General features: G+C 42.0%; 1 long non-coding RNA gene across 7 annotated transcripts; it reads right to left on the bottom strand.

Moving 5' to 3' along the window:
- Positions 1 to 19,862: 19,862 nt before the first annotated feature.
- On the bottom strand, positions 19,863 to 115,895 carry LOC110349665 (uncharacterized). 7 transcript variants are annotated; one of them, XR_015441278.1, is made up of 7 exons: positions 115,736 to 115,895; positions 112,017 to 112,171; positions 95,849 to 95,972; positions 71,225 to 71,284; positions 68,417 to 68,504; positions 66,668 to 66,747; positions 19,863 to 22,356 (listed from the first exon to the last, which is right to left on the bottom strand). It is a non-coding gene; the product is annotated as an uncharacterized LOC110349665 (long non-coding RNA). The 7 variants fall into 7 exon arrangements; XR_002395816.2 differs by lacking the exons at positions 19,863 to 22,356; positions 95,849 to 95,972 and adding exons at positions 51,456 to 52,507; positions 77,668 to 77,752; XR_002395810.2 differs by lacking the exon at positions 19,863 to 22,356 and adding an exon at positions 51,456 to 52,507.
- Between the last annotated feature and the right edge of the window lie 28,284 nt (positions 115,896 to 144,179).

Here is a 144,179-nt window from a genome sequence, read left to right on the forward strand (position 1 = left end):
CAGGGAGTTTAGATAAAGGCTTAGAGCCTCCCAGAAGAACATATCCTTGCTGAGATCATCAGAAAAAGCTTCTGAGAGGAAGAGGAATCTGAATAGAATCCCATAGGGTGGCAGGAGCCACTAGGAATAGGAGGCATGGGAGGAATCAGCACATTCACAATCAAAGGAAAAAGTATAGTAACCGTGATTGAGGGTCTCCCTCAGCACCCCTGTGGGCTAAGTTGCTGTTGTGAGTCTCAAATTAGAACACAGAACTTCCGGCCATTTCAGGCCAGTGGAATGGAGCTGAGAGAGGGAGATTTTTCTCTTCTTTTTGGTACCAGGGATCAAACTCTAGTCCTTGCGCTCACAAGGCAGGCGCTGGAACCACTGAGCTAAATCCCTGGCCTAAGAAAGGGAGATATTTTAGCAAAGCCCTACTTAAGACTCCTCATAGTGCTGAAGAAGGACCAGCTGGCTGTGGGAAGATTCATGTTTTCCACTCTGGGCCTCCCTGGGCCAACACCGCAGCATCTGTGCCCAAAGGGAGGGAACGTGCTAAAAAAGGCTGCCTTTCCCCTCACACTTCAGACTCTTTCACCTCACTTTCAACTCTCAAAATTTCAGATTAAAGAAACCCTTTACTTCAAGATCTATGAGCTCCTTCCCCTAAGAGACCCAAGTGGGTAACAAGAAAAATGGGCCAGCTCCACAGGCAGGTGAAGGCTGGCTGGTTTTCCATGTGAAGAGCATCCTCTAAATTTGTGTGTGTACATGCGCGAAAACACTGGGGATTTAGAAAACCAAAGCCAGCCCCCTGCCAAGTACTTGTCCCAGTAAGTTGTAAGCATGTATGTGTTCTAAAGGGAAATGTAATCCATATGCTTCTGATGTCCTTAGGTTTAACACATTCAAATACTTTAGAATGATTTATGCCACTGCAGTCATTCTTCAGAGCCTGGAGCTTTCATTGTAGGTCTTTCTCTTGGAAATAGCAAGGTGTCATTCTAAGAGGAGAAAGAGCATGAAGCAAGTGGAACAAAACTTCATTTTAAAAATTTGACACAATAAAGGATCTTCTTAAAACAAACTCCTGTGGTCCTCACATAGCCTTTTTCTGTGACACCCACACTCACCTTATGCACTGGAAGGATGACCTCACATCTTCATTTGCTGAGGACAGCCCCAGTTCACACGCTTGTTCCAGGCTTATTGCCTAGCAGTATCTGTGGTTGTTCACTATCTCTGCTGGTTTGAAGGAAAAATGGTGTGGTCATCCTACATACAACAGAGCTCGGAAGTACCCTCTCTTTCTCCTTCCAGATAAAAATATAAAGCAAGCCATGAATTCAAGCTACATGGATCATTAAAATTTTTCTAGTAGCCACACCCCCCAAAAACAGTTAAAAGAAACAGTTAAGTTTAAATAAAAATATTTTATTGAAGCTAATATATGCAAAGATTCTAATTTCAAAATGTAATTGACAGTAACTATTTTGAAATGTATGGCTCTTCCCAAATAGAAATCATAATTTAACCATATTTTAAGCTCTCAAAAGTATCTGGAAGGATTGGCTGTTGAACTGGATTGTTCTAGACCTGGAGCAGATGGCTGGTTCACAAGGAAGTTGCTGTGTGACTACTGTGGTTTGCGTAAGGTTTGAATGTGTCCATCAAGAGTTCATGTGTTTGAAGCTGGGCCCTCAGCTTGGTGATACTTGAAAGTGGTAAAATTTAAGAACTGGAGCCAATGAAATGTGACTAGGTATTAGGAGCTCTGCCCAAGGGAGGAGTTATATAGTTTTCATGGGACACAAGTTAGTTCTCACAAGAGGACCATAATAAAGGGCAAGACTGGCTCTTCCTCATTCTCTGATGTCCTGTCTCACCATGTGCTTTATCCCTCTGGCAAGCGCTACTGCCCTAAAGCCATCTGCCATGATGTGATGTAGTCAGAAAATTTTCTAAGAGACAGGAAGTATCACTACTATGCCCTTGGATCTCAAAATAGTGAGTTAAATAAATTTCTTGAATTACTCAGCTTTTCCAGTGCCGGGACAAAATAACCAACACCCACAACTTAAAGGTTGAGAAGTTTTACTTGTCTCATGATTTGGGGGGACACAGTCCATGGTTGGCTGGCTCCAAGACAGAAATTATGTGATAAAAGGGCATGGAGGAAGAAAGCTGCTCAAACAAATAGCAGCTAGAGAGAAGCTCAGCTGGTCCCAGCACCCAGAAGGAAGCTCCCCACCTCCATCCCAGGCTCCTAGGGCAGTGAAGCTCAGCTGGTCCCAGCACCCGGAAGGAAGCTTCCTGCCTCCATCCCAGCCTCCTAAGGGAGAGAAGCTCAGCCAGTCCCAGCACCCAGAAGGAATCTCCCCACCTCCATCCCAGGCTCCTAGGGCAGTGAAGCTCAGCTGGTCTCAGCACCTGGAAGGAAGCTTCCTGCCTCCATCCCTGCCTCCTAGGGGAGAGAAGCTCAGCCAGTCCCAGAACGCAGAAGGAAGCTCCCCCACTGCCATCCCAAGCTCCTAGGGTAGAGAAGGTGAGTCATGTGGGTGCCAGAAGCACCCCCCACCCCCGTGGAAATGAGAAGACACATAAACAAGCCTCAAAAACAGACTTCCAGATCACCTACAGCAACCCCAAAGGGAAACGAGATAAAACACTCTGATACTCAACCACCTGGACTCTCTGAACTAGCAACAAAAGAGGATCTGTGAAAAATGAAATCAGAAATAATTACTCAGATGACAGCAAAGATTTTGCTCATGGTGCAAGACATGATTAATAAATCTAGAGAGGACACAGATAAAACATAGTGGATCTGAGGAACATGATGGAATCCCAACATAGGAAACAAATGAAATCCATAAAACAGATACAAACAGATTACTAAGAGATTAAAAACTCCATCGAAACTCTGCACAGCAGAATGAACCAATGTGAGGATAGAATTTCACGTATAGAAGATAGGATTGCAATTAGTGAGGAGGAAAAGAAAAATTGCTTTAAAATTGTAAGGGAACATGAGAAATCAATCCAGCAGCTGCTAGACAATGCAAAGAAGAATAATATAAGACTGATTGGTATCAATAAAGAAAGAGGAGAGAGTGCAGATGACATAAAAAAACTGCTCACAGAAGTGATGGCAGAAAACTTCCCAAGGAGGGGAAAAGAACTTGACATACAGATAAGTGAGGCATATAGGACTCCAGCTAGCCTTGATCAAAAAAAATCTACACATAGGCATATAATAGTTAGGATTCCAGAAATCCAACAGAAGAATAAAATTCTACAAGCAGTGAGAGAAAAGAAACAAATCACATACAAAGGAAAGCCCATCAGAATCACAGAAGACTTCTCAATGCAAACCCTCAAGGCAAGAAGAGCTGGGAGTGATGTATTTCAAGCCCTAAAGGAAAACAGCCTCCTACCCGGATTGATGTACCCTGCAAAACTATCTTTCAAAATTGATGGAGAAATAAGATACTTTCATGATAAAGAGCACCTCAGGAACTTCATGAATACCAAACTGGCACTCCAAAAAATTTTAGACAATACCCTAGGAAAAGACAATAAGGATCACAACCCCAGGAAACCCAGCAGAATGAATCCACTGGGCGAGACAAATTAAACACAAAGCGGGAGAATCCAAAAGAAAGAAAATGTCATGACAAGGCTTTTAAAACTTTTAACTTCATCTCCCTAATGAGTGTATAATTTGATCTTATTATTGTACTGATTAATATTTTTCTGATTCTAGAATTGTACACCATTCCTTGTGCTATACTGGCTATTTATCATCTTCTTATGTCTACATTTTAATTGGGTTGTCTATTGAAGAACTCTAAAGATTCTTTTATATTCTGCTCATAGGTTATATGCATTGTAAATATGGTCTGTTTAAGGACTACTTTTCATTTTAATGATGTCATTTAAAGTTCTAAATTTTGATGGAATCTCTTTTATCAATTTTTTTCTTTTATACATCATGTTTTTTGTATCCTAGGTAGTTCTTGCCTACCCTGAATTCATAAATATTTTCCCTTATAATTTCTTCTTAAAGTTTTATACTTTTAGGCTTTCTTATTTAGGTTCATAGATCCCTTCAAGTTATTTTCATGTATGGAAAAAAAAGGTTGAGATTAATTTTTTATATACGGATACCAGGTGTTCTAGTGCTATTTGCTGAAGACACTATCTCTTCCTCGGCTCTTGAATTGAGTTTATATTCTATAAAATGCTAATGTTAAATAATCTTCCAAAACTCAGTGGACCATATATGTGTGGTTCTATTTGTAGATTCTCTGTTTTATTCAAATGATCTCTATGTCTTTCCTTACACCAACACTGCCTTGATTACTGTAGCTTTAGAAGAAGTCTTAAAATTGGGTGCTAAACGTCTTCCAACATTGTTTTTGTTTTTGTTTTTGGCTTTTCTGGGTCCTTTGTACTCCTACATAACTTATAAATTTCAATATCCAATTCTTCATTTATAGCAAGTATACACAGACCTGAATTTTTGTATATACCTTGTGTTTTGTAATCGTGCTAAATTCAAGTACAAGTTCTAGGGGCTCCTAGAGATTTCTTAGTATTTTCTCTGTAGATGATCATTTCATCTACATATAAAGATTTTGCTTCTGCCATGCCAATCCTATCCTAATTGTGTCATTTTATTGCCAGACTATTTTGGTGTAGACCTATGTTTCAAAGTCTAATGGACAGATGAAGAGTAGGCATATATGCCCTTGTTCCCCACTTTAGGGAGAAAGCATTGTATCGTCTCCATTCATAGAAGGAGTTTTTGTGTATGGAGTACATGTCTTTGATCTGTTGAGAAGGTTCTGTTCTACTTCTAGTCTTCTGATAGCTTTTACCATGAACAGCTGTAGAATTTAGTCCAATACTCTTTCTCCAACTAGTGACAGGATCATATGGCTTTCTCCTTTCCTCTGTTAAAATGATGACTTTTGGGGGTGGATCTTCCAATGCTGAACCAACACTGCCATCCCTATAATAAAACCACTTTCTACATACTGCCAGATCTGACTTTTAAAAGTTTGTTTTGTTAAACAAATTTCTATCTATGTTCATACTTTTTTCTTCTATTATCTTTATCCAGTTTTAGGATTAGCACAGTGTTGAGTTCCAAAAATGAGGGGAGAAGTGTTCCTTCTTTTTTCTGCTTTAATTGTTTGATATAACATCACTTAAAATGTTTATGAGCCTGCTGTTATCATATAGGCAGGTTTTCAAGCAAGAATATACTTTCTTTAATAGGTGCTATTCAAATTTTGTATTTTCTCCAGAGTTAGTTTCATTAATTTGTCTTCCAATGTACTTCTTAGAAGTTGTCAAATTTATTTCAAAAAAGATTTTTGTAATATGCTTTCTATATCCTTTTAAATTCTGTAAAAAAAAAAAAGAAGCTAGAAAGAAGAAAGAAAAGGGAATATCTGAGAACAAAATATATTCTTCAAAGTCACACTGCCAGTGATCCACCTCCTCCACCCTCACCTCACCTCTGAACATAAGGCTTTTGGGAGTCAGTTTAAATCTATATGTCAAGTTCTTTTCCCCTGTTTGGGAAGTTTTCTGCCATCACTTCTGTGAAAAGTTTTTTTTATGTCATATACACTCTCTCCTGTTTCTTCATTGACACCAATCAGTCTTACGTTATTCTTCTTTGCATCGTCTAGCAGCTGCTAGACTGATTTCTCATGATTCCTAACAAGTTTAAAGAAATTTTTCTTTTCCTTGTCACTAATTGCAATCTTATCTTCTATATCTGAAATTCTGTCCTCACATTGGCTCATTCTGCTGAGTAGACTTTCAATGGAGTTTTTATTCTCCTGGAAATCTGTTTGTATCTGTTTTATGGATTCCATTTGTTTCCTATGTTGGGATTCCATCATGTTCCTCAGCTCCTCTATTTTTTTATATGTGTCTTCTCTAGATTTATTAATCATGTCTGGCACTATGGGCATAATCTCTGCTGTTATCTGAGAAATTATTTCTGATTTCATTTTTTCCAGATCCTCTTTCATTGCTAGTTCAGGGAGTCCAGTTGGTTGAGTATCACAGTGTTACATCTCGTTTCCCTTTGGGGTTGCTGTAGGTTATCTGGAAGTCTGGTTTTGAGGCTTGTGTACATGTCTTCTCATTTCAAAGTGGGGGGTGTGCTGCTGGCACCCATGCGTTTCACCTCCTCTGTCCTGGGAGCGGTGCTATGGTGGCCCGGGAGCCTCCTCCTGGGCACTGGGATTGGCCCACCTTTTCTCAGTCAGTTTAAATCTAAACCATAAAATCTCTCTTCTGTAGAAATTACCCAGCATCAAATATTTTATTATGCCATCAGAAAGAGGAATATACAGTGACCTTAATGACTTTACCTGGATTTGGCAAGTTACTAACTTCTCCTGGATGTTGAGAGCATCTAGGAATATGAGCAAAGGTATTCTCTGGAACAGGCCAGTACTACACACCCCCTCCCATGTTGACACAGCCTAACACTGTTCATGGAACACTGCACAGGACTGCTGTTTTTGTGCAATAGCGCAGAAATGTTTAAACATGCAACTGCTTTTATTTTCTATAAGCAAACCCTTTGGGTCCATTCTGGGTGTGCTTTAGTTACAGGCTTATTCATTCTTCAGAAGAGCATCATTGCATGAAACTGTGCAGATGAATTCTCTGAGGAGCTTGTCCAGAAGATGCACAGCTCATCCTTCTGCACCTTTTGTATCATCTTCCCACCTCACCCCCTCCTCTTTTGCTGTCACAGTAGCTGCTATAAACCATAGCACATTATTTCTGCCTGGGCAAAGCTCAGAGGTCACATAGACAGCTTGGCTTTCTCTCCTTGCTAACTAGGATCCTCATCTCAGCTCCTTCTAATAACTGTGGAGCTGTTTCAAAATCATCACATCCTCCAGGCACCAGAGAAAGTTCTGGAACATCTCTATCTCACCTTGCTCTGAGTATCACCCCCTGGTGTTATCTATGAAGCTCAAACCTTTGAAGTCATACCCACCCTCTGACTGGCAGGGGTACTCTCAACTGTTCCCACCACCCATACTGTAAAGAGAAAATGTTGGAACTAGTTTCAGAATACCAGGCTCTGTCTCAGGCCCCACCTCTACTTACCACATCCACTAGAAGTTCTACCCTCTTGTAGACCCACCACTGTTGGCTTGAGGCTACTTCATGAGAGTGAAAAGGAATATATCGCTTTAATCTAAGATTTCCCCAAACTCTCTACAATTCCCAGAGATTCAACATGGGGCCTTGGATAGCCATGTCTTAAAGCTTTCCTTTCCTCTTTTCCTTATTCTTGGGAAGAAATGGAATTTTCTAGTCTCCTTTTGCTATATAAAAGTCTTCTATGACCTGCCTTTTTTTAACCCAATGTATATCTAGTAATTAAATTTATTGGCAATGACTTCCTGTTCTTATATTTTAACATAAAAATAGCTTTAAAAACCATTATTTTTCTGTGGCCTCAATGATAGCAATAAAATTTGACACTTAAATTTCAGGAATAATTTTATTTACTTGTGTTATCTTGCCTCCCCTTAAAATATTGAAACCCATTGCTTTCATGCACCCTTCAGGGAAATGGCAATTAAATTTTTAAGGAATGGAAAATATATTGTTTTCCTATTTCAAACATGTTACCTAGTGTACAATCAGTAAATGTTAGGTTGCTATAATTTTGTGCTGTTCTTGTCGTCTATCTTGTTTTCAGTGTTCCATTAAGTCAATAAAGTTCTCCTTCTCCTTCTTCTTGTCTCCTCCTCCTCTTCCTCCTCCTCCCCCTCCTCCTCCTTCACATGCTAGGAACTTCTGCTGTGGCTGCACATGTTAGATTCGCTGCAGCTGTCCAAGGAGGTGCACACCTGTGATTGCAACTTCTTCCTCTTTGGGACCACTGGTGGAGATTTTCTGGGACTGGGTCTAGCCTCCACTCTGTTATTTTCAGAGTTCTATCTAATGTCTACTGGGGGTTAGTTGAATCTTACACCAAATTGTTGTGTGGCTCACTGGGCCACTCAAGTCCTGCACACAGGCAGCCACCTTCTCACTGTGCCAAAACACTGGCTTCACATTCTCTGTGTGGAACAGATCTCACCCTCAGTGCTGACAGAACCATATCAGGGACCCGATTAAGGCTAGGAACAGCTGAAGGGAATGAAATCTTGTGTGACATAACGGAAAAAACATGAATTTAGAGTCTGAATTCACAGGAGTTTGGCAAGTTATTTATGCCTTCAAGCCTGAATTTGCTCATTTACAAATTGAAAACAGAATCCCCTCTCTCTTACTGTAGGTTCTCTAAACTGGAGCCTACACGTATATAGATGTTAAATCTTGCTTAAAGACAGATTCCTTGGCCATGTGGCTTTGGAAAGGGTAGGGAAATATGTAGAAGTAGAAGGAGAAGTCAGTACCAGAGTGCACAATAAAAGTGGTCAACACACAGGGAAGACACTACTCAAGCTAGATATCTTCTGAGGGAACTTATAAATGTGCCTCAGAATCCTTTTGTAAGACAAAAAGGAGCAATATTCTATATTAGCTACTGTTTCTTATTATTCAAGGAGTCACCCAGTATGTGAGAATTTCCACACAATTCCAAGTGGCAAACCTGTGAAAGCTGAGAGATTTGCTATGAGCCTGCCAACTGCAGTATCAGGGAGTTAGAGGTATATATATATATACACACACATACGCAATCCTGGGGCAAGACTTTGCACAGTTGCCCTTCATGAAAGAAGGCTCCACTCTAGTGGCTGGAGAAAATGACTGAGGCAAAAAGATCATAAAGTGGTCATAAGAAAGGTCAGGTATGGCCCACCCTTGAATCTTTGAAATATTCGGAAATGCTCATGTCCTCCATTAAGTGCAATCTGTTGAGAGTCTCTTCTGTGTGGTGACTGGCAGTTTTGGCCGATAAAACTTAATACAAGAGGAACTTGCTACAGTCCCCACTGTTGAAGTCCCAAAGCAACAAATGATATTCATTCATAACCCATTCTAACATCCCCAAGAAACTGAAATTTGGTTTGACTAATGGACTCTAGGTATATTCATTAACTCAAACTTTGAATCTGAATGAGAGTTCACTATCTTCCATTGTATGAGTTAATGTCATAATTCTGTCCACTAGAAAAAAAAATGGAAGAACAAAATGAAGGTAATGAAGGAAGAAGGGAAAGAGGGAGGGAAAAGAAAGGGAGAGAGGCAGGTAAGAAGGAGAAGAAGAAAAAGAGAAGAAGGAAGAAAAGAAAAAGGAAGTCCACTTATCCATCCATTTGCCCCTTTACAACAGAAAACCTGCTGACCACCACACTGTCCTGTGGGTCAAAGCACTTGGATTACCACAGATTAACTGCACACATGGTAGTTATACCTATCTTATTTTGATGTTTAATTGCTTCTGGCTTTTGTTATTGTAGACACCCATCATTTCATTTGACACTAGAGAGCCCAGATCCATAGGAGTATCTTCTATGATCATTAATAGCACACAAATAAGCTTCTCATATATTCCTCCTTTCCCCAAACATTTTTTTAATTTTCTTTTTTCTTATCTTATTTCCTTTTGTTTATTTGTTGCCAGTACTGAGGATTAAAACCAGGGCCCTCACACTGAGCTACATTACTGACCCTTTTTAATTTCTCTTTTTAAAGACAAAGTCTTGCTAAATTGCTAAGATGCCCAAACTGGACTTTAACTTGTGATCCTACTCAGCCTGTCAGAGTGCTGGAGTACAGGTATATACCACAGAGCCTGGCTCCCCAAATATTTCTTAATGCCTTAGAGGCACATCCTTAATTACACATGTGAAAATGTAGGCACAAATCCAAATATTATTATACATTACATGTACATAAATATCTAGTGCATAGCCCTACACACAAAAAATTTAGAAAGTTAATTTACAAATTTGATTCTTCTAAATTATTATTTTAAACTGAAAAATTCTCAGTCTAGTGCATGCCATACAGCAGGAGCTTCATAATTTAGAAGAGAACTGCTCTCCTAGTGTCTGTATCAAATACAATGCCACACTCTGAACTGCTCACCCATATCATTTAGGTAATATTATGGTGATTGTTATTTTTAAATTTTTATTTCTCATTACTACATATTTGGAGCACATAATGTTATATTCCTTGTATGGAGTTGGAACCTGTACATAGCACATCTTCATTCTCTTTTCATTCCCCCCCCATCCCCCATCCTCCCACCATCTTTTGATCCTCTTCCCATTTGCGAAAGATTTATCACTCTACTTCCTACTATCTATCTTTTACTTGGCTCTTTATTTGTATTTTGAGTTTCTCATATAAAAGAAACCATGTGATATTTAAGCTTGTATGTCTGATTTATTTTACTTAACATTATGGTCACAATCTGCATCCATTTTCCTACAAATGACTCACATTTATCCTCCATGTCAAAGTAGTACTTCATTGTGTATAAAAACTAGTTTCTTTATGCATTCATCTGTTGATGGACATATAAGCCACTTCCAAAATTTAGCTATTATGAATTGTGCTGCTATAAACATAGTTATGCATATGAATATAATATGGTGTCTTTAACTCTTGCATGAAGGTACCTAGAAAAAGAATAGCTAGGTCAAATGGAATTTCTAGTTTTAGTTTCTTTGAGAAATCTCCATACTGATTTCCATGTGGTTGTACTAGTTTACATTCCCAAAACAATGTAGAAGTCTTCCTATTTCCTATAGCTTCATCAGCATTTGTTATTATTCGATTTCCTGAAAATAGCCATTTTTTTCTGGGGTAAGATGGAATCTTAGTTTTGTTTTAATTTGCATTTCTCTAATGGTCAGTGATGTTGAACATTTCTTTATGCATTTATTGGCCACTTGTATTTCTTTTACTGAGAAATGTCTATTCATTTCACTTGCCCATTTTTGGACTAGCTATTTTATTTGGTGGGTGGTCCATTGTTTTAGTTCTTTATGTATGCTAGATATTGGTCCTTTGTCTGAGGAATAGCTAGAAAAAAATTTTCACATTTTATAGGTTGTCTCTTCCCTCCATTAGTTGTTTCTTTTGCTGTGCAGAAGCTTTTTAATTTGATATACCATTTGTTAATTCTTGGAATTATATTGTGCACTTGGTGACTCTTAAGTAAAAGTATTTTCTTACTAGTTCTGTAGATCTTTGAACTTGATAGGGTCCTACATTGTTTTCATGTATAGTCTCTATCTTGTTGAAGTCAACCAACCTTTTATCTCTCTCATGGCTTTTCCTGAGAATATACCTACAACATCCAAGGCCAGTCACTGACATGTGCTACTAGAAACAGTAGATTTTCCCCACAGCTGCCATATTTGAAATCCTCATGTATTATTTTCTCTTACAGCAGTTTCCTAAGAGGTCACACCCACCCACACACACACAAATGCACACCCACACACACTGTGTTACTAAATAATTCTTATACTCTTTTCTCTTTCCTTTCCTCTCTTCTTCCCTTTTTCTTTCATTCTTTGTTCTTAGCACTTACCGTGGAGGCTGCTGCATAATAAGAACCCCAGAAATACGTCTTGGCTGGTTGATATGCTGGACAAATTCCAAAAAGAAATATGATCTTTTTAAAAAAGATTCTCTTTAAAAAAAATCTCATAACTGAACATTGAAACACCCAGAGGCAGCTTTGTAACCCCAGTTGTCACTACAGCTCCAAGTCAAGAGCCTCATGTCATTCCTAAATTAGGAAAGTCTCTAACATAAACCTGATTCTGTTAGATGGTTAATGGAACAAAAATTACAGTCACTGTGAAAACTTTAACTTAGAATCCTCAGATCTGAGGATAATTAAAATCACAGCTTGAATGCTGCAGGAATAACTATTTGAATTTAATTTACTATTGTATGCAATATAAGGGCTGATTACTTTCCCCCTCAAGCATTTTGGACTTTGGTATAATTTCCTTTTTGTGAGTTAAATTTACTTAAGTGTCAATATTTTGCAATTCAAAGTACCAATTAACTTTATGTGATTTTTTCCCCTAATAAAAACAACATTCAACAAAATTATAAATGTTCTCTCATTTTGCTTCTGCCAAACATTTGAAGCTTGTGCTATATTTATAGTAAGTGTGTGTGTGCTGTGGGAATCAGGAAATCTGGGTATTCCTAGACCAAAACCCTTCATTATCAAGGGAATCCATCACAACATTGGTTTTGTTTTTAGAACACCTCCTCCCTTTAACTTAAGAAAGCCATTTGTCACATTCAAATGCAATGAGATGTGGGGAACACTGGAGTTGGAACACAGTTCTCTACAGAGCATTGGGTAAGATATTTTAACCTCTTTGTGTCTCTAAGTACTAGAAGTAATCACAATAATAATTGAATGCTTACTATATACTAGGCACTTTTATAAGTATGTTTCATACTTAATCTCATTTAAAAATGATAAAAGCTCCTTCTATTTACTTTGAAGACAGAGGTTTAAAGTGTTCAGATAATATACTCTAGTAAAATCTGGATCGCAGCTCATTTGATAGAATCTCAGTCCCCTGCTTTTAACCTTTGCACTGAGAAGCTGTAAAATGAAGTCATACCCTTCTCAGGACACAGACTGAGGGAGTCAATGCAAGTGTCACTCACCGACTCAAGTTCAATGTCAACACTGGACCTGGAGCCCTATTTCCCATCTCTAATCAGAGTCACCCAAATCCAACAAGTAAGCACCTTTCACGTGGCCCAAACTCACACAATCCTGCAAAAATAAGTAGCAAACCTCTGCTTACCAGGCTCCCTCCAGGAAACTCAGCAGGCTATGGGTACCAGGTCAGCCCTGCAGGCACAAATCCTGGAGCTCCTCAGAGCATCTTGTCAACCCCACAGGAGTTCAGAAATCAGCCTCCCCAGTGAGTGTTCCAAGGAGATGCAGGAGCAAGGTTTCAAAGCTCAACAGCACCTGATACTCAGGGAAGATGAGGATCCCTGTATTGTTCAGATCTCAGGGCAGCACTGCTGACACTCAAATCCTAAGTAGATGCTGAGGCTAATATGAAATAAGTAGGGAAGAAAGACAGAATGATCACCTCAGTAGCATTTACAGAGCAGGGGCCAGATTCTCTCCTGCCCTTCTAGGTTACATGAGATAACTTAGTGTCCTTCAACATGAAATTCACCCATTTTTGCTTAAGAAAATTCAAGACAAGTATCTGCCTTTTAAAGCTAAAACAATCCTTCAGAATATGTCAAAAAAGAGTTTCATTCTGGTGATTTGTCTTGGGATTGACTTTCATGAAAGATTCAGAGGGCTGAAGCCAATCCACTTGAAAGAACACTAGGAACAAGTTTCCATATGCCATGTATTAATTCCATGACTGTTAGAGAGTTATTCCACCTTTCTTTTTGGTTTATTCACCCTGTTTAAAATTGCAAACACACACACACACACACACACACACACACACACACACACTCCAGAACTCCCTATCTGCCATCTCAACTTTATTTTCCTCTTAGTAGTTTCATTTCTAGTATACTAAATAATTCATTTATTAATTTTGTCAATTTTCCTACCCAGAAGAATGTGAGCTTCATAGAAAGGCTCTTGGATCTCTCTCATCCAGAACAGAATTCAATACCTAATAATATAAAAGATGTTTCTGGGTGTTGCTTTTGAATGTATTATGCAATTTGATTAGACCTTATCAGTAGTTACTCTCTTGAGATACTATGAACATTGCTGAGTTCATGAAGATGCTATTAGAAAAGCCTTGGGCTAACTTGAATATTACAGAATGCACATTGGAGATGACACATTTTAGTCATCATGATGTTCTTTCAGCTAACAAATCTATCATCTCATTTAAAAGGAGAATTTAATGTTATTTAAAATTGTTGTTTACAGCTGCTTTTCACTATTTTCATGAATCATCTATGTCTTTTTTAGGAAAAATGATAATATCATTAACATGACCAAAAGTGCAGCCTATTGAATAAGCAAAACAAAAGAGACATTGCAAAAAAAAAAGCAATAGATTAAGCCTTTGATGTGCACCATTTCTCAAATTTGTTAACCTTATCAAACCATGTTTCATGACCATAAAAACGAATAGGGCCAGAGAGAGTACACAAAAATAGCTTAATATATGCCTAACAAATATTAGCTCCTTTTTCATTTATCTGGTGGAAAACAAGTTCTTTTCCAATTGTAGAATTAAGGGTTCTGAGTAGTTGGCCCTGCATATGTGAAAGGGTTTATGTAAGTCCAGAAACATCTTCTTGTCAGTTTGAAAGTTCTTTTTTGGGGGGGTATGGGGGATCAAACTCAGGACCTTGCACTTTCGAGGCAGGCACCAGAACTGAGCTAAATCCCCAGCTCGAAATTTCTTTTATAAAAAATTTAATAGATACATAAGATTTAGCAAAAACTCATCAAACCATCATGTATTCCACTCGTGCAGTAATATTGGAAAAAGTAGGCCAGGGAAGTGGGAGCTTAGAGTCAAATAAAGTTCAACATTAAGCATCCATGGTGAGGACCAAGCTCAGTGTCTGATTCTCTGGCAAAACAAGCATAGCAAGGAACTTCACTGCATAGTTATCTGTGGTTGCAAAAGGAAAGAGTAGAAAGAAGTGGAGGAATGGAGCATGGTTTTAGAAGAAACAGAAAGAGGACACTGAAGGAAAGAGTGACAGGACAAATAGGTGACAAAGGTTAATTTCCACATTGTGCTGAGGCATAAGGCCTTCTCTGCACTAGAGTGTTGGAAACAGAATAAAAGAACAAACCCATTGCTTTTTCTCCCCTGGGTGCTACATAATGCCAGGGAGGAAGTCAGAAGTGCAGAATTAAAAATGGAAATCTCTCTTCCTACTTTTTAATTAGTGCATATTAATTATACAGAATAATGGATTTTTAATTGTGGCATTTTCATACATGCATATAACATAGTGCGATAGTTAATTGTGACGTGTCAACCTGAATGGATTAAGAAATGTATGATTAGTGGAACACAGCTCTGGGTGGGTTTGTGGCTGATTAACAAGTAGGCCACACACTGAGGAGGGAAGAAGCACCTGGATATGAGTGATCCCAATCAACAGGCTTGTAGGCTGATGGAATAAAAAGCGAAAGAAGGAAACCTTCCCTTTTGCTCCATCCAAGGAGCTGGGTCTTCTCACTGCCTGGTGTTTGTCACCAGTTCCTGTACCCTCCCAGCACAGACTCTTCACCTTCCAATGCGAATCCTTCAGCTTTCTGACAGAGACTTGTACCAGACTCTACAGTAAGCTCCGAGCCTTCCACTTGTGACTGGATTCTTCAACTCTCCAGAGTAGGTGGCCATTTTGCATCTTCCACCCATAATTCCAGTGTAAAAAGTTCTTCATATATCAAATATGTGTTACTCATATGTTATAGTACATATTTATATTAAATCTGTTCCCCTAGTGAACCCTCCTTACTGATAGACACACTCTGTTCATGTCTTCTTCCATTACCTTTCCTTACATCACCTTGTCCTTCCTTCCCCCTTCCCTTGACCCTGTTTCTCTTTTCTAATAGTCTCTCTTCTGCTTTAATGTCATCTTTTTATTTTTTAGAGTCCACACATAAGAAAAAATATCATAAAATGGGAATCTTTTCCTTTCCCAACATGTCCCATGCTCCTTTAATGCAAAGACTATTTCACAGCTCTATAACTATGCACACTAGGTCTTAATCCATGTATGTAGTTATATAATGTATACTATATAGTAACTATCCTTTATCAGCGATTACTTTATAACTAGATATTATCTTGGATACTTTGCACATGTTACTCTGTTTGCTTTCATTTTTGAAAAATCCTAGCTATATAAGTATTACTAGTGCTACCCTTAGGATAGAGAAACACAAACTCAAGATGGTTACAAGATTTTATTAAATAAAGATAAGCTAGGTTATGCTAAATTAACAACTCTCAAATCTCAGCTGTTTTGAGTACCAAGGGTTTTTGGTTTTACTTTTGAACAAAATCTTTTCTGTCCTGAATTCAAAGAACTCACTAAAATGACTGTGTTCCATGTGGTGAGTTGATTCTACAAGCTGATTCCTACTTTTTTGAATCCATTGTCTTAATGTGAGAGTTCTCAAAAACAATTTGGCAGGAGAAAAGAAGCAGAAGGAGTCATACTGTATGACAGTACGGGGAAGGAGTCATACTGTGAGTGACAGCATGGGGGAGTGTGTGAGCCCAAACATGGCATATGTGCATCAACTCACAGCAGAGGGGAAAGAACATGTCCTCTCTCAAGGGTCGTTACTTAGAAGAGGTAAGAGCTACACATCAGTCAATGCTTATAGAGTTTGACTCAAGCCATCCAATGAAGAGAGAGAGTAGTGAAGACCCCATTCCAAGTCTTTCAATTCCAAATTCCTGTTTTATTGCTTTGTCAACTGCTTCAAAGGACATCTTTATTTAAATTGTGTGTTAGTTACTTTCTATAGCTAGGAAATAATACTTGACACCTTGAGCTTAAAGGAGAGGTTGATTTTGGCTCACAGTTTACTCTATGATTAGCTGTTTCCAATGCAGAAAAGGTATGATGGAAGGAAAGCTAGCATAGGGAAGCTATTCAACCCATGATAGCCAGAAAACAGAGAGAAGGGAGGAGGGAGGAGCCTAAGACAAGAATATGCCCTTCCAGTTCACAGCCCAGTGACTCAGTTCTGACCAGGCCCCATCTCCTAACAGCAAGTCAGGTATGAACTCCTCAATGAACTAATCCACCCCCATGATTCTATTACCTTCCAAACATATGAGACTTTTGGGAGACATTTTTTTATCTAAACTATAACAAATGGAAAATTCAATATATTAAAGATTCTCAAATAGTGATAAAAGATTTACAAAATCTAAATACTTTGAAGAGAATTAGGGCAAGTGATAAGCTTCTTCTCATTTTAAATTGCATTCTAATGTCAACCAAGAGTATGTGGGGAACTTCAGATGCTCCTAGAAGAGCTAAAAGGAAAATATGTAGCCTTCCTCCAGAGTAATAATGTCATCATTGATTAATATTACTCCAAGTAAGCAATCTGACAGTTAACATTACTGGTATTGATACTGTAGTCTGCTTGTACTGAGCACTTGCTTCATAATGAGTGCTTTTGAAAATTTTTGCACTCATTGATTCATTTCATTCTCACAAGAGTACTATGGAGTACTGCTGTACCCTTATTTTCACATGAGAAAAGTAACACAAATAGGGGCCAAGTAATGTGGGCTCATGCTGGGGCTTGACTGAGAACACTACTGAACAAATATTTCCTACCTTTGCCTTCTCACCAAATTGCTTTTTCCTGGGATCCTTGTGTATGTAGATTCTAGAGTTACTTGTGCATATGGCCATCTTTAGACATTGATTAAGCGCAGATAAGTCAACATACCAAGTCTCAATAAATCACAGAAAGCAACTGGCCTCATCCAGAGAGGCAGACATTACAGTTTTGGTTAAATTCCAAATACCAAGGCATACAAACCAGTTCCAACACAGAGAAAGAAAGAACAGAAAAGCAAATATTGGTACCAGTGAAGTGGGAAAGTTCAGCATCCCACAGTGTGGAAACTCTGATGCAATCCTAGCAGCTTCTGCCTTCTTGTTTACCATTTAGCAGCCCTGGCTGAAGATCACTCTCAGCTATAATAGGGCTTGTCTGTCCAGAGTGTCTCTTTCTCTGATCATTTTTCTTACCAGAGGCAAATGAGAAAGTAAAATTATTTGGAGAATCTATAAGTAAATTTTTCCCAATAAAACATCTTGGGGATGAAGGATAACTACCAATCATGTGCCTTCTATTATCAAAGCACTGGACTGGGGACTCTGATAATATATCGGTAAGAACTCAGTACTTTGTCTTTCAAGCTTCAACAGGTTGAAAGTGGGAAAAGCACTGAACTTAGAGTCAATAGGCCAGATTTTTAGTTTACTACTCATGACACCATGAATAAATCAATTAATCTTGGTGAGGATCATGTCTTTATGTTTTAACAGTGAGCTCTGCTTCTCTGAACTCCAGAACAGACATGAAGATCAGCCAGTCCATGTGTAGGCAACACAGAGATCCCCTAATTTCCAGACTTTTTCTCACACCTCAGGGATTCTCCAACAGTCTCTGCTTGCCTGAATGTCTTACTCTACCTAGCACCCTTCTCATGGATCCTGCATTGCAAAGCCCTATTCATAAACTCAGCTGCCAATTTAAGGTGAATACAGTAAGGACAAGAGTGTTGTATCCTCATGCAACACTGCATACCCAACATATGTAGGACTTTCCTGTAATGATACTTCAGGACTTGTGATTCAAGAAATATGATAATTAAGTTACTCTAATACTGAGAAATACTGAAAATGTCAAATACAATATAGAAAAATATTTTCTTAAGTGTATCAGTGGAATGACAAAGAAAAAAGAATATGTAAAGATCAAAGTCTAAGTGCAAAAAGCTATTCCAGAAAATCAAGAAGCACACTGAAGTCAAACTTCCCCAGCTGGTCTTCACTGAGCCATAGTGGTCTTTAGCCCCATTTCACAAGAAGACAAACCCCAAGACCCTCTCCAAGGAAGGAGTCTGATAGGAGATTTCTTCGTGTTTAAAGATGGGCCCCATGGAGCTGTGGCATTGGCTCAAGGGCAAACATACCTCCCTCAAAGGGATTCCAGGGTACTACCTTGTCTCAAACCTCTAACCTGGACAGAAAAGGGCAAATCACCTAAAAATCTGAACCATGAGTTAGCCTCCAATTAGGGTTGTTGTTCCAAATTTCAGTAACTGGGTGGCCTGAAAACCCCTACTGAAAATTTGGATTAAAGTATTCCCAGATTGGTATAGCAAATCTTCTCTGAAGGAATCCGGTTTCAAATCAGGCCTCTGGGATCAGGAATGAGAAAATAAAGCTTATCATCATTTCACTCATTCAGGCTTGTTGGAAGTCCAGGTAGAATACTAAATCAAGAAAAAGAACAGAAGTTATAATTTTCAAAAAAATGAAAGAACCAAACTCTCATTATGGACAGATGATACCATTGTCCACACAGAAAAAAACAGCAAATCTACAGATTAATCATTAGACTTGCTACATAATCAGATTTTTAAATTCAAATTAATATAAAAATGAATAAAGAATAGATTTAAGAAGAGAAATAATTTATAATGACATTATATATTAAATACCTAGACATAAAGGTAATAGGGAAGGAGGCTTTTGAAAATATTATAAAACTTCACTGAAAATACATTAAAGAACAAAACTTAAGCAGTGATATATGTGATTTTCATGGATAAGAAAACTCAGTAGTTAAATCATTTCAGTACAAATTATTTTACAATTCCATAAGATCATTGTAACTCAAAGACATTTGAACAGGTTATTGTTTAAGAAACTTGACAAGCTTACCCAAATATTTTGTATAAAAAAACAAAGCTCAAAAGTTACAAATACACTCCTGAGGATTAAAAATATGAGAATTTATCTTTCAAAGTATTATGCATTATTTCTGAGTTCTGGTAATTAAAACAGGCTGGTGTTGGGATATGCAGAGACAAATAAATACATGAGAAGAAAAAGGAAGCAAAAACCATAAGCTCACACATGCATAGATATTTGATCTATCACAGCCAGCATTGTAGATCAGTGGCAAAAGATAAACTATGCAATAAATGATCTTAGAGCAATTAGTTATTCATATGAGACAAAAATTAAATTTGACTTTTTTCTCACATAGTATACAAAAATCAGTTCCAGGTGGACTAAGTATTTAAATGTGAAAAGCAAAACTCTAAAGATTTCAGAATATAATATAAGAGAATATTTTTATGCCATCTCTATGGGAAGGGTTTCTAAACAAGAAATAGAATTCCAAATCATAAGGAAATGAATGATGCTTAGTAATATTAAGAACATCTGTTCATCCCAAAAGTGGTGCAGAAAATAAAATGACAAGCCACAAAGCAAGAGAAGATGTTTGGGAATGTATAATGATGAAATTTCTATCTACATTGTATATGATTATATTAATCAATAAATTAAAGACAAATATCAATAGAAAAATTGGGCCATGTCAATCAATAAAAGTAGAACCTTAATGGTCAAGATATACTGAACGATAGTCTTCTTTTCACAAAATATCAAAGAAATGCCAACCCAAGTCACCAAGAGGTACAATTTTTATCCAAGAAGTTGACAAATATTAAACACTGAGAATATCAAGTGCTGACTAGGATGTCAGATAACCATTGCCCTTAAACACTGAACATTTACTGGGATTGTAAATGGGTAAAGCAGCTTTGTAAAACAAGGGTATTGGCCTTTTTAGCTTAGGTTGAAAATGTTCAAACCTGGAGATTCATTGGTTTCACTCCCATGTATTTATCCTGATGACAATTTTGCCCAAGTACACCATGAGTTTATACAGTAATATTGATAAATGAACTGATAATAGGGAAAAATCATAAAGGAACCAACTGAAATATGGAATGCATAATTCCACCATATCTGTTCACTATTTGTGCATATTTATGTGGGAATAAATTATAACTGTATGAAAAGTACAGATACTTCACAGAATACAACATGGGATGAACAAAGCAAATATAAAAAGACTGATAGAAATGAGATTCCATTAAAATAAATACCAAGAGCAAGCAAAATTAACACTATTATTAAGAAATGAAAACATACATGATATATCAAATCATGTATATTTAGAAATCATGTAGAGATAAATAAGGAAATTTTTGACACAAAATCCACAGTTGTGGTTTCTCTAAAAAGAGTTGTGGTTGTGATGAGGGTGTGGATATGATGGATTTCAGGAAAATTTCATGGTGTCATATAGTGGTTTGTTTTACTGTTATTCTCTATAATGTATAGGTGTTTTATAATTAATGTTATATAGTCTGTATGTATCATATATAATTATAATTAATATGCTTTCAATATTTATTTTAAAGATGTTGAATAGTGAATGGATTCATTGCAGAACACTTTTCACTGGAAATCTTTAACTTACGAATTTTCTTTCACTAACTATGTGACTAATGATATTAATAACTGTAAAAGCTAAACCACTTCTATGATCCAGGTATTGAGTAAGTATATTATACAGTATGTATTATCTCATTTAGTTTTCACAATTATTTTCCCTTTTCACTAGAAAAGAAGAGCAGACACAAAGGCATAAGGTGCATCACAAAGGGTACATTACAAAGTTTCTAGACAGTGAAGTTCTCCCTGTTGCTCCTTTGAGCTCACCAAGCCTTACCTTCCAGTTTCCTACCCAATCTTAGATGTTCAATATGTACTCAGCAGTCAGTGGGCTGACTGTGTGATTCCTATTGCCAAGAAACTTGAATAATCGTCTCTATGACCTTTTAAGATGTAGCTTGACAGTGTAACCCCTGCAAATGCAAGCTGATAATTAATAAAACAAAAAAAATCAACAGGAAGGGTGTTAATCATCTTGGACACTCTAAGTCCACTCAGATGGGGAAGCCAGAACAATATAGAAATGTATGGAATGTTCTCCAAGAGGATTATTAAAGAATATCCAAGGCTACTATTGGGGGAAGGATTAGAGGGCACAAATAGATATAGAATTGTCCTGTGTAGCAGTCACTTTCTCTAGTCTCTCTCTCATTTTACTTTCATATCCATCCTACCAGGCCATATTTCATTTATTATTTATTTATTTAAATAAATTTATTTTTTTCTGTAAGATGAGAAAACTGAGCTTTGATATGCTTCCTAACTCATCCAGGGGCACCAATCTAGCAAGGATGAGACCAGCATCTGAATCCAGGTCTGTATATGTCCAGACTCATCTTTCCTCTGCCAGACCACATGAAGAAGGAAGTACAGTGCCTCCTCCACTCTGTTAGCCTCACCGGTGGGTACTAAGTGGAGGGTACTAAGGTAGCCCCATTGGCTTTGGCATAAAATAAACGGGTTTGAATCCTGGAAAGTTCATGCTTGATTTTAATAATTCTCATCCAGAAATTGTAATTAATAATAACAACAAAGCCAGTCTTTAAAAGATTGTCATGGTGATTCCTAAACCTACTAGAGATCTTGGCATCTACTTGACATTTAGGTATTTCTATGTGAAGCGTGTGTTCTCTTCCATCCTGCTTTTCTTTTGGTGAGAGATTAGTGAGCTGGACTTGGATTTTCCACTGAGCAGCTGAAGGGTTGTGGCAGGTTGACCCCTCTCCTCTGAGCTTCTGTTTCCTCAAATGCACGGGGCAGTAGATTGGAAGACCTTTGGAAGGACAGAGTCCCAAGGACCACAGTGGTCCAAGTTCAAACATCATCATCCTATGAAACAGTGAAAGCAGAGAGTGGGAAATGAATTTTTCTCAGTCTATTTTCTTCTGAAACAACAGGAATCCTAACCCTCACCACCCACCTCGCTGGGATCTGGGAAGGATTAATGAGACATAATGTGCAGTGCTCTGGTGAGAGCTATTACTGCCTTCCAGGGGGAAAATTCCCATTGTTGCCAGCAAACAAGACTGACAATTTGATGAGGTGTGAATATTTTTAGTGTAACAGTATGTAAACACAGCTTTTTTCATCCGAGTCATCACTTACGCATGCACCCTTATGCATTTTTATGAGGCCATTTCTTCATCGCTGTAAATATTCTGTTCCTGCCCTTTTCCAAGATCTCCAAGAATGTGCTGACTGGGGCCCCAGCCAAACCTCTAAGCTGATTCCAAGGAGCCCCACACTTTTTGGGAGAATGTTAATGGGCGTATTCACATTTTGTACCAATGTACTCGATTTCTCTCTGCCCCATACAAATTGCATCATGCAAGGCCAGAGGCAAAAGAGGACTGTTGGAGAAGGCTCAGCTATTTCTTAGTGATGAAAATATAGCAGCATCAGGGGCCAGGGATTTAGCTCAGTGGAGCCACAACTGCCTCCCAAGTGCAAGGTCCTGAGTTTGATCCCCAGTACCAAAAATAAATAAGTAAATAAAATTTTTAAAAATAGAGCAATATCAAGATAAAAGGAGGAAAAGGCAGGATTCCTGGCTCTAGTTTAGGTCACTGCCACCTTTGCTTATAGTAGAAAACAAGAAAGCCTGTCTGCAAATAAATACCTTTCCATAATCACATCCACTATTCATTCATTCATTCATCCATTCATTTAACAGGAGCTTAATGGGTACTGGATGCCAGATTCTGTGCCATGCACTAGGAAACAAAAGTGAATTCAACCTACCTCTACCTGTCATGGTGATCATATTTAGTGAACAGCTTGACAAAGGTAATGACAACTCAGTGGTAAGTGTGCTATGCACAGCTCATTCATCCCTCGGCTCATCCATCCCCTAAATTCCACATCCCTCTATAAACCTGAGAAAGATGCAGTCTGTCTCCTGTCTTCTCTGTATGGTACCATTGCCAACTGCTCCTGCACTTTGCTATCTACTCCACCTGTCACTCTGCAGCTGTCACATCTCAAACCTGAGGGTCATGACTGTATCAGCCCTAGTCTTCCCTTTCTGGACGGGCCTGGGCAGTAGAGTGAATGAGGGGCAGTTGAGCCATTGTTGTTGCCCTGCTGCTGCATTTCTACAGTATCACCACACCAAGATACACACACACATCCCATGCCACTGAAGAATGACTTCCGCAGGGAAGTGAGAATGTAAGTCTAAAAATAGCTCTAAAAGTAGTAAATCCTGCCACATCTGCAGCCAAAACATCCTCAACCCAACCACTTTTCATTGCCAATGATGTCACTCTAATCACAGCAACTCACAATAATCTGTAATTTGACTAAGGCAATAGATTCCTAATTGATTTCCCAGAGTCTATCTCTCCTACCACCAAAATCCATTCTCTCTCAACCACCACTTTGTAAAAAATGAGATCATGCATTGTATTTATTGCACAAACCCTACAATACTTCTGTTAACACTTAAAATCCAGAGCCTTCACAATGGTCTTTATGATACAGTTCTTCCTGTCCTGCTTTATTATCTCTCTCACTTTTCACCTCCTTACTCTCTGGATCAAAACTACATGGTCCGCTTTCTGTGCCCTGAAGGTGCTCAGCTCGTTTTCACACCTTGGGGTTTATGCATTTGCTATTTTTTTCTCACCAGAATCTACTACTTCAAGGTTTTTGCTTTGCTGGCACTTTTATGTCATGTTTCTGGTCAAATTCTCCTTCTCACAAACTACCCAAATTATCTTCTACCACATGAGGTGCTCTCTAAAAATACCCATTTGTATCTCTTGTATAACTACTATCATGGACTGAAATCACTGTGCACAGCTTTTAGCACTTGTACTTTTTGTGTATCTTGTCTGACCACATTTCTAAGCCCCAGTAGGAAAAATATCTGACTGCCCTATCTACTTCCTATCCCAACACTCACCACAATGCCTTCCAAGAGCTCTGACCAAAATAAAGGGAATGAGTGTCCTAAAAATACAAAAGGAATCATAAGAAATATTGACTGCTCACATTTCTCAGATTATTAATCAATCTATAGCCTCCCACTCCACAAATGCCACATTCTTCCAAGACCCTCAGTGGTGATGACTAAACTTTTCCCACAAGAATTGGTCAGGATCTAGAATCCATACCCTGCTAGTGCCTAACCCTTTGCTCTACCCCCAGGCACTTCAGGATACCCAGAATCATCCAGCAGTACATCTCTCAAAGTCTAAGTGTTTCAATCCAATGTTTCAGTAAGACATTCCAAGCTGGGCTCTGATTCTTACATTTATGTTCACCCCCTTCAAATTCTCTTCTCATGAGAAAGGTATAAATGCTATGGTCTGAATATGTGTGTTTTTCCAAAATTCATATGGTTAAACCCTATTTACCCAGTCATAATATCACCTTTGGGGAGGTGATTCATTCAAGAGAGTGGATCCCTTATAGATGGGATTAGTGCTTCCATAAAAGATGCTGAAGAGATACTCTGCCTCTTCCACTGGAGGAGGACTCAGTGAGGACAGAGGAGGCCTCCAGGTCGGCATGCCTTGGCTCCCAGCCCAGAGGAGATTTCCAGGTCAGTGTGCCACAGCTCCCAGGCAGGAAGAGGCTTCTGGGTAGGTGTGTCCCAGCTCCCAGCACAGAGGAGGCCTCCGGGTCAGCGTGCCACAGCTCCCAGCGAAGAGACTTCCAGGTTGGCACATCATGGCTCCTAGTGTAAAGGAGGCTTCTGGGTAGGTGTGCTGTGGCTCCCAGCACAGAGGAGGTGAGCCTTGCAGGCAGCAGGAACAACACCCCCCCCCCAGCGTCAAAATGAGAAGACAGGTAAACAAGCCTCAAAACCAGATTTCCAGATCACCTACAGCAACCCCAAAGGGAAACGAGATGGAACACTCTGATACTCAACCACCTGGAGTCCCTGAACTAGCAATGAAACTGGATCTGGAAAATATGAAATCAGAAATAATCTCTCACATAACAGCAAAGAGTGTGCCCATAGTGCAAGACATGATTAATAAATCTAGAGAGGATACAGATAAAAAAAATAGAGGAGCTGAGGAACATGATGGAATGACAACATAGCAAACAAATGGAATCCATAAAACAGATGCAAAGAGATTGCCAGGAGATTAAAAACTCCACTGAAAGTCTATGCAGCAGAATGAGCCAATGTGAAGACAGAATTTCAGATATGGAAGATTAGATTACAATTAGTGACCAGGAAAAGACAAAATTCTTTAAAATTTTAAGGGACCATGAGAAATCAATCCAGCACCTGCTAGATGATGCAAAGAAAAATAACATAAGACTGATCAGAGTCAATGAAGAAACAGGAAAGAGTGCAGGTGACATAAAAAAACTGTTTACAGAAGTGATGGCAGAAAACTTCCCAAGCAAAAGAAAAGAATTTGACATACAGATAAGTGAGACATATAGGACTCCAACTAGCCTTGATCAAAAAAAACTACACATAGGCATATAATTGTTAAGATTCCAGAAACCCAACAGAAGAACAAAATTCTACAAGTAGTGAGAGAAAAGAAACAAATCATACAAAGGAAAGCCCATCAGAATCACAGCAGACTTCTCAGTGCAAACCCTCAAGGCAAGAAGAGCTTGGAGTGATGTGTTTCAAGCCCTAAAGGAAAACAACCTCCAACCCAGATTGATGTACCCTGCAAAACTATCTTTCAAAATTGATGGTGAAATAAGATACTTTCGTGACAAAGAGCACCCTAGGAACTTCGTGAATACCAAACCAACACTCCAAAAATTTTAGACAAAATCCTAGGAAAAGACAATGAGGATCACAACCCCAGGAAGCCCAGCAGAATGAATCCACCGGGCATGAAAAGAAATTAAAAGCAAAGGGGGTGGATCAAACAAAAAGAAAAAGTCATGACAATGATAACTCAATATGTATGAGTTATAGACATCAATGTTAATGGTCTCAACTCACCAATCAAAAGAAATAGACTGGCAGAATGGGTCAAGAAGCAAGATCCAACAATATGATGCATACAAGAAACACTCTTAATTCATAAAGAAACTCATAGACTGAAAGTTAAAGGGTGGAAAACAATACTCCATGTGACGGGAACCCGAAAAAAAGCAGCAGTAGCTATCCTCTTTGCAGATCAAGTGGATTTCAAACCAGCACTGACTAAGAGAGACAAAGAAGGACACTATACCCTTGTAAAGGGAACAATCCAAGAGGAAGAGATGACAATCATAAATATCTATGCACCAAACACTAGTGCACCCAACTATATAAAGAAATACTAATGGACAAGAAATATAATGACAATAATGTCATTATATTGTACACATAAGATGTACCAACAAAAGGATATACCAAAAAAGAGGAGGACTCAGTGAGCAGGTGGCCACTTGCAACCCTTCACCAGAAACCAAATCAGCTGGTACCTTGATTTTTTTACTCTCCAGCCTGAAAAAAGTGTGAAAAATTCTCATAAACAACCAAAACAGAGTAAGATACCCTTCTATTCTACTTAATCATCAAATGAGTAGATATTAAAGAAAATACACAACCATGCATACCTTGCAGGGATAAGGATTAGTTTTCAAGAACAGTGTAGCGTAAAGCCATCTTAGATGAGGGAAGACATTTTTCTGGCAGCAATTATATCAGCACAGTTGTCAGGTCCCCTATTTGTTTTAACATCTTCTACAGTGAGAAGCACAATAGCCACGTCATTTTAGACCATGTCCTGGGTCATTAGTGATTTATGTACAACAAAGTTCAGTAGAAAACTGTCTATTTCCATTGACCAGCAGTTAGCTGCCAACAGGCTAATAGAATGTTCAAGGTCACTTCTTTGGCAGACTATCCTCTGGAGGTCTGAGACCCAGAAGAGGGACAGTGAATTTGTCCAAGCTAAGGGAGGGAGTTGTTTTCCCAGGGAAGGTTCCTCCTAGCTTAACTGCTGAGTGGAGGGACCAGGATGTAGCACGGGAATGAAGGCTGGGGGCACAGGAGAGGGAGCTGGAGGTTGGAGGAGGCTTCCTAAGCAGGTGATGCCAGAGTCAGCCCTACATGGTGAGGTTCAGTTTCCACGTAAGAAAGGAATAAGAGAACTTCAGTGAATATCAGTATGGACGAACGCCTGCAGGCAAGTGAGAGAATAAAACATTCTGGGAAGCCAGAGGATTCCACGAAATTGAAGCATAGGGAGGCTAAGGGGAGAGCATCTGCTGAGGTCACTGTGCACACTTCTCTGGAAGCAAAACTGGATGGTTTTCCCAAATTTATTTTTTATTGCTACATGTTTGCAGTACGCGATGATTGTATACATCGTGGGGGATTTGTGCGTGTGCATAACACGTACAAATTCTTTTTTATTTTTTGTCCCTTTCTCCTTCCTTCCTTTCAAACCTTCCTCCCTTTCCCATTTTCAAAAGCTTTGTTTCCATCTTTTCCTTCGATTTTTTCTTTAAATCCTTTTTCCCTTCCTCCCCTCCCCTTTCCCCCATCTTTAAGCAGAGAAGAACAGAGGTAGACATCCTGGATTTTATTTTAATACCAAAGCTTTGTTAGACTGATACCTCTGCTGTGGAAGGGATCAGACCAGCCCTGTTCTTCCAGGGCATGATCAGAGCCCTGAGTAATCATCACCAGGTACCAGATTTCTAAGAACAGCAGCCACAGATCAATACCTGAAAAACAAGTTTGTGTTTTCTATGATAACTGAAGTTCCCAATAATTAAAGTAAGCAAATGCTGCTTATGTAATGGGTTATTAATGAGACTGGCTGCACTTCTGAATGTCTTGTTGAAATAGATCTTGATATTTAGAGGGGATTTGTGGTGTCAGAGGTGACTTTTTCTGCCTTATGCATGACTGTTGATCCCTATCCAAAACAAATTGAAGGCTGTGGGCTAATATTTAGATGATAAACCTGGCATTTTCATTTTTGAGATTATTAATCATTGGCTGCAAAACAGTTTATGCTTAAAACATACAGCCTATGTGTATTCTCCACATTCTCCTTCCAAGGCTTCTAAATAGTATGGGTGTTGAGCCACACTCTTCCCAACAATGTTCTCAGCAAGCCTGGAGAGAAGGGATCGGGATTTAGTTCTTCTAACCTGTCTACAGGTTAATTAAGACAGCTTTGTTGTACAAATAGGAAAAAACAGTAATAACAAATAGAGTATCAATTGCTGAATGTTAGAAACCCTGACACATAGAAGATCCAAAGCCCATGTTTGCATACAGGTCTGCTCCTGGGTGTGTTTGCTTCATTGGACAAACTTCTTAAACTCTCTGGGGTCTAATGGGCTGCATGACTGAAGGTAATGTGAAGCCTTCTTTCAAGTCTGAAAGTGGGTATTAATATTGCTGATATCATCACTATCATTATATTATTACGTTAAAAATTAAGAATTATTATGGAGGCCAGTTTTATAGCATTTGTGATATCCTAAGCAGGAATTTGGGATTTGTTTCATTTTATCTTTAGTGGGTGTGTTAGTCTCTTTTGTGTTGCTACAACAAAATACCCTGGACTGGGAAATATATAAAGAATAGAAATTTATTTCTTACAGTTCCGGCAGCTGGGAAGTCCAGACTTAGATTTCAACACAAAATAAATTTGTTTAGTATAAACTAAATAAAATGAAATAGTCATCCAAAATAAAAACTTTTCCAAACCTGCCAACAGAAGTACCTGCCTTCATCCTCCTCGCTTTCTTCTTCTTGTCGAGACATGTTAACTGGCTCTCAGGTGCTGGAGACAGGATGGGCCCCACTGTGGACATGGTTCTCATGGAGCATCCACTGCCCACATAACCATAGAAGTGTCTCACAGAACATTTTAGTGAGTGTGTGAAGGAAAAGTACTAGGAAAATGCAGGACACCGTAATGTGACCTCTTCTGGGAAGTCAGGGAAATATTTTGTTATGAAAACTACTTAAACCTCAACAAATACAAAGATTATTTATGTGCCTGTGGTTTGCGTGTGTGTATGTGTGTGTAACACTTCCAGGAAAGTGTGACATCACATATAAATACCACAAGGTAGAGGAACTATGCTCTTAAACACTGAAAGAATCAAGCACTACTTAAAAAATGTTTAACAAGCACTTATTTTGTTCTAGAACTTTCAGCCAATAAGATTGCAAAAATAAATGTCTCTAATCTTAAAAATGCATAATAATAATAATAATCAGTATACTGAACAGTTATGAGAAATTGAGATGCAACAGACATACTATGCTCTCATCGTAGGGCAGATAGTGCTATAAGGATATTACTCAGTGCATTATTTCATTTTTGTGACAACTGTATAAAAGAAATTTCATTTTTAATTTCAACATTATAAATGAGAATACCAAGGCTCAGGGATATAAAGTAAATGGTCCATGCTGGGACAAATGGTAAATGATGAATATTAAATATAATCACAGAAATATAATTTGAAGATAGCCCAGCAGCATGGAACATATTTTCATTTACAAACAAAGTACTTATAATCTATTATGTGCCAAGGATACTTGTTCTAAACATTGTCTTCAAGCTTACACTCTCAATTCTAGTGAAGGACATAGTGGGAGGGGTAGCAGAAAGGAAAGAAGGCAATGGAATTAATATGAGAAAATGAAAAAATAGAAACAAAGTCTTTGTAAATAGGGAGGGATGGAGGGGTTGAAGGGAGGGCAGGAGAATGGGGACAAAATAAGAACCAAGATACATCATGTAAAGGTACAAGTTCCCAATGATGAATGTCATTATATTGTTTACCTAAAATGTACCAATAAAATTAATTTTTAAAAGGACACAGAAAATAAGATAACACATTAATATTCTAATTACTTCAATTTTAGCTAGAATTTAAATGCAATAAAAATACATACACCATTAAGTGTGAAATTAAATATTTTGACATATAAATAAGGTTGCAAAAATACCACTACACTCATGATTTAGAACATTTCTATTGTCCAAAAAAGGAAACTCATCTCCGTCTGCCCAGAATTTCTCCAGGTCCTAGCCACCAGTGATCTGCTTTGTCATTAGAGCTTCAATCCTTTCCTTGGTTTGGGGGAATTTTGAATAAACAAAATTGTACAGTGCATAATCTTTCTGTCTAGCTTCTTTTTCTTAGCATAATGATTTTGAGCTCTATCCATGTTGCATGTATCACTAGTTTCTTCAATAATGAGCAGTTCCAATTGGATAAAGACAAATTTTATTTTTCTGTTCACCAGATGATGGATATTTGAGTTGTGTCCAGTTTCCTGTTACTATAAATACAACTATTATGAATAGAAAAATATTATATTTGTGTTTTCATTTCTCTTAAGCAAATAACCTTAGAGTGGGGCCTTGGGGTTGCATAGTAGATGTACATTTTACTGAAGAAATGTTGTGGCTGTGTCTAGATGTCCCCCAAGGCCTCATGCAGTCATAAGTGGCTTTTTCAGAGGTCGCTGGATCTAGAGTGTGTGATGTTGGGATTAAGGACGTATGATTAATAAATTAGTCCACTGATTGGTTTGGCACCCACTCTAAGCCAGGTAGCCTAGACTGAATGTAAGGGAGGCAGAAAGAAGCTGCTATTGTCAATTGCTTGCTTTTGCTGGCTTCTGCCTGCCATGGACTGTTTCTCCTCTGTGATGCCCCTCTGCCATGGGCCACCCTGCCTCAGAGCCAGTCAACAATGAACTGCAACCTCTACAAACTGTGAGCTAAATAAGACTTTTCTCTTTTAACTTTGAGTGTCTGGTGTTTTGCCTCAATGAGAAAAGTAACTAAGATATAAATATATACACATATCCACATATTTACATATATATGATATATAGGTATCACTCATTTATTGACTTGTTTAAGAACTCTTTAAACTTATGACTCACCACTCACACTTAGAACCCATCTTATTTTCTGGTACAGTTCCAGGCATCTTGTTGATAGAGCCTCAGTGTTTGTTTGTGCAGTACACTTTGTTTATATAGTACTATAATTTTTGCTGTTTGTACTGTACAGTATAATACTATAGATTTATGTTCTGTTATAGATTACAGTACTGTGTGTAAGAGTTATGCAAATAAAACCAGTCATTAAGTTGGAAGTTTCCTTTGACCATTTCTTTGTTCTGAATATTGTAAAGTACATACTACATACAATTACTCATTTATTAACCAATTCAAACAGTGATCTAGTTCCAGGTCTATGACTTGGTCATTAAACCCAGAATGTCTGTATTACACATGCATACATATCTAGGAAGTAGAGAGAAAAGTAAAGCTGAAAAAGGCTAGGTGAGAGGGTGAGAGGTGGAATTGTTTTAATTTTTAATGGGATATTGAAGGAAGGCTGTACTAAGAAGGTAAAGGTTGGGCAAGGTGACAGACAACAAAGCAAGTGATGTGTTTGTGTCTGGAAAGAGAATTGCAGACAGAAGCAACTCTACAGACAACAAAATACTTGAGGATGGAATATTCTCAGCTAACTAAGAAGGCTAGCATGGCTGGAGCAAAGTGAGCAACTGGAGAAAATGAGGTCAGAGAGATGAAGGAAGAGATCAAAGGTCTCAGAGGTTAGCTCAGGAGCAGAGAGGGAGCTAAAGCCACCATTGCATTTTGAGCAGAGGATCAGTGTGAGCAGGTGCCCATGTGAAAGGTTTGCCCTAGCTGCCCTACTGAATGGAAGAACAGAATAGAAGATGGCATAACAGCTGACAAGCTCTTGCAGTGATTTGAGAGATAAATAACTCAGGTGACAGTGGTTGCATTCTGTGCATATTTTCAAAGTGTAGCCACCAGGATTTGCTGAGGAATTAAACGCTTCAAGTGATTTATGCTTGAAATTTGGGGCATAGGTAACTAGAAAGAGTTACTGTTGACTGAGATAGAGAAGCCAGCAGGTGGAGCACGTTTAGGGAATGAGACATGGAATTCAGTGTTAGATGGATTTATTTGGTGCCTTCAGCATCTGCTTGTTGCATCTGCCTGGCTTTCCAGTTCCATGGCTGCTTGCCAGGAACTCTCATCCTCTGCCTACAGTGTCTGCCCCAAGGGTGTGGTTCCCATGGCCACACCCTGGATCTTACAATCTTACCATCTTTTCACCTGGCATGCTCCATATCACCTTGGTCCCAAGAAAGTTCAACTCTCTGCTATTTTGCTACTGCACCCAAGTACCAAAATACAGCAAGTAAAAACTTCACAAGCCTCTCTTTAGACTCATGAGTACAACGCTAACTTATAGCCTTCATAAATTTACTTTATTTCTCTGTGGGATGACTATTTTATATCTACCCAGATCTTTTCAAAAATATTAATTCTCCCTTCCCACCATGCTCATTTGGTGACTGCATATCTCATTAAACTGAGAAAGCATTTACAAGTGTATTTTCATTTAAATGTGTCCACATCTTCTTAAAACCGAGTCCACTACCTTGTCTCTATCTGTAACTGTGTTTTGGCTCACATCTTCTTAAAGTGGATACACATCCCTGTTCCTCTCTGCCTTCATTCATTTTCTGCTTCTATAACAGAATAGAAGACCAGGCAATTATATAAGTGACCAGGCAATTTATAAATTGTAGAAGTTTATTGGCTCACACTTGAGAGGCCCAAGGACATCTCACTGGTCTCTGGCAGGGGCTTTCATACTACTTCATCCATGGAAAAGGGGAAGTGAACTTGGGAGGCAGAGAGAGGAAGGATGTGTGTGAACTTTTTCTTTTATTAAGCATCTACTCCCATCATAACTAGCCCATTCCTGTAATATGGCATCAATCCACTCATAAAAGCAGAACCCTGCTAACCTCATCACCTCTAAAGACACCATATCTTAATACTATAATAATGATAGTTAAATTTCAGTATTAGTCTTGGAGGGTACATTCAACCCATAGCACTATATTGAAGTTAGTTCCTTGATCTGGAGTCTGTCTTCTCTTACATATTAAAGGATTGTTCTTCTACAATTATGTTTTTTCTCACCACCTGAATCTTTCCCCTACCACTCCACCTCCTGGACTAGTCACTCAGCATTCAGATGTGTCATAACAAAACCCATCATTAATCTTCCCTCATTCTATTTAACCACTTCCCTATTTCTTTGCTTCCACTAAAAATACAGCTCCTCAAAAGAGTTTTCCAGGTATGAATCCAGTTTCTTACCTTTATTCTCCTTTTAGCCCACTTTAGGTAAATATGCTTTCAAAATTATTAACAACTTCAATACTGTGCTCTTCAGTGGCCAATTTTCTTCCTCATCTGACTCAAAAATCTCTTAGCCATTTGATACAGTTGTTTCTCCCTCTCACTTTAACTATTTTTTTCCTTGAGGTTTCTAAGGTGACACCATTTTCTACTGTTTCCTCCTACCTTGAGGTGATATTATTTCCTTCTCTTTCTGGGGTCCTTTGGATTGTCGAAGGACACAATGCTCAGAGTCCTTCTCTGGGCTCTCCTCAATGGTATTCCCATCCTGCACTCATGATGACAAGCAGTATCTGTATAATGAATCTCAACAAGCACTAGGTGTCTGCAACCAGATGTCTAGTAGGCATGTCAGTCTCAAGAAAGTCATGAACAGATCTCTTCATTTCCAACCAGTGCTATCACTACCCCCAAACACACTCTTGTGCTCACAGTTCTTCTGTAATAAATGACAAACATACAAAATACCACAGACCGAGTGGCTTAAACAAGACAGATTTATTTTCCTCCTGATTGTAAAGGCTAGTCAACTAGGATGAGGTACAGGCAGGTTTCATTTCTTTTTCTCTGAAGCTGCAGATGGCTGCTATCACTGCATCTTTATAGGATCATCCTTTGATGTACACATGGATTTTTGTGTCTTCCCAAGTGTACGACTTTTTTCCTTATATAAGGATATAATCACATGGGATTAGCATTTATCCTAAGAACTTTATTTTAACTTAAACACCTATTGAAAGACCTGATCTTCAAATATGGCCACATCCTGTGGTACTGGAGTTAGGATTTTAACATGTGAATTAGAGATGAGGACACAAAGTTCAACCAACTTGCTCAGCTCAAAACTACAGATACAGTCCCATGTAAGAGTCATTCTCATCCCTGGGAAGTGATAACTGACATATAATCTAAAGGATGAGAGGTTGGATTTGGCTGAAGGTTTCAGGGAATTTTTGTCTCTAAGGTAGGAACATCATGGCAGAAAGTATGGTGGAATAAATCTGCTCACTTCATGGTGGTGGGGTAGCAGAGCAGGGGGCCAGTGCCAAAGAGATGAGGATGAACAGAATAGACCTCAAAGCCACACCTCCACGACCCACTCAAATGCACCAAGAAATATTTTCCACCAATCCCCTGAGAAGATCCCAAAACAATCAAACTGACACTCCACCCTAGCAGCCATGCCACATCCCTCTGTTCCCCCACTTCATATCAATAAACTCTGATCTAGCTTTCAGCATATGTCAAATATGAGCACATATAACCTCCACTTCTAGAACCCAAGTATTGGCCATACTCCTCACTCCTCTGGATATTTGCCACTAGTCTCTTCCCTTTACTCTTACCCATGTGCCCACATTTGCTCACAGTGTAGCTAGAGGGAAAAGCAATGAATTCATATCTTCAGTGGCTTTCCAATGCATTGAGAATGAAATCCATGGCCCTTACCATAGCTCATGTGCCCCAATGCCTCCCTTCATGTTAGTCGTCATTACGTGTCTCTTTGATGAGTATCCTCCAGCCACACTAGATTTCTTGCTAACTTTTATATAAAACAATTTACAGCCATGTGCCAGATCATGACAAGTCCATCAATAACAGGCCACATATACAATGGTTAGTCCATAAGATTATATGAGAGCTGAAAAATTCCTGGTGCCTAGTGACATCGTGGCTGTCATGATGCTGTAATGCAACACACTACTCATGTCTTTATTGATGATCCTGGAATAAACAATCTTACTGGCTACTTACTGTTTGCTGCCAGTTGTATTGAAGGGTAGCACATATAATTATGTAGCATATACAATACTAGACAATAACTGTGAACACCTATGTTACTGGCTTATATATGCATTACACTATATTTTTTATTGTTGTTTTAGAGTGTACTCCTTTTGCTTACAGAAATGTTTACTGTAAAAGAGTGTACCATGTTATACTGACAACAGTAGAGAAAACATTTTTTGAGGATTTGTGAACAGTGTGATTAAGGAGAGGAAATGATAAGAAGCTAAGGCAGAGAAGGACCATCTGTCAGCATTTCACATCTCTCCCCACCCCGGTTGCTAAGCTCCTGAAGATAGGACTATGGCTGCCTGCACCAATTCAGACGCACAGTCTTTGTGTGTGCCTAATGAACAAGTAAATGAAAGGATGAGGCTGGGGTACAGGCTGCTGAAGGATGGATAAGGAGATGGTTGCCACTGGCATGGCAGCTAGAACAAGTACCACAAACTGTGCCACTTGTAGCAAGAGAAACTGCTTGTCCTACATTCCAGAAGTCCAAAATCGGGATGCTGACAGGTCCGTGTGCTCTCTGAAACTGATAGGCAAGAATACTTCTTTGGTTCTTCTTAGCTTCTGCTACTTGCTACCAATATTTGGCATGCATGGCTTAGACCTGGATCGCTCCAGCCTCTGCATTTGTCACACAGGACAAGAGCCAATCCTATTTCATCCAGTGTGACCTCATCATAACTAATTATATTTGCAAAGATACTTTTCAAATAAGGTGATATCTGGGGCACCAAGGATTAGGACTTCCATGCATCTTTTGGAGGGTCATGAGTCTACCCATACCACACAATACAGAACAAGAGGTGTGGAAAGGGAACGTGAGTCCCAGCATGCCTCATCTGTCCAAAATGTGCAGAAGAAAGTGAATGCAACCAAGGTGCTTCAGGATAGAACTGAGGTGAGCTTAATGTGTATTCACTGACAATACTGACATTGCAAGGAAGTTTACAGTTCCTACCAATCAAATGTCAGCCGCAGCAGATTTCCCTAAGCAGTTTATGACTGGCTTCTCAGGGGCTGTTTGTGTTTTTAGAATATTAAGCAGTGTTTAGTCACTTTCTCAGGGAGGGCTTCTCAGTGTGGTTTCTAAAAATGTGCTACATGTGTTTCCAAGGAGCAAAGGCACCAGAGGGCCTTTGGTGGAGTGGGCTGAGCCCTGAAATCACAAACAGATGACGGAGCTTCCTGGTTCTGACTCCTAGAAACCAGCATGGGTCCCAAATGCCAGCTCACAATTAGCCTGGGAAAAATCATCACCTCAGAAAAATTGCAATGGACTCCCTCAGATCCATCAACTCTCTGACTCTCCAGGGGGTTCGATTTACTTCTTGTGTAAGGGGACCTAATATTCCTACCCTTGTGTTCTAGAAGCATGAAAGGCCCACCATTGCCTCAGTTCTCCAATGGAAACCCTCCAGATAATGATGCTCTGAGCTAAGTTGGGTCCTCTCCACATATCTGGAGCCCCTGGTGAGCTCTTGTGTCTGCTAGGGTTGTAGTGAATTTTCAGCTGAATCTCACTCTAACTTAAATGAAGGAACTGGGTGTGTTTGGAACTGGCCTGTAGGACCATGGGGAGCCAGGACAATTTAGGGCCCCCAGGTGCAGGGCCTGAAGACAGAATTAGGGAGCTCGGGAATGGAGGAGCTGTTGTTACTGCAGTCTCAGAGTGGATGGGTCCTAGAGGCCCTGGGAACCCTGGGTCTTCAGTCAGGGTACCAATTCCTAGGTCAGCTCCAGGCATCTGCCCTCTTGAGTAGAGTAAACTATGAGAATGCAAGAGAGCTCTTACCAGAAGCAAGGAGAGAAGGTGGGATGCAGAGCAGACAGCAGCAGCAGTCCCACAGGGGGATTCAGGTAAGCACTGAGGGAGGATGTGCTCAACATCACCCTCAGGCAGCTCTAACTGCAGCCCACCTTTCCAGGACCAGACTGGGAAACCCCATATGCCAGCAATGCACAAGGTCCATTCTACATGTGTCCAACCATGAACGATGGAGCCAGTTGGAGAAGCAACCCAAAGAGAACAGTGTCTACAAATGAATTCCCATCAGAGAGCCTCAACAAGAGCAAAGACTTTACATATCCTCATTCTTCCAGTGGCAAGCCAGCACTTGACTTAAAACACAAAGACCAGTGTATCCCACTTGACTCCAGGTTCCTACGGCATCTAAGATTCTCTGTAGTGCCACCTTCCTACTCCCAGGACAGTTTCCAAACTGTGTCCACACTACACCTTGCTCAAAACTTCCCCCTGCACTCACCACATTACAGGGACAGGTGTCCATTTCTATGAACACCGGGCAAAGGCAGGGCTTCCTGAAGCAAGTGAAAATTCAGATGATTTCTTCACATACTGGTACCAGTGGAAAGGACAGGAAGGGAGCATGAAGGTCAAGGGGACCTTTATGAGCCACAAGACAATTTGGGGACCACACAAGGAATGTTTCAGGGTGGAAAGGAGGCCTATTGAGGGCACTGTGATCACTCAAAATAATAAGAATAAAATGTTAAGTGGGATTAAAAGGTATAAATCATTTAGGAATAATAATAAATGTGACTACATTCAAAAGTAAAGGTCAAATTTTTGAATGCTTCTTCCTCGAAAACCCATGCACAAAATTAAAAGACAAATAGCAAAAAGGAAAATAAATACCTGCAATAACTATATTAAAAATGTAAATTATTACTCTATAAAGAATCCATTCAAATAATAAAAGGAATCATAGCACAATCACTATATGTAAACATTTATTGTTTACCTACTAAGTGTTTGATTCAGAAAAAGAAATGTAAATTGTTTAGAATTACATGAGGAGAAGCTAAACTGTAATTCATTGATTTAACAATGCAAATTGAAGCAGCAGAATATTGCTATTTTTACCTATCAGATTGACAATGATTAAAAGAATTACAAAATTAGGTTTTGGCAAGATTTGGGGAAAACAGGTATTTACACACTGGTAATAGGAATACAAATTGGCATCACTTCTTTGAAGGTCAATTTGGCAAAAGGTCAATTTCTGTCAATACGCCCTTTAATTCAGAAACTTTCCTCCAAATAATTTTTTTCTATAAATACACCCACTCATGCACTCAACAATGTAAGGCCAACAATGTTTATTGCAGTATTGCTTAGTAAAGAAATAAGGTGATCCAAACTAGAAAGAATCTACATACATGTTCATTAATAGGTGATTCATATGTAAAGTATGGTAATTAATAGAATTAAATATCATGAAACATTGCAAAGAATAATCTAGAAGGGTAGAAAGGGAATGACAGGAATGATAAGTACCAATATGAAAATGTCTACTATATATTAAATTAAAAGAAAAACAAAGGTACAGAACAGTGTTTACAGAACAGTGTTCATAGAACACTGTGTGTCGGGTATGAAGGTGTGTGTGTGTGTGTGTGTGTGTGTGTGTGTGTGTGTCTGCATTTTAATCTATTTGTTTACATTGGTTACAGGGATAATAACTTCTATTTCTTTGTATTCTTTGTATTTTTCTAGCTATTGTGTGATATTTAGGTCTTGAGATTCACACATTTTTAAAACGTAATTTGTTTGGAGGTTATTATATCCTTTTGCACTATTTTGTTTTTCTCTGCAGCTTGTAAGTGCTTTTCAAAAAATTCTTCTGTTTGTTAACTTGACTGGGTCACAGTGCTCAGATGAAGCACAATCTGTAGGTGTCATGGACGAGACCAGCACCAAGTAGGTGGGCTCCTTGCTGCAGCTGTCCTTTCCCACGTGGGTGGACATCATTCGTTCTGCTGAGGGCCTGAAGCAAACAGGAAGGCAGAGGAAGGGGAACTCGTCATTTTTTCTCCCGCCTTCCAGCTTGAGTGAGGACATGGGACTCCTGGACTGGGACTGGAATTGACACCCTAAGCCTCCAGTTTGCCAAGCTTCACACTTAGACTGAATTACACCACCTACTTTCTTGAGCCTCCAGCATGCAGACAGTGGATCTTTTCAGGACATCTCAGTCTTCATGATCATGTGAGCCACATCTTCATAATAAATACACGTATCCTACTGGTTGTTTCTCTGGAGAACCTCAAATAAAAAATTCTTATTCTCATATTTTTTATTACAGCCTATGTGTTAGCCCAGCTCTCAAAGGTGCTACACATCCAATAGAAGAAGAAGCCTCCTTCCTCCCTCTTCCCAAATCCAGCAAGTTTAACATATGATCAAAATGTTCAATGAATATTTAAGCACAAATTTTAAAACTTTATTACATTAAAAGACATATTACCATTAACTTCCCTTCAAAGCACTCCCCCCTCACTTACTTCAAAGCACTTAGCCCATCCATCATTCTTGCTACTTTCTGAATCAAGTCTAGAAGTCCTCTTTTAAGAATGTCTTTACAAGGAATGGTCAAAAACACAGCTGCTGCCTAGTGTCACTCAATGGAAAAGCAGGCTTATAAAAAACTATGATATGTCTTAATCTACCTTATTCACTGGATTTGGCACTATGCAACTTCTGGCTCTTCCCCACAGTTAAAATGACCATGAAAAGTAATTCAGGACATCAAGGGAGCTACAGCAGAGCAACTAAAGAAACTCATAAAAGAAATTCTCCAGAAATGCTCCGGAGAGTGGCAAGGATGGTGAGATAAGTGTGTTTGAAGTAAATGAGAGTATATTGAGGTCTATTAATGACCCTGTGCCTTTTGATGTAGTAGTTTTTAAAAATTAAACATCCACTTTGTGTTTTGATCACATCTCTAGTTTGCAATTTTTTAAATTTAAATAAGATAACTTTGTATTTGAAATTAATAACCCCAAAACTTAACAGTCCTAACAGAGAAACACATAAAGGTGGGGTCTTTCCCTTAGGACCTGAAATGTAACATCATCCTTAGAGAAGATGATTCTAATCCCTGCTTCCTAATAACCACACTACTCCTATGCACAACAGTTGAACAAAATGCCTGAAACTTTACTAGATCTATGTATTGGGTTTGGCCCAGTCTTTTGGATAAGCATATCCTAGGAGAGTAAAGAAGTATGGTTGTCTGGTCAGTTTAGGGAAGGTCATTTTGAACCTTGAAAAAACTCACTAGGATCAAGAAATGGATAAAGCGTCTTAAAATGCCCCTTAAGCATGTCACACTCAATTTCTTCCTCTTACGCTGCAGGGACATAGTCAAGGACAGCCCAACAACCGAGGTATAAATAAATTTCCCAGTTTACACCATTTACATGCACTACCCCAGTGTAAATATTTCAAAATTGAGGTACTTTTCCACAGATGAACAATCTTGCTGAGGAGAAGAACCAGCTTGGCTTGGGGTAGGTGCAGTTGCTCAAGATGGCGCATCCGTGTCTTCGGTGAGCCAGCAGAGAGACGGGCGAGCACTAGGAAGCAGAGACCCTTTAAAATGAGTGTTAGAACCAGTGGCTGCAAACAGCACATTAGCCCTCGGCTTCCAGATGCTCTTCTCATTAATGGCTGAGAAATATCACAGCAGTCGCTCCACACACCAAAAAGCCTCCTGAAAGCTGCTGTTAACCACGTGGCAGCCTGTTGTCTAATAGGAACTATAGTATTCCAGCTCGGCTGGGATTTTGGAAGTCACTGTGGCAGAGAGCAGACAGCAAGGCATCTTGAGATCCACACCCAAAAGACCTGGTGGCATCATGGCGCACGCGGGAAGGCCTGGGAGAGAGCCCCGGCCCAGCCACATGTTGCATAATAAAAAGTAATGACAGCAACAGGCCCTGTGTTGTGTTCGCACTGTGACAGGCTCTGATTTAAATGCTTTTATGCATTTCTCACTTAAGCCTTGCCACAGCCTTACAATTCCTTTCACTGTTCCTATCACATGGCCCATCAGGAAGCTGAGACACGGAGAAGGAGCAAGGCAAACTGAGTCAATGCAGAGGTGGGCAGCACTGGAAGCAGGCAGGGTGGCTGCAGAGCCCTCATCCTAACCGCTGTCCGAGCCACTTCCCTGTGTCCCACCTGGCTGTCTCCATTGTGCTCCCTTCATAATGGCTACCTTTGCTTCGAATTTTGCCCCCACTACCCAATTTCTGTGTCTCATCTGCTCTCGCCATACACTAGAAAGAGAATGGGGGTGGAGGCAGGGGAGCAGTGGGACTAGATGGACCTCTGTCTGGAATTGCTCGGCCCCTTGCTCCTGTTAGAACTTAAGCTGGGCATCTACAATCTCAGACTGAAGCTGCTTCCTCTCTGAAAACAGAGAAAGAGCACCCACTGTATAGGGCGGGTGGATGAAGTAAGATATTTGTAATGCTCTCAGAGCCACGACAAGCACACAGTAGCTTTCTCGATATATTTTGGTTGCCTCCCTTGTCTCAGCTCTTCCTTTTGCATACTTTCCCCTGAGTACACTTATTTACTTCAGAACAGAAAGGTGATCATAGAAAACTACCTCCTTCTTCTTCAAGAGTCCAACTACCACCATCCTGACCTAGACACTACCCCAGAGGCATTGGCTCACATTCAGTAGTACAATATCACCATGCTAGGTAATTGCAGTCTCTTCTAAGACTGCTGACATAAAACTACTTATTCAGGGGCTTAGAACAATAGATATTCAGGAGGCTGAGGCAGGAGGATTGCAAGTTTGAGAGTAGTCTGTGCAAATTAGCAAGGTCCTGTTCAAAATAAAATTGTAAAAGTGCTGCGGCTGTAGCTTAGTGGGACCTTGGGTTTAATCTCCAGTACCTCAAAAAAGAGAGGGAAGAACATACACACCGAGACAGAGACAGAGAGACAGAGAGAAAGACATGTTAGAGTTATGCAGGTTAGAATTCTGAAATTGGCTTTTCCAGTTGACCTACAGATGAATTGCTTAAGTTTCTGTTTTCATGGCCACATGACATTCTGTCCGTGGTTCAGTGCCTTCACATGGTGTTTACCTATTCTTAGAAGAACACCAGTCATATTGCTGGGGTCATTAGGGGTGGGGGCTCCTAAAGATTGAACTTGATTAAATCTGCAAAGAATCTATTTCCAAATGAAGTCACATTCACCAGTAGCAGAGGTTAGGAATTCAAGGTATCTTTCCAGAGGACACAATGCAACCCATAGGTGAGATGGCAAATGTGGAGTGATAGAGACCTAGTCCAAGGAAGACAGACAGAGAAACTGAGACACACGAGAACATTTAATGGATTAGCTTCTCATGTCATCTCAACCAGGTTATGTGTTCTGTGAGGAGGAAGACTGAAACTGGCCAGATATATGGAAGGAAGCTCTTCCTCCTGCCATCTTACCATGAATCAGATCTACTCCATCCTTCCAGTGCCCCCAGGAGGTGACCAATGTGAAAAAGAAGCAACACTTATGAATAATTAAGCAACTTTCTGCAGGTAAAGTTCAGGGCTGGAATGTAAACCCAGCTCTGCCTGACTCCCGAACCTATGAACAGAAAAGAGAAGTCTGCCATAGCCTCCAGTGTTGTACACACAGAAGGAATTGACTCACAATATTATGATATCACTGTAGATCTCTAATTACAATTTGCCACATGGAAATGGGAATCATCAGACATGGACAAGCTCCCCAAGGGGATCCAGTGTTACTGAGTGAATTGATGTGACTTTTGTGACAACCCACAACCCAGATCCTCTATCCTCAGATCCTGGTCTACTTCTGGGCCCAGACATGCAATCCCTGAAGTGTCTGTACAGCCGGATACCCAGAGACTCCCACGGATTGACCACTGGGTGGAGCGCAAAGATGTTGTATGGATTCTGAGACAACTTACCACACCGGGGCTGTCCTCCCCACGGTCCTGAACTAGCTCTACAAAGCTAAGCAAGTTACCTAACATCACCGAGCATCTGTTTCCCCATTTGTAGGGTAAGGATAATTATGCTTAGTCATAGGTTGTAGTGAAGATTAGAGTAAATGAAGCAAGACATGGAACAAAAAACCAAACAAACCTGGTTATACCTCTGACACCTAATGCGTATTCAACTAATACAATATGCCCTTAGATCTATGATGTCCTGAGCTTTTCTGTCCTTTAGCTCATTGCACCAGATTGCTGTAATCTGATCCAAGTGGGGGAAGGCATGGAGCGAGAGTGCACAGAAACCATACAGCACAAATCTGATGGGCTTTTGCCCAAGGGCAGCCATATTTCTAAACACTCGGTGTAGGATAGAAGAAAGTAGAGACCCTAGTCATAGCCATAATACATGACTGTGTTTTCTATGACTGTGTTCTTCACTGCTTAGGAATCCCTCATTCCATCTCTGCCATAAGAACAAAAACGGTAAGCAGTCTAATGGAAGCTAAGATGAGAGACAGAAAGTCAGAGACACGGTGAGATCTCTTTGAATCCAGTCACACCGGGCCATCTCCTACTCTGTCCATACCTACTTTTTGCCACAAAGGTCTGCCCCACCGCCCTAAGCCATCTCCGGTGGAGTCTGCATCGGAAAAGAGCCCTCACCCTCACCGTCAGGGCAGCCCTGGTCACTGTCCACAGCTTGTCACACCAGCCTTGTGCTCTTCTCTCCTTGGTCTCTGTGTTGTCACATGTCCGGGGTGCTGATAGTGCTATGCTCACACCCCACACCTTTGCACAGGCTGATGGCTCTCCCTGGCATTACTCTGCACATGGACTGAGCATTCACACTTCCCCCCTCTTGGTTATTTGTTTCTTTGTATGCTTTTGGTCTGGCTTTCCCAGTGCGGATAAACTTCAAAAGATCAGTGTGTAAGTTCACTGCTGGACCCTCTTATCTGGTGTATGACAGGGTTGGGAACATATTGTGCGCACAATAAATATTTTGTTAAAGACGTACATGCATTTATCTTCAAAATGGGAAAGAATGTAGCCATGATAAGAGACCACAGACTGATATCGTAACCTTGCACTGAGAACAGTCACTGACCTTACTGTTTCCAAAGGCCCAGCCCAGTGTAGAGAGCCCAGCATATGGTGGGTGCCCAGTAAAAGGGGATGACTAAGCTTGTAGGGCCTGGTGAGAGCCCCAGAAGGTTTTAACATGGGGGCACTCAACACATTTGGATCAAGGTAGCGATTACTTTGGCATCTCTAATTCTTTTTCCATCTATCCTATGTAAAAACAATAAATCACCATAATTAATGAGAACATCCATTATTTATTTATCTTTTACTAAATTTAAAATATATTTTATGTCATTTAATCCTTAGGAAAAAATCCTATACTAAGGATAGCTATGATTAACAAATGGTATATGTGTGTACGGAAAGGTCAAAAAGAAACCTACTGTGTTGTTTAATTAATATATGCCACTAACTATAATTTTAAAAAGAACCTTTTATCAAAAGTATATGGTTTTCCCTTTTTTACAGATTGGGAATCTATGGGTTAGGGCTGTTATTGACTTGCTCAAAGTCATAGCAGTGGGAAGAACTGGGCCCTGGGCTGTCTGATGATATCATTACCTCTGCTTCTGGGACTCACATTAAGGACAGAGAGGACAGCAGATGCGGGGTGGGGGTGCCGCAGGGAGAAGACAGTGCCACAAGAGGTAGGGAGTGGGAAAGGAAAGAAAGGCACCATCAAAGTGCCAACAGTTCTGACTCTCCCAAATACACTTAACTGACAGTGGATATTTGTACATAGGTATGGCGTTCAGTGTGATAACTTGATAGATGCATACAAAGTGCAATGACCAAATCAGGGTAATTAGCACTTTTAACCCCTTAAACATTAATCACTTCTTGGTGTTGAGCATCGGTGAACTGCTTCTTCTACCTCTTCGTGACGCATGTAGTAGATTTGTGAGCTACAGTCACTCCTGTGTAGTGCAGAACACTGAAACCTACTCCTCCTATCTGCTGCATTTTTGTACCTGTTATCCAAATCCTTTCTCTCCTCCACCTTTCCTAGCTTCTAGTAACCACTATTCTACTTTTGATTTGTATAAAATCCAACCTTTCTGCTTCAATATATGAGTGAGAACATATGGCATTTACCTTTCCATGCTTGATTATTTCCCCTGATATAATATCTAGAACCAATATAGCCCAGTGTCTCGGGCATGGACTTCGGAAGCAGACGCCCCTGGACTGCCATAGCCTGGGTCTCCTGGAAAGCAGGTGGAAGGTAATTACCTCTGGTAATTCTTTATTGTGTATCCCAGAGAGTAGGAGTAAGAAATGAAGGAGAAATAATGAACGGTGTGGCCCAATAAAAGATATATTACCTGGGCCGGGGATTTAGCTCAGTGGATTCACCGCCTACTGTGCAAGCGCAAGGACCCAAGTTCGATCCCCGGTACAAAAAAAAGATATATTACCTATTTTCCATTTTTCCAATTTACATTAACACTAACAGTGTATAAGAATTCCCCTTTCTCTGTATCCTTTCCAAGATAAGCTATTTTTATCTTTTTGATTGTAGCCATTCTATCAGGGGTGAAATGGTATTTCCTTGTGGCTTTGATTTCAATTTCCCTGTGATCAGTGAGATTCAGCACATATTCTTATAACTGTTGGTGATTTATATGTCTTTCTTTGAGAAGAATCTACTCAAATCATTCTCATATTTTTAAATTGAATTATTATTTTGTTTTTGCTGTTGATTTCCTTACATACCTTCAAAGGAACTGCCAGGCATGATGGCACACATCTATAATCCCAGTACTCAGAAGGCTGAGACAGGAGAACTACCCTGAGTTTGTGGCCAGCCTGAGCTATATAGTGAGTTCAAGGCCAGCCTGAACTATGTAGTGAGACCCTGCCTCAAAAAATAAAGAAAAGAAGAAAAAAAAGAAAGAAAGAACTAAAACTACAATTACCATATGATCCAGCCATACTAAAGCTGGGTATTTATCCAAAGGAAATGATATCAGCATGTCAGATAGTTGTCCGCACTCCCATGTTTATGATTGTAGCATTATGCATAATAGCCAAGGTTTGGAAAAACCCAGGTGTTTATTGATAGATGACCACATTAAAAAATTGTGGTGCATATACACAATAAAATACTATTCAACCACAAAAGGATGAAATTCTACCAGTTCTGATAACATGGATAGACATGTAAGACCTTATATTAAGTGAAATAAGGCAAAGAAATATAAACAATGCATATTTTCACTCATATATAGATGTTTAAAAAATTTGTCTTATTGAAGTAGAAAGCAGAATAGAGGTGAGCAAAGGTTGAAAATGTGGGTGGGGCTAGAGAGATGTTGATTAAAGGGTATAAAGGTGCAGTTGGGAGAAGTTCCAGTGTTCTACAACAGAGTAGGGTGACTCTGGTTAATAATAATATATTGTGTATTTTGAAATATTTAGAAGAAAAGATCTTGAATGCTCCCAACACACAAAACAAATTGCAAGTGTTTAAATTGGTAGATGTGCTAATTATCCTAATTTGATCATTACTCATTGTATACATATATCAAAATATCATATTCTGCCCCATAAAGAAAGGTGATTATGAGTTAGCTTTTTTAAAAGGATGTATTGCCAATTTGACTGTCTCAGGGTACAACTGCTTGATTCTGTCCCTGAAGAAAATATATAAAATCAATGAAACGCAGGCTGTCCAGGGAAAGAATCAGTCCACCCAGTTCCCTGTCCCTCTCATCAAAGCACAGGTGATGAGGGACATGGTGGAGCTGACATCATACGGAAGCAGCAGGACGGGAGGAGGGGTGTCAACAGGCAGACTCTGGAGGTGCCTGGGATGAGCTGCTTCAGACCACATCTGCCTCAAGCTCGTGGGACTCATGCAGAGTCAGTTGCTACAGCAGCCCTGGGAACAAAAGCCAGGTGAGGCCAGGAAGGCCTGGCCAGGTACAGAAGTCTCACGGACTCTATCATCACTTGCTGGCTGTCGTGTCTCGTGGGCACTTCAGTTTTCTGTGAGAAATGTGGGAATAGTGATGGCATCTAGCTTATGAGATAGTTCCAGTATTTAGCAATGTCCCTGCTATGTAGAAAATGCTCGGCAATAGATATTCTTCTTATTCCTGTCATCCTCATCAATAGCAATGGCATTGAACTAACTTCCTGTTAGTTTTCACTTTGAATTATTGCTGATTTTCCCCCGCTACTATATGAATAGTAGTTTGACATGTAAAAAGCACAAGCAAGCTTTTTCTAAAATGCGACACTGCATTTTAAATCCCTGTAGTCTCTGTTCTTGGAATCAAAGTTCCTCTCTCTCTCTCTTTCTCTGCCTGACTTGAAATGCATCGTGAAGGAGGAGCCAGAAGACACATGCCTTAGTTTCATCCTTGTACACAAACCGTGTGCTCCTTTAGCTCCAGCCCACTAAATGTATTGATTCTGGGCAGGCTGAGAACCTCGCCCTAGGGACAGAGATCAATGAAGCTCTGCCTTCAAAGAGCTCAAAGTCAAGTAGGTGAAGGCAGACTCTGAAACAGCTGATGGTGGGGTCAGCCGGTAAATTCTTGGCACACATTACAAAGAGCCACGGTGCCACCAGGGAATCTCCCAGGGCCTCTGGAATATTAATTTCTTCGTTGGTCAAAAGAACGCACTAGGGTGTATTCCCAAGTGTAAAATGTAGATCTCTAGTGAAACTGAGACAATTTAAGTGGTGGAAAAACAGGATGCTAAATTATAATGAGTAGTGTAATGAGAAAGTTACTCTCCTCACAGTCCTTTTGCTTCCAGGAGACAGAAACCACATGAAACTTGTTCATCTTCATTTTTAACATAGAAGAGAGCAGGACAACCACTGCCTCATATCAATATCTAAGTGTAATTTTAAAATATTTTTCATTACATCTACTTTAAACTGGTGCATGCAAAGACAGAAATAGTACATATTAATGGGGTAACATGATATTTATACATGTATACATTGTATAATGTGTAAATCAGGTTAAATACGTCTAGCTCTTCAACAATTTATCATTTGTGGTAAAAAGTTTCAGAATCATTTCTTCTAGCTTCTTGAAATGTAAACTATAGTATTGTTATCTAAAGTCACACTACTGTAGAACAGCACACCACAATTTCTAACAATCACCCATTAATCAGCCGTTCCTCATCGCTCCCTCTTCCCTATTCTTCCCATTCTCTGCTAACTATTCTCATCTTCTAATGGACCGATGTTTTTCTTTTAGATTTCATATATATTCAAAGGAAATGAGATCAGTATGGCAGAGATAGCTGCACCTCCTTGTTTATTGCAGCACTATTCACAGTGGCCAAGAAATGGAAACAACCAAACAATATCAGCTGATGAATCGATAAAGAAATGGATACATATGCAAACAGAGTACTATCTAGCCATAAAAGGAGGAAATCTTGTAATCTGTGACAACATGGATGCAACTAGAGATCCTTAAGTTAAGGGAAATAAACCAAATACAGAAAGATAAGAATTGCATGATTCTAAATCATATAAAATCTATAAAGCTGATGTCACAATTTTATAAATGTTTTATTTTATTTTATTTGGTTTTCTACAACCTTATGAAAAGCATTACTTCCTAGTAGGAAGTAGCAATATTTTTTTATTTTGGATATAGTTGTTTTAAAAAGTAACTTGACTTACAAACACATTACATAACAATAGAACAGGTGGTGTATAAAAGTAAAAAACTAATATTTTACTACTTAGTTCTTTATAATCACTAGGATGGATGGCATCAAATGTTAAAAATTATGAGAATGGAACACAAAGTTTGGGAAATATTGGAGTAGATGATTTACATGGTCTCCTACTTTTTAAATACCCTGTTGTCTGTTATAAAAAAAACTTATGGAAAACATTTCTAGGAATGGCCCTTAGAGGATGCTGACTCAGCTCAGATGACAGACTCACTTTCTTATCCTTCTGTGGACTGAGCATGTGCTCTGTACACCGAACACAACCATTCTGGGCTGCAAGGTGGTCTTGATGTTGGATGCCAAGCTCTAGGCACAGACAGAAGACTGGGATACCGCTGAATGTAGAAGCAGCAAAGCAGTCACTGTCCTCTACTACAGCCTCCTTCCTATGTGACTAAAACTAAACTTCTTTCCTGCATGCTCCATTGGAATTGGGCGTTTCTGTTAGATGCAACTTGACCTAATATGAAATTACACAGGACTCACTTTTTATAAAAGGGTAGTACAGAGACATAACCTACCTAAAATGTAGCATTATTTTGTCATATAAGGCACTCAAGACAAACAGTAAGGACTAGGATACTGTGGGCAGGAAATCCAGTCTCTCATGCTATCTGGTTGCAGAGCAGTTTGCCAGCCTGTTGTCTGACAGAAGTTAGAACAAGGACCACACACTCTCTGAGGCTACACCATTGAGACAGAAAAAAGTAATATCAGGATGTTGGTGTATTAGTCATTTTGTTGCATAAAAATGACTCTAAAATTCAGCAGCTTGATGCAGCATTTACTCCAAGTTCCTGAGAATCAGGAATCTAAAGCCAGCTTAGCTAGCTCCTCCTGGAGTAAGATTTTTTTTTTTTTTTTTTTTTGGTTTGAGATCAAGATGTCACTGGGACTGCAGTCTGATCTAAAGGCTGAGGAAGACACATTTACAGACTCACTGATGTAGCTATTGGCAGGATTTAGTTCTTCACCGGCTGTTGGACAGAAGGCCCCGGTACCTCCTTGGACGTTCATCAAAAGGTTTCCTTCACTCTCTTGACTTCAGAGGTCAGCGTACAACATGAGAGCTGGCTCTGGAAAGAGCGAGTGACGAGAGAGAGAGAGAGAGAGAGAGAAGCCTGATCTTCATCTCACAGTGGCACCCAGCCTTCCAATGCATTCTATAATGAGAATCCAGTCACTAAATCCAGCCCACACCCAAGGAGAGCGGAGTCCACAGGTGAATTCCAGGAGATGGGGATCGTGAGACACCATCAGAGAAGCTCCCTGCAGCAGATGCTATGTGCCAATATCATGTGACATTTTCAGCAATACTCCAAAATAAATAATGAAATCAACAACATCTATCCATTTATAAGAAGAAATCACCAGAAATAGTTTTGCTTTGCCTGCAGACTGCCACCTACTCCACTTTCGTATCTATAATTAGAGGGCTTAAAAGATCACCCCCTAACTTGAATCCATTATTAAAAGCTGCAGTCTTAGCACTAAATAAACTTGCTGATAAAATGAGAGGAAGTGTAGCGCTTCCTGACCAAGGCCTCTTGTTTCAGGGGGCATCAGGTTGGGGGAGGCGGATGGACAACTCACTGAGATCAGCAACTAGAATCAAGAGTCTTCAGATATAAAATGTCTAACAGGATAAGATGTCTGGCTTTAATCACTTGTAGAGGGCCTTTCCAAAGCATGTACAAACCTTTCAAGTACTCAGACAGGGGACTGCCCTGCAGAGGCTTTTTGCTCTGGGCTGATGGCTATGGTGTTTGTCCACCACCACCTTTAATGAAGGGAAGTTCTTTCTGAAGTTCTGCTGTTTCTGCTTCTCCTCTGATGGTCAGGTGTATGGAATGTCTCCTGGAAGTAGATAGGTGGTGTAGGTTTATAGGTCCTGGGGTTAAAGACACCAAATCAGACCTGGTAGAGAAAACTGCATCTCTTCTGAGATCAACTTTCAGTGAAATATAGCACCTGGATGAGATACTGGGGTTCCCTCCCTTGGAAAGGAGTCATGCTCTACACGTTAGTTTGAATGTTAGGCATTGGATATTAGGAAATTGCCTCTATTGCCTCCTTCTGCAGTATAAACATTGAAGGCTCCAAGAAGAAATCCTTGGAATGTGCATCCTCTTTTACACCTTGTTGCATGGTTTTTCTTAGTTAATCCCCTACCATATGCAGAAAGAGCTGGATTTTATAAAAAGGGCAGCAGTGGAGCAGGGACTCTTGGAAATCAGAGCAGGGGAAGGATGCAGATCAGCAAAAGCATAGCTTGAAGGTCCCATGTGAGCAGGCCTGAAGGGAGTTGAAGAGGTAAAAATGACACACAATGCTTACAGGGATGTGTATAGGCTAAAATTTCAGGATTAATTTGGAAGTTGGACACTAAGACCCTCACCCCAGCTTGATTTGGTGTCTCTGTTGTAGAGAGGAAGCTAGAAATAGAGAAAGAGAAGTGAAGCAGAAATGGAGGAATAGAAAAATATCCAGCACAACCTGTTGAATTCTTTTTTTAAAAAAGGCTCACATGACTACAGCTGTGACTATGTGCTGGCATTGTTCTAAGCTCTGTGCATGTGACACTAATCAAGTAACCTTCTGAGAGAGAGGATGTCACTTATCCCCATCTTACCTAAGAGAGGACTCAAGGACTGAGAGGCTAAGTAGCCCACAATGGTAACACAGCCAGGATGCCAACCCAGGCATTTTGTCTCTAGGGAGCATGTTTTTAAGGACAAGCTACTGTGCACAAAAGTGTTTGAGTCAGCTATAAAGAGAGGAAATGAATCAACTAAAGAATGGCCAAACTCCTGAGCAAATAAATTACTGAGTGAATATGCATCTACAAACAAGTGAATAAATTAATAAATAGATGTTTTCATTTTTCTGAGCACTATACGTGATCTACCAGGATCTCCTCACTCTTTTTCTTGTGAGTACCTTCTCCATGAAGTCTGTGAATCTGACCAAAACTGCCATGAAGGAAAGGCAGGCTGTCAGTGATGTCTTCTCCTCATGCAAGAAGATGGCTCAGGGTGGTCACCAGTACAGCTTCACGCTTCCCTCCAAGCCCTGCCTTGATACTTCCAAATCACCTGCCAGTTGCTTTCAAAACAAATTTGATTTTTTCTCCTCCAAAATTTTATTGTCAGGAATGCATTGGGGTTTAGTTAAAAATCACAGAGGAGGAGTCATTCACACATCATCATCCATGTATCTATTCATTAATTTATTCCATCAATATTTATTAAATCCTGTGCTTTACCAGGCTTTGTGTTGGACTCAGCACGCACTGAGAGAAGAGTCTCTTGTCTTCAGTTCAATTATCCTAGCAGCAAACTCTTCCAGGATGGGTGAGAGACCACTGCAGGGACAGCAGGATGGGTGATGGAGAGGTCCATCTGGAGACCATACAGTACAACTGGTAGAGGAGTAAGCAAGTGAGCCGGGCAGGGAAACAGTCACACTGGGCTTGTTCCCATGCTGGTTACTGTGGACTCAGTCCAACTTGGGCAACTCAGGGACATGCTGTAGATCACACCTGTGAGGCAGCCCACCCATGGCCATAAACTGGGCTGCTTTACACCCACCTTCCACCCAGCCTTTATTGAGGGGAAGGGGGGCTGCTCCTGGAGACACTGACTCTCTTAAACTTCTTGTTTACCGGTCAGTGATGCAGAAAAACCTCTGAGGCAGAAAGCTGACTTTGCAGGTCACTATGGGCATGTCATGTTGGGTAGGTCCCTGAGGCATCTGCTGTAAGTGGGTGTACAGATGACTAATTAAAGCAGAAACTAGAAGCATGATCCAGGCATTATAAGAGCAGACAGAAGGAATGAGTATTTTATTTTTTCTCCATTATGATTCCCCAACCACACACACACACATACACACATACACACACACACATCTCTATCCTGTACACACACATATACACATACACAATACTCATATGCAAATATTCCTAGCATACTTCTCATTTCATAGTTCACAAGCATTCCTTCTCAGACCACTTAGCTAACTGCTCATGGTTTCCCTCGGAGTCCCCAAGCCTTTGAAAGGTTGTGATTCCTCTTCAGATATGTAATTTAATAAAAAAGTGCCCTAAAAGATAAATATATGTAAGGAATTTCAAGCAAGTTGTGATTTTGTCTTGTTGATAATCAAGTTGTGTGTGTGTGTGTGAATATATCAGATTATTTTCAAACATTATCTTGGTATGCTTGCTTTGTTGGTGCTTCTGCATATACTTTGTCTGCTCTTTGAGTGGTCTTCACACTCTTCACAAGACTTGAGCATCAGGAGGAGGATGGGATCTGGCTTTCTTGAGAACCAGTGATACCCACAATGCCTAGTAATATCAGGCACAGAGTAGGAAGTCATCCAATGCTGGATGATTAATCAATGGATGGATGAATGGATGGATGGATGCATAGATGGATAAACAGATAGGTAAGTTCTACTTGAGAGAGAGAAGTCTCAGGATCTATCAATGGTTTCAGAAGAGAAGTACACTCTGATCCCTGTCTTAGACATTGGCCAGTGGAGGACTTTAGGTAGAGGTTTGGAGTGGGATATAGAGATGTCTTGGTATTTCTTTTTCAAGCACTGTGAACCGCCATGCACTTTAACTTAGCTCTGCTCTTCAGTTGAAACCCATCAGGCCCATGGCATCAGAGCCTCTTAGCATCTTCTAGTCAGCTTGACATGGAAAGACCACATGGGTGGTCTCTGAAGTTGTCAGCAGCTTCAGTCACTGCCACAAATAATTCATTCCCTCTGCTTGGGCTTTTGCTACTGAGAAGGACAGGCTAATTGAGTCTTCCTGGCATCCACATCAGCTGGAAGTTTTCCGCTAAGATCCCCCCATCTCTTTTCCAACCTTTCCCAGTGCCAAGGCATAGAGAGAAGAAACGTTTATAAGACACATGCCTGCTGAGAATACCCTGTAGTGATTGTTTTTCCCAATCTAGGCATTCCCTGCCAGATACTTCAAAGGGTTTTGAAGTCAGTGCTAATTTAAAAGCAATAATAAGATTGACACTGAAATGCTTCCCAGCTGGTTTTTCTGGGCAATAACTCTCACCAGTTTCTTTACAACTTGTTTTCTGTTACAATTTGGGGTTTGCAAAAACATGGGCTTTTAAAACATTCAAACAGAACAGAGCATGTTTCTAAAACAAAGAAGTAACACATATATAAACATGTTCTCCTTCATTTCGTGCATATTTCTTAGTAATGAACATCAGTGAATTTGGGTTTTAGAGTCACTGAGTCTTAGGAAGAAAACCCTAATCTTTCATTTATTAATCAAATGTCCTTCTCTAAAAAAAGATGAAAAGTTCCTCTTTTGAATGGAACAGGGAACTGGAAGCCAAGGGCAGAAAGCACAGCTATGACATTCAGATCATACCTGAGGTCAAAGCTCAGCTCTGTCACTTTTTATCTATAGCCATAAGCTTAGTCAATTCACCAAACCTCCCCAGGATCAGTTCCTTTACCTACAAAGTGGAAGTGACAAGACGTATGTCATAGGTAGGTGTGAGAATTACAGTTTACAGCGTATGTGAAGTCTAGTATCTGGTACCAAGCGAACATTAGATAAACTTGTATCTTCAGGAAGGGGAGATGAAGTGTGAGCATACATGCCTGCAAGTCCCTGACCCTTCACAGAGTGCTTGCCAAGCATCGTCTGTCTACTGTAGACCCTTCGTCACTGTGCCTGGATCCCCTCTCCTTCATAATCAATCCTCCCAAACCTCATTGATTGATTCTACCACTATCTTTATCTCTGCAATGATTTTATCACGGTAAACATTTCACAAATGTTTATGGTCAGGTTTAACACAGAGTTGGAAATATAGTCAGTCAATCTGAAGCTGAACTGCAGGCTGAGAGTCTTGTTCTCAGATAGCTTTGGCTGCAATGGCTTGTCTCTGTCCACAGTGGCTCATTTCCTGCAGGCCAGCCCCAGCTTGTTTACCCTGGGACCGAGCAGAGTCCCGAAAGAGAGCAAGCAAGGACCAGGACCTGACACTTTATGATTTCTGCCACATTCATTGGCCAAAGCACATCACCAGGCCAGCTCAGAGCTGCAGACTGGGGGAAAAGCTTGCACCACTTGGTGGAAGGTGGAGCCCTGTACATGCCAAGGGCATGTTCCTGGTGTGGGGTGGAAAGGAGTGTGCCTAGGGCTACAATTCCCAGCATGTCTCCAAAATAAATTGCTGTCAACATTTCATGATGAGGTCATCATGAGAATTCACATGCTCTGTCTTCAGCTAGTGATGTGAAAACAGCCTTTCAGCCTTTCAGAAGTGACCAGCTATGAGCATTCCTTTTGAGAATACTTGGTAAGCAGGTAACCTGCCTCTTATGCCCTTAGAAGTAAGTGTTCAGCTGACATCACCATTGTCACACATTGGCTCTACAATGTTTGATGACCTGTATGAGCTTTCCAGCCCAATAGCAGACAGGTGGTGAGCAGTGAGGCTCTGGACTGTGGTTCTGAAGCCCTCGAAATACTTAGTAAAGCTGGGCTAGAACACTGGATAGGGCACAGCCCATCAGCCTGTTTGATTCCACATGGTGTTGTACTGAGGATACAGAACTCGCTGGAGCCGCCACAAGGGGTAGAGCCAGCGGCTTCAGGGAGGGATCAGAATGCCAGTCCATGTGAGTCATAGGAAAGGTAAAAATCCAAGCTTTCTCAGAGGAGAGATACTTTTTTCTTAAACATGGTCTTCTCTCCAAGGCATCAAAGAGACTGTTTTTAAATAGCTGAGGATGCGGAGTCAGAACTTGGTGTGGGTTCCAGCTCTGGTATTTACTCACTCTGAGGCCTTGGGTGACTTGTGTACGACTCCAGCTTCCATTCTCCCAATCTCCCAATTGGGAGCAATACTTAATTTATACTGAGGCTGTGAGGATTGCATCACGGACATACTACATGGAAAAACCTGCACATGAGCTGGGTGCTCAACAGAGGGTTAGCCCATATTTCATTATTCTAGAAGCTAACAAAATCAGTCCTAAATAGAAAAAAAATCAATGTGTTCTTTAATAACAAATTCTGTGTACCTTCTTTCTTGAACACCCTTAATACAAAAATCCAAAATCCAAAATTCTCCAGAACCTGAAACTCTTTGAATGCAGACAAGATCCTACAAGTGGAACATTTCACATCTGACCTCTGCGACTGGTCAAATCAAGATGCAGGCGCACTAAAAATATTATATAAAATTATCTTCAGGCTATGTTGCTTAAGATATTCATCAAACAGAAATGAATTTTGCATTTAGATTGGGATCCCATCCTCCAAGATATTTCATTATGTATGTGCAGTATTACAAAATCAGAAAACAAAATGCAAAGTCTGAAACATTTGTGGTGCCAAGCATTTCCAGTAAGGGATATTCAACCTGTATTACAAGCTTTGAACTAGCTAGTGATAATAAATAAAAATATGGCCCCATCTGAGGCTTCAGAACATGGGACTTGTGTGAATACCACCCCACCTTCCAGCCCACATATCCCCTGGTGATTTCTTATTCCTCTCTTGTTCTCTTCCTGGTTGATCCAGGTACTCGGCTTAGCCAGAGTTACATATATGGTCATGAAGCTAGAGCATGACTGAATGCATGAGGTCTGAGCACTGGGCTTCTGCTCCCATATCTGTCCAGTGGGGTTGGGGGGAAGTGCTGAGACTACCTCTGATGCAGATCACTCCTAGAAGCTGTTCTACCACAGGACTAGCCTCAGTCCCTGGCAGGGCTTACACTGACCAAGCCCCCTGGGCTGCCTTTGTATCTCTCCATGAAGAACAATCCAATAGTACATTTTAGCCAAAATCTTTCCTGGAACTTGAATTTTATTTAATACAATCTTCACTAATATATTAAATATAAGATACACAAGGCTAGATTATACTATAACACCAACAACCAGTATTTGTTTGGTGTCTACTCTGTGTAGGAACATTGAACCAAATAGGTGTAACACTCACAATCACCTTAAAAGAAAGATATTGTATAATTAAGACAAAGTTTGGCAAAAAGTAAAAGACACTCAAAAAAGTACAATAAGTTAAAGACTAAAGTTTATTCCTGTCTCGCTGTAAGCTTCAAGGTGGAAAGTAGCCTGGCATTTTGACTGTGCTCCAAGAATTTTTCAAGAAATCAGAAGCGTAGTCATCCTTGACATTATATGGCCACTCTGGGTGATTTTCATTCTTAAGATCTCTTCATGGGCCAGGGATTTAGGTCGGTGGCACCGCACCTGCCTTGTGTGTACAAGGTCCTGAGTTTGATCCCCGGTACCCCAAAAAAAGAAAGAAAAAAACACTTCATGATCCAACATGACTGCTGTCATAACAGCTATTAATCCTGAATTCCAGGAAGAGGGAGAGGGAGAGGCATAGACAAAGTATAAGGGGAAAGGGGATGCTCCATTTATCTTCATTTAAAATGTCCCTGTAAGGACCTATGACAAATTAGCATGCACATCACTGACTAACACATAGTCAAAAGTTATGAGTAGCTAGAAAATGTAGTCCATACCCTAGGTAATGAGACTTTATTCCTAAGGAGGGGGCAGAGGACTATATTAGAGAAAACTAACAGTCCATGCTATTAGTATTAAAATCTCCAGTACCTATAGCAAGAAATAGCCTGAGGGGTGTTAAATCACTTGCTTCATTATCCCAGATTTGAGTCCAGCATGGTGTGAGTTTCTTTTATTTTTTCCACTAAATAAAATGGTTATAATTCCATTGTTTCAGGAGAAACCAAGTCGTTAATGTGTCATCGATGAGTGAGGGAGTAAACCTTGGTCCCAGAAATGACCCACCACAAACTGTGCACCTGTTTCTTCCACTACTCAATAGCAACATTTAAGATTAAGGCTCACTCCTCTGTTGTCAATGATTTTATGAACTGAAAAATCTTTGGGAGAAAAATCGCAAAATTTTTACTCTTGAGTTCCCTCATTTATAAAATAAGAACAATAACACTAAAAGTCAAGGCCAAGCAGCAGACAAAGAGAACACTAAAGGAGTATTTTAGTGTATTTTGTTTTTATAGAAGGCACTGGGTATATTATATCATGTAAGGAGCCCTCCTAGGAGGAGGAGGTCCATTTCTGCTTCTGCCAATCTTTAAAGATTTTATGCCTGCAGTAGTGCTTTTATTCATTTGACACTCAGAGAATAGAGGGTAGGCATTTTAGCCAGGGACATAAATTTGGGCAGGTGTGAAGTTTAGGGAAAACTAAAGAAAGAAAGGAGAATGAACCCAATGAATTTGTGGTGAAAGACAGTTGTTCTTTCAATTATATGGCCACTCTGGATGACCTTCATTCTTAGGTCACCATGGTTGTGCTACAAGGTGGCTTCTCTAGCCACTTGGTCAACAGTATCTGGATCAAGGAATCTATGTGAAGGAGGGGACAGCTAAATGAGGAACACTGGGGTGCCTCTGGAGGGTGACTGTAGCTCATTCCCAGGAGAGGATTCAAGAGATGGGTTGGTGAAGGACATGACAAGTGAGCTAATAGGGAGAAGTTTGAGCTTCATTTTCAAATCACCAAAGGCTGATACTCTGTGGTAGATGCTCTACATCCAGAGGACTAACAGCTTTTGATGTTCTTATTTCTTTACTCCTAAATCCATCCATAAAATCTTCAGAAAGCTTAAGAGGGTTTTTGTGCTTCCTCAGCCATATGACAGTAGAACAGGCAGCAGTGTTATGATCCACAGTGGTAAGGAATGGAGGAAAGTGCTGTATGAAGCACTGGGAGGGAGGAAGAATGTACTGGGGGAGGCAGTGAGCGAGTCAGCTGGCCCTTGGATCCTAAAGGATGAATCATAAGAGAGACTAGCTGTGTTTCCTTGAGCTGGATCATCCTGGATGAAATCCTCAGCCTTCCTCCTTCTCAGCCTTCCCCTTAGCTTACAACAAAGATTCATGGTCAAGTCAAACGCACGTCCAGTTTTCTCTCCTAAAGCAGAGGGAAGGCCCCTAGATGTGTGGGCTTTAAGTCTTATGCAACTTGGGGGCACTCTTTAACAAACAGAGCACATATACAGGACTGTAGAGCCAGTTATGGAGCCTTAGAAGAAAGTGAATGAGAAAATAAGGTCGGCAGAACACGAGAAGTATTGACCAGACCTATGTGATTGGAGCCTAGAGCTGACTCCACCATTAAAGCAACCATAATGCCAATGGACATCTCACTTCTTTCTCTGAGCTTCCGCTTTACTTCTGGGAAGTGAAGGAGTCCCTCTAATGCCTTCCCATCTGGCAAGTTCATAGAAAAAAACAGATGTTTCATTCAAAATTGGTCCGAGTAGAAGAATTTAGCATGCAAGAGAGGGTTGAGTTGAGGGTAAATCATAAGGGATTCTAGTAGAGCACTGAGGGCCTGCATAAGGGAGTACTGTCTCCAAGTTAAAGTCGTAAAGGACAAGAATTAAAAGTACTGAACCCCAGAGAGGAAAACTACATGGCAAAGTTCTCCTGAAGCTGCCAATGTTGAATTACCTGCAGATAGGGAGCTGGGAAACACAGTCCATTGTCACCCATCTCCACCCACCACCTTCTGCTGGGGTTTCCTGTAAGAAAACCCACCAAGAATTCAGCAGGTAAAGGAGCCCATTGGTGTGCTCCACACAAGTCCATCTCCAGGATGAGAGAGATGTGGGGATAGGTCCATCTGGAGGAGCGAAGATACCAATAAGATTTCTGGCTTTTTATGTTGCACACTGAAGAACCACCTGTATAGAAGAGCTTCAAGGTTTGGTGAGTTAAAACATGACTTTGGTAGATTTATTTCCTCTTTTCCTTTCTCCACCATGAAAATAGCTCTGCCTGAAGATAATAAATGAAGATGTGCATGTATCTGTGTACTATTTCCTTCTCAATAAAGCATTAGTGTTAAACTTGAAGTAGTTTCTCTGAGCAGGGCACAGTGGACATTCCATCGATTCAGGAGGCTGAGGCAAGAGGATCCAAGGTGAAGACCAGCACGGGCAACACAATGAAATTCTGCTTCAAAAATTAAGTACCTAATTAAATTCTAGCTCTCAGCTTGTCATGCCATTTCTCAGAGCCTTCACTTCTTCATCTGTTTCACAAGATGTCATGACTAACAAAGGAAAAGATGGTACTTTGTAAGCTGTAAGTCAGCCTGCAAAAGTTGATCCTTATATGAGACTAACTAATACTTAGCACCCACAAATCAACTAGTGTGCATCAGAATTAATAGGTAAAATCAGGTCCTGAATTTAAAAGTCTGGAATAGTGCTGTTGTATGGATGTCATTTGTTTCTTCCAAAATTTCATGCACTGGAAGCTTGGCCCACAATTTAATGGTTAGACTATGGGAACACTACCCTTGGAAGGGATTAGGTAGTTCTTGAAGCACTAGGTTAGTTCCCGTGCCAGTGAGTTGTTGGGAAAGAGTAAGCTTCACCCTAACCCTTTACTTTCGTTTTTCACACAGCTATTTCCTTTCTGCTTCTCGTCATGCTGCGATGCAGCAAGGAGGCCCTAGTCAGACACTGATGTGATGATGTTTGGCCTTGCCAGCCACCAGAATCATGAAGTTAAGAAATTTCTTTTCTTTATCTGTCACTCAGCAGCTGGTGTTCTGTTACAGCAACACAAAGTAGACTAAGACAAGTGAGTAATGAGATTCTGAATTTCTAACAAGTTACACCTGGTCCAAAGACCATGTTCGGAATAAGAAGGAACTGAAAAGTAGAAAGCAGATTCGCAAATCCAGCCATCTGGCTCCAGAGTTGAATGATAAATCACTATGGTAATTGCTGGGCTGTCCTATTCTGGCTTAACAGGTCAAAGGGAAGGGGTCAGTCCTGGGGGCATTGCTATACACAGAACCTAGTGGGGAGAATGTTGGAAGGAGGAAGAGGGGAGGGTGGGGCAGATCACACAACCAGACCTGACCTGGGTAGGGAATGAGAACACCATTGCCTGCCTTAGCCCTTCTCCTCCTCTCCCACTCATGGACCTACTCTGGATCTTTATTTTCTCATTCAAATTCTAGCTCTGTCATTTATTAGCTGAGTAGCTTTGGGCAAGTTATTCAATCTTTCCCAATGAGGAAATGCATTTCTTCTAAGACTGCTGTAGGCTAAACTACAAATATGTATCCATAGATGTAGACCAATGCCTGGGATAAGAGCATCATAACTGCCTCCTTGTCTCTAGCCCAATCCTCAGAGCCCTCTATTCTGCTAAGGCCAGAGATATCTTTCTATGATGTGGACCTGTCCTTGCCACACTATGGCTTCAGACTTGGTGAAAGCCTTTGAGCTTGCTATGACATCCTTGGTCTTTCTTCTGGGGCACTAAGCCCTGCTCTGCTTCTATGCTCAAATCACATCAAAACACCCTGTGTTCCTTGAGACTGGCATTTACCTCCTTGGATTTGAGCCTTCACATTTTGAGCCTTCAAAAAGACCAAATTCAACACCTCTTGGAATCAGTCTCAGTTCCCCTCCTCTTTCCCTCCATGGCCAGTGTTCCAAGAGGGCACATTCCACAGAATACTCTATATCCTCCACTGTGCCACATCCAAGGGGAACCATGTGTCTGTGCCAGTAGATACATCATATACTCCCTGGTCCTTTTTTTTATAACTGTTCTGGCATCTCCTGCCACATGCTAGTGTTAGCAGGGATTTAAAGTAAAAGTCAGAAAACAGGATGTAAAGGAGGGAAGAAAAGAGGGGAACAGAAGAAAAGGAGTTCACAGGCTAGATCTGCAATGTCCCCCCCAGGCTTGGTCATCAGTCTGTGGTGTTATTGGGAATGGCAGAACCTTTAAAAGGTGGAGTATTGTGTGGGAGGGATTAGGTGATTGGGTGTCCTTGAACACAGTGATGGGAGTCTGGTCTTTTCCTCTCGTTTCAATTCTCAGCCATGAGGTGAGCAGTTTGTTCCACCATACATTCTCTACCATTGCAATCTGGCCTAAAAGAAATGAGTCTGCCTGACTATGGACTGAAACCCCTGAACCATGAACCACAATAACCGTTTTCACTTTATAATTTTATTATCTCTGGCATTTGTTTCAATAATGGAAAACTAAAATGACTCACACTAACCCGTCCACACAAATATCCACTCTGCTAAAAATAGGTTTTGCTCCCAGAAGTTGGTAAAACAGAATTTTCACCGGTTGTTTAGTCTAAACCCACTGACTTCCAGGCCAGATTGCAGGTGTACCGGCTGTGATTTAAGTTAAGTGGTAATTATTTGTGGAGCAGCCCTGGATCCTTTCTGAAAAGGCTTTGTCATCTTTGGCATCACTGCTTCTCAGGGGACTGAGATTCTAAAGTCTTCCAAATCCCCAGGCAGAAGCTTATTTCTCAGGAACTCAGCTGAATTCCAGTGGAGATACTGGCTGCAGAAGGGGGCTAGGGAGGGACACAGTACAAGAGTGGGATCAAAGTTCTGAAAGTCAGTGTTTAAGGTGAAGTCTTGGTTTGCCTCATTTGCAGAGCAAAGACACCTTTCCTCACCCTGTGCATCTGTTGAGCTCTAGCTACTTATTATTGTGCCCTTGGGTGTGACATGCAAAGAGCATTTCATGAGTGGATTGCTGGGCTAACTCCAAGGGTTCCTTCTTAGTATTCACCATTGTGCTACAGGAACCATTGTCCCACAGGGAAGAAACTGAGGCAATTTAAATCCCCTAATCATCAGCATTAAATAACTACTACTCACAAGTATGCCCACAATTTAGTTTCCAGAACCCACAGGTGTGACTTTTTTGGGGAAAGAAACTCTTTTTTATTGTGTTTTTGATGCACAGTAGTTACACTTGCTTGTAGCTACATATACATATACATGAACATGTATAATAGATACATTAGATTATTGCTGATGCCCTCTTGCACCCCTACCCTTTTCCCTGATCCCTTTCTCCATCTCTAAAACACTCTGCCTTTCTATTTCCTACCATTGCCCTCTAACGTACTAATGAATTTGGCTTTCTCATATAAGAGAAACCATGCAATATTAAACTTTCTGTGCCGGCCTTATTTCCTTTAGCATTATGGTCTTAAGTTCAATTCATTTCTTCCAAAGCAAGTCATTTAAAGACCTTGAGATGATAGCAGACTATCTTAGTGGCCCCAAATCAAATAGCAAGTGTCCCTAGAAGAGACACACGGAGGAGAATAGTAAAGGTAGAGCAGAGAAAGAAGTGGCCACAAGCCAAGGAGTGCCAGCAGCCTCTAGGGGCAGAAAGAGGCAAAGGACAAATTCTCACCTAGATTTCCAGCCCTGCTCACACCTTGATCTCAGACTTCTGACATCCAGAAATGTAAGAAAGAATTTCTGTTGTTTTAAACAATCTACCATAGGTAATTTATTATGGAACCTTCCAAAAGCTAAGACAGTGCTAAAATCAGGATTCAATCCCAAGTCTGCTTTATTTTTCTCTGTGATTTGGGACATGTTATTTATATATACCAGAGGCTTCAATTCCTAAACTGTAAGAGGAGGGGTCACAGCAAGGATTAAATGAGATACTGTGCTCATGTTGAATACCTGACATGCTGTCTAAGACAGAGCCCTGGGCATAGCTTACTGGGAGTATATGTAGCTAGAAGGGACAAAAGAAATGAGTTCAGAACCCCTGATGACCTAGTCTGACATTTCTACCTCTTTGAGCCTGGCGATTTTCATTAGTAAGGTAGGGATCATACCACCCAAAATTTCCATAGATATGAAAAACGAGATCCAATTAAAATTCAGTAAAATAAAGACTATCATGGCTGGTTTTTCATTCTTCTTCTCAGTTGCTCATAAATAGATACACAAGCCCAGCTTCTTGGCCTGGAGAAAGCTAGATAGGTATAAGGCGAGATTTGCCTTAAATGCTCAGTGAAAATTCCAGGCTTTCAAACTTCACCTGATGCTCACAATGAGCCCACATGGGGCTGGTCACTGGGGAGGCAGAGTTGAATACTGATAAGTAGAACTCATTTTACCAACTTAAAATTCTCTCAGAATTCATGATTTGAAGACTCTGAACTGAACTTGAACCCTCTGGCATTCGAATTGGCTTATACAGTTTTGACTGCAAGGAAAGAGAATTTTAAAAAGTCATTAAACAAGGTGAAGAGCCCTATTGGACATGAATTGGCTCTTAAAGAATATTACAGTGATATAAAGCTCAAATGGGTCAGAAATTTATGAAAGTCATTTCCCTTAAATAAAACATGATTTGAAATATTCAAAGGGGAATGCTTTGCCAAATGTACTTGGTGTTTTAAAATATCTGAATAACTGTAAGCATTTTTGCTCACTCCAAAGACATTGTGCCAGATTACAGGACAACTATATCAGGACAAGGACCTCAGGACATGTGGCAAGAGCCACCTGCAGGGCCCTTCCGCCCTGAGGGCAGAGTCATGCTGACTGGCTCTTGTCTGTCCAACCATGAAGGCCACTTAAAATCTGAGTATTGGACATGAATATCACGAGCCCCAGGGAGCACTTGCTTGACTGTATTGGGCTTGCCTCCTCTTTTAACAGAATGTGATCTTCTTAAAGCCAAAGAGTAGACCTTTTTCACTGTCACATTACCTAATACCTAGCACCAAGAGGCAGATAATGAGTCAGGGTAAGTAACCAAGAGTACTGGAAGAAATGAAAAAAAGAAGGAAGGAAGGAAGGAAGGAAGGAAGGAGAAAAGAGAAGTGTATGGGTAGAAAATAGGTAGATGAATGAATATATGGATGAATATATCAGTGTGTAATGTATGGATGGGTAGAGGGGTAAAGTGGGTAAGTAGATGAGAGCTTAACAGGTGGATAGATCAATTAATATGCAGAAGGGTGCTAGGATGGGTAGGTCAATGTATAAAAAAAGTATAAATGCAAGTATGTAGCATAGATAACAATGAATGGAAATAAGGAAGAGACGGGTAATAGATGGGTGGGTGGACAGCAGGATGGTAGATGCAAGGCTGGATAAATGGAGATAGGACCTAGCTAAAACTTATGATTTGAAGGAACTACCTCGTAATTCTAGATTTGATTCTAGTCTCAGATTTCTATTTCCTTTCCAAAACATCACATTTATCCTTTAAAACAGGGATCCCTTAATGCCGCAATCCCCAAACAATACACTATACCTTCATGATACTTTCTGGTTAACAAAGAAGTAAAACATGGAAATGAACAAAGAGACTGGGGGTCAGAGAATCTGTGCCCCAGTCCAGAGCCTGACACCTCTACTTCATGTGACCATGGGTAAGTCACTTCGGCAATCTGAGTCCTATGTCATTATTTCTAAAATAAAGATTAATCCAGTATTGTTAGCTGCCTATCAAGCAAGCATTGTCCCTTTTCCTTGCTAATAGCATTTTAATCTGGTATCAGAAGCAATTTGTCCATTCTCAGAGTATCAATCACGACTCGTCTATGTCATAGAATCTCATTCAATTTGCCAGCAACCCAGTTCTGGCCAATGAGAAAAAAGGAGACAGTCAGGATTTCTTGGAATAAAGAGAAATAGCTGACTGAGGAGTAAGCTCTTGGACTGTACCCTTACTCCCTTGCTTTGGGTTCTGTAGTGTGGAGCCTTATGCTTCAAGCTGCAGTATCAGCTATTTTGTAATCAGGAAGACAGATACCTGAGATTTCATGAGGCTGACTGCTCTCTTGACATTGCTGGGGCTGATAAACTCAGAAACCACGATCATTATCTTCTTGTTATGTGAGACCCATAAAGATTGGCTATCACCTACAGAATCTTCCACAGGCCAGATCCTGCTCTGCATAAATTGAACCATGTGAGCGTCACTACTACAGGTATTGTTATATACATTTCACAGATAGACAATAAAACACAAAGTCTAAGAAACTCTCCTCAGGTGGCAGCCAGGGATAGAGACAGAATTTGAAAGCTATCAATGGCCATCCATGTACTCATCACATCATAGCCCTTTCTCTTGTTCGCTGAGTGTTTAATTTTGGGTGCACTCTAAATCCTACCAACTTATACAAAACATAGCTTTCTGTCTTGTATGGTCATGGTGAACACATGTTGATACAAATATACATATCATCTTCCAAGCAATCCTAAGACATAGCTACTGTTATTCTCAAATATGTATGCCAGGAGAAAGAGGATTGCAAGAGAAAGAGGAATGAGTCATTTGCCAGAGCCCACAGAACAGGCAAGTGACAGAGCTGAGCTGGAAGAAGCTCTGGGTTGCCCGGCTCTGAAGCTGTCCCCTTTACCTCGATGTGCCTTGCCTTCCTGTGAGATGCTCATTTCTGTGCATGGTCATTAGGGAGACCCAAAGGAATCCTCAGTGATGCTAATAAAAACTGACTCCTAGGCTGAAAATAGTCCAGCAGGCCAGAGAAAGGATTGAGGAGCAGACAGAGAGTTCACTGGCCTCAGATTCCCTTAAGGGCTACTCGGTTCTGTTGGACCCCTGAAAGGCCACCTCTTCCCCCAGCCTGGTGATTTGGAAAGACTTGGTCTCCCTCAGGGCATTAGCACTTCTGGTCTCAGAATCCTCCCTCTCTCCCACCTCACCTTGAATCTTTCCAGTTGAGCTGCTGGGAAAGCACCACCAGTACCGGTGAGAGGGGTCCTCACCATGTCCTGAGCTTATCCTGTGCATAAAGAAGGGGGTGGGAGGCAGTCAGAGGGAGAAGAAGACAATGGAGAGCCAAACAGTAGAGAATGGCCAAGAATCAGGCCTATGGCCTGGAAACACCAGAAAGCAGCTGACACAACACCTTGAATTACAGACAGCAGCAATGAGTCTCAGAGATATCCATTAATCATTACAACCATCGTGCTCACAGCAGGCACTAGGATGATGGAACTCACTGCATCCTTACAAAAATTCAAGCAACTGACTTTCCCAAAGAGAAAACAAATGTTTAGAAAGAATAGGTGACTTATCCAAGGTCACAGAGCAAGTAAGCTATATAGGCAGGACTTCTGGCCCCCAGACCACTGCTCTTTCCACAGTTACCTGCTTGCCGGAGCCATTAAGGACAGACAACATGCAAAACAGGAATCAAGGAGTGAGGAGAGGAGAGGCCAAAGAATACTTAAAATGGAGAAGGAACCCAGGGGTGGGCTTAGAGGACCAAGCAGCCCCTGAAAAATGCACGCAGAGACATGTGCATGGCTGGAGAGGGGAGCAAAGGTCCAATGCTTTATGGCCTTGACCTAGAGAAGCTCTAATAAGCTCAGTAAATACCACTGGTTTAGTGAGATTAGGGGAGCAGCAAGAGTCTTTTCTTCACAGTTCTTAAAAAGTCTTTGGATATTAACTGAGAAAAAATGGAAAAAGTGGAAAAAGGAATTGCACACAGAAATGTGAATGTCACGAAGTTCAGAAGACATTGGTGTGTGTTAGCTGTGAGTGGACGAGACAGCTGGAGAGAGCACGGTTTGGCTCTGGTTACACAACTTTGGTGCTTTTATTATATGATGCTGGGAAAAACCAGACAAAGAGCTCCCTTCCCACCAAAACTCAGAGCTAACCAAAGCATGCTGCCAGCTCTTCTTCCAAAGCAGGCTTAGCATAGAAAGAGGGGGTCAGTTGGACAGTTTGGGGTACTGCCCATCTACTCCATGAAGGTGAAGTTAATAAGTCACATCTAGCTCTGAATTTCTTTTTCTATTTGTAAAATAGGGGTAGTAACCACATTCACTGCTTTTCTTTCCTCTACACTTTAGCCACGATGAAGTCTTCAAGCTTCTCCTCCCATTTCAGCACAAGACTTCAGGGCACACTTTTCCCTCAGCCGAGGACAGTTCCCATCCCTTCCCCTGTCGTATGGTCTCCTAGTCACATGCTCCAGGCTTCCTAGAGCTGTCAGTGGTACAGTCAGCCCTGGACTCTGTGATTGAGAAAGTAATATGAAGAATTTCACATCCCACACTGAGGAACAGACTTGAGTTTGGAAGCTCAGAGCAAATATGCTTGCTCCCATAGCACGCTTGGCCTTGGTGTCCAGGAAAACGCAGGCCTGCTGGTTGCCCAGAAAGGGCATTTTTTTAGAATTATTCTTCTGCATAGAAGAACTTCTTCCTTCAAGATACATCTCAAAATATCATTTCTAACATGAAGCCTTCCTAAGTATTTCAGTCAAAACCAATCTCTTTTCTCAAAACCAGTCTCTCCCAACCTCCTAGAAGGTGGCTCATTTTAGGAGGCTTACCTTACCCCATATGAAAGCCCACATTCTTATCCCCAGGAGAGTGGGTTTCTTGAACCCATAGACCCCAACTGCAGGGCATGTTCTCTCTTTATTCCTAACATACCTGAAATGGAACTTGACACAATCCTCCAGCAGAGCTTGTTTTTACTTTCTATCAGCAGGCAGAGGAGAGACAATACATGTGTCCTGGGCTGTGAAAAACAGTAAATGCTTAGGAATCCTGGTTTGGTGTCTTGGATCTGCCACTCCCAACTCGTTAACCTCTGTCTGTTCTCTTAACATCCTTGAGCTTCATTTTCTCAATTCTCAACTGAGTCAATAATCCCTAATTTGTAGGAATGGGGTAGAAGTATTATTGGAAAAATAGCCACTCAGCCAAGGACTCACCAGAGAGTAAGAACTCAATAGAAACTACGTTCTCGCTTCTTTTGTTATGTGAAAGTAAGGAAAGATAAGTAAATGAGCCCATGTGGGAAAATAAAAATATTAAAATTTACTGTTAAGTGAAATTTAAAATTGAACCACATAAGGATTATATTTTAGGCTTGGTTTCCCCATCTACAGGCCCAGTGTTAGTTTGACTAGGGAAACTGGCCCTTGGACAGGCCAAGGAGGAAAAGGTGGTTTCTACTGCAATGCATGAAACCATCATTCCCAGAAGCAAAGCCACAACTCCTTTGAGTCTTCTGATTCAAAGCAAATCTTCTAAAATCCTACCCAAACAAATGACACACCGAGATTTTTCTGATCCTTAAGGAAGACAAAACCTGGGACTATGACATCCTGCTCCAAATTCCACTTCTGTTTCCTCCCTGAGCTAGCAGACAGAGCAAGGAAGATGAACATGAACAAGAAAGTACAGTGGTTGCAGATAAACAGAGTACCACCAGCATTGCCGGAGGCCAGGCCTGGTCATGTGCTCCAGGGCGTGCGTTCTGTTTGCTCTGTGCTTCCTGCCTTTCTACCCCATGTCCCTTTGGTCTCTGATCTTTTTGCCTTCACTGAGTCTAGGAGAATTAGTCGCGTTGTAAAAGAGAAACATAAGTCAGCTGGAAGGCCATTAAGTGACCCTACACTTGCTCAGTCAACTTTGTATGAATTTGAGAGTAAGGGTGAGTTCTTGCTGCCCTAAAGCCTGAATGGGCATTGTATGAAGTGCCCAGCCCATTGTCAGATAAGTGGATAGCCTTGACTGTTTGGTTTTGGAACACTCCTTGGCTGTGGGATGTGTGACCGGTCACCATGATTGTTTTGTACTCAACACTCAATTCCAGCTTTATCCTCTTTGGGAATCTTTCCCTGGGAGGGATATTACCCTGAAGGGGCTCCAGCAGCAAAAGCCATTTGTAAACCTTGGACAATCCAGGCACTGGATTTCAGAGGCCCTCACCCATGTGGCTGAAACACAAAGTGTCTACATTCCGCCTTAGCAAGAATTGTTTCATTTATCAAAATGTAAAAGCTCATAACAATAATTCTGAATCTGTTTTCATATAAATTACTGATTTCTTGTGCTTAAGTTCATTTCATATATATGTAATATATAAAGTAAATATGAGAATATATATGAACACACGTTAGGTATGTATATATGTGTATTGAATTGCAGTAGACTGGCGGACATGATGTCAAATTTTATAAATTTAGCCAGGAATTTAGCTCAGTGCCACAGTGCCTGCCTCACAAGCACAAGGTCTTGAGTTTGACCCCTGGTACCAAAAAAAAAATCATAAATTTATTGTTAGATTCTTTTGTTGTTTGTTTGCTTGAACTTGAGATTGAACCCAGGACCTTCTCACTAAGCTATATCCCAAATCCCTTTTTATGTTTTTAATTTCAGGCAAGATCTCACTAAATCACTAATTTGCTCAGGCTGGGTTTGAACTTGAGATCCTCCTGTCTCAATCGTTTTTCCCTTAGAAGCTGCGCCATTTCCAGAATCAGACATTCATATTTAAGCCCACAAAAATGTGTACACCTAAGGCCCTCTGTTTTGGGTCTCTAAAGGATAAAGACACGGCCACAGCCCCTTGCAACTTGGCTAGAGACAAGTGGGTGTTCATGGAGGTGTCCCCGGTAGACCATGACTCTCAAGACAGGCTCCCTGTTATTGCTACAACACATCCCCATCATGGTCCCTCTTGTTCCAGGAGCCTCCTCATATCATGGGACACAGGACAATTTGGCATTCCTATTACATTCTCTGTCACAAATCCTTTTTCAGTTTCCCCAGGTGGGAAGCTACAGAAACAAAGCAATACAAATTTTGCTATACTCATCTTCTTTTTTCCTTCAACAAAAATTTCATCAACCCAAATGCCACTGCATGGTAGACTTAAGATGCTCCTTTAAATAGGGCTAGAATGTGAAGTCTGGTGCAGAACTTCAACTTGGAATGTTATTTTCTGGAGCTCTCAGCCATGAAATTTTGCTCTGGGCAGATTTCAGCATGCTAAATCTGGACAGAAAGATGAATGTTTCATGCATTTACTTTACCTTAAAACCAGAAACTTTAAAAACTAATATTGTTTTGCAAATGAAAACTGAGAAAAGACAGTTCACTCACAAGATTCTTATTTTAAAATGGATCGAATAGAACAGTCTAGAGCAGTGATGGTGAACCTTTTAGAGCTTTCAATGATAACAAACACAGGTTACGGCACCCATGCCATTGGTTCACCACCACAGGCCTAGAATGTTTCATTTAGCCTTCTTTTTCACGAGAGATTTTCTCATGTAACCTTTCTGAATCCCATCTCTGTTACCTGTAAAATGAGTAAAATGGGATTTACCTTTCTCATGATTGCACCATGTTAGAAAGGATGTTACAAGACTGGAAAGAGTTGGATGTATCAAGACAATCACTTAGCACCGTGCTTAATACTTACTAGATTTTCAACATGACACTTACTTCAACATTTCCGCTACATTCTCTCTTAGAGATGATTTCTAGGTTTTCTCAGGTGGGAAGCTGCTAAAACAAAGCAGAATCAGATATTAGAACTAGTGAGAGAAAAACTTTGAATTCAGTTTCTGTCACTCTATAATTATACAAAGTTCCCTCAAGAGTTAATCAAGAAAAGCAGGACTGAAAAGGAAAGACACTCTGTGTTATAACTGCTGGTTGTATCACTTCTGGGGGAATTTTCTCTTGTAGAAAATTAGACTGAAACATGCACTGGAGAAATAAGTTGGAGGAGCAGCTTTGGCACCACCAGCATTCCCATCCATTCTGCAGGATTCGTTCCAACCATCCCCACTGCAGGGCAGCCTGTGAACTCCTCTACCCTTTCTATTTCCATCTTTCCATCATATTCTCAAGCCTTACCACAGCCCTGCTGTTACCCTCCTTGATTTCAGTACTTCCTCCTCCCCTTTCCTCATTTCTGCCTCATAACAATGCTGGGTTTCTCTGCTGCAAACATTCCACTGAGGCCTGCTGTGGTCGCCTGATGTGCCACTCAGATGCCCCTTCAGTGACCATGTGCTTGTCCAAGCCTGGTCCTGCTGAAGGCAAAAGCTCGCAGCTCTCTGTCCATTAAGGGAGTCTTTTAGCTGCAGCGATGCTTAAGTGTCTTCCAAGGTCATTCTCTTTTTCACAAGACTCATCTCCAAAAATGGATTAAATTGAAATGACAAAAAATCTCAGCCATTTTGTCCCAACTCGGGGCAACACTGAAGATCCAGAATGCCTATGAGGTTAGCTAAGTCAGCCAAGTTTGTATCACAGCTCAACTTCTCCTCTGATCCAATCCCTGTCATTTTTCTCTCTTCCATCATTCTTCATCCCAAGGAAGCTCTAATAGACACTGCCCGTTAAATTGGTTTTCAGAGTTGGCTGCCAGGTATTCAAACTGCAATGCTTAATCAGGCGGAAGGAAGAGAAGGAGAGAGGAAGGGAGGCAGGGAGGAAATGGGAAAAAGAGAGAAAGGAGGGAAGACAGGAAATGAGAGAAAGCAGGATTATCTTAAACAAGTGAGTTAAATTGCTTGGTCCATACCCTACTGGACAAACATCACGCATAATTGTTCCTTCACCTACGAATGGCTACCCTGTTTGCCCAGCCCTATGGCCCCTCATTTCTGTCCCTCTGAGCCCTAAGTACTATCACTGCTTTGTGTCACACTTCTGAGTTTGGCACACATTTTTTCATGTTGATGTGACTCACTGCCGGGGGTCAATGCTAACAACAGGCAATTATAGATAGAAACAGCTGTCATGCCACTTCCTCTGTTTCAACATATGCATCCTCTGGCTCCAAGGGCCTATGGATTCTGATTTTTAGGAGTGTCCTGTTGATGATCAGGTAGACAACATTGGTGCAGTGCCCCCCCCCGCCATCTCCAAAGATACTTTCTATTTTAGTTCTGTTTCTTAGAATGTGACTTGGGATACTAAGACCCCTACCATTCATTCTCTCTTGTGTTTCTACTCAATTTAAATGTGACCCTGAACCCTTCAAAAGAACCCACCCAATAAATAGTCACGTCTTTGAGTTCTAAACCAGGAGGGAAAACAAAATGAAGGGGCCAGGCAGATTGTGACCAAATGTGATCACTTAACAGTGGATAGGAGAGAATCAGGCTCACATCCACTGCAATTGCTCCTTCTGATCCTGAACCCCAGAGCTGGTCAGAATTATCCACCAGCCACAGCGCCTGTGAGCCAAGACAAACCTAAGTCTGCAGGAGCTGAGTGGAATATAAGTATCCCCCAGATAGTCTTCAATAAGAAGAGATTCATCTAAGGCCCTTTTTCCATCTAAATTCTCTAATGAGTTTAGTTAGTCCACTGCTCCAGAGAGGAGGACTAGAGTCATATATTAAGGACACGTCTCTACATAGACTAAAACACCAAGAGCTGCTAACACTGGCTCAAGTAGCCTTTCTCAATGCATCCCATGTGTCAAGCATTTTTCTAAACTCATTGCATATTTAACCCATTTAATCCTTGTATTTCTAGCCTCCATTCCCACAGATGAGAAACCTAAAGCACAGGGAGATTCCAAAATTTGCCTGGGGTCACCCTGGTAGTAAGGACTTGAACTCAAGGAGTCAGATTCCAGAACTGAGGCTCTCAACCACGAAACTATGGAGGGATCACAATCTACATGATGCCAGCTGGTTCCACCACCATGAACGGTTGCCCCTCTGCCACCCTCCCTGCCTTGGAGCCAGTCAATTATGGACTGAAACCTCTACAAAATTTTCTTTTGTCTTTTCAGTAAGCTTACAAGACAAGTAGAGCATTTTTTCTCCATTTGACAAGTAAAGAAGCCAAGGCCTGGCCCAGGAGCTGAGCCTTTTGGGCCAACATACCACCACCCCAAGCTGAGGAGCAGAGGCTTGGTGCGCCACAACCTCAACCCCCAGTTGAAATGAGAAGACACATAAATAAGAATTAAAATCAGACTTCCAGATCACCTAAAGCAACCCCAAAGGGAAATGAGATGGAACAATCTGATACTCAAACACCTGGACTCCCTGAACTGGCAACGAAAGAGGATCTGGAATAAATGAAATCAGAAATAATTTCTCAGCTAACAGAGATTGTGCCCATAGATTGTGCCCATAGTTCAAGACATGATTAATATATCTAGAGTAGATACAGATAAAAAAATACATGAGCTGAGGAACATGATGGAATCCCAACATAGGAAACAAATGGAATCCCTAAAACAGATGCCAACAGATTTCCAGGAGATTAAAAACTCCATTGAAAGTTTATGCAGCAGAATCATCCAATGTGAGGACAGAATTTCAGATATAGAAGATAAGATTGCAATTAGTGACCAGGAAAAGAAAAAATTATTTAAAATAGTAAGGGACCATGAGAAATCAATCCAGCAGCTGCTAGACGATGCAAAAAAGATTAACATAAGACTGAACGGAGTCAATGAAGAAACAGGAGAGAATGCAGATGACATAAAAACACTCTTCACAGAAGTGATGGCAGAACACTTCCCAAGCAGGGGAAAGATACAGATAACAGAGGCATATAGGACTCCAACTAGTACTAAGTCTGCAAAGTATGAGATCAGAAGAACAGGACTCCAGCTAGCCTTGATTAAAAAAAATCTACACATAGGCATATAATAGTTAAGATTCCAGAAAGCCAACAGAAGAACAAAATTCTACAAGCAGTGAGAGAAAAGAAACAAAGCACAGACAAAGGAAAGCCCATCAGAATCACAGCAGACTTCTCAACACAAACCCTCAAGGCAAGAAGAGTATGGAGTGACAGTGACATATTTCAAGCCCTAAAGGAAAACAGCCTCCATCCCAGATTGATGTACCCTGCAAAACTATCTTTCAAAATTGATGGAAAAATAAGATGTTTTCATGACAAAGAGCACCTTAGGAACTTCATGAATACCAAACTAGCACTCCAAAAAATTTTAGACTATATCCTAGGAAAAGACAATGAGGATCACAACCCCAGGATGCAGCAGAATGAATCCATCAGGCACAAGAAGAAATTAAATGCAAAGGGGGAGAATCCAACAAAAAGAAAACATCATGACAATAAGTCAATATGTATCAGTTATAACCATCAATGTTAATGGTCTCAACTCACAATCTACATGATGCCATACTGCAAGCCCCTCATTCTCCATTCCCTACAGTCTCACTCTCATAGACATGTCTGGGCACAAGCTCTAGCTCCCTCCAAATTATTCCCCATAAAGGGTTCCTTGGGGTTTCCTCACCTATGAGACCTGAAGGGATTTGTCTCTACATGGCCTTTACTTTTACTCCTCCATAACCCAAACACTATAGCCTTTGTTCCTGTGTTGCCAGAAACCAAGTGATGCAAGGGTTAAGCCAGTCAGAGATAAGGTTTGATTTGTTCTAATACGTTATTAGATAACTTGAAGTGAATGAAATGATGTAGAGAAAAATGGCTAAAATTGAGTCTGGTTTGTATCTGCAACCATCAATTATCTACCACCTAGTGGTGTGATTATGAGTGCCTGCTTTGTGCTCGGCACTGTTCTGAGCCCCACAGAGAAGGAGCTGAAAACAAAATAAATGAGCAAGCAAACAGAGCCTCCCTCCTCTTAGGGACCTTCCTGCCTAGTCAGGAAGCCCAGCTTTAATTCTATAATCACATGAGCATGTACAGCACTTTAGAGTAAGAACTTCAAAGTAAACAGAAGGTGCTATATGAACAAAGGGCAGGGGAAGCCATCTTGGCAGGGGCAAGGACACTTTCCTTGGAGAGCACTTAGCCACAGGTTGAAAGATGCTAACAAAACTCATAGGTGAATGTTTCTTGGAGCATATTACAGGTAGAGAGAAGGGGATACAGAAAGTCTGAGATAGGAACCACCAGAGAATGGACTGGCAGCGCTTGTGGCTAATGCCAAGCAGAGTTGGAACTAAATGAGGCTGGAGAAGTTTCAAGCCATGTGAGGGATGTGGGATTTATCCTAACAGCAAGGGCAAGCTTTGCTTCATGTGCCATTCATTCAACAGACACTTCAGCAAACCTACAAGGTATGAAGATCTGTGCTGAGTTCTGTGGATGTGACAAAGATGGTTGTGTTGGATTTCTGTTACTATAACAAATATCTGCTTTATTTTGGCTCATGGCTTCAGAGTGTACAGTCCAGGATTGATTGGCCCTGTTGGTTTGAAACTGTGGCAAAGCACTGTATTATGGCAAAAATGTGTGCTGGAGCAACATTAGTCAGCTCATGGCCCAGAAGCAAAAGGGAGGCAGCAGGAGGAGCTGGAGTCCCACTGTTTTCTTCAAGGACATATCACCAATGACCAGAAGACTTCCAAATAGACCTCACTGTCAGGAGCAATTCTACATGATTTGGGGAAAAAATCATTTCATAATTACATCATGATCAGGGCCTATCTTTCCTGGCTGCAACATGTCCAGATATAACTCCATTTCCACCTCCAGTCACACCTAAGACCTCAATGGTCCCACATGCTGCGATGCTCCAGGGCAAGACCACACCAGTGGGAGACATCCTGGGAGGAACCAGATATTCACCTGCATAGTTCCTCTTTGTTCTAGGATCATCCCTGCTCCCTCTGAGTCAGTTGCTGCTTCTGTTTCTGCCCACATTCTGAGTAAATGTGTGGCAAGCTGGCGTCTGGGGTCTTTGCCGCCCAGAGCGGCACTGACCAGGCCAAAGCTCAGCTTCTTCTCAGTCTCCTTTCTGTCTATATATTAATTAATTCGCCTTGTGCTGTCGTGGGTCACAGGAGACTAGGACTTACTGCAGAGGTTCTAGTAACATCCCCTTTCCCTGTTCCCTGCACCTCACATCTTAATGTTTCCATCACCTCCCAAAAGCACCAAGCTGGGAACCAAGCCTTTAATGCATGGATCGTTGGAGGATATTTAAGATCCAAACTATACCAACGGGTAACACAGAATCTGTCTCTTCCCCTCTCAATTTGTCAACTGGGAGACATAGACAGGATAAGGAATAATTCCAATTTAATGTGGTAAAACACCCTCGTCCCGAGTACTATGAGAAAATAACAGAATTTTAACCACATTCACTAAGGGAAACCATAGGGTTGAAATGAACCCATCATCAGGGCTATACCCAGCAAAGGGAAAGACATGGGCTGTATAACATGGCACATGTAGCTCAGGCACCTCATGATGATTGGGAAGCATGTGGCTGTGGAGAAACTATCAGGTAGGTAGGATAAGAAACAATAAAAAGAGCTGTCCATGCTATGACTGTATCTTATTGCCTTAGTCTGCTCAGGCTGTCATAACAAAATTCTGCAGGCTGGTCAGTTCTGGGAAGGGCTCTCTGTTTAGCTTGCAGGTAGCTACATTCTCAGTGTCTTCGAGTAGCAGAAAGAGTCAGCTTCTTAGATCTCTTAGAGGGACACCGGTCCTGTGCGATCAGGACCCCAGCCTCACGAACTCATTTAACCTAAACTTTCTCCTGAAGTCTCTGTCTCAAAGTACAGCCACATTGGAGGTTAAATCTTCAACCTGTGGATTTTAAGGAGATACAATGCAGACTGCATCACTTGTGGTCAGCAAAGAGCCTTCGAAAGATTTTAAGCAGGAAATTGATGTGTTCAAACTATGATTCTGAAAAGTCATGCCGCAGTGAGGGTGAAACTAGATTAGATCCTGGATGCAGACAAAACTTGTAGGAAAAACACTGCAGCACCATTTCTTCTAGTTTAAAAAGAATGATGAGGACACGAACACCAAGGAGAGAGACCAGGGGAGAAAATGTGGAGCAGTGGCCTTCACAAGAACAGTTCTTAGGCTTGGCGACTGGACAAACAGGTCACCGAGATGAACAGCTAGTGGAGAGCAGGTTCATGGGCAGAGATGGGTAGGCACTGAGTTCAGACCTGAGGGTGTTGACTTTGAAGCGAATGTAGACACGTAGACCATGAGCATCCTTCCCTCTACTGTACCTCAATATCATTGCTGGGCCTAAAGTGAATATAAGAAATATTCATCAGATATTTGGTTGGTTGATAGGTTAAGAAGTAGATCTGATGTTCATAATGGATTGGTAAAGTCTTATCTAATAGTGTACTTTTGCAGAGAATATTTCAGTCCTTAGACCTAATCCTGGTCCCTGGTTCAAGCAGCATTTGTGCTTCCCCTTCAAATATATACTCTCTGAATTTGAAGCTTTTTACTACATGCCATTGACACTAAATGCAGATTGACTTACTCCTTCAGCACGTTTGCTGGCTTAGTTCAGAGAAACAAAAGTATAGCTCCCCTGTTGTACCTACTTAACAGATAAAGAAACTGAGACTCTGAGAGTTTAAGTTGCATCCAGAAGGTCACAGAGAAAGGAGGGTGAAGGAGGAATTTAAATCTAGGAAAATCAATGAGCTGGAGTTTTTAATTTAGGGATCATCTGGCTTAGAGCTATGACAAAGACATAGAGTCATCCTGAGTTATTGCTGGACACTCAGTGGTGCATGAAGCCCATGAAATGTCCCAACTGGGAGGATGCTGGTAGATAAACAGATTTCCAACTTGTCATCTCAGTCTCTTCTTAGGCAGTGTGGTTCCTTCTGCCCCTTAACACCACTACTGTAGATTCTGAAATCTCACCAAAGATGTTTGTAATTAAATCCACTGATGAGGGTATGGCTATCAGCAAACCCACACATTCACAGCCATACAGACACACACACCAGACTGCTCCTTTAAGAAACCTTTCTCCCATTACAGGCTTCCTTTTAGCCCAGTTTCACCTCAGTATCAATACTGTAGAGAGATTTGAGTATGTAGAGTATACACTAATATGATTGGAGTCAGGCTCCACCACACAAATTATTGAACCTCCCTGGGCCTCAGTTTCCTCACCTATGAAGAGGAAGTAATGAAAACTACCTGACATGCTTAACAGAAATATTAAATGATATTCCATATATGTCATTGCCTAAACTAACACTTGGCACATATTTGTGTTGATGCCCTTTCATTTCTAGTCTCGTCACCCACAATTTTCATCCACCCACAAGTCTCACAAGGCAATAATAATTAAAGCAACTCAATAGCAACAAACACTGCCAGGCACCATGGCAAAGTAACCGAGAAAGCACTGCGAGCACTTTGCAAGCAGCGTTACATGTAACATTAAGTGCATCACAACAAACCAACCTTGTAAGTTCCATACCTCTTTTGGCCTTCCACCTACGATAGCAACTCCAATTTCTGGCCACCAACCAGGTTTTTGTCCCCAAGCTCTCCTATCACCTGAACTCCAAAGCCCAGGGAAAGAGGAACCATGTCTACCTGAGTAATCTTTATGGTCTCCAAGCTTATCAAAGGGCTGCTTCTGCCAGGAAGTAACTAATCCCTAATTCACAACTGCTGGCACCTCTCTATCTATCCCTACACCTGCTGACAGCTCCCTGTAAGCAGAGCATTTCTGTAAACCTCTTCTTTGGTGGAGGTTTACAGGCCCACATTTTGATGTCAGAAGGAAGGAGTAGCACTAAGCATCCAGATAGGGAGAGGATCTCAGGGGTCCTGCCTCACTCAGCCCTAGAAACAAGTACCTTAGTCAGTGCTGGCTGTCACAGCATGCTACCATGTGGCTTAAATGACCAAGAGTTATATTTTGAAGTTGTGGAGGTTGGAAGTTCAAGATCAGGGTATCGCTGTGGCCAGGGTCTTATAAGGGCTCTTCTCCTTGTTAAAGCTATGCATGACTGAGAGTGGAAAGAGAGGGAGCAAGCTTCCTTGTGAGCCTTCTCACAAATAACATCACTTCCAAATAACATCACACTGAAATTGGAGAAAAACAAGCATTGACTAGATGCCATTTTTTTACTTTGAAATGAAAATGTATAACTGATTAGAATTCAAGAATGGCAGGCAGATGGGCTCAAGTAAACTTAAGCACCAATAGTCTTTAGCTTACTTCATAATAGAATAATCTAGAAAGTGTTTTTTTTTTAATATTGATGCCCATACCTTGACCCAAAGCAACTGAATCAGAAGCTTTTGAGGTGGACCCCAGGCTCAGTGGTTTTAAAAACTTCCCCAGATGACTCACTCTACTGGTATATTAGGGGAGTTTAGCTCTCCTACAGGGTCCCACTGAAACTGTTGCACAAATGAGGAAGTCAGAACCGCAACGTGGGGGATGAAGTTGTCCTTGCCTAGAAGTAATAATTGCCACCATTTAAAATGAAACTTTATCTCCTCAAAGTGTAAGCAACCTCAGAAATCAATAAATGATAGAAGAAAAAAAAAAGAAAAAGGATAAATGTGAAAATTAGGAGAACTAAACAGACCCCTAGAAGAAGATGCACATTTTAAATGCAACTACTCCACTACTAAGTAGGTAGTATTCTCTTTCTAGGCAAACATAAATGTGGATTATATTCACATTTTAAAAATGATGTCACTGGATCTCCCTAATGACCTCTGGCTTAGACCATGATGGGGTCCAAAGCAGAACTACATCCTGCTTGTCTTGGAATCCCTGCTCCTGGGACAGTGCCTGAACTAATATTATGAATTGAATTGTTTACTGCAAAATGATATATTCAAGTCTTAACTTCTGGGATCTGTGAATTCCACCTTATTTGGAAATAGGGTTTGGAAATATAATCTATTAAATATGAGGTCATGGGGGTGTGTCCTTAAATATACTGGTATTCTTTAGAAAGACAGCAGAAGAGGCACAAAGACACACTGAAGTAATGTGTCAACATTTCAAGGATGGATGGACGCCACCAGAAGATAGAAAGAGGTGAGGAAAAACATCTTCACCAGAGCCTTCAGACAGAACGGAGCACTGCTAACACTTTCATATCAGATCCTAAACCTCTGGACTGTGAGATAATAAATTTCAATTGTTTTAAGGCACCCAGACTGTGGTAGCTGGTTATGCCAGCTCTAGCAAAAAGGCATGACCAGTGTCTGATCCACATTCTTAGTTCCATCTTTGACAGAGGGTATTTGACAAAATGCTGGGGTGCAAAGCCAGTTCCTCCTAATATTAGCTGTGCAGTGAGTGTGGACTCATTGAGATCTCAGTTTATTTTTCCTGTAAAATGGGGGGAGGGGATAGCACCTATCACATTGGGTTGTTATTGAATCAATATGTTGAAAGCACTCAGCACAGCACTTAGCCCACAGTAAGAGTTTAATAAAAGCAAGTTAGTGTTTGTCTGTGTTATCTCCACACTACACAATCTCTGCCTGAATATTTTTCTCTGTACCTGGTGGTATTTCTCTACTAGTTATCCAGGGCATCCTGAACCCCACAGAGTACGATTTCACATTTCAGAAGCTCATATTTCAACCCACTGTGAAGTAGAACTCTCCAAGTAATAGGCATTATTGGTGCCCACTCACTCCCCCGTGTCCCCTCAAGGTCATGTGCAGATGGCTAGGCATGCACTGGGGTGTTCTGTGCCACTTGGCCCTGGAGAATTTTCTGGCCAAAGAATACATCCTTCTCTCCCTGGGGAAGCTAGATGGGCTCCACGGCATCTTAGCTAGTCAGCTTTCCATCCCAGTAACAAAATACCTGAGAATAAGAAGTTCAAGGAAGAAAGGTTTATTTGGGCTCATGGTTTCAGAGGTCTTAGTCTGTGGTCACTGAGCTCCATTGCTTTGGGCGGAGAAAAGGAGAAAGAGCATAGTGGGGCAAAACCACTCACATCACGGCAGCCAGGAAGCAGAGAGAGAGGGAAAGAGCCAGAGAGAAAGACACTGTGGACAAGATAAACCCTTCCAAAGCATATGGCCAGTGACCCAGTGCCTCCAACTAGGCCCATTTCCTAAGTTTCTGCCATCTCCCAATACTGCCATCAGATTATGAATCTGTTGGTGGATTAATGCACTGGTGACACAGCCTTCCAGTTCTGAGGGATTTGATAGATAAACAAACCAGCCTTTTGGCTTTTCAGGACAAATGTGCGGATGTGTTTCTTGTAGCTCCTCAGCTGCCCCTGACAGGAAGAGACTCTCAGGCTCAGGGGTCAGTAAACCACAATCCCAGGCCAGCCAGACATTTGTTTGTATAAAGTTTTACTGAATTACAGCTACACCTATTTATTTTCGTATTGTCCATTAGTGCTTTTATGCTACAACAGCAGAGATGAGCAATTGCAAGAGGCCTAATGACCCTCAGAGCCTAAAATATCTCCAGAGAAAGTCTGCTGACCTTCTGCTCTAGGGAAAGCCCACCTTACAGGTTTCCCTTCCCTTCCTTGCTTCTTCCCACTGCTTCCTGGGAACACGTTCCAAGTAAGCTTCTGAACCCAGAGTCCTTCGCGCTGGGTTTAAAAGATACTCTTCACAAACAACTTCCCCATCTGGACATGCAACAGAGTACAACCCGGCACAGAGCAGGTGCTCAAATCGTTGCTGTTTGAATGAATAGAAGGAAAGTACAAAGACGCTGCAAGGTCATCCAACTAGAGAATCTTCATTAAAAGGGATCTTCTGAGGTCTAAGAGGGACCTTGAGATCAAAGAGAGGAAAAGAAAGGGCCCTAAGGCACAATGTGTGCTTTTTCCTGTCCAATTATCATCCCGGCCTTCTGAAATTTCTGCGTCACTACATCCCAAACAAGCTTGCCCCTTGCCAGAACGCTCTCTGAAAGGGGTACATGCTCCTTCCAAGGTTAGGCAGGTAATGCACACCCCCTACATCTGGCCTGTCGATCAGGTGTTCTGATAAACTCATTACTTAAGCAAATTGAGACAACTGGAAATAAAAGGGTAGGGTAGAGAAAAAGAGAAAGGCGTGGAGCTGGCCTGCGCTGAGAGCCCCCGTGTCTGCTACTCTCATCTTATTTACCCTCTCACTAGCTCTGAGCTCTGGAATAGACAAAGGCAGCTCAGACATTTGCACTAAAGAATATAGTGGGCCTGGACCTCAAACCTGGACATATTCTTTGCATCACATGTGGGCCCTTTGCAGGGTTTCCTGAGCATTTTCCAAGAGCTGCTCCCCGCACTCAGCCCTGTCTCTCCCGTCCCCTGCAACCAGGCTTCTGCTTCTGTTTTGTGGAAGAAAAACCCTGCCTCTCAAGGGGACCATGAAGGTTCACTGCTGATTCACTGTTAGCCCGTCTTCTTTGTGTGGCCAGGACAATGGAGGGAAGGCAGGTGGCCATGAGGTGCCCCTCACAGCCAGGGAACATAACTGACCTTGGACCCCAGTCACACCCCTGAGGTCTATCACATTTATGCAGAAGCCATGGTCCCCAAGCTTCTTGCAATGACAAATGAGTGCCGTGGGACACTAAGGCCACCAGTGTCTGGGAGGCCTAGGAGTCCAGGACTCCGTTGCTGGCCAGCTTAAGCTCAAGGACTTCCCAAAGGCACATCACCCCTTCTGTAGACTGAACAGTAGTCTGGGGGGCTTCCACCCGTTTCCTCTCCTCTTCCCTGGGCTCAGACCCACAAGCCTTCCGACGCTCCCCAGCTTTCCCAAACTCCCTTCCGATTTCCTTTCGCACAGGCATTTCCTCTAATAATACCTTCACATATTTAATGCTGTCCTGGCAGCTGCTTCTCAGTGGACCTGAATCAGCACAGGTTGGTTCATTGAAGTCTCACAATTTCTATCTCCAGTTTTTAAATAAAGCCCTGAGAACCAACTAGCCTGCAGCCAGGCAGCCAATCAGAAAAGGGCAGGAGCTTACACTTGGTTCTCCTGACTCCCAAAATGTGCTTCTTCTGCACTTGTGCACCTCCCAGAATTGCCTCTCTTGCTTCTGCATGGAAATTTTCCCAGAGACTGAAAGGAAGCATAGCATCGGGTGTGTTCTGGGTGACTGTGGGAAAGTGTGGAGACCAAGAAGAGGCTACACAGCACTTTGAGTTAATGTGTGATGAGGATAAAAGACAAGAGAGGACCGGGGATTTAGCTCAGTGGCTCCGCTGCCTGCCTCACAAGCACAAGGTCCCGAGTTCGATCCCCGGTACCAAAAAAAAAAAAAAAAAAGAAAGAGGGCACAGGTGGGCTGGGACATGATTCAGGGATGACCCACAGCACAGCCTCTGCTGCAGGAGACTAGAATGACCTGCTTGTTTGAGATCCCTTGGGAGATTCTGTTCAGCAAGACAATGTGAAGAAATATTCGTACAATTGATGGAAAAAGAAAAACATAGAACACTTTAAAAAAAAAAAGCAAGAGAGTCAAAATGACTTATTTTAGGTCAGATTTGGATCAGCATTTCTGAGAGGAGATTTAGAATTTTTGTAAACTTAGTGACATTGTCCTAAACCTCATAAAGAGGTGAGAATTCAGAGATTAGGCAATGCTGGAGCTAAAATATGTTTGGCTGGGAAATGCCACTGTCCCGTGGTCCCTAGAGTGGCTGGGGGAGCCAGCAGTGAAAGGTTACTGCCTGGCATAAGAGAGGGCATCTGAGGACCAGGTCCTAGGCTCTTGACCAGAACCTGCTCTGACTGGTTCAGGACCCTGGGAAGAGCAATGGGTCTCTTGAGGCATCACCTCTCCAGTCACCTTTCAACCCCTACATGGGGCCAGCTTCCCCTCTTCCTGTCCTCCCACCCATAATTCATTTACTTTTTCCTTCACCGTTTATACCACACTATGTTGCCTGTGCCCTAGATATGCCGTGTGTGCGTGTACACACACACACGCACACACACACACCCCCATCTAGCAGAAGCTACATCAGTTTACTCTCTAGCACAGTGAGTGGCACACAGGAAGACCTCAATGCAACCTGGTGCCATCATTAATTGCACAAAGGGAAAGAGCCCCAGATGCACCATGGGAGGAGATGGTACTTATTACCTGACCAGCACATCCAGGTGTTTTCTGAAGCTGATAAAACCTGTCTAAATGTATCCTTCACATCTGTTAAAATATAAAAGTTTTCCCAATACGCCTCTCTTCTGGCTGCACCTACACCAGCCAGCTGTCCAAGAAATAACAGCTTAGCCTGCCTAAGCCTCAATGAGACCATGGTAAAGTCCACACATGAGAAGACGGCTCACTCACATGGCCACAATAGAGTCACAGAGTAGGAAGAATGGGGAGGATATGGGTGAAATGCCACCTCGTGGACTTGGGAATGGATGGGGCACTTGCTGAATTGTGGCACTAGAAACATTTCATTTGTTCCATTACTTCACCCTTACAAGAACTCCATAGGGCAGTTATTATTATTTCTATTTTATAGATGAAGAAAATAGAGGGCTTGATCATATTATCCCAAATTGCAGAGTTAATAATAAACATGGTCAGGAGTCAAACTCAGGAGACACCCTGACTTCAAGCACATAGCTTTCTAACCTAATCCCAAACAAGGTACTCTGACTCAAAATCATGTATGTTCTCTCTAAGAAGTGGTGGCCAGGGAACTCACACTGCCCTTAAGGTCCCAACACAGTTGTGACTTGTGAGTCTGAAGAAAGAGTGAGGGATAGGACAGTTCTAGGGGAGGCTTCCCAAGCACCCTGTGCTGGGGACAAGCTGCTTGCATCCTGCTCCATGCTCAATATGGAGAAAGGTCCAATACCTTTCCCTTCTAGAGATACAGGATTGTAGCAAGACGGAGACCATGCCTTGCTCAGCTCTGTCCCCAGCACCAAGCTGAGTCGTGGACGTGGACTTGAACTGTGTCTAAATCAGTACTTTTAAACTCAAGGATGTTAGGAAAGTGGCATTAAGGAAGTGAGAGGAGGCAGAGGGCGAGAGAAACCAGGAAAACTGGAGTGGGTCCAAAGTGAATGTGAAGAAACATATTTAAGAGAGGAAAAATAAAGGAGTTAAAATGTATAACTCGGCTAGCAGACAAAAATACAAGAAACATATATGAAGCTACAAGTATTTGCAAGGTGTGAAAAGAACAGGGAGAATCGTTTCCTCTGACTTTTAATATGGATTGTGGTGGGAGCAGCGAGAGAAAGTGAGCAGGAGTAGGAAATGAACATGCAAGGCAGGCAGGTGTCAGGGACAAGTTGAGTGAGGAAGATTCTCTGAGATGAGGAATCTGGAGCCCCAAGGCTCCATTCTGAGCATTTGACAGCCGTGGGCAAGCCCTGCCTTCATGCATTCACCCTTCTACACAGCAAGTACCAGGAGCGCCACACACACCCGGGCCAGACTATCTGCCCTAGCACAGTTCAGCCTTCCAGGGAGGAGAGACACAAACATATCATATCAAGCAGCACAGCGTGAAGAGCTTGATGAAAGGAGCTGCAGGAGGATGGTGGTGTTTTGACTTGGCTCGTGAGACAGAGCCATCTCCCTGGGAAGGAGAGAACTACACTCACATCATGAGAACTAGGCCACCTTCACTGCTGACAGCCAGAGCCGGATCCAGGAAGAAGAGCCCATGAGGAGGGAGGCAGCGAGAGATGAGCAAACTGGAAGAGGTGTGCAATGGGTGCCAGAGGGAGGCTGGTGCACGGGAGGGGGTGAGGCAAGAACCAAGCAAAAGTGGCCACACGGCCCAGGCACCTGGGAGCAATGGGAGCTACTGAGGGCTGATAGATCAGGGAGGCAGGGAGAAGCAGGATCTCGACATCTTCTAGGGGATCAGTGACAACAGTCTAAGGAAAAGCAGGCTGGAAGCTGTGCAGAGGTGCATGGAAATATATGGAGAAAAGCTTGCCCAATATAGGAACTCATGAGCCAAGAGCAACTTGGTGAAGGGAAATCCTGGCAGAAGCACACTCTCAGCAAAGGCAGAGCGACACCAAGGGTACCGAGAGTCTGGAGCAGCCAGAACTTCTGGAGCAGCCAGAACTTCTGCAGCAGTCAGTGAGCAGGCGCGACAGAGGCCAGTCATCAAGCAGCTGCGTGTGAGCCCAGGGAGAGACATTGCTCTTCATGCAGGTACAGCAGAGCAGTTTGGGGCAGAGCTTTGAATGGGGACAACCAAAACTCCAACCCCAGCTCTGCTACAGCCTCTCTGTGTGCTGGTGGTCAGGAACTTGTGCCAGGCCTCAGTTTCCTCCATTGTAAAGTGGCAGCACAGTGTTGAACAAAAGGTGGAATGGGCAGTGAGCTGCTATGGAAGAAGTGGGACCATGCTCTGGGCCTTCCTGCACCGTCACGTGGAATTTTCTAGTTTTCTCTTTCTCCTGAGAGGTTAGCTGGAATTTTCTAAAGGATTGAAGTGGACGATAAATCCAAAACAATCTGAAAATCATAGTTTTTCTTCTAACCCAGAACCAAGTACTGTGGAGGTTCCTCCAGGTTCCTGATTCCGTGTCCTCTGTCTCTCCTTAGACAGAAAGTGTCTTCTCTCTAGCCAGCACCTGTCTCTTCAACCCCAGTGCTACGTACACATTCCCCTGTTCACCTGAAGTGACCGGCCAGCACTCTCAGCAGTGCAGCCTCTGCCCCAGCTCTTACTGAAGACAGCATTCCTGCTTGACCCTGTCATAGCCCAACCAGCTGGGGAGCCATGACCTAGAGAAGTGACACAATTTGTTTGGGGCCTGGGATGGGCCCTGAGATGAAGGCCATATACCTGCCCTCTGGACCAATACTTACCCAACTCTTCCACCCAGTGTCCTGTGGCCTGCTCAGTGTATGCTGTTTGCCAGCTAAGTCCCATGCCTGTGAGACTGACCTGGAATACAAACTATCATGGTCAAAACCCATTTCCACTTAGCAGTTGTGTGACCCTGGCCAGGTTACTTTTTCTATGTCCTGCTTCCTTATCAGTAACAAAGATAATAATGTGTCTGCTTCATGAGGTGCTTGTAAGGGAGGTTCACATGCACAAAATTATGTAAAATGTTTAATAAGTATTTACTACAATGACAATGATGACAATAATGAAAGGAAGTGAATGTCATTGTCTTTATTTTAAACTTGAAATAATAAGAAGAAAATATGTAAGCTTACTGTCACAGTCCAATCTCTATTGCTGTAACTGAATACTATGGAATAAAAAATTTATGAAGAATACTTATTTAGCTCATGGTTCTAGAGGCTACAAAGTCCAAGACCATGGCACTGGCCTCTGGTGAGGCCTTCTTGCTGCATCTGGTGGAGGCCTCTTCTGGCCAAATGCAGCAAGCATGCCAGAGAAAGCTTGATTTGACAGCAGATCCACTCTTGCAATAGCATTCATCCAGTAATCCACTGATTTATGAGTGTGGCTATGAAATGATTCGTCCATTCATGAAAGCAAGCCCTCATGACACACAATCACCACCCAAAGATCTCTCTTCTCAAAGACCATTAATGCATGACTTTGGGAATTAAGTTTCCAGCACATGAATTCTGGAGAATTCATTCAAACCACAATGGGCAAGACTGTCTTCTAGTGCACACACATGCACGTGTGTGTGTGTGTGTGTGTGTGTGTGTCATTTGATCCTCATAGCAACACTCTAAAAGAGTACAATATTGTTCTCATTTCACACACAAGGAAAGTGGGCACAGAACTTCAAGTAGTTTGACCAAACCACATAACTGGTAGGTCACAGAGTCAAGATATAAATCCAGAGAGTACAACCCCAAAGATCACCTCTCAGCTGAAGGCTGAAGAAGTTGTGGAGCTCATCCATGGAGAACTAGGACAAAAATCCAAACCTAAAGGACTCCCAAAGCCACAGTCTTCCATCCCCCACAACCCTTCCTGGTTGTCCTGGCGGCCTGGCCATGGCCCAGGTCTGTGGGAGGCTAGCAGCTGACTCGCTGCATTTCTGGGGGCTCCCTAAGAGGCTGCAGAGCCAGCAGAGCAGCACCAGCAATCCTGCAGGCCTGGGGGTGCTGAGGCCAGCAGAAACAGCCCTGGGGATTAAGAGAAGGGATCATGAGGTTTTTTCCTCCTGAACTCTGTCCAAGACACTGAGATTAGCACAATAAAGCCCAGATGGGGTACTGAATCTGCACATTCCAGCTACCAACATTTAAAATCCTAGCTCCCATTCCAAACCCAGAATGACGCAGAGCATATCTGACCCTTGACCTAAGAACACGCGCTCAGCAGGCCACTTCAGTTTCCAGGATGGTACATGAGCTCTCTTCCTCTCTTAGCCTTCTATCATGCCACTTCTTGCAGAGCTGAGCTCTGTGGAATGCGTGGATGCTCCCAGTCCTGCTAGGTCTCATACACCCAGCCCATGCACAATGGCAAAGAGCAATGACTGCTCTGCAACAGAACCCCACAACGTCCTGGAGCCCCACAGCAGCTCTGGCTGCCAGCTGTGGCTTTTCTCTGATGAGGAAGTGTGGTACCTCTTTAGGAAGCAGTGCCTGCCCCAGCCCCATCGCCTAGTCTGCAGGCCCCTTGGTCCTGAGAAATGCTTTCTTCTGCCCTGGTGTCAGGCATCTAGACATCGCTGCATCTAGGGGCCCTCAGATACCAGCCCCTGGGCCTGGGGAGGGGAGGAAAGACTCTTTCATTTCATCAAAAACTTGGAGTGCATTGTCTTTGTGCTTATACCTCTGGATTGAGAGGTGAACAAAACAACCATCTGCAAAAGGAACAGTGAGACAGGGAAGGATGATAAAAAGCAGCCTACTGTTTGTCTAAATAGAAATGGAAAAAGCACTGTGAATCATCCTCTACCACACATGCTCACAAAGCCCAACATGGGACTAAGGGGGTGCAAATCTAGTCTGTCACATGCATTCTTATAAATAAAGTTTTATTGGAACGCAGTAATACCCATTTGTTTACATATGATGGCTTTTGCCCTGTAACAGCAAAACTCGAGACTCTATCCCCCCAGAAGCAGAAAATATTTCCTACCTGGCCTTTTACAGAAAAACATTGCTGGTCCCCAATTCTACTGCAGTTACGGTCTGGTTAAGTATTTTACACATTTAGTCTTACTTAATCATCAGAGCAACTCTTATCCTGTAGGTATTATTACTGCTACTTTGCAGCTGGGGGCTTAGAAAAGGGAAGTAACTCCTTCCGAGTCACATAAAATCATCTGGACTGGAACCCAAACATACTGCTCTTCTTTGCACCCATGGCCCACTCAGTGGCTGAGTAAGAAAGTTCAGGTGCATGGTGGGAGTAGAGAAACAGCTGGTTGGTAGCATGGCCCAGGAGCGGGCCAAGTGGCAGGCGTCAGCACAGCCAATAGCACCGGAGGCCATGGGAAAGAGGACCGTTAGATCTTCAGAGCAAGAGGGGTCTTCTAAATCAACCTCAAGACCAAAGCAATGGCCATGCCACTGGTAAGGTCACAGGGAGAAAGACTGCTAGCGTGACTCTCCAGAGTCTGATGCTTCTGGCCTTGCCAAGCTGGCCTCCCCCTCAGACACCCTGTACTTTCTGAGTGCTGGTCACCATCCCGAGGAGCACCAAAGCCACGAGCTCCTTTACACTGGTTAGAGCCATAATCAAACCAGTTACGGACTTGCTGTTTGTTTTAACTGCACGCCCTCATGTGTCTACAGTTTCTGTTTGATCAGGTGCAGAGAAAGGACACAGCACTGGAAACCAGCCGACCTGGCGTCCTGTTTGTCACCAGCTCCATGTGTGACCTTGGACAAGTCACTTAAATGTCCTGGCCCAGCATTCTGCTGTATCCAGTGTAGGGGCTGATACAGACAATTCCCCGTCAGCTCCAACTTTCAAATTGAACAAGATAGATTAACAGAAAAAACCATTAAGGAGCCCAATTTCCACACACCGGTCAACTAGCCATCCTTTTTAGTTGGACTTTATCTCACAAAATCAAGAATCAGGAATATATAACTTTAATTTGTGAGACCTTAGAGGTCTGCATTCATTCCAGAAAAAGAATTGATTGAACCTAATTCTTACCAGGACTTGAGCTGAATGCTACGATACAGCTCTGAATAAAAGACAGATAACCAGACAGTCCAACAGAGTGTGACAGACACCACAACGAAAGGCAGCTGAGAGCACCTAGACCATGCAGGTTGGGCTCAAACCTGACTGTGCCTTTAAGTATCTGTGCAACTTAGCCAAATTACCCAATTTCTCCATGCCTGATGTCCTCATCTATTAAACCGAGATGAAAATAGTGTCTGTCTCAAGCTACTGCACAGGATCAACTGAGCCGAGTTCTTAGGTCTGCACCTACACAGAGGAAGCAGTCTGAGAACATTGGCCATGGTAATGATGACCATGGAGATTTACTGGGTGACAAAAGATCAAATAAATGGCATCCATATGATCCAGGCCAGGGCGGAGGACGTAGCAATGAAAGCTTCCCCAAGGGAGTAACATCAAAACTGAGGTCCAGAGGTGAGCAGCATGAGCAGAGGGAGGCACAGTGAGGAGTGAGAAGATGCCCCGGGCAGTAAGCAGGGGTGTGTAGGGGCCCAGAGACAGGGCATGTATTTAGGGGAACCACAAAAAGTGCTGACAGGTGAGGCTGGGAGAACAGCCTAAATCTGAGCAGAAAGCTTTATAGTCACAGTGTCCCACTACTCTGTAACTAGAGAAGTGTGACCAGACACACAGTTCATCTGCAAAGCCACGTGCGGTGGATCAACTAATGTTCAACTTGGAAACACCCAGCTGACCTGAGTCAATGTGGTTCTGGGCGTGGAAGACCCACCTGAGGGTTGTTGCCAGCAGCACTAAAAGAGACCTGGAGGGGAAGATCATTTGCTATTGATTTTCTTGGAGAAGCTTGCCGCAACTGGTTTTCCTGATGTGGACTTGGCTGTTCTCACAGGAGGAGCTGGGACCTCACTGTCCCTGGGAACAGCCACTGTTCTCATTGGGAGACCTCTGATCTTCGTCTTCAGCATCCCTTCCTGGCTTCAGCCTGGTGGCACAAATTCTTCACCCTACCTGAGTAGGCTTTCTAGTTTTCACCACTGGCCTTTGGGCCTTCCCAGTGCAGATGTTCAATATGGACTTGCATGAGACATTACCATGGGCTCTAGGCCTCTGGCTGGACTCATGGAAGACACTGCCATAGGCTCTGGGCCTTCAGCTGGACTTGTGCGGGACATTGCCTTCGGATCCAAGCCCTCCACTGGATCCCTTGGATCTCTAGTGTGTGGACAGATCTCTTGTACTCCTCTGCATTTGACTTTTTGGGTGAATATTATAAAATAATCCTATAAATTATGTGTCCTGTATTAAATCTATTCCTTTGAAAAGTCTGACTACAACACCATGTGATCAACCCAGGGGAAGCCCACCCCTGCCTTGGAGGCTATGCCAGCACTGGGAGGTGGAACTCAAGTTGTCATGTGGTCCAGCAGATTTGCCAGGACCTGCTGGGTGCTGGCTGTAGGCAATGAAGTTACTCGGAGAAGCGAAAGACTACTGCCAAAATTGAAAGAGAAAAGGTAGGGGCAAAAGCAAAGCCCAGCAATCCAGGGAGCACCCAAGTAGATGGAAATGAAAAGGGAGACAGATCAGGGTGAAAGAGAAGCTACAGGGCTCTTCAAGACAAATGTCCACAGAGGACCGGAATCTCAGCAGCGTGCCTGTCTGGGTCCAATCACAGGTGTGTAGCCAGGTATTCTATAAGCCCAAGACTCTGACAGGCTGAGGCAGGAGGATCACAAATTGGAGCTCACCCTGGGCAACTTAATGACTTAACAAGACCCTATCTCAAAATGAAAAATAAAAAGAAGCAGGGGATATAGCTCAGTGCTAAGCCCCTGGGTTCAATCCACACCCATAAAAACAAAAATGGGTGTGCAGGTAGAGCAGTCTGACTTGATAGCCAAGGGTATGGATGGTTAAGCATGAAACCCTGGGGACTGAGAGATAGTCGGTATGGGGTTAGAGAGAGACCCCTCCATGGAGCCACAATGATTACTGCATCAGCATCCCAGGGAGCTTAGGGGAGAGGTGCTGGGGAAGACAGCTGTTAGCAGTAGCGGATGTGAAGACAGAAAATATTTACGAGAAACACCATACCTCCATCTCAATCATGAATGGGTCATGCTCAAAACAGCACTTGAAACGTAGGAAATACTTCGTGTTAGTACTTAATTTGGTTTTACTTATTCATTTATTCAGTGTATTGAAATCTGATCCTCGTCTCCATATTGGTTGCTCAAAACATAAAGTTGACTAAGGTTTGATCCCTACAGTCAAAGAGCTTGGCACCTACTGAGAAAGGCAGGCAAGGAAAGGGATGAGAATAGAGGAAAGCTACAGTGCCCAACAGAGGGAGAAGCCAGTGACGCTGTGTAAGCCCCATGAGACTGCGAGAGAGAAAATAGGGCAGAGACAAATATAGATGGTAAGGGCAGAATAATACATCCTGATCTCTCACAATCCTAGGATGGCCCAGGGGAGAGAGAAGAAACAGAAGAACAAGAACAAGATCCATGAAAAGAGAAGCTGAGCATTGCAGCTTACAGACCCATTGGCTGCCTATTAGAGAAGACCATGTTCTCCTCCATTATGAAATTTTTTAAAATGCTATGTTCTGCACTTTTGTGGCTTGGAACAAATATGCATTATAAAGACTTACCAAAAAGTTTTGACCAAGTCTCCTTTCCTTCCTAATATTGAAGCTTCTGGTCTTTTATTGTTCCCAGTCGATTTATAGATGCAATAAAAATAAATATGAGATGCAATGGATCTGTCCTATGTGAAAAAGAAGGCATCAGCGGGTTTCAAATGCATTCAAGGTTTTTATTTCCACTTGAAGTTTGGTGTTTTGAAAATTAAATGTTTTAAAGGTTAGAACAACTATAATTCCTAATGGCTACTGAAACATATAAAGCAGAAATGAAAGGTCTTTGCCAACAAAGTGAAGTGAGAATGGAAGAAATGAGGAAAAACTCAAGGCCCCCTAATCTCAAATTTTCTTTAGCTTTCTGCCTATTTTTGGTAAGTGACAGTTTGGCCCAAATCCCATCTTTAGGAATATTTTCATCTGCTCCCAGGAAGACACCAAGAAACAAATATATATATACGTGTTGCTCTGAATAAAAGACATCATAACATTGTTGCATCAAACTATTGCTGCTTTTCTACTGACTTGCTTCAAGCAGTAAACACTTGCTGTACATCTACGTTCATATCCAACTTTTCACTTAATGCTATGCTGTAAGCGCTTTTGAGAGATGTTATCATGCACCATCCCCACATGTCTGATATCTGTACCACATTTCTCAGAGGGACAATTCAGCCTGGATTTTTGGATGAAGAACTGAGAATTGCACCTGGCAGAAATAGGCATAGCAAGAAAAAAGTCACATTTTAAGCTTTATCCTAAAGAAGAGGACGTCTTGAAACCTTGAAGGTAGTGACTCTTCACAGGCTACAGGGTGGGCTGAACCAGACAAGGCCCAAAGAGAAGCCATCTAGGAGGCAGCTTGGCTTGAAAATGAAAGCAATTAAAAGAACCATACCACAGTGATATATGTGCACCCATGTTCATAGCAGCACAGTTTGTAATAGCTAAAACTTGGAAGCAGCCCAAGTGCCCATCAACTGGAAACTAGATAAAGAAAATGTGGGGTTTTTTTATAAAATGGAGTACTACTCAGCCATAAAAAATGAGATATTAGAGACATTTATAGCTAAGTGGATGCACATTGAGGCGATACTCTTAAGTGAAATAAATAGGACACACATGTGTAAATACTGAATAGTTTCTCTGGTGTGAGAAAGTGAAAGTGTAAATAAGGACTAAAAGGTATAATAGGTAATGTGAAATAGGAAGAAAAGGGGCAAAGGGAAGGAAGTGGGAGGGCTAGGGGAAAGGATAGAAGGGAATGGGATTAATATGAGAAAATGGAAAAATAGGAACAAAATCTTTGTAAATAGGGAGGAATGGAGGGGTTGAAGGGAGGGCAAGGGAAGGGTGAAAAATAAGAACCAAGAGAGATTATGTCAAGGTGCAAATTTCCAATGATGAATGTCATTATATTGTATACCTAAAATGTACCAATGATTAGAATGAATAATCGATAATGAAAAAAAAAAAAAAAAAAAGAAAAGAAAAATACCTAGGTCTGTATCTCCTGCGAGGCAGCTGGAGTCAGAACCTCTGAGACCACCTCCCGCTGCTTGCCCTCTGTGCCCAATCTGACAGACAAGCAAGACTGGTTTTACACCCACAGCTCCTGTAATGGAGAAGCCAGGGACCACCCCAACTTCTCTGCCCTAATAAGGAAGAGCACCCTGCTTCCAAAATGAGGCAAAAGTTCACCACTAACTGACTAGGAAAGGGGTCAGCAAAGTTTTCTGTAAAGGATTAGAGAGTGACTATGTTGGAATTTGTGTGTCACTTACCATTTCTGTCACATACTTCTTATTACTTGATTTTTTTTGTTTGTTGTTTTTAATGATCATTTAAACATTTACAAAAAAATATAAAACTTAGTTCCGGCCACAGAACAGTGTGTGGACCCCAGACAAAGACTTCATTCTCTTTGCATTAAAAATAAAGTAAACTCAATTGAGATTCTGCAAACTGTCCCAGAACTTCTGAGAGATTCATGTGGAGCCCACTCCATTCTGACATCCTGAGTTCAGCATTCTAGGATGACACTTCTAGTTGCCACAGTAGCCAGTGGGGTGTCCCAGAGCTCCACCTCCTATGTTCTCCCATCTTACAAATCTTACCATGTGTAAGAGGACATCTGTCCACAATCAGAAAAGGCTAACTACTGCATTCAACAAATGGTGTGTAGTGCTGACGAACCTTACAGGGAAAACTACAGAAGGATCTATGGTTTTATTTGTTTTCATTCTTACCAGAAACATTTTACCAGATACATTCCTTTGACTTGGAAAACTTTTGAGATGAGATGAATTGAGACTTTTACCCAATAGCTAATGAGAATAAGAGATATACAGACAGACAATGGTCATGTCACAAATAAGAACCAAAGTTGGACCAACAGGCTGCAGCAGCCAGCCCAAGAAACCACTATCCATAACTGGATAGTCCCAGAAGCCAGCCTCTGTCCAGAATCAGATTTAAAGGACATCTGGCTAACAAACAGCACGGTAACTGGTAATCCCTAGTCATTAGTCCAAAAAGCCACACAAGTACCTGTGAAACAATTGACCCAACATGGTCCAGGACCTGATTGAAAATCTCAAATTCCCTAAATTTGTCCCTATTTCCCACTCAAGAACAATCAGAGGGAACAAAACGTGCACCCTGGCCGATCACCTTGGGTTCCCTGTTTCGAGTTGGATTATCCTCACTTTCCCCAGGCCGGTCAGGGCACAGCTGCAGCCTCCTTTCTTGATTCCTCTGCTGGGCTTGGTCTCACACGTGAAGGTGGTCAACAACCCTGTTTGAACAAGCTTAGAATAATTAACATTTGCTTGATTATATTTGGTTAGTTTTCCCTTATTTCCACAAATTTGTACCTCCCTCCTCCATTTTGCTCATTTATATTGTAGAACTTTAATAGGCCCTAATGTCACTATTTCAGGATTACACAGAATTTAAAAAGAGACAATCATTCAAAGATTTGTAGTTATCATACTAAAATTATAAGTAAGATAAGTGAAGCATGGAAATTTTTGATCTCATATTTCCTCTGTAACATTCTCTGTCTGCCTGGAGGTGGAGTCATTGCATATTAGGCTGAGACAGAGGGAGGGGAGAAGGAAGGAAGGGAAAGTGGCTGTAAAAGGAACTAAGATGTGTTACATTCAGTTACCAACTCCCCACCGTGAATGCGATTATTATGGGCTGCAAACATGTACTAATAAAAATAATTTTTAAAAAAATACACAGAAGTCGATGAACTGGGTGAGTGACCTTTGTGTGTATACCACTATGGTGCTTATAAAGACACTTGAAACTTGAAAATCAATCAAAGAAACTCCTCATACATGCAGAAATTTAGGGAATTTTCTAAGACGCTATTTCCAGAGTGTGTTGCAAAGAATGTTAATACTTGCTATGTGAAAAAAGAAATTTTATACCACTGTATTTACAAGATTCTATATGCAACTGTGTTAAGCAAGATTTTTCTTGAGCACTTAATTTGCAAAGAGGGAGAAATCTTAAAGGTATTTCTAAACATAATTGATTCTGGAGCTCATTCTGAGCAGGGCACCTTTGGGCTCTAGAATATGGAGAACATACTTCGAAAAATGCTACTGTAGGAGATTGTTTAAGACATTTGAACATTTTTCCCCACTGAAAAGAAGTAACTAACATAAAAGAAAATACCATTTCCTTAGTAGCATCTATACTTTATTAAGGGCTTTCCATGTTCCATTGTGCTACATTATATTATCTTATTTCATTTTCACAATAACCCCAGGAATTGGACCCTATTATTATATCTATTTCATAAATGATGAAGAATAGAGGAGAGGTTGAATAACTTCCCCATGAATTGCCTTCAGGAAGAACTCACTAACTATCCTGCCTGGTACACTGGCCTCAGGGGATGTGGCTCACTGTGGCCCAAGGAAGGACAAACGTGTTTCCTTTACAAAGGTCATCTCTGCCTGTGCATCTGAGGAGGATGGAGTGCCCCTCCGCAAAGACTTTACCAAAGGCGAGTGTCCATCAGGGAGACTCACATAAGATCCCTGACTCTAAGTTCTCAGGCTTGTTAGATGCTGAGAGCATAATTTTGTGGTCTGTTATGGGCTAAATTGTGCACTCCCTAAACTCATACAATGAAAGCTTAACACCCAGTGTGAGTGTATCTAAAGACAGTGTTTTTGGAATGAAATTAAATCCATAAAGCCGTAAGGGTGGGACCTTAACTTGACAGGCCTGAGAGTTTAACAGGAAGAGAAGGGTGTTCTTTCTCTTTCTGCCATGTGAAGAAATAACAAGAAACAGACCATCTGAAAGCCAGGAAAAGTGCCTTCCCTAGGAAACAAATCAGAGGGAACCTTGATTTTTCTACTCCAGGCCCCCAAAACTGGGAGAATATATATTTCTGTTGTTTGAGTCACCTGGTCTAGCTGGTTTTGTTGTGGTATCTGAGCTAAGACATAATTCTAACCTCCAGTATCTCAGAAGGTGATAATATTTGGAAATAGAGCCTTCAAAGGAGTGATTCAATTAAAATGATACTGTCGGGGTGAGTCCTAGTCCAGTATGACTGGTGTCCTTACAGGAGGACATTGGGGCATACAGAAGAAAGCCAAGGGTGTGCACAATCGAGCGACAGTGATGCGAAGAGGCAGAAAGAGGGTGGCCATGCAAGAGGCTTCGGGGGAAGCCAGTCCCACCAGCCCTTGGTCTTGAACTTCTGGCCTCCAAACTGTGAGAAAATACATTTCTGTTGCTTACATCCCACAGCCTACGATATTTTATTATGGCAGCACTAGCAAAACCAGTTCAGGGTCAGACTCACCAGATTAGAATCTCAACACCTTCCTTACTAGGAAAGTGACTTCCAAAAGTCACTTAACTCCTCTGAGCCATAACTTTCTCGTCTGCAAGACTGAGATGGCAGTGGCACCTACTAACCTTTTAGAGTGAACTAGGAGTTGATGGGATCACGCATTGCCCTTGTGCGTGGCATGTTGAGAGTGCCTAATCAGTGTGAGCCATCATTCCTGCTGTGATTCATACACTCCCAGTGACAGCCTACCTATAACTCCCACTGCTGAAGAGTGATTTCATCAGTACCTAGATCCTTCAAGAGCAGGTCAGGAAGAGAAGAGCAAGCTCATTGTCCACTAAGCCCCTTTCTTAGCTCCTGACTAAGGATCCACCTGCCCACAGAGATGACATTAGAACTATCAGTATGCACACACCATCAAGGCATGCTTCCCTTGACTGTATAGCCCATATGCGTTAGCATATCTCTATATGGCCACACTGAGAGAAGACGCAGTTGAAGGTGTTTGGTTTCATCTTTCAGCTAATAAAAAACTGGTTTTAATTATTAAAGTGGATCCTCAACAAGCAGCCACTTAACATTTTTAGAATATGTATCTGTACCATATAACCAGTTATGGCCATTTCTGTCTGGGATGCTAGCTCAACCTGTCACCTGGTAGTTGTAAAAGGGCAAATGAAGAGGTTCCTGTTGAATCATTCCCACATTACTATGTTTCCGTGGCTTGCTCCAGCCATAGAACTGTTTTGGATTCTTCCATCTCACAATTGAAAGAAAAAATGGACCAAAAATGATGTTACAGCTTAGTCACATACAAGAGGTAACTGTACTGACCAGTTTTTTGGGACATCTAATAGATGTTAAAACCTCTAAAACTGCCCACCTCTTCTCAAGGCCCTAGAACTCTAGCGTGATTAGTTCTGAAGGGTCTTTCAGAGTGGCTTAACATCGCATTTTATGGAGTGGAGTTCAATTATATGGTGACTGTGTTTATGGAAGGCTGAAATACTAATAAAATAATTTTTGTCTCAATCATGGTAGCTAACATTTCTTCAGTTCATATTATTTGCTAAACAAGGTTTTTCATTCATACAATGAATATTTATTGAATATCAATTATGTGCTAAACAACAAAACAGGCCAAATGCTTTGTTTGCATGGTGTTCACCTTCCAGTCAGGGAGCCAGACTAGAATAACTAAATTATAAGTCATAGCATGATAAAGATTAAAGCAGAATAAATCATGGAGGGGAGGGTTATGGAGGTACAGCTCAAAAGAATTAGCCAGGAAGTACTTGCTTAAAGGTTGACATTGAACAAAAGTTGGAGGAAGAAGGCAAAGGTATTTACTGGTATCAACTGTCTCATTTGATCTACTGTACAACTAGAGATTTTGCTTATTCGCATTTATGTCTGTGTATACATACTCATATCTGTCTTTATCTGTGTCTACCTTTCTGAAGAGATTTATGAGAGATCGGCTCATATGATTATACGGGCTGGCAATTTCCAAGACCTCTAAATCCAGTAGGATGAGTCACCCAGCTGGAGATCCAGGACAGCCAATAACTATTCCAAGTTCCAAATGCTGGAAGGTTTAAGACTCGGGAAGAGCCAATGTTGCAGTCTGAAGGTGAGAAAAATTCTTTCTTATTTGGAGGAATGCCAGCCATTTTTGATCTTCAACGGATTGGCTAAGGCCCACTTAACATTAAGGAGGTCAGTCTACATGACTCAGGCTACTGACTCAGATGTTAATCTTACCCAAAAATACTGTCATGGAAACACCAGGAATGGTGTAATATCTGGACACTCTTAGGCCTTGTCAAGTTGATAAGTAAAATTAAGCATCACAAGGGTAAACGCTATGCAGTGGTTAGGAGTTTAGATATACAATAGAATGGCATGGCAGGTATGGTATACTATGGTGTGGTGTAGAATAGCATGGTATAGGATAGAGTAGAATGAGATGATATTGCCAGAGGGACCACAGTTAAAATCCTGACTTCATCCTTTTTCAGCTTAGGTGATTTAAAGCATATGATTATACTGTTTGAAGTTACGTTCCCTTATCTGTAAGTTGGGAATGGCCATGCCTGCCCCTTGAGGTTACTGGGAGACTTAAAAGAGCTTTCTGGAAAAGAGCTGAAGGTGATGTCCAGGCCACAACAAACAATCAGCTGGTCAAGAAACACATCCTCACCAGGTAAGTGGATCTGCACTAGGCACTTCCTCACACACTCTCATTGCATGTGGGCTTCTTTAGGGCTCCTCGCTGAAATATATTCATCCTGAACCAGGATAAACAGCAGTGTTTCTGGGACCCTGGATCCTGGATTCGGGGTTTTTTCAGGTTTCTTTTTACTCTTTGGGAGTCAGGACACATTGCATTCCAGGCAGATTGGTGGCATAGGGGAATAAACCTGGATCCTCCATGTAGGAAGAAGTCCTTCAAGGGCTTAGGAAACTGTGGGCCTCAGAAATGGGGCCCAGTCTTAAATTTCTGATCAAAATACACTGAAAGCTTTACTAGGATCTCCACACACAGGCCCTGAGTCAAGCCCTCTCAGCCCTGCTTTTGACCTAGTAAAATGGCTCCAGGCTGCACAGAAATGAGCCATGCAACTCTCCTCACTGTCCTCTCCAAAAACAGCAGCTGTGTCCCTGGGTCCTTCCTCCTCCTCCAGCGGGACAGGGACAAAGTGCATTCTTCTCACCTGGGCTTTCTCTCCCAGGGGTTGCTGCTCTTCCCCTTTGGCCACAGACCAGGTGTCGTGGCTCAGCCACTCTACTGTCCAACCTTCCAGGGCCTCAGTTCTTCCGTTTATACTACAGGACTGATAATACATGACTCCCAAGGCTTTATTTATAAATGGGGTTTATTGGCTTCTTACGTGTCCTAGAAACACCAATGATCTCAACAGCTCTAAGGAGAGACAGCTTCATGGCCAGGCCCTGAGCTCAACAAATAGCTTCTGAACAGGGGCTCCATATTTTCACTCTGCAAATTTTTCCACCAGTCTTGACTCTAACCAGCAGAAATTCCTTTTTCTCCTTTTATACATAGCGCAGAAAGGTTGAGTAACTTGTCCAAGATCTCATAGCCAAGAAATGGTACAACCAAAATGTCTTTTTCTGATCCTTGTTTTTAAATCTTTCTGGGCCCTGCCTCTTAAAGAAGAGCTCACCGGAAGCCCTTAGTCAGTGCTTTGTGACTCTGAGTGGCTTCCTTCCCCTACCACACTCCCTTCCTGTTGCCCAGCAGTCTCTATCATTGTACCAGTGGCCTTCAGCTCAGCAGCTATGAAGAAATGACTCTCATGTTGGAAATGCATGATTGTTGGGCACAGTAGAGTCGCTGCCCTGTAGGCTGACTTGAGGCAGAAGGTACAGAATAGTGAGTTTTGTACTGCCACGCTTGAATATTCCCAGAACATATTCTCATCTTCCCCATGACCCTCCTTTCCTCTCCCACCCTCCCTTATTCCCTTTTTTTCTCAACAGTGTCCCTTGCACTTTTGTCCTTTTTTTTTCTTTCCTGAATACCATATATAAAAGAAAATACGCAATTCTTGTCTTCTAGGTCCAATTTATTTGCTTAATATGATGATCTCCAGTTCCACTCATTTTTCTGCAAATGACAAGATTTTAGTCCATCGTGTATACACCACATTTCTTTTACCTATTCATTCACTGACAGATAGGTAGGTTGATTCAATGTCTTGGCTATTGTGAATCATGCTGTACATGTATCTCTATAGGATACTCACCTTAATTCTTTGGGAGTATACCAAGGAGTGGTATAGAAAGATCCAATGCTTTGTTTAGCTTTTTGAGGAACATTTATACTGATTTGCATAGTGGCTGTGCTAATTTACTGTCCCATCAACAATGTATGAGGGTTCCTTTTCTCCACATCCTAACTAGTATTTATTGTCTTCTGTATTCTTAATAATAGCCATTCTGCCTGGGCTGAGATGGAATTTCAGTGTAGTTTTGATTTGGATTTTCCTAATAACTTCTGGAGAGGATTGATACTCAAATATATGAAGAATCCAAAAAACTATCCCCCCCAAAGGAAAAAACCTCAGATAACCCAATCAATAAGTAGACAAATGAAGTGAGCAGAGTCTCTTGCAAAGAGGGCAAGGGGGTGAGAGAGACACCTGTAGCTGTCATCTTGGAAAGTGACAGTGGGAAGCGGATGGGGTGCAGGAAAGTCTCCCAACCTGGAAGACCTGTTGTTCTGGTTCTTGACCAGAGAATAATCAAGATGGTCTAAAGCCACTGATAATGACCTCTCTCACTGAGGAAAGAGGAAAGGGGTTCTGAGAATCAGGAGAAACTCTCTCCAGGAAGTGCCGGGGCTTGAATGCCAGGACAAGACTGGGGCCTTGCAGAAGCCTTTTGGGGACAGAGGGCAAATCTGACAAGAGAGAATTAGGATAAGGCTTGTGAACCTGGACCCAAGACAGAGACGAGGGTTCTGGAAAGAGCAGGAATCTGCGTCCAGCCTCTTCCCAGGCTTGACTTAAACCTTCCTTTTCATTTTCTCCTTTGCTTTGTCTCCATGTTTGGTGTTCCTCCTGGTTGTTTTGTTTTGTTTTCCATCCAGTGAATTTATCTCTGTATAAAGGAACCAAGAGAACGGAGCTGTGACCTTGCTTAGACCAACCACTATTTGCAAGGAATGAGAGCAACATGTCCCCAAGTAACTCTTCACAGTATGTGGTGGTAGCAGCTGAAATAGAATCCAGAGAGGACAAGATGGAGGTGAAGGTAAGGGGAAAGAGACACATCTCTAACGCTATTCAGGTGTCCCCAAACATTGCTCCTAAACTGGCAATGTTCTCAGGAACCACCAGGACACCTCCATGTCGAAGCACAGCTTTGATGTGAGAGGTCTGGATGGGCCTGGAACTCTGCATTGGAGCCAAGCTCCTGGCAGCATGGAACTTGCTGGTGTACAGTCTTCCCTGGGAGCAGAGCCCAACCTAGGGGAGCGCCAGGCCCTCAAGCTCAGGCCAGATATGTTTTATCATGGAGATTCTAAGAGAGGAAAATTGCCAGAATGCTATCATCAGAAAAGAATGCACCCCTTAGAAGAAAACTTCCAAGCTTTACAAAGAAAATGGCTAGGAGGAAAGAGAAGGTGGGGAGTTTTCTTTACAAGTTCCATCTCTTCTTCATGAAGCTTTGTATGATTTTAGGAAAGACCAAAAGCCCCAGCTTGTGTCTAGGGCCTTACCAGGGTGTCAGTAATGCCCACCATGTGGAAAAGCTCTATTTTACTATGGCACCTTTCCCTCAAGAATATCCAACTCAAAACAGTGGTTCTGCATTGCTAATTGATGCAGAAAAAGAAGATTTCTGATATCAAACTATGGAGAGCGAGAGGCAAAGGAAGTGGAGCATATTTCCTTACTGGCGACTCCTCAGAATGGAAGAGCACTGCTTCCTAAAGAGCTGAGATGGGAACCCAGGGGATGGGACCACTCCTTCATTTGACTGCAGCCCTCTCCTTGCCCCTCAGCCTCTCTTGGACCCTCTTCCTTTTTTCCCGTACCAGCAGTGAAATAAATGCCAACTGCATACACTGAACACTGGCAGGGAAAGGTTCCTTATTGTTCCAGCAGAGATTATTTTTCAGGTATCCAAAATGAGTGGCAGGGCCGTGAAATGAGCACTCATACACTGCTGATGGAAAAAAACTGGTGTCATCCTTTGGGAAAGCTCTTTGGAAGTGTGAAAAATAAACCAATAAGAATATTTATAATGTTTTCAATAAGGGATTAGCTTTTATAGTCCCATGTTGAATAATTTTTTAAAAATCACCCCAAATGTCAAACTTTTTCCTCTGCAAAGCTATTTGTTCTGTGCAGCAAATAAAACTGAAAAGTAAAGGCCCTAGGGCTGGGGATTTAGCTCAGTGGTTCCAGCACCTGCCTTGCAAGCAGCCCCAAGTTCGATCCCCAGTACCCCCAAAAAAAGTCTAAATGCCCTAAAATGTGGGAATGCTTAAATTTTTAAATGGCCATTGTTTTAGTTCATTTTCTGTTGCTACAACAACATATCTGAGAATGGGTAATTTTTGCAGTTTTTACTTTTATTGGTACATGGCTACAGTACATATGGTTACAGTCCTTGTGTGCAGCTGGCACATGTGCGTAACACATCTTAAGCATTTTCTCATTCCCTTTCCCTCCCCTCTCTTCCCCATCTTTCCTCCCTCTCTTGATCCCCCTCTCATTTGAAGAAGATCTGTCTCCCTACTCCCTATTAGCTGCCTTTTATTTTGCTCTTTATTTATAGTTTGGGTTTCTCTTACCAAAGAAACCATCCAATATTTAAACTCGTACAACTGACTTATTTCACTTAACATTATGGAGTCAAGGTGCATCCATTTTCCTACAAATGATTCAAATTTATCCTTTTTATGGCACAGTAGTACTCGATTGTATATAAATACCCCACTGTTTTTATCCATTCATTTCTTGATGGATATGTAAGCAACTTTGAAAATTTAGCAATTATGAATTGTGCTGCTATAAACATACGTATGCATGTATGCCTGTAATATGATGTCTTTAACTCTTTTGGGAAGATACCTAGAAGGGGAGTAGCTGGATAGAATGGAATTCCTAGTTTTAGGTTTTTTTGAGGAATGTCCACACTGATTTCCATAGTGGTTGTACCAGTTTGCACTCCAACCAAAAGTGGAGAAGTGTTCCTTTTCCCCCACAGCCTCACCGCCATTTGTTATTACTTGATTCATTGATGACAGTCATTCTTTATGGAGTGAGATCAAATTAAAAGAATGGGAAACAACAAACCGAATGAAGAGACAACCTAGAAGAATGGGGGAAAAATGCCAGCGATTCCTCTGACAGAGGACTAATATCTAGAATACCTAAAGAACTCAAAAATATGAGAAGCCCCCTCCAAATACAAAAAGAATTGAACAATGGCATCTAAAATGAATCTTCACAGAAGCTGAGGTGAAATGAACCCCTCACAGGAGAACACTTCACAGAAAAAATACAAATGGCCAATTAATACAGGAAGAAATGTTCAACATCACTGGCCATTAAAGAAATGCCAAGAAAACAACACCAAGGATAGGAAATTTATAGGGAAGAGTGTTTATTGCAGCTCATGGTTCTGGAAGTTGTGAAGGCAGAGAACATGGTGCTGGCACCTGAGCAGCTATAGCCAGAGCCTTGTGCTGCATCAACTCATGGTGTGGGTAGATGAGAGAGAACTCTAGATCAGGTTGTTTTACAACAACCTGCGCTGCAGGGTAACGAATCCACTCACACAGTAGTGAGAAATCACTTACTCAAGTGAGTTGCTAACCCATTAAGTCCCACCCCCGTGGGCCACACTCCCTCTACTCGGGCCTCCTCCCTACACTGACGCACTGAGGAATTAGGTTCCAACACACCAGCACTGGGCACACATTCAAACCAAGCCAACAAAGTCACTGGACTGAATACTGTACAGTCACTCCCAATGTCCATGAACCTGTCTGATTGGGAAAACTAGGTGTAATTCTTCACTTCTCGCTCGATCCTTGACCTGTGTAAATGACTTGCACATCACTTCCTACCCAGAAGTGACATCTGTTCTCCTACCCCAGAATGCAGGCTGGTCTTGTAGGTTGCATAGGCAGTGGGTGGCAGTGAGCACGTGCAAGTTCTGCACCCAAGATACCCAAGCTTCCCCTCTCCCCTCTCCCACCAACCCAGTTCTGCCATTTCCATGGATCCAAGCCCAGGCTGGCCTCCCGGAGAGTGAGAAGCCATGTGCAAAAGCCCTGTGGGCCCCAAACAAGTGAGAGAGCCTAATTTCAGTGGCAGATCCATGTGCAAGGCTGACTGAGCCCAGGGTGGCTGAGGAGCCTTGGTCTAACTCATGAACCCGTTTGTAATTACAAATGATCCTTATTTTAGCCTACCAAGTTTTGGAGTTGCAATTCATAACCAGTACAGCTATAATGTAAGATAAAAAATGAAAAATACATGATAAAAATTTCTAACAATAAATGTGAAATAATTAGGTTACTTATAATCAACAGGAAAACGGTATGGAAGAAAATGTAATGGGCAGTTGTTCTGTGGCAGCAAACTTATTAAAATATTGGTGTATTTTTGTTATTTTGCTATGCTTTTGCATATCCAAATTTTATCCAGTGAGCATGCATTAATGTCATCATGTTTGCATAGTGCAGAATGTTTCATTTAGAAGTAGTAACTGCAGAGTCATGTATAGTTGACAGTTGCCAGATAGTCTAGTAATGAGACTAGTCATAGGAAGAGTATAACTGTTTAAAAAATAATAAAATGCCTTATAATTCCTAGGGTGTTATGGTTTTACAATGATGCATGCTTTAATTTCATCACTGTAAAATGTTCTAATAAGATGTAGCTCTTTCTGCTCTAAAAATTATTGGGTTTTTGCATTTTTGGATTTGAGGAAAGAATGTAGAAAACTTAAAAAGCTAACCAGGTGGTAACCCAAAGAATTGAGACAGCTTTCCTGTCATTAAACAGTGTGTGAGAGCAGTAACAAACACAGGCTTCTCTATGCCTTGTAGCAACTTCTCACACTGAAGACTTCTTAGCTTTCATCTGGGATGTTAGCTTTGGAATCAGAGTGAGCACCATGCGATCCTTGAGCTGTTTACAGAGACAGTAACATGAGGAGCCCACCCCCTCACGGATGAAAGTTGTTTTATGGTATATAAAGAAAGACTTTCTAAAGCACAGACAAGATTGAGAAGGAGACTTTGTAGTTCTATGGCAGCTTTCATCCAAGCATCTGTAAGCACTTTACTGACTGATGTGCACCTTTAATCTGCACAACCTCCTGAGGGTAAGTTGCAAGCTTTACTGTCCCCATTTTACAGGTTGAAAAAACAAGATGGAAAGGGATACATACTCATTAAACTTCTTCAGTTGTGAGCAACAGAAAGAGCAAGTGGCCAATTTTTTACATAAGTAAAAATAACTAAAAATTTTAAAATAATGTGTGTATGCAAAGGATGTAGAAGAGCACAAAACTATAGAAAACTGCTAGGCAGCTCAAGCACCCTAGACTCTACCAAAGAATGAGTCTGCTGGATTGCTGCTGTCCAGATAGAACAGCTCCAGCCATTTCCCATCCCTGGGCTACTCCATTCAAGCAAATAATGGGGAGCAAATGGTTGGGAACTCTCATCTGGGTCACAAGCCAGCTCTATAGTTCTGCACATTATGGGTGAAGGAAAATCCAAAGAGGTTAAGCAGGCACACAAATACCTATACTTATTGTGCAATGGATGCAAAGCCCTTTTAAATTACTACTTGTCTAACACTCAGAATTCTCATGCTTCTGGAATCAGCCTGGAGATTCTAGAAGCTGGGGGTGGAGGAAGAGTAGCTATAAGCTCAGCCCAAGGGAGCTGTGCCTCTCTGCAGTCCTGGAGAAAATGTGGAGGAACAGGCATGTCTCTTCCACCTCTTTTCTCCCTGAGAGGTGTGTACACTTCAACACCCAGACCATTTCCTCCATTTCTAGGTCCCTCCCTAGTGGGAAATGAGTGTCTTTGGACCCGGTTCTCTGTGTCCTGGAGACATTCACTGTCAGGGATGCGTTCAGAACTAGTTCTGGCATTGCCCATTCAGAATTAGTTACATCTTCAAACACAAGGCCTCTTCTGAATCAATGACCTTACCTGATCAAAGGTAATTGGTAATAATAGCCCCTGTAAAGTTGTTAGGAGGATTAATAAAGATAAAATGTGTAAGCACTTAAAGTAATCCAGATACAGAGTAAGAACTGTTTGTGTGCTGCTATCTTATCATTATCATCATCACCTTACCATGTTTCTCATTACAGAACAACATGAGATATTTAATATCAAGAATATCCTATTCATTATTGGAGATTATACTCAGCAGAATCAGAGCTGGTGTTGTTGTTCCTATTTAATAAAGGAAGCTCAGAAAATATAAATTATCAGTACAAGGTTGCATCCTACACTGCTTACCCCTAAAAACTGTCTTTCCTTTTCACCATGCTAGTTCCCAAAAGAAAAGGTAAAATTATTAATAAAAAATAATGAGCTTGCAATCCTGAAATTTTAAGCATACAGTAGGAAATGCCTGCCCTGCAACCCAACTCAGAAAGGACGACTTCTCTGAAAATCGAAAAATGACTGATGGTAAGGATGCAAAAACAAACAAACAGAAAAGATCTCTCCTACACTGTGGGAATGTAAATTACTACAGTATGGAAGTTCCACAAAAAACTGGAAATAGAACTATCATACAATCCAGCAGTCCCACTGTTGTGCATTTATTTAAAGAAAATGGAATGAGTACGTTGAAGACATCTGTTCTCACATGTATATTGCAGCATTATCTACAATAGCCGAGACACAAGAATCAACTGTGGTATCCGTTCATGGATAAGGAAATGTGGAATATATACACAATGGAATTCTGACATTTGCTGCAACATGGTTAGAACTGGAGGATATTATGCTAAGTAAAATAAATCAGGCAAAGAAAGATAAATAGTGCTTGTTGTAATATATCAGTGGAAGCTGAAGTTGATCTAAAAGATAACAACAGTCATTACCAGAATCTGGAAAGGCCATGGGGAGAGGGGGATGGAAAAAGGATAGTTAATGAGCATTGGGGGGCATTTGGATAGGAGGAATGACTTCTAATGTCCAATAGCACTGTAGGATAACCATGGTTGGTATTACCTAATGAAATATTTCAAAATAGCTACTAAGGAGGATTTTAAATATTTCCAAAGCAAAGGAAAGATATATGTCTGAAGTGACAAACATTCCAATTATCCTCATCTGATCTCATCATTATATATTGTACACATGTATTGCAACATCACACTGTACCTATAAATATGTACAATTACTATCCATCATGTATATGTATATTTTAATATACATTATTTTTAAAAACAAAGGAAACCTCTCTGGTTGCAAGAAAAAGCCACCTATGATGAACCCAAGCATTTCATCCAGTGAACTTTGAGTTTCTTTAGAGTAGAGAGCTGCTTTTCCAGCATCAAGTATGTCTTCTGGCACCTGATAATGATTAACTTATAGACATTAAAGTCAAGATACTCTGCAGGAGAGAAACGTGGGAAATTCTCCAGAGTACTTCTATGACACGGGTCCTTTGGAGCATTCTCTTTCCTTCTCCTTTCTGACCATCTCTTTTTTCTTTCTTAGTCAGGGAATCTACTTTTTAAATGTTAATCTTCTCTAATTGGTGCTCGGCTGAGCCTAATTTTTCTTGAGCCCTTCAGATAGTCACTTGTCCCATAAGCAACACAAATCCAACATATCCAAAACCATGTTTATTATTTCTACTCACACTTCCTCCTAATAAACTTACTCTTTTATGGCCTTTCTTGAATGCATTATCCACCAGGCCAGAAACCTTGGGACCTTCTCACTTCTTTCTGTGATCCCTCATCTGTCCACACTTCAAGGCTACTTGTTATTGCTTGTGTCTAGATATCCCTCAAAAGCTTCATGCAGTCATAGATGGGGCTTTTTCAGAGGTGGCTGGATCTAGAGTATGTGACACTGGGATTGATTCATGGTGTAATATAGCATCAAGAGCACTAGGATTAAGGGTGTGGGTGGTATCCTGGGTAAGATACAAGAGCTAGAAAGAGCTGTGGTTGTCCATTGTTGCTTTGCTGCCTTCTGCCTGCAATGAACTGTTTCTCTTCTGCTATACCTGTCTACCACAGCACCCTGCCTTAGAGCCAGCCAATTATGGACTGAAACCTCTACAAACTGTGAACTAAATAAGCTTTTCCTCCTTTAATTTTGTGTGTCAAGTATTTTGTGTCAGCAGTGAGAAAAGTAACTAAGACACTAATCCTTCCATTTCTGGATGTTTCCCTAATCTCTCTTCTCACTTCTTTTAGGCTATATCTAGCTTGGACTGCTGCAGCAGTCCTTTTGTCCTGTATCTTTTAAATCCTTTTTCTACTGATGTAATGTGATGTTTGAGGAAGAAATGACCTATCTGGTGTGCTACTCACTCACTTGGTTTCCTTTCCTCCAGAGCAGGAGTTTATAGAAGACCAAAGTATGTTGTCCCAAAGTATGCTTGCTTGAAGTAAAGATTATTTTGAGTATATTATCTTGAGAAATTGCAGACACAGAAGAACCTCTGAAACCAGAGAAGTGACCCTTTTATAGAAACATTTCCATCTGCTAAAGAAACCTCCATCTGTAAGAAGGTCTTCCTCTCTGTCCCAGGAAAATGACTAAACCAGTAGAGATTCTTTTCCATGGTGAAGAAGAACTGATATCTGCATTACAAGCCTTATCCCTGTTTTTAATGTTATTATTGCCTGGACTTCTTAGTCTATTTTCTGCTGCTGTAACAGAATACAATAGACTGGGTAAGTTATAGAAACTATAAGTTTATCTGTCTCATGGTTCTCTAAGATCAAAAAGCTGCATCTGGTGAGGGCCTTCACAACTGGTGGAAGTCATCACATGTGAAGAAAGCATGAAAATGAAGCTGAACAGGAAGAGTGGGGCTGTACTTCTCCTTTTATCATATATATACCCACAATAGCTAACCCATTCCCATTATAAGAACATTAATCCATCACTGTAGTTTATATTTAGATGTCCCCCAAAGCCACATGCACTCTTAGGTGGAGCTTTGGGGAAGTGATCAGATCATGGGGCCATGATGTTCATCAGTGGGTTAGTCTACTAATGGGTTTATAGCTGGGTGTGATGTTTGCAGGTGAAGCCTGGTTGGAGGAGATGGGTCACTGGGAGATTGGCCTGGAAGGGTCTATCTCCCTGCCACCTCCCTCGATCTCTCTCTCTGCTTCCTGCCTGATGTGCTATGGGTACTTATACTCTGTTATGTCCCTCTGTATGCCACCCTGCCCTGAAGCCAGGCAACTGTGGACTGGAACCTCTATAAACTGTGAGCCAAAATTAATCTTTCCTCCTATAAGTAGTTGGTGTTGGATATTTTTTCCCAGCAGCAAAAAAGTAACAAAGGCATCTACTCATGGGGGCAAACCTCTTGTATTAGCCTTTCATTGCTATAATAAAATAACTGAGTCTGTTTACTTATGAAGAGGCTTAGCTAGCTCACAGTTATGGTGGTTCAAAGCATGGCACCTGTATGTCTCTTCTCTACCCCGGACCCTCTTAGCTGTAGCTGGACATGGTAGATGGCAATGGCAGAAGTATGTGCAGGAGCAAACAATCACATCTCAAAAAGAAAACCAGAGATTGCTGGGTGCAGCCACACTTCACCTTTTACAACAGCCCTTTGCTGAGAATGACCAAGGAGTCCCTTTTGTGAACTACCTTAATCCCTTCAAAGTGCATATCCTGATGACCTTAGGACCTCCACCAGGCCACTCTGCTTAGAGGTCCCACTAACTCCCAAACCACCACTCTGGGGACAAAACCTCCAAACACTGGAACCTTGATTTGGGGAGACATTCACACCATAGCCCTCATGACCCAATCACCTCTTAGTTTCTCATCTCTTGATACAATTACAATGGCAATTGAATTTCAATATAAGTCTCAGAGGGAACATTCAAATCATAGCACTGAGCATCACCTCATAATTGGCCTTCCCCAAGACTTTCTTTTTCATTGCTGATGCTGTTTCATTGGACAAAGTTATTTAAACCTGAATTCAAAGTCCTCTCCTTGCAATTGACTCACTTTTCCTTGGGGTATTTTCAATGCATACACAAGATACACATTTTCCTCTTGCTAATGTATCTTTTTGCTATAAGGGTCTGTCCCAACTAAAACCAATATAGGATATAAAGTTATTTTCCCCTACAGCTATATGTCCTAGGCTCCCTAGCTAGGAGCATCAGCAATGTGACTGAGTTAACTTGAGTTAACTTTAGTTTTGCACAGCGGAATGTGGAGCAAAGTGATCTATCCACCCCCTGGCCTAATCCTCACAAGCTTTCTGAACAAACCTTCTCAGTTTTCCGGCATGATTTGATGGCTTGATGTTAGCAGTGTGACAGCTTTGGAAACCATGTCTTGAAAATTGCAGAGTCATTGACAGCCTGGGACTATGAGCATCTTCACTGAGCAGGGCCCTCACTGTCACCAACTGGAATCCATGCCACTAAAGAACAAAAATTCTTTATTGCATTAAATCACTAAGGTTTCAGGATTATCTGCTCTGACACCGTAATTAATTACATCAATTAACATACCTTTCCAAAGCAGAAATTTGACTCGCTTAATCCCTGTAGATTTCTATGTGGCACCCTTGAGATCAAGCCTATGGTGCACTGGCCCTGGCCCTGGCTAACTTGCTGCTCTCATCTCCCACCATGCAACTCCATGAAAATTTCTCCACTCCCCAGGATAGATCTCATATCTTTCTCTCTCTCCCTGGCTGCCTCTTCAGTGTTTGAAATACTCTTCCTGTTTTTTGTCATAAACTCTGTTCATGTTTACCATCAAGGATTAGCTCAAGTACCACGTGCACCAGAAAACCTTACCAGCTCACCCAGTCCTGGCTAGGTTTCCCTGTCCTCAGTGCTTCCCTCTACTTTAGTGTACACCAAACCATATTGTACTCCTATTGTATGTCCACCTGGTCAACCCCGTAGGCTGCAGATGAGCACCATGAGGAGAAAGCATTGATTTATCCACTACAATATCCCAGCTCTAGCCAGTGCTCTGCGAATGTTTATTAGACTGAAACCTTTCTCATTCCAGCTGATTCATTCATGAGGCTACTGGTCTAATTTCTTTGTTCATTAAGCTTCTTCTCTTTTCAGAAGTACTCCAAGAAAGCCTTGTTTATCAAGGAAATTCAATGCTACTCACTGGCTAATGAAATCATGTTTTCATTTTGATTATGTAGAAATCCTAGAGAATGCTAGAGCAGGAACATGGTTGGGAGTCAGTGGGGTAATAAGGAGACAGGACCTTCAATTCTCACTTCCAGTCCCTGCTGCTGCTGCTGCTGCTTTATATATCTTTTCCCAGTTGTCATGGGTCACCAAAACATGGATTGCTATGCCAGCAGCAATTCCTCCTCTGCACTTGCTCATATATAGGGAACTTTGGCAAGACTCCTAAGGCCACTGTACTCAACATTCAGACCTAAAAGGATGCCATGAAAAGCTCCTTCTAGGGGCTCCCCTTTCAGCTGAGCAACTCACTGAGCACCCCCACAACCAGGCCTTGACCCATCCCCGAAGATCCAGCTATCCCACTCCCTCCACACCTTGTCGAGGCCCCTCTCTACACTACACCTCAGTGGGTTTACACCTTCAAGTGAAAGAAAAGGGTTGTGGGAATGAGGCGGGAGGATCCTGCCCAGTTCCTTTTTTAGCTCTGAAACCCAAAACGGCTATTAACTGCCTCCATTAAGAGTAAAGAAAATTCAGATCTTAGCAACACAGACTAGTTAATCCTGGAAGAGGGAGGAAAGATATTCCATCATTTCCAATGAAGCTACAGGAGGATCAGATGAGACACAGGCCAATTCCGCAATTGCTCTGTGATGTGAAGCTTCGCTGTGAACGTACTGTATTGCTAGTGCTAACAGGGCCCTGTCCTGTGAAGAGCTCGTGGCAGTGGCATGACTGAGAGGGAAGGTGAATAAATTCAGAACTGGAGCACAGTGAAGCTCAGTGAGGGATAGGCTAACAGGAAGTCCAAGGTGAGTAAAAGATGCACAGAGCAGGTGTCCAGCCCAGCCTGGCAAATCCAGAGGCAACAGCAGAGCTAAGCCTTAGGGAACCAAGGACGTTTGGTGAGCCAGAGGAGCCAGGAGCCAGAGGAAGCCAGAAGAGGTGTGTTGCTTTTTTTTCTTTTTTGTATAAGCTATAAAAAAATCCTTCCTCTTGTTAAATAGAGGTTAAAGGGAAGTCATTAAAGATCTTAAGCCTGAGAGTGACATGGTGATTGAGCAATCTGGACAGAAGCCAAGCAGGAGGCAGGGGCCAGTTCTGAGGTTTCTCCACTGCTCCCCTCCAGGTGAGCCATCTGCTAATTATAATCTGCCCATGAAACCACAGCAGTGACACAGCACTGAGGGTCCCTGCTTTTGCTAGGACTCTTCATAAGCCTGACCCGACAGAGGGTCTGGATTCTTGTCTCTGTTTTGCAAAAACCTCAGAGGTCACCTGACATCTGCATCCTGGAACTTTGTAACCTGACCTCCTTGGACCCAGGAATGCCACTGGACTGATGGGCCCCTCGAGGTGGGACCACGGAGGGAGCTCCTCACTGGTGGGGAAAACCCCACAGGTGCATGGAGTTTCCCTTGACTGGTGGTCAAAGCACATGCCAACCACCATGGAGCAACATAAGGACTGTGTTGCTCACTGACCTTGAAGGCTTAGGTTCAAATTTATAGTTCTTCGGAGACTGTCAGAAGCCAGGGTGAGTCATAACCCTGGCTGGCCTTGGGGGAGGGAGGATGGTGGGGTGTGAGTCATTAACATGAGGGGAAGACTCATTAACATGGGACTTGACAGAGACCTGAACCCCATGACGATGATGGCTTCTGATGTTGTCTGGTTTCTCACAAGTTATCTATAAGACTTTGAGCTGAACCAGGGGCTACAAAAGGGAAGGTGTGGTAGTTTCTTACTAATGAGATTAGATAACCAGAGGGAAAAATAAATAAGAGCAATAGGCCAAAGACTGGGCTAGCTCTAGAAAACCAGAACTCCATATTATTTTACCAAAGCACAATAAATAGGCCAGGCTTGATGGTATATGCCTGTAATCCCAGCACTTGGGAGGCTGAGGTAGAAGGATTTTGAGTTTGAGGGCAGTCTGGGCTACATAGCAAGATCCTGTGTCCAAATACAACAACAACAATAATAATAATAATAAAAATGATAATAAACAAAAGGTTGTATTTTCTTTCCTCCAAAACAATGTGACTTGGTAGTACCACTGTACTGCAGGAAGTGCATGAGTGGTCTCTGGGGCCCGATAGGTCTGTGCTTGACACGAACTCTCCTTCACTGGTTAATCACAGGCAGTCCGTTGAACCTCTCTGGTCCTTGGCTTCCTGATCTAGCCCACACATGTTAAGGAACAGCAAGGCCACCAATCACAAACAAGTACTCCCTGCCAGGCACCAGACCTGGTATCTGATTTGCATCAACCCAAATGATTCCATCTGCTACGGTCTGGATGTGGTTTATCTGGCCTCAGTGTTGGAGCGAGAGTACTTCAGTTACGGGGGTCTGACCCTCCCTGAGATGTTACAAACTGAGGTCCCCCATGTGCTTCACACACAGTCATTTCCCTTTTCATTTCCCCACCACGTTTGGATGCTGTCAAGGGGTCCTTCCTACGGCACCAACACCATGCCGTTTAGACATTTCCGGCGTCAGCATCGTGAGCCAAATAGCACTCCTCACTTATTAAGCAGTACTCAGCCTCAGGAATGTCATCATAGTAACACAAAATGGGCTAAGACACCATCTCTATCTTATAACATATTCATTTTACGGATATTGACAGGATTAAACAAAATAACCCAGTACAAAAATCTAATGCCTAACATAATACAGGGACTAAATAGACTCCTCTTTGCTTAACCTGTTGCTCTCTACGGAAGACTGACTATCTGCCAGCTCTACACCCTGTCGGACATGTTCAGTTGAGTTTAGTTGGGTTTATACACATCTCTCCTTCCGAAGGGCCTTACTGGTGGTCAGAAGGATGGATTCCAATGACTGAGACTGTCCAGATTCAAATCCACAATCAGCCCCAGCCAGAACAACTTTGGGAAAGTCACTTCATCTCCCAGGGCCTCAGTGTCTTCACCTCTGTAGTGGGAAGAATCAAAGCAAACCTGTTCTTTGCTGTCTCCTAGCATCCGGTGGGGGCCGGTGACCTGCAGCATTCCTTGGCTTCTAGTGACATCACACTGGCCTCTGACTTCATCCCCCACGTGACACTCTCCCTGTGTGCACGCCTGTCTCTCTCGATTTCCCCTTAATCGCACTGGATTAGGTCTCTCCTCGCTGATTTCCTTTTAACTTCATCATCTGTCAAGATCCTATTTCTAAATAAGGTCATTCTGATGATGAGTACATTCACAGGTACTGGGGGTTAGGACATCAGCACATTTTGAAGGATGAAATTGAACCCATAACTCCAGGTGATTTCAATATACAGCAGGAGCCAGAACCAGTTTTGTAGGCCAGAGCTTTTCAAGTGCAATGTACCGGGAACCCCCAGGGGACCTTGTGAACCGGCCCATTCTGCTTCAGGGGCTGAGGGTCTGCAGACTTAGGATGCAGGTCCCGGGGCCCATGCTTGGGGTAGTGAGACCCTTTCCAGACAGCACCCCACAAGATCCAGAAGTGACTGCCAAGCAGGAGAAGACCTTGCTCTGTTTCAACAGTGGCAAGAGCTGCTATCCCAACATTTTACTATTTTATTTCATTATTCTCTTGGTTTTTATCACTTTCTACTTATTGTAAATCTCCCATCTCAGTGCCCAGGAAAATGCCTACAGGTAGAACCCCATCCATCACACACCCCATAGACAGCATCCTGGTGAAGGGTGGGGAAGAAAGGGCTGGGCCCCCAAGCTCCGGAAAAGTTTTGTGGCTCGCATCCACTCCCCTCCCCCGACTCCGGCCCGCTTCTTCGTCCATATTCAGGGCCACTTGGTTTTTCTTGCTGTCCTCTTGGTGCCGTCCTCCCCACCCACTCCCAGCACCACCATCTGTCAGCTCAGCCCAGCTGGAGCCCAGCTGTTTCCTAGGAGGTGACCGCAGGCAGGCACCTGCGAGCAGGGCCGAGGCAGGGCCGAGGCAGGGCCCAGAGCCCCATGGCCCAGCGAGGCCGGCCGGGAGCCACGGAGGAGCACGGCCTCGAGCAGGGACAGGGAGCGCTCCCGAGACGCGGTGCTGAAGGCGAGCCCGCAGGCACACAGCGCCCAGCCTGCCAGGGCTGCAGGCGCGGACAATGGAGCAGGCAAAGCCAGGGACAAAGACGACAGCTGCGCAGCAGGGCAGGCAGAGGGGCAGCCCGCGCCTCGCCTCACAGCCTCCTTAATTTATTTATAGATGCGCTGGTTCTTTATGTGGCCTAGTTAAGGACGCCTTTCCATAAATACATAGAAACGGATGTTATTCTAGAACCCACCAATAATAGACACAGCTGTAGAGTTTGTTGCTGGATTAACAGCCCCGCCGGGCTCACATCACCTCCTCCCTCTAAAATAGAAAATAAAATTACAAGTGCGTGTGTTTTGTTTTGAGTGTTTTCATGCAAGAGCGCGACTCTACTTCCAAGTGGCAATGAAATGCTTCTTTAAGAGCAAAAGCACAGCGTCTTGGGAAACAGAGAAATATGAAGCAAGGCTACACCGTTGCAAACCAAAGCCTGAGCCCCCTGCTTCCATCCTGAGCTGTGAGCATCGGTGTAACCGAAACGCAATCCTCCTCTTCTGGGGACTACACCGGGTGATTCATTTCTCTGCAAAGTATGATTTGCCAAACGCGATTCTGAGCTGCTCACTGGTTTGGGATGTTGGCCTCATAACTGCTCTTTGCAGTCTAGGGGCCCAGAAAGAATCAAATCATTACAGAGCTGTAAAGGAGCCCCCAGCCCTCACCTCTTTGTTATTTCTCCGTTTGTTCTTCAGACCCTTAATTCTATTATCCAGCTGTAATTTGGCTCTGTGTCTCTCCAACATTCCTTCTTTTATTCAGCCTTTCTTTTTAATCAATTGATTCACCTGTAATTGGATTTTCTCTGGCTCTTACCAGCTATTAAAAGTAACTGTGTGTGTGTGTGTGTGTGTGTGAGAGAGAGAGAGAGAGAGAGAGAGAGAGAAAGAGAGAGAGAGAGAGAGATTTTTAACTAGGCTATGCTTTCAGACTGCCTTACAATCTTCAATCTTGCTCAGAGTTTCCAAGTATGAATTCAATTCCCTGAGCTCTACAGAGGCAGGAGGGAGTAGCAGAAAGAATACAAGCTTTAAAAGGAGGCAGAACCATGTTGTGTTTTGTTCTATTTAAGACTAACATTTATTGAGCTCATACTATGTGACAAGCATTCTTCCAAGCACCTTATACACATTAATAATCCTCCCCACATCCTTTTAAGGCAAGCCTGACTATTTCTCCATTTTACAGATGAAAGTGTGGAGACAGGGAGGGAGAAGGAACATGACTGTGATGATCTAGTGGCCCAGTTCTTGATCAAATTATCATTTTCCGAAGTTCTATACATTTCATATCTGTGACCCTTGGGCACAGCCTCATTTTTTCTGCCTCTGTTTCCATGTCTGCATAATGAACAAGATCTGGTTTCCCTCACAAGGCATTTGCTGGAATGTGCTGAGGTCACAGTGCCTGATTTGCAGCAGGGGTTAAATGTGTGATCAATCTACATGAAGGGACATTGCTAGGGAGTCCAGTAATCCCTGTGATGTGGATCAGACCAAAGACTAAATAAGGGAACCCTGGGAGCACAGAGTACAGAAATAGAGTGCTCTTCTCTGACACTAACTAAGCCACCGCAGCCTTTGCTTTGGAGGGATACAAACAGAAACCACGCAGACCAAGTTAAAGAATGGCTATAAAGATCATGCTGCTGACAAGTGGTAGGATTGCAGATGAGCCACTTCTGCTCCTCAGCCCCGCCTTTTTCCTGGGGTAACAGGATGGGGTGGAGTTCACTGATCGCTGAGCTCTCTTCCGTAACCATCTCGGGGAATCAGCTCCATGCTGTCACCCCAAGGCTGGACCTACTGCCTGCCAAAACTATGAAGGGTTGAGCATTTCCCAGCTTCATTTCCTGTAGTTACTTAACCACTACCACAGATACACACAGTGGACACTTGTACAGCATGCAGCATGGGGAAACTGATCCATGGGTGGTTAAATCATTTGCCCTTGTGGTGGAACCACAGTGTCCCAACTAAGGTATAGTCATCCTTAATGATCTTGGGGTGTAAGACCTCAGGCAAAGACTCTGATGGGGTAGGCTAACTGCAGGAGGTCAGTCAGGCACTGAGAAGGGAGAAATTACTCAACAATGGATGTGCCAGGTGGACACCACACTTAGCCTTTTGCTGGACCATCATTGATACCGTGTGACACTTTCAACCTCCATTTCTTAAATGATCCAGTAGTATAACACCTGGGCCTCACATCTTGTAATGTTCTAATTCCTTAAGCTATTATTTTTTTGCTTAAATTCTTTTATTGGTACATTTTAGGTATATTATTAACAATAATAATTATTGTTACAGTTATGGGAATGAATGTTTAAATATGGCCTATTTGTGGGAAGGCATGCAGAAGTTTTGTGTATAGTTATCAGATTCCTTTTATGTCAGATTAATATCTATTTTTTAGGTTAGACTTTCCAAATCAATCCTAGAAACTGTGAACAAAATTGGCCCCCATGCTGTTCAGTGAGAAATGAAACACAACTTTGATTGTCACTCAAGGGGTAGAGCTAGGAATTAACCTCTACTGTGAAACTGCAGAAGAATATAGTTTCATAACTTCCAATATCTGGCAAACTCCACCGGCACTATTTGCAAAAGCAATTTTGCAATGACCACGTTTGTTATGGGTTACATTTTTTTAATCTTTTCCTTGGGAAATCCCCAGAGAATGTTTAAAATTCTCCAGGTTTAAAGATTTGTTTTCATTCTAAATTTTCCCCAAACCACATCATCCAAAAATGTAGCACTCCTTTTCAAATGAAAACAGCATGTGTGCATTAGCTCTGATATCACTGAAAAATATGCTCTAATTGGATCAAAACTTCACAGACTGATCACTGCAGTATTCTTTGAAATTGCTAATGGTTGTAAGCAACTTATATATCCAACTGTGAGGAGCTGGGACAGTAAGTCAGGGCATCTCAACAGCACTCTTGTTGCTATTAGTGAAGGGCTGCAGGGGACCGGAAATAGGGACTGACTGTAAATGTATATGGGATTTCTTTTGTGGGATATGACGAGGCTCTGGAATTCAGTAGTAGAATTACTTAACCTTGTGAATACACTAAAAAAACCCACAGGCTTACACTTCAATAGCTTAAATTTTAGAGTATGTAAATTATCTCAATTTTTAAAAAGTAGTTCAAAAAATTACTAGTGCTTTGTACATTGAATCAATAACCTGTAATAGAAAATTGAAATAGCAGATGTTATATGGATACACCTCTTGATATAAAGTTCAACATATAGATTAAATGTGGAGGATCATGTTCCAAGTGAGAAATATGACCCATTTTGATTAAAAAAAATAATATCTATGTCTAGATGGACCTAGGAGAATATACAACAAATTGTTATTTCTGGCATTCTAGATGGTTTTGATTCTTTCTTGTCTCTTGAGTGATGGAGATCTGTCTCTTCATACAAAAAAAAAAGCAATAAACAGCCCTGAGAGCAAAGGTATGAGACAGAAAGATTGTAGCTTAGACTTTCACCTAAACCAGGTGACCCAGCCTCGGCACCATTCAGCAAGCTCCACATGGCGTCCTGTGTTTGAGGTGGTGGACATCAACACTCAGCAGTACAGCCCATGCCCAGGACTTGATATTTACTTCTCCACTGCCCTTCCCAGCTCTTTCACATTGACTTAGAAAATGAAGGAACTATTCTTCTCCCTATGTAAGTCACAAACAAAGTCAACTTCACTTACCAACCTCTTTAAAAAACATTGGTTTTTCCCACTACCCAAGAGTCCTTTCTAGATCTGGGCTGAGTGATTTTTCTTGACTGGTTGATTCTGTTTTAGTGACGGTATGTACAAAGTCATACTTGCCAAGAAGGAGAGAAAGTGGGGCTTGCAGAGCACCTGCTCTAGGGTGGGCATGTTTCCGGAAGACTGATACTGATAACTGACCCAGCGAGCTTCCCAGAAAGTGTGTGCTGAGATCAGCCATTGTCAGAGGCACCCAGAGGCTGCTGGGACAGTGGAGCTCGCCCGACAGGGGCCAGCAGAGCCAGGACGGCAAGGCCAGCATGCCTGACTCCTGAGAATCAAGTCCAGCCCTCCACACTCAAAAAGTCCCTGGAACCGACTATCAAAAGGAGCCATAGTTTCTGGAATGGCTTCCATGAAACAAAATTGATCAGCTCCCTAACCTCTCACTTACTGAATTGCCAGTGCTCAGCCCTGACCTTTCTCATTGTGGATGAAGCCCTCAGTCTGCACACACTCCTTGGGGTACAGAACAGAATAGTAGAGAGAAAGGGAGGGAGCAGGACTCACAGAGGGAGGAACAAGCCCCAACCCTCTTGCTGTCCATTACCCCACCCTGCAGTTGGTCCCATTATCACTTCCACCCTGGCTAATTATAGTCACTGATTACCTAACAGCGAGTCCCACCATCACCTGCTTTGGCCTGACAGATTATGCCATCTGGCCACGTGGCCAGGGCCCGGGAGCCTTGAGAGGTCACAGAGAGGGGCAAATGGCACTGAATGGAAAGAAATGTGTTTACAGCCCTGACAGCTGACTGGGCCATTAGAGGGGCCTTTGCTGTGTGTTTCCAGCTGAAGCTGCTCTCCAGGGGCCCGGCCACCCAGCCCTATTAGCTAATGGGAGGTGGCTGTGCCTTGCCATGGGCCTTTACCCTCTCCTAAAAAGGAAAAGAACAAGGAGTCAGAGAAACCTGGGGCTCGCCGTTGTTTCAGTCCTTGTTAGGCCTGCACCAGAGGAAATGCTGGCCAACAGTGTGAGAAACCACAGAATTCAAATACAGTTTCTGCTTCCTGTGCCTGCTGTACACTCCCTTCAGTCCCCACACAGTGCACATTTTATGAAAGTAAATAAGCTCTGGATGGTGACTTCCATTTTATTAACAGTTCTCCTGTCTTTAACAGCAAGTATTTGTCTCAGAGGTGAATATGCCTGCACACGACCTGGGGATCTTACTGAAACACACATATTGAAGCTGTGGATTTGGGAATGAAGATGGATTCAGATTCTGTTTCTAAGGAGCTCCTCGAAGAAGCTGACCATGGTTTGAGTAGCCAGGAACCAATTAGTTATTGAATGAAGTTAAATTACCAAATTAACAACATACAGAAAACCTACTGACTAGGATTTCTCAAACGGTACTTCTGGGCACTTCAAGAAATCTGCCTCCACCCCAATGAGTTCTCCGTTGAATAAGTGTGGGAAGCAGTGTTTCCTCTGGACCCCCCTCACAGTGCACATGGTTAGTAAGCTGGAACTCAGAAAGCTCACAATGATCCATTCCAACTTAGACATGAATGGTTAACAGTTCACCGAAATTGGTGCTCTGTGACCTATATTTTTATCGCAACACTTGCTAAAGATTTTATACTATCCTGATTGCTCAACCTGTCCATTACTTGGGATTTGGTAAATGGCTTCTTAGGGAAATTCAAGTGAAACACACACACACACAGAGCAAAAAAGTGTTTGAGACTATAAAGCAATGACCATGTGAGGGGCTGTCATAAAATGCAGACATTTTGGCCACTGGCTTTCTGTGACAGTTTCAAGTACAAGTAAATACAGCCTGCCTGGCTTCTCCTCCTCTCAGCTAGAGTAGGAAGCAGAAATGGGTGAGGAGAGAGGCAGAGAGGGCTTGCAGGAGCTGAGTTCCTAAGGCTTGCATATGCAGGCAGCCTGGAGAGCCGGTGGCCAAGCATGGTTGTCAGTAAAGAATAGGTCTTCAAGAGTGATTTGCTTAAAATAAATTTTAAAAAAAGTTTGTCAAACTACTTTATAAAAGTGTTTTTACATGACATCATAAAATGCCTACTCTATTAAGTAGAAAATATAACAGATGACAAAATGGAAGACAATGGAATTCCAGCTTGCTTGTTTGTGTGTTTGTGTTCAAGAAACCACACCCTGGACTTTAAGGGAGTATACCACAATCATTAAGCATGTTAGCTTTGGAGCTAGGAAACATTAGGTTCAAAGAGAAACTCTTCCAAGTACCACAACCTGTGGTTTGTGTCTTTTGTAAGATGGGGCTAACAATTCCCAGCTCACAAACTTATATGGGAATTAAATCAGAAAACGTCTGGCCAGCACTGAGCACAGGGCCTGGCCCAGATTGTGCTACCAAAAGGGAACTGTGACTGCAATTAATGCAGGAAAAGGTTGCAAGATAGCACACAACAGGGGCTCACTTCTGAGTATGAGTTAGAAACATATGTATTTTCCTCTTCATTACGGTCTTTTTTTCCAAAATTATTCCAAAAACACATATGACTTTTAAAACATTAAAAAACAAACTTTATGATTTAAATTTGTTGGTGGTAGTTTTCTCTAGTTGGTGAAATGAGTCATTTTTATTTTCTCCTTTATGCTTTTTAGTATTTCTTGATTTGTCCAAAATTAATCTTAAAACCTTTTTGAATATAAAAGAAAGCCATGTGCAACCATTTGGGACATGTTAGAGAAATACAAAAACATCTCTAAAAAAGACATAAAAAATCCTTTCCAATCTCATGACATCTTACTTTTTATTATTTTTTGTTTAAATTTATAAAGTACAGAGTCTTCTAAATGAACAGTCCCCTAGAATTGTTCAGTGCACAACACAGACAGACATATTCAGTGATCCTGAACTAGACCTCACCTGCTTATTTCCTATCCCATTCTCTGGAAGAGGTCCGACGAGTTTGGTGTGAATCCTTTCTTTATGTGCATAACATGCCCAGACACATACATACACATGCACACCCATATGATTAGGTAAAAAAGTCTACATAAGAAAATTCAAGGAAGACTTTAGAGATTCCCTAGAAGTACCACGATGAATATAATGTAATCAGTGTCTAAAGATCAAGTCTTAGTAGGAGGGCACCTTCTCCAGGTTCTGCATGTGTAACTATGCATTAATCACCTGCCATATTGCAGGCCCGGTGATATTTACTAAGAACCAAAGATAAAGAAGATACAAACTCTCTGATCTCAACAAGCTTCCAACTTACTTCCACCCAAACCCTATTTACTGTTCAAAAACCTAAGGAGAAGACACTTCCTGGAAGCCTTCCATTGCTACTGGACTGGAGGAGGTGCCCTTTCTTTTGTAGGTTTTCATTTTGATTTCTCTTAAAGTACTCAGTTTTAAGACTGTCTCCCTACGGGTCTGGATGTCAGTATTTTGCTCTATTCATCTTGATATGATGAGGTAGGGCTGGAATGAATTCACTGCCATACTTGGTACACAGTTAGTGCCCAGAAAAATGCTCTCCAAAAGAATAGAGCTAGAGATCATTACATTTGATCCATCACACATACGGAGACTCCTAGTATAAGAAGTACACTTGTGTTCATTAGAAAATTCTTCCAGCCAATCAGAAAACAGGCACACACTTCTTTAGGTGCACATGGAACACTCAGAGTCCTCTATGTGAGCTGAGGAGGCTGCCCTTTCTCCTTCCCGTTCTCCAGTCTGAAGCAGCCGGGAGCCAGTAGATCAGAAGCTCGGCTCTGGTGCCCACACGTTCTTCTGAGTGTCCAGTGCTGGGTGTGTAGTCCTCCTCAGTGCCGGGTACCCTGCGGGCAGGCTGACGACCAGGTACATTGCTCCCCAAGAGGAGTTTTAATCTGTTTAACAGTCAAGGAAAAACATTCCCACTGTCTTTTTCATGGCTGAGGGCTACAAAAAGGCCTCTAGCTTCTTTTGTTTTGTTTATGTGGTTCTGGGAATGGAACCCAGGGCCTTCACACTGAGTTCTGTCTCCAGCCGTTGTTGTTGTGGTGGTGGTGGTGTTGTTGTTGTGTTGTTGTTGTTGTGTTTTGAGACTGTGCCTCTGAGTCTGACAGTCACTGAGTTTCCAAGGCAGGGTTTAAACATAGATCCTCCTGCTTCAACCTCCCAGAGGGCTGGGATTACTGGTGTGGACCACCACACCCAGCTACTCTGGCTTGGTTTGAAATGGTTCTGCTTCAGGTGTGCAGATCCCCAGGAGCAAGTAGAGGTCACCCAGCCTAGAGAGAGACAGCTCTTCCAGGCCTTCGTGTAAACTGATTCGCTCTGCTTCTACCTGGTGCTCTCAGTAGCCCCCTGTCTCCCCCACCCCCTTGCTTTTAATACAGTGTGCCATTTTTTGAGGGCAGAGCCAGTGGTTAGGGGCAGCCTCATGTCTCTTGGACACAGTGCCATCCAGAGTTCTCCGCAGCACCTGGCACACGGTAGGCACGGAGTATCCTACAGAGCATCCTCAGCTCAAACTCAGATTGGGAGGGTGGGGGTGGGAGTAGCCATCATGGGGCATGCGTATTGTGGCCGTCATGGAGGAGGCTTCAGCCAGCTGTCCAGGGCCAGGCTTCAGGTCTCAGGGCCCTGATCTTAGCCACGTGCTCCTGAAGCACCGCACAAGCCAGTGGCCAGTGGAGGAGTGTCTCTAAAACACCTCCCGAGGAGTCTCAGACATCAAAAACAGCGAGGTCAGCAGTGTTCTTAAAACGCAAATTAAAGAGCCCGAGTGACTTCCAGTGCAGTGACAGAAGCTCTTTGCTCCATAATTTCACAGTCACTTCTTTGGGCTGATGTCCAGACGGTGACAAGAGCACCCTTACTGGGCATTCCAGATCCCCGTCTTTCTCTCTTAAACCCTCTATAAAACTGTTCTTCCCAAATAATGCTGGAGTCAGACTTCCACTCGGCTGGAATGTCATCGGCACCTGGGACTGCTCCTCAGCTGGCATTGGGGAGCTTCTGGGGATGGCTTAATCCCACATCCCCAGCCCTTTCCACCTGTCCACGGCACCGTTCTCCACAGGGCCTCTGCTGCTCCCCGACTTGCAGCCCTCACACATGTGGGCCTTCTCTCCTCTCAGTCCTACTCCAGTGATTTGCCCTGCTCAGAACTGCCTTTCCTTCTCTCCACCTCTGTGTGCTCATTTTTATCGCCCAGCAGATAGTTCAAACTGTATCTGTCAGATGGTGCCATCTTGGTTCTGCCATTGACAATGCTGCTTGAGTTCTGGCTTCGCACAGTGCCTTGAGACCCAGTTCAGATGGAGCATTTATCAGGCTTCCCTTACACAGCCACTTATCTTTATTCAGGTCCCCTCACATCTTCTCAGCTAGACCTGAGCTCTTTCCAAGGGAAAACCATGTCATCTTCAACATAACGAGGTGGACAAGATCTCAGTGTCTGGTGTCTTGATTTATTACCCTTTGCCTGAATTTAACTATGTGGCAAGAGGTAAGTTTCTTTTCTCACCTGGGGAAGGGGGATAATCATAATAACCATGGCATAGGGCTGTGTGAGGGTTAGGAATGATGCAGAGAGAGTAATTACAAAGTACCCAGCAGAGCAAATGCTCAGTAGCTGGAGACTTTGGGAAGTGGGCGGTATCCAGAGAACCATAGTGGTTCCCTGGTGGCTGGAACTTGGACTTTGAGGGGAGAAGAGCAGAGATGAGGTTGGTGGACTAAGCTGGGTTGGGTGCTGAAAGGATCCTATGCCAGGCATGAGAAGGTATCAAGCAGGGGACAGAATGATTGGCTTCGCTTCTCACAGACTTTGCTGGCTGCTTCGGAGCATGGCTGAGAGACATTGCAAAGGGGACTAGGAAGACAAGTGAGGAGGCTGCTGCCATTTGCCATTCAGAGTAGTGATTTATTTCAGATCTACTCTTCAGAAACAGTCACAGGTATGCCAAGGTGACTGATACCTGGTCCCTGTCTTTGGGAAGCTCATGGTCCACTGGGGGTTTCTTGGATAGCTAAGAAAGTATAATGAGGAGAGAATGGTGATGAAAATTCTGTGTATCCTTTGGGAGCAAAGCAACAAGAGCATCATCAGCACCTGGAGAGGAAAAGGCTCCACAGAGTTTGGAGAGGACATGACCTGTGTGTTGTCATCTTTTCTGAAAAACCTTCCATGCTGTCTTGAAAATGGCTCAGATGTAACTGTCTGAGCATCCTAATGCAGTCATTGTCTCCAGGGATAAAGTCTTAACCATGTAGCATGGACCAGCAGAAGGGATGCAAGGCTCCCTCTCAAAAATAAAGAACTATGAGCTTTTGAAGATTTCAAATTTCGCTTCCGCAACTGCACTTTAAGCCTCTCATCTGCCCTTACATCAACATATCAGTGTTTTCTATTCTCTTCATTTATTTAGAGTGATGATAACTTCTTTTTATCTATCTGCCTATTTTAAAAGATGCTCTGAGAAACTATTTTTGCTGAGAACAGTAGCTCTGAAAAGGACAGGAATTTAATGCTGTTCCATTAACATTTCAAAAACATGGCAGCTAGAAGCTCCAGAGAAGAATGACTCATAGGGGGAGCACATGGGGTGTGCCTGCCCTCCACAGGTCCACCAGACAAGAAGTGTTGCAATGTGTGCTGTGTCACTGAACTTAGGCGCAATTATTTGGCCTCCACAATTATGGATTAAAATAATGTTTGGCATTGGATGCACAGTCGCTAATTGGATTGCCCCGTAAGTGGCTGAGTCAGGAACAGAAAGGCCCTGTCAGGAAAGTGGTGATGAAAGCCTACCTCCCCATCTGTGCCAGTGAAAGTCCGCTTGGTTGGGCATAGCATGGAGCCAAGTACTTGCCTGTGCATTGCCTTTGAGATCTCAGCACCGCCCCGAGAAGGGACAAGGCAGGTGCTTTTGTTTCCCTCATTTTACAGCCATGGACACCAAAGGGGTAATTCAGGTGTGTCGCCATGGTTACACAAGTAGAACAGGAAGGGGCCACAATTCAGGCCAGAGCTTCTACCCCTTAATCCTGTGGACTGACTGCCACACCACATGGCCTTTTGCAAATTCTGAAGGTGACTATGTGAAGTAAGGGCTGTGGTGGAGCAACCATCATTGATGTGGCTGGCACAGTCATGGACGCAAAGTGTTTACCCAGAAACCAGTTGACCTGCTGTGGCCTGGAGCTGCCATGGTGACACTGCAGGTAGAGTGAGGCCCAGCAGCCAGCTGTTCCCAGCTGGACTCCAGTTCTGCAGCACCTTGTTTGTTCCACTACTCTGGGGAACCTAGAAAGAAATCCACAGGGAGGAAGCCCTCCTGCTTCAGGGACTGATTCAGAGCCACTACAGGGGTCAGTTGATGCCATGCTGGTAGAAAAACACAGCCACCCCTTTGTATCCAGAGAGGACCGGTTCCAGCACACCAGATACCGAAATCTGCAGATGCTCAAATCCCAAATCCTTTATACAGAATGACCTAGTGTTTACATATAACCTACACACATCGGGTATACTTTTAATTGTGTTGAGATTACTTATACTGCCTACTACATTACAGATGCTACGTAAATCATTATTCTTGTATAGTTTAGAGAACAAAAAGAAAAGCTTCTTGTGATACTGACGTGATTTTTTAATGTTTTTGGTTTGGTATTGGGTGAATTTGCTGTAGTAGAATCCACAGACACAGAGTCTACAGACATGAAGTTTACAAGCACGGGGTCCACAAACACGGGGCCCATTGTGCTGTCTTTAGAAGTGCATATGGCAATAGTGAGGATGCTCCTGTGGTTGGTATGGGATGCAAAGCAAGAATCAGGTGCCCAGCTCAGGCCAGGGGACACAAGGGGAGTCTGGGGCATGCAGACCAAAACCAAATCTCTTCCTTTTGCCATATTGAAAAGGGGCCCACTGGTCCACTAGGGAGGAGAACCTCGAACTATCAGATCTCATCAACCCCTGCCTTCCAAGGACTTCCTCCAATGGCCGTGGAATGAAATGCAAATGTCTCAAGAGGCTGCACAGTACCAGGTAAGGCCCCCACCCTTGCTTATTTCTTCAGCCTCATCTCTCATCACTCCACATCCCATGTATGGACCCAAATGCGACCTCTCCACTAGCCAAATCATACACTGCTCCACTTCCTCTGCAGGAATGTACTGTCCTGTCCCCAGGCCCTGCCCATGCTATTCTTTGTCCCCACCTCACTCCTTGCCTCCTACCCCAGCTACCTCCCTCGTGCTCACCCTTGAAGAGCAGCCAACATGCAGTCACTTCCTACTAGAGGTGCCTCTCCAGCACCTCTGCCCTTCCTGGCTAGGCTCACCTGCCCCTGTCTGCATGTTGCCAAGCTCACTGTAATTGTGTGATTCTTACTGCATCCTCACCACCTGGCAATTACTTGGTAGAAACAGAGACTGTTGGCGTACTCACTACGATAACCCCAAGTCGGGCTCGCAGTGTTTGTCAAATGATGGAATAGATTAATTCTTGAATTAAGTTAGCCAGAGGTAAACATTTAATAAACAAAAGAGCATTTCTCCTTCACAGGTGTTAAGTTCAGTTGGGTTCAACTCCATTACAATCCAGACTGGACAACCTCTCCCTGTCGTGTGACATAAGATTCTTCTGAAGAAAAAAAAAAGCAAGTGTCCTATTTACAGAATTCGGTTTTAAGGAGGCCTATTTCTATCTGAGTGTGATCCAAGTTATAGAGGGCTTTAAATAATTGGGAAAGACATTATCTTTGGAAGCTAAAATCCAACCCTTGAATACCTTGATTCTTGCCAAATGTCTCCCACAACCCACATTAAGTGGATTACTCTGTCCTTAATCACATGCTAAATGCCTGCATCTGTAGCTGGCATCAGCTGAGTTCGAGGCAGCTGCAGTCACCACAGATACCCCTGCTATTACAGCAGAAGGCAACTGGGTGGAGAACTCCAAGCAGTGGATGAGAAACAAGATGACACATGCTAAGATCTTTCTGCATTCATTCATTCAGATTCATGGTTAATGGGCAATTACATTCCACGTAGAAAAGAGAGAAATAAGGCACGTTCTCTTTCCCTGAGGAATGCACTAGACAAGAAAATGGGTGCTGAGAGAACTAAAGATCCCTTATAATTGCTCAGTCTTTATTTCTCAAACGTCTATTATGTCACCTGGGTATGATGCGGGAATGAGGCTATAATTCAGGACTGGGGCAAGGTTGGAACATGTGCATTCTAGCACTGATGCTGCTGGTTCAGAAGCCACAGTGAAAGCACCACGATGCAGTGTAGAGATGGACAATAATTATACCCCCCCATTACCTTACTTGATCTTCTCTAGAATGCTAGGAGTGAGTAGGGAAGTACTTCCTATCTGTTCACATATGGGAGCATTGAGTCTAGAAGAAACTCACTATTTTCCCAATTGTATCATGACTGTTAAGGCCTGGATTCCTTTATTCAAGCCCGGGACCCCAAACCCCCACCTTAATCCTTCCCATTGCATTATCCTTTGCTCCAGGTCACATCCATAGTAATCTTCTGCCCCTGGACACAAACCCAGCTTTCACCATGTGGCTTCCCAGCCCTGTGTCAGCTGCATTGACAGTTGTAACCCCTCTCTTTAGAGGTTGGCTTCTGCTGACCAGCAAGGGTTTGGTGACTCCCCGGATACTGGGCTGAGGACAGCAGAATGGAGTGGGGAGAATAACAGTGCATGTCACCTGTGGGTCTCAGCCAGACCCCTGAGCATCTGTCATCTCCTCCACCCTTCCACTGCATCCAGACACAGGTTACACACAGGTAACCAGCCACTGTCCCAAGGAAATGCATGAAACCTGCACCTGATGAGCACCTACTAGGTGCAGAACGTGAGTCGTCTCACTCAATAGGGGCAGAATGGATTAAGAGCTTCACTACATGAATGCAGTCATTCAACACTAGTAAGAGCCAGCTACATTCCAGGCACTGACTGGAGATAAATCCCAGGGACACTCAGAGAGACTGAGTAGCACACCAAAATCCATCTTGCTAGGAAGTGCTACAACCAGGACAGGAAACCACCATCTTCCCAGTTTAAACCCATCTTTTTCCCCAACCTTAGTGAACCTTTGAAACCACTGGCCCTTATCATCCAGGGAACCTGCTAGTCAGGCAGAGATTGTGATTCCATTCGTGTACAAGAGGCCCAGGCAGCATTTGTACCATCACCCTAATGGACTCTGATTCTGGCAACCTTTAGGTCATATTTTGGAGACAATGGCCTCGGACCTACTGAAGAATTCAGACAGGAGCTACCAACGTAAAGCCATCCTGAGAGCATGCCTAGTGCAGAGAGCAGGCTTCTTCCTACCATGGGCTGAGTTGATTGAAAAGGGTATTTATTGTATCCAGCCAAATTTGGAAGCAACATGGCAAGTGTTACATCCAGGGCCAGGAATGCAGCCCTGGTAGAAAGCTGCAGGACTAGCAGGGTGTGTGTGCGTGGGGCACCCCATCACATCCTCTTATTCTGACCCATGTTCCTCTGTGCTGGTATCCTGCCTTGTGATTATCACTCTATGGTTTCATCCCCACAGCCTCAAGGGATAGGTCACTTCATCTCTTAAGTAAACAAATGCCCCTGGTGAACAGTCTCAGAGTAACTTCATGGCTGAAGATAACCCTGGGTTCCTGGACCCTACAAGTAATCACCTGCAATGGCCCAACTGGACACAGAATAGGAAAGTAATGGAACTGTGTTGACAGAGTAACCAGAAATAACTGAGCTAAAATGATCACTGGGCTGAGAGATCAGTTGGGGACCAAGGAGTGCAGTGATTTGGGTAGACTGGGAAGATGTTTTGGATGTGGAACAGAAAGAACAGCTGATAACTGAGATGAGGGGCCTAAAGGAAAGAGGAGAAAAGCCATCACTTGGGCACATCCGCCCAAAGGTCTAGTAGAGTCATTTACTGAGTTGGGAAGATAAGTAGATGAGTGAGGTTATATTTTGGAGCTAAATGGAGGTGATGTAGAAATCAAGGGTACTCTTCTGAATGCATTGTGATGCATTTGAGAGGCAGTTTAGATTTGAGTGGAGAGCAGCCAGTGGTCATATGCATCTCACTTTGGGGCTAGAGACACTGAGTTGAGAATTATGAGCACACAGACAGCAACCCAAGGCCAGAACTAGATATGTTCACTGGGACAAACAGTGAGGCAGAGAAGAAAAAGAGATTTGGGACCAATTTGTGGGGTCCTCCAGCCTTGTAAGATAGAGAACAGGAAAAAATGGGATAGCGATGGCCTGTGTGATGGGAATAAAGAGAGAATGTAGTTTTAGGGAACCCACAGGCCAGGGCTGGAGTTGTAGGGGAGGAATACACTTTAAGAAGGAAAAGGAGAAACTGTCAAACATTGCAGATAGCACAGGTAAGCGAGGACTGAGAAACACCCATTAGGTTTATATCCCTCACCATGGCTGGCATATAGTAGATGGTTGATAAATACAAGCTAAATTAATTAAAGGACCTAGGCCAGGAATATAGAATACTTTTGGCTTCTCGATTACTACTTCCTATTTTCCTGCCTGTCTCTCCAACAGACCTTCAAACGTTGAATCTCCATTATTGTCTTTTCTTTCTTTTGAATACAGGTAAGCTCAGAAGCCTTCATCTTGGGGCTCTGGGCAGGAGTATCAAGTAGTTGGAGTCATCATGCAAATTCTTCCTGCAATGGATAGATCAATTGGGACAGGACTTTATATCAGAGTTGTTCAAAAAGGAGCCTCATCTGAGGAGGTGCAGGAGAAGCCATAGGCCATCTGCCAAGGGTCCTTCGAAAAAGATTCCTGCTTAGATGGGATTTGAACTAGACAATCTCTAAGCCCTCCCATTCCCCAGTAGGACGCTTCCTGCCCTTAACCATTTCCCCTTCAAAGCACAGGAGAAAACCCCAACCCAGATAGGAATAATGCACGTGAACTATATCTCCTAAAACTTCCTTTTATACATTTCTTCTCCCTCTTATCTTTATTGGCCTCCTGAAATGTCTTATCTGCAAAGACATAATTTGGTTCTAAATCTCTGCCCATAAACATATTCCCATTTCTGCTGCTTCCACGAAGTAAAAATGAATCACAAGATGCAAGACGTTAACTTGCACACCCAGCCATAGGCAGACTGTCTTCATCTCTAAATGATGCCCTCCCCCACATAACACAAAAGCAGATGGTTTATTCCTCAGCCCAAAGTACTTAGCATTACGGAGAGACATCTGCTACAGACAAATCTTGGGTCTTGGGAGGCTTAATGCTTTGAAATTTATTCCTCTTCACCACCTGGAGGCTCAGGAGTCCATTTGTGGACTCTTCCACCTCCCACTGCCTTGGAAGCTAATGAGCTCTGGGTCCGTAGACATGCAGGTTGTAGCTTTCCTGGCGAGACTCATGCATCCACATTGTGGGGGAGAGGGCAGAGCTTAACCATCAGGAGCCTCACCACACCCAGCTCCTTTCCCCTATATCCATTCCTTCAACAAACACGTGTTTCGTGCCAGAGTCTATGCTGTTTTCTAGAATAGAACCTGCAGGTACAGTGAAAAATAAGATTTGGTCTCTTTTTTGCTTTTATTTTTAACTTGAGTATTGTGAATTAGACTGCAGAAGTTCCCCATATCCCTCTGAAGTGATATGAAAAAATGTTATGTGTGTGCCTAGAGGTTTATAATTTTTATCAGATTATAAATCTGAAAGGGTTTGGAAACCTTAAAGTCAGCTTTGACGCATCCCTTTCGGAAACCAGTCACCAAGGGTCACCACTTTTATTCTCTAAATTGCACTAGATCCATCCTCTTTTCTTTACTTCTTGCTTAATCCTGCTCACCTCAACTCATTCATTAACTGAAAACAGCTTCTGAGTATCTCCCCTGTTCTTGCCCCACTCTAATCTCTGCAAGGCAGAGAGAGCAGACCTTCAGATCTCTAATCTGATCACCTCAACATTTTGTTTGAAGCCTCTTAATATCTTCCCACAGCTCTGAGCATAAATGAGAAACCATACTATTCACATGAATGTTTGTAATCTCAACAACACATCACACTCTGCTATTCTCTTGATTATATGGACTGCTGCCACATCCAATTTCTTTGCCTTCTTCCAATTCTCCATTTGCTCTCTTGCCACTGGGCTTGTATACACTCTCTAATTCCACTGAAAGAGTTCACCAAGTTGTATTGTAATGATCATGCCAACTGTTGGCTTCCCCTGGCCTTCCTGACTAGGTCAACCGCTCTGTTTGTAGATCCTCAAAGCTCCATGAACTTCTTCATACTCTTTGTCCAAGTTATTTTACAGGCTCTATCTGACCCATTGATTAGCATTTATCATTTTTCCTTCAGCAAACCCAACTATGAATTATTGTATCTTCAGGGCTTAGTATAATACCAGGCACATGGGCAGCAAGGGTGTGATTAATAATTAGTGAAAAAACAAATGAATAATCAAGTGAGTGAATGAAGAGTCAATGTGGTAGACAGATGCTCGAATAAGGAAAGCAGCATTGTGAGGGTGCAGGAGAGAGAGATATCTCCTCAGGAGGTTGTGGGTGGGCTTCATCTGCAGATGGGAAATGCAATGGTGAATAGATCCCTGCAGACTCTGTGTCAGCAAGCAAGCACATACGTGGGGAAATTTAACAAAAATAAATTAAAAATAAATTATGTCACCATAATCAGCATGGCCCTCTCCATCCACATAATTCAAATGTCTTCCTATTAGGCATTTGCTGCTATGTGCTACTTTTGAACTGGAATTACCTTTCAAGTTTTTCTCATTCATCATGATATAATAGACATAGTAGACAGGCATACCAGTTCTGATCTGACCCCTTACCTACCATATGGCCTTGAGTAAATTACACAACCATCCAATGGAGACAATTATTTTAATGCCCCAAAGTACATTAGGGGATTGTGTACACTAGCTAGTCATGGTGCCATAAGCCCTTATTTTATGGGAATTTAGCTATACTAAGTGAAGTTGAGGAGGAATAGAGAGAAATAATTTTATTATTATATATTATTATAAAGTATGGTCATGGGTTATTATATAATTTGTGGGGCCTAGAGAAAAAAGTGAAATTAAGAGGCCTCTTATTCAAAACTTATGAAGAATTTCAAGATATTGACAGCAGTGTCCTTGTGGGTGTGAAACCCTTTGTGATTACCCTGGCTCCAAACCCATGAAGTCAGCCTTGGATGTGACTTCCACTCCTATCTCTTATGGATTTCTGCTTCCCAAGTATTTCTAGGATGGAAAACCTATTCGATAATGAATACAATTCCAGTGTACAAATGTATATTTTGTTTGCTTTGTTGTTATATATTGGTGAATAGTAACTTGAGCAATTTTCTTTGTGTGAATGTGTGCATAAAGCCATATATGCTGAGCTAATACCTAAAATATGTAAGTAACTAAAAAATATTAGACCGCCCTCAAAATAAAGGACTCAATAAAAATGTGGACAAGTTAAATTAATAGAGACTTTTCAATAGTATAAATGTCTAATAAATAGATGAATAAATGCTTGACCTCACTGGCCATTAGAGAAATGCAAATTAAAACAACACTGAGATTCTGTCTTACTCCAGAAATAATATTCATCAACAAGAAATCAAATATTGGGCCGGGGATTTAGCTTAGTGGTTTTGCCACCTGCTGTGCAAGCGCAAGGACCTGAGTTCGATCCCTGGTACCAAAAAAAAAAAAGAAATCAAATATTAACAAATGCTAGTGAGGCTTTGCGAAAAAAGGACCCTTCTACATTGTTGGTGGGAATGTAAACTAGTACAACCACTCTTCGAAAGAATCAACAAAATTGACAAACCTTTAGCCAACCTTGTCAGAAAAAGGAAAGAAAAGGCCCAAATCCATGCAATTAGGAATGAAAAGGGTGAAACTACAACAGACCCAGCAGAAATCCAGAGGATCATCAATACCTACTTCCAGAACCTATACGCCAATAAGATGGACAACATAGAAGAAATGGACAGATTCCTAGATACATAATGAATTACCAAAGTTGAACAAAGAAGACCTAAAAATTCTGAACAACCCAATATCAACCAATGAAATTGAAAATGGAATTAAAAACTTATCAACTAAGAAAAGCCCAGGCCCTGATGGCTTCACTGCTGAATTCTACAAGACATTTAGAGAGGAACTGCTGCCGCTACTGTTTAAACTCTTCAATGAAATTGAAAGGGAAGCAATACTCCCAAATTCATTCCTGGAAGCAAGCATCACCTTGATCCCCAAAGCAGAGAAAGACCCAACTGAAAAAGAGAACTATAGGCCAATTTCACTAATGAACGTAGATGCAAAAATCCTTAATAAGATAATGGCAAACAGAATACAGAAGATCATCAAGAAGATCATACACCCTGATCAAGTGGGATTCATCCCAGGGATGCAGGGATGGTTCAATATACGAAAATCAATCAATGTAATACACTATATCAATAGAGCCAAGGTGAAAAACCACACGATTATCTCCATAGACACAGAAAAAGCATTTGACAAAATCCAACATGCATTTATGATAAAAACCCTACAAAAAATTGGAATAGATGGTCTCTGCCTCAAACTGATAGAAGCCATCTATGAAAAACCAACAGCCAATATCATACTAAATGGTCAAAAACTGAAATCCTTCACACTCAAATCAGGAACAAGACAAGGATGTCCACTATCACCACTCATATTCAATATAGTTCTGGAAACATTAGCCATGGCAATTAGACAAGAGAAAGAAATAAAAGGAATAAAGATAGGTAATGAAGAAGTCAAATTGTCATTATTTGCAGATGACATGATATTCTATATAGAAGACCCCAAGAACTCCACCAAAAGTCTTCTAGACTTAATAACCAAATTCAGTCAAGTAGCTGGTTACAAGGTCAACACACAAAAATCAATAGCTTTCCTCTACACGAATGACAGACTCACTGAGAGAGAAATAGGGCAAATAATTCCTTTCACAATAGCATTCAAAAAACTGAAATACCTAGGAATCAACCTAACAAAAGAAATCAAAGACCTCTTCTCTGAAAACTATGGCACTCTGAAAAGAGAGATTGAAGATGATATCAGAAAATGGACAGACATCCCCTGCTCCTGGGTAGGAAGGATTAATATAGTGAAAATGGCCATACTTCCAAAACTGCTATATAGATTTAATGCAATTTCAATTGAGATCCCAGCAACATACTTCATAGGCCTCAAGAAAACAATCCAAAAATTAATTTGGAACAAGAAGAGACCCAGAATAGCAAAAGCAATTCTAGGTAACAGAGAAATGGCAGGGGGTATCACAAGCCCCAACCTGCAACTATACTACAAAGCTACTGTGATAAAAACAGCATGGTACTGCCAAAGAAACAGACCTGAGGACCAGTGGAACAGATTAGAAGATGCAGAAACAATTCCAGACACACTTAGCCATCTCATCTTCAATAAAGGAGCCAAACACCCTCACTGGAGGAAAGATAGCCTCATTAATAAATGGTGCTGGAAAAATTGGGTTTCAACTTGCCAAAGATTAAAACTAGTCCTGTATCTCTCACCATGCACTAAACTAAAATCAAAATGGATTAAAGATCTAAATATTAAAATAGAAACTCTGAACCAATTGGAACAGAGGTTAGGTAAAACCCTTGAAGACAACGGTGTAGGAAAAGATTTTATGAACAAAACCTCAGTTGCCCATGAACTAACACAAACAATCAACAAGTGGGATCCCTTCTTATTAAAAAGCTTCTGCACAGCAAGAGAAACCACCAGCAGTGTGAAGAGACAACCCACAGTGTGGGAAAAACTCTTCATGTGCTCTTCCTCAGACAAAGGTCTACTATCTCGAATATCTAAAGACCTTAAAAAGATCAGACCTCCCAAATTTAAAGACCCAATCCGAAAATGGGCATCTGAAATGAACAGACATTTTTCAGACAAAGAAGTAGAAATAGAAAATAAATACATGAAAAAATGTTCAACATCATTGGTCATTCGAGAGGTGCAAATGAAAACAACGCTGAGATTCCACCTCACTCCAGAAAGAGTGGCTGCTATCATGAAATCAACCAATAACAAATGCTGGTGGGGCTGTGGGGAAAGAGGAACCCTCTTCCACTGCTGATGGGAGTGTAGACTGGTGCAAGCAGTGTGGAAATCAGTATGGAGATACCTCAAAGAACTAGGACTGGAAGTCCCATTTGACCCCGCTATTCCACTGCTGGGGATCTTCCCCAAAGAATTAAAAGAATCATACCACAGTGATATATGTGCACCCATGTTCATAGCAGCACAGTTTGTGATAGCTAAAACTTGGAAAGAGCCCAAATGCCCATCAACTGAAAACTGGATAAAGAAAATGTGGTTTTTTTATAAAATGAAGTACTACTCAGCCATAAAAAATGAGAAATTAGAGACATTTATAGCTAAGTGCATGCACATTGAGGCGATACTCTTAAGTGAAATAAATAGGACACACATGTGTAAATACCAAATAGTTTCTCTGGTGTGAGAAACTGAAAATGTAAATAAGGACTAAATGTATAATAGGTCATGTGAAATAGGAAGAAAAGGGGCAAAGGGGAAGGAAGTGGGAGGGCTGGGGAAAGGATAGAAGGGAATGGGATTAATATGAGAAAATGGAAAAATAGAAACAATATCTTTGTAAATAGGGAGGAATGGAGGGGTTGAAGGGAGGGCTGGGCAAGAGTGAAAAGTAAGAACCAAGAGAGACTATGTAAAGGTGCAAATTTCCAATGATGAATGTCATTATATTGTATACCTGAAATGTACCAATGATTAGAGTGAATAATCGATAATGCAAAATAGGAAGAAAAGGTCCAAAGGGGTAGGGGTAGTGGGAGGGGCAGGGGAAAGGAAAAAAGGGAAAGGAAAAATGCTGAGAAATGGAAAAAATGGAAATAAAGTCTTTGTAAATAGGGAAGGGTGGAGGGGTGAAGGGAGGGCTAGGAATGGGGAAAAAATAAGAACCAAGATGTATTATGTAAAGGTACAATTCCCAGTGAGAAATGTAATTGTGTTGTATACCTACAATGTACCAATAAAAGAATTTAATACAAAAAAAAAACTAGTACAACCACTATGGAATCAGTATAAAGATTCATCAAAAAACTAAAACTGGGCATTCCATTCAACTCAGCTATTCTCCTTTCTAGTTATCTTCCCAAAAGTGTTAAGACATCATATTACAGTGATACATGTACACTTAAATTTATAACAGCATAATTCATGATATCTAAATCTTGAAAACTACCTATATACCCATCAACAGATGAGTGGATAAAGAAAATGCAGTATTTACACACAATGCAGCACTACCCTGTCATAAAGAAGGGTAAACTTGAAGTATGTGTAAAAAATGGAGGGCTGGGGATTTAGCTCAATGGTTCTGCCACCTGCATTGCAAGCACAAGGACCCGAGTTCAATCCCCGGGGACAAAAAAAAAATAATAATAATAATGGATGCACCTTGAGATTATAGTTAAGTGAAATTTATCAAACACACAAGCTTAAATATCACAAGGTTTCTCTTATATGACAAGCCCCAAATATAAATAAATTGCAAAATAAAAAATAGATAATAGAAAGTAGGGAGATAGATCTTTCTCTAATGGGAATCGGATCAAGAGATATGGGGGAGGAAAGGGAATCAGATGTAAAGGAATTAAGCTGTTATGTCCGTGTACCAACTCCCAATAACGAATGTAAACATTATGCACTGCAAACATGTGCTAGTAAATAATAACTTAAAGACACAAAAGCTAAAACAGAACAACATATATGCTGTCCTATGGCTTCAGAGGTTTTCAAGAGTGGTTTTTAGTCCATTTTCCCTTTACACAGTGGCTTCCTTGTGCCTGCAGAAGCTGAGAGCCTTCCGTGCATGTCATTTCACCTGGGCCGATCTTGCAGTAGAGTCAAACCACAGGCTTCTCATGTCCAGACCTCCATCCACCCCACAGCAACCCCAGAGCGAATACATTGCAATTCTCATTTTTCTCAGAGAGGAGGAAAGATTCACTCAAACTTTCACAGCATGTAAGTGGCAGGTCTGAGATTCAAACTTCAGTCGTTGGACCTTAAGATCCCTACTTATTCAATGCTGTCTTAATAAGCGTCTCCTTGCTTCTTCCAACTTTCTTCTGCAAGCCTTGCCCCAATCTTTGAAATGAAGAATTGTTTGGTGAACAGAAAAACCTGCTTTTCTGCATCCCGGTCACAGAGTGTTCCCCGGTTACGTTCAGGCACGTAAGGCCGGAGGCAGACAGGCAGGAGAGGTCGAGTCTGACCTGTGCTTCCAGCGCCCTGATTGCTGCATGATGAGGGCTTGGGCTGACATCACTGATCTCCAGCCTCCAAAATGTGAGCCCATGTGGACAGAATGCTAGGGGGTGCGGATAAAGGTCATTTTAGAGTGAGCACTACCTACAATTAATGCTACTGACAATGAAAAGCTTTGTTGCTGACAGAGGAGTCAGAGTGAACTCGATGTTGAAACTACATGTTATTGTGTCGCCTAAATACTTACTTACTTTGGAACATGAAATGCAATTTCCTGATCAATGCATACACAATTTTGGCTTGAAAACATCATATAAAATGCAGGGGAAAAGCAGCTCCTATGTTGAATTTCCTGAACGTGCATGCACGCACAAACACACACATACACATGATTCTGGGTTTGTCATCACCCTTTAAAAGTTTTTATTATTTTCCCTTACCATTAAGACCTCCCATGATCCAATCCCAACTTCCCCTCCTATAATCACCTTCCCTAGTCCCTGCTCCAAATATCCAAATCCCTTTCCATTATTCTGGAAGCAGCTTAGAAGCCAATGCTGCCCCAGGCTGTGAGTAAGAGTGCAGGCCCTGAAAGGTCATGACTTATTTGCCAAATGGTGAGAGATGAAATTGTATTCCCTAAGTTAGCTGGAGTTGTCCTCTTCAATCTCCTCTGGGCACATTTGTCCTCTTTATATGGACTCAACCCCTTCTTTCTCTCCGTGTCCTCAGCTCTTGGATCATACATCTATTATTGGGCTCAGCACAATCCACTGAGCGGTATAGCTTTCTCCTACCCTGTCTCCATGAGCTCGGGGAATACATGGCACACCACTGAATGGTACCATAGGATCGTGGGAATAACATCAAACCATGGGGTTCATGAGAGCAACATCTTCACATTGTTCCTCCTTTGTACTACTTTTGTGCTTGACCCGTTTTTATGAATAAAGTAGATCTTCAAGAAACGTTAGTTTGATGTATTTGCATTCATCAAGATGGCTTTTGATGGTCATGAATCTGTCACATTCTGTGTGGCATTTGGTGCCTCTTGGAAGGAGAATCAGGTTGACTATTTGATAAAATCACTATCTTACCAGACTACGGTCTGAAGGAGTATCCAAGGAAAAATATGTTCTGAACTAATACAAATGCTACTGTGTTAAATTATTTAAGAATTAAAAATTGCATGGGAGGTGTAACCAATAGAGCATTGATGTGGAGGGAAAAACTCAGTGGATCTGTTTCCTGTTGATAAAGAATCATCTGGCCCATTTTGGTGCAGTAGAGCTATTAGCCTTGACTCTAGCAAATTAATGCTAATAATAATAATATTGTCATATAGTGATTTAGCACAAGCCAGGTTCTTGCTGAGCCTTTTCAGATACTAGCACATTAAATTGTCCCAACAACCCCACGAGGAAGGTAGCATCATTATTATTCACATTCCTTATCCCACTTTGGAGATTAAGCCCCAGAGAGGCAAGATAACTTACCTGAAGTTGAAAAGTAACAAATCTAGTTCTGGTGTTCTCTTCTAAATCCATGCTCTAAGCCTGTTCTGTAGGGTAAGATGGGGATCTCAGGTGAAGCTTTTAGTTAAGTGGCAGAGGGGACCACCTATTAAATATACTCTCCTCCTCATTTTGTAAATGATAAAACTGAGACCCAAAGAGATGGAGACATGTGGGGGTCTTAGAATCTCGTGGTGGAAACAGACTTCCAAATTCATCCAGACACTCTTATATTTAATTACTGGCCTTATCTGCCTTACTTAGATATAATTTCTGTAGCATGCCATTTACCCAGCTGAAGTCCCAGTTCGATTTGTATTTCTTTTCTATCAGCTATATAGATTGTTGGGTTTCATTTTGGCAGGTTTGTGCATACACATAACCTACTTTGACCATTTTTGGCTGCTATTATTACCCACTGCCCCACCTCTCCCTCAGTTTCACATTTCGGGAGGGATTTCAGCATGCATAATATGTTTTGCTCATATGAACCCCCACAATGGTTTTTAATACATTCGCAGAAGCACATGGACATCACCACAGCTTTTTATCACCTCCCAAAAACCTCCATATCTATTAGCAGTGGTCTGTATCGCAGCTCCAACCTCAGCCTTAGAAACCACTAATCTGCATCTATGGATTTTCCTACCCTAGATATTTCAAATAAATAAATTCACACACTAGATGGTTTTCTGTGACCGGGTTCTTTAATTCAGCTTAACACATGCTTTTGAGTATAGTGAAGACCCCTCAATCTATGGCTGCGACTTAGTGGCACCGATAAGGAGTGGCTGATCGGTAGAAAGGCACCTCTGCCCCGATCTTTATTAGCCCCATCATATAAGCTGCTCCACAATCTAAATCTGAGCTAGAACAGAGTGCTTAATGGGTGTTATGGGTTGAATTCTGAAACAACCTCAAAGCTCATGCACTGAAACCCTAAACCCCAACATCTCAAGTCATGAGTGCATCTGAAGATATGAGCTTTACAGAGGCAACTGAGTCACAGCGAGGTCACTGTGCAGTCCAACCCAGGAGAGCTGGTGTCCTTATAAGAACTGAAACTTTGGAGACAGACACACACGCAGGAACCACGCTGCCACAAACCAAGGGGCTACTACAAGTTACAAAGGCCTAGAGCAGAAGGAACCAACCTACCAGCTCCTTTATTTTGGGCTTCCAACTTTCAAATCTGTGAGATGATAAATTTCTATTGTTCAACCCATCCCATTTGTGGTACTTTCTTATAGCAGCCCTAGCAAACTGGTACGATTTTTAAACACAACTTCGACTCACATCTGTGAGTCATCTCCCTGACAAGTATGTTGCTATTTTTATACTTCCACTTTGGTGAAAATCAACAAGTCTTTAAAATCAAATCTATGAGATTTTCATGCAATCCTAGCTTTCTCCCAGATCTTCCTATTTAGGCAACGGTACCACTATTCAAAAAGATGTTCAGCCAGAATTCTGAAAGGCACGTTTGGCACTTCTACTTTTCATGCCACTCCTCCTCCCAATACACACACACACACTCTCACACACACACACACACACACACACACTGTATGTGGAGGGAGGGAGGGAGGGAGAGAGAGAGAGAAAGGGAGAGAAAATATTTTGTAGGCCAAGATGGCTTTACAGAAATATTCCACCAAGGCTTGGGAAATATTCACGGGAATATTCCATCAAAGTTTGGGAGACAAATAATTCCAAAACTGTTTAAAACTATCCAAATCATTAAAACTTAAACTTGAAAATTTCTTCATGCAATCATCAAAATATTATTAGAAACTGAAAAAAACCAACCACAAAAAAGAAAGCAAAGAAAATCACAGAATCTGGATAAAGAACATCCATACAAACCGTAATTAAGATATTAAGTTGCATAAGTCATGACTGTTTAAAGGAATAATATTATCATGATCAAGTGAAAATTAGTTCAGGAACGCAAGTTTATTCTTGCTCTCCTGGCCCAGAATGTTATCATCTGAGAAAATCAGAGAGTTGCTTGTTAAAACATGCCTTGCCTGTCACTCTGTAGCCTAATCTACTCTTGATATTTCTAAATACTTTTTTCATGGCTTTCCAGGAATCTTTACAAGGCCCTTGGCTCTGGACACCATGTTTTCCCCCTTTTAAGGGCACTACTGGCTCTGCCAAGTGTTAAATCTATTGATATGTCTGTCTACACAGAGCCTCTTGCCAATATACATGTAGCAAAAACACCAAGAACATCCATCCAATGGAGGTGACATTCCATAATAGACAAAAACCACCTTTCCCACATAGGAATTAGAATTTTAAAGCCAAAAATGCATTTCTTAGAAAAATTTTCCTGGAAAAGTTATTCAAGCCTGAAATTCAATCCAGCACTGTGTGTTGCAGTGGTTATCTATTGCTGTATAACAAAACAACTTGCAAATAATAACAATTTACTATTGTACTGATAGTCCTGTGGGTTTCCTGGGCTCGGCTGGAAGGTTCTTCATAGTTTCTCATGTGGCTGGGGTTGGTTGGCAGTTGGGCCATGCTGGCTGGAAGGTTCACCTGGCTGCAGGCCCCAAATGGCTCCACATGGCAGGTAGCT

This window comes from Heterocephalus glaber, unplaced genomic scaffold, assembly GCF_053883595.1.
Source record: "Heterocephalus glaber isolate CG9 unplaced genomic scaffold, H.glaber_assembly_v1.0 deba00001509, whole genome shotgun sequence".
Classification (NCBI taxonomy): Eukaryota; Metazoa; Chordata; class Mammalia; order Rodentia; family Bathyergidae; genus Heterocephalus; species Heterocephalus glaber.